General features: G+C 34.6%; 1 protein-coding gene and 1 pseudogene across 2 annotated transcripts; both read right to left on the minus strand.

The window, feature by feature from the left end:
• Positions 1-18,938: 18,938 nt before the first annotated feature.
• Positions 18,939-100,274, minus strand: SI (sucrase-isomaltase; the record flags this gene model as incomplete). The annotated part of the gene is made up of 47 exons (XM_084872645.1): positions 18,939-19,325; positions 20,828-20,995; positions 21,244-21,293; positions 24,517-24,605; positions 27,104-27,228; positions 28,740-28,796; positions 28,879-28,963; positions 31,526-31,674; positions 33,617-33,733; positions 33,824-33,858; positions 34,825-34,958; positions 38,290-38,428; positions 40,030-40,114; positions 41,713-41,829; positions 42,272-42,334; positions 44,438-44,548; positions 45,294-45,422; positions 46,949-47,074; positions 47,163-47,275; positions 47,377-47,473; positions 49,769-49,937; positions 51,394-51,548; positions 54,536-54,736; positions 57,102-57,257; positions 59,784-59,954; positions 60,637-60,686; positions 64,647-64,735; positions 66,316-66,440; positions 67,346-67,402; positions 67,978-68,062; positions 68,895-69,049; positions 71,968-72,084; positions 74,520-74,691; positions 76,624-76,741; positions 77,659-77,743; positions 79,889-80,002; positions 82,953-83,072; positions 83,673-83,804; positions 84,618-84,743; positions 87,986-88,098; positions 89,000-89,099; positions 90,802-90,973; positions 92,584-92,735; positions 93,687-93,796; positions 94,096-94,213; positions 98,366-98,493; positions 100,157-100,274. The coding sequence occupies 47 exons, from the start codon at positions 100,272-100,274 to the stop codon at positions 19,257-19,259; spliced, it is 5,466 nt and encodes a 1,821-aa protein (XP_084728771.1). The 3' UTR covers positions 18,939-19,256.
• Positions 100,275-106,832: 6,558 nt separating this feature from the next.
• Positions 106,833-107,391, minus strand: LOC311617504 (high mobility group protein B1-like; annotated as a pseudogene). Its single transcript has one exon. The product of its transcript is annotated as a high mobility group protein B1-like (transcript).
• Positions 107,392-144,179: the final 36,788 nt, after the last annotated feature.

A 144,179-nucleotide genomic window follows, 5' to 3' on the forward strand; every position in this document is an offset into this window, starting at 1 on the left:
AGGCCAGGCTAAGGGACCCCCCTCCACAGTGCAAGAATTTTCATGCACTGGGCCTCTAGTATGATTATATTGCTCTATTAGCAAATATATCAGTAGAAAATAAAAACTATTATTTTTTGTACCAAATAATACAACCATGGAGGTTAGTCTAGAAAGTTTAGTTATTAATTTATTTGTTGGTTTTACCTTACTTAATTTTTGTGTTACATTTTAACTGTTGATTTACCAAAGCAACTATAGTGAAAACATAGAATATGCTTTTTCATGCCTTCCTTTAAAAAAAACAAAGAGGTATTACTTTAGATGTGATTTTGGATTTTGAGAGGGGAGCAGTTAGGGGGTGATCTAACTGGCAGGCAGAAGCAATTAGGAGCTATCAGGTAGGAAGGCAGGCAAATGGTTATGAGTCATCAGTCCTGGATTGTGAGAGGGATGTCCCACTGTGGAATTCAGCCTAAACTGGCAGTCAGACATCCCCAGAAGGGTCCCAGATTGGAGAGAGTGCAGGCTGCTCTGAGGGACATACACCTCCTTTCTCCCCCCGCCCCCCCCCCCCCAATGCACTACTTTCTAAAACACAAATTTGACTCTTTGACTTAAACATATTAAGAGGCTTTCTATAATTTTTAAGATAAAGGAGAAAGTTCACAGTCCCATGTGCAAGACCATTAATGACCTAAATTTAGGTTTTCCCACTTGCCTTCTTTACTTCATTTATGCACACATATTCGTTGGTTTGTTAATTAATACCTTTATTACTACATATGTAGTTTTATTTCACATATAATTTCAATGCAGGTATATAAAATACAATATAGAAATGTAAGTATAACATACAATAGCATAAATATAAATTGTAATAAAAAGGAAAAACAAAGGTGGAGACAAAGCAGAGTTAAATGTATGTCAATAATTAGGTATACATTTTTACAACCGTTTCATTTATCATCCAAATTGAAAAAGGACAACTTTGTCATAACACTAATTTTCATTCAGATAAAAATAGGTTAGGTGCAGAATAAATACATGTTTAGAAACGGAGAAGATACTGTCTTAGTGCTCCACATAAATGACATAATGTTAAAGAAAAAGTTCTCCTCAGCATTCTTGAAATAGATGCTGCTATTATTAATTGAATTCTGCACAGGCTAATCATATTAATTAAGGCATATTTCAGAAGAGCTATTCTGAGAGGTATAGTAATGCTCTACCCATACTAATCTGGTCCCCATAACATCTTGGTCATCATATATTTCTGAAAATCTATAATACTATACATTATAGTCATTGCTATCCTTGGTATTCCACTAGACTAAAGATCCTTGCACATAGTCACTGTATCTTATTATACTTGGTACCACAAGTAATTTGACACACTTAAGAAAATATTAAATAGCCGAAACCGGTTTGGCTCAGTGGTAGAGCGTTGGTCTGCGGACTGAAAGGTCCCATGTTCGATTCCAGTCAAGGGCATGTACGTTGGTTGCGGGTACATCCCAGGTAGGGGGTGTGCAAGAGGCAGCTGGTTGATGTTTCTCTCTCATTGACGTTTCTAGCTCTCTATCTCTCTCCCTTCCTCTCGGTAAAAAATCAATAATAAAAAATAAATAAATAAAAAGTTTTGAGAAGATATAAACTGCTTGACATTTAATTTCTTAATAGTTTAACTTTATAATTACAACAGACTATGGGTTAAAGACAAGTTCTTATTAGTTGCTTTAATAACTCGTTTGTAGGTCATTTTAATAATGTGAACTTACTTTCTGTAGTCTGAATTTAAACTCCCAATTCACCAGTCCAAGGAAATCTTATTTTCTTGAAACACAAGCTACATCCTCTCTATTATTCGAAGTCCAACCCATCCTTATATTGTGACTCAATAAAAAAGCTAGGTTCTCTTTTATCACTTTTAACAGCCAGCAACTGGCCTTTATCATGAGAAGAACCTATAATTTTTTTAGTCATTTGATCAATGAAATCTTTATCTTTGCTTATAATATTTCCTCTTCCCAGTCTGCTAACTGCTGAGGATAATTTAGCTTCAGATTAAAGGTGTCATATCGGCTCCTAGTAATGTTGAGGCATTAAAAATAAACTTCATAAATCAGCCCAAGTTAGAGCATTAACAATATGTTATATCTATAAGCTTCAGAAAATGTTTTTATATACTGACTTTTCAATTATACGTGCAATTTTTTTTATTGTGCTTTCACCTTTGACTTCAAATTTTTGTTTTACATATTTCTCCCTGTGAATTCACATGAGTGTGTGCTATGTGTTGAAAGCAATGAACATAAGGATTAATTATCTAGTCCATATATTCATTCACATTTCATGCCTGTCATCCTAGTAAGGGATGGTTACTATTCACTGTCACTAGTCGCCAGTGGCTTTCTCAGGGTTCATCTGAGACAGCATGACTAGGTGGAATTGGTAGACTTGGGTGTAGTGTTTTTGCTGAAGTATCTTTGCCATTGACATATTTTATCTTAAGCGCTATTGCTGCAATTATTTTCACCACATCACTAATAGGCAGTAAGGCAGTATTGCTATAAAAAATGATAAAATCACAACAAATTTAAAGGACACATTAAAAATAACAGAAAACATGAAAAATAAACAATAAAATAAAAAAAACTTTATTTAAAATGTGTATAGGTTCATAGCAATATTGTACAAATAATTGATTTTATTTTGTGGGTTGTATGTAAGCAGTTATTTCCGTTCTGTGGGAAATGTAGGTTTAAGTCTCTGGCCTGTGTGAGGGCCTTTGGCCTCTCTTTCTCCTCCTCCCAATGCATATGTTTCAAAATAAGAAACTGACTATTGGGGAAAGTCATCATTATCTGAAAGAAATAGCATTTGAACACCACCACCACCACACATACCTGTAGCACAGCATATAGACCATTAGGGGGTTGGTAAGATTTATACATAATATAAAAATCGAAAGAACTTCATCAGTGGAGAAGTAAAACTAACCAAACAGAAAAATCAAGCTGTTAGTCAGTTATTTTTTCTTTTTCTTTTTTCTTTTTTTTAATGGCAAAATTGCCTTATGGTCAATTAGTTGTGTGGCAAAAAATGCTTCTGGCAAAGATGTCTGCAGCAAAGATACATATGGCCAAAGTACCTGAAAATGGTGAGACCGTTTCTATCTCATTGATCTTTAAAATAGGCTAGAAAAAAAAAAAAACCCACAATAAAATATGTCTTAGATACTATGTTTAGTTTATGCTTAAAAGTATTTTTATCAATGTTACAAATTATTAACTTAATTAGGGAAGATGAGAATTGAATATTATTGCATCACCTCACTTTCCTTTCTCTCTCACCTGTGTAATTTAGTCCTCAATTAAGGACTAACATGATCTCAATATTAGTCCTTTCCACTCCATGTGCAATCCATCATTCTTTAGCTCCTCACCCTGCTTTCAGTTTTTTGTTAACACTTGTCATTACCTAATATTGCAATTTACATTAACTTGTATATTTATTCATTTTCTGTCTTTGCTTCTTAAATTGTAAAATCCATGAGATCAGGGATTTCTCTTCCTCCACTCAATCTCTAGCACTAATACTTGAACTATAACATTTAATATAACAATGTTTTAATGAAAGAATAAATGCATCTCACTGCTAAAACAGAATCTCCATATGATTTCAATTTGCTTTTTTTAAAAAAAAAAAAACATTTTTTTCTAGAACTGAATATATTTTCATTTTTTCCAGAAATCAATAATGCTGCTTTTCTCCCTAGTTTCTTAATTTGTTAAGTATTTTCCTCTATTCTTCCCAAGCCCATTCAATAAATTCTTTAGCATGCTTGTGTGCATTAGGTAATCTATTTTTTTGGAATGTCCAAACTGAAACTCTCTCTATTCACACTTGGTCTAACCTGATTTCATAGTAGGCCAGATGTACAGGTATTGTTCTTGTCTTAGTGGGAGTTTCTGTTGGCTTTTCCCTGCATTGTAAAAGAGAGAATGTTTGTGTGTGTGTGTGTGTGTGTGTGTGTGTGTGTTTTCTTTGAAAGTCCTGAAATTTTAAATATTTAAGATCAAATATTCATTTAAAATGAAACAATGCTATAGCTTCCCTAAGGAAATAAAACTAGGAATTTCAGTAAATGAGTAATTTTGTTTTCCCAAAATTGGTAAAATCCAAATCTCAATAAAATAAGTAAATTTTAAGAAGGGAAGTCTACCAATACTCTATTAATTATATTCTTTGGGACAATAATTTCACAGTATGTTAAAAGGTGTTATGAAAAATATATTTGATGGGCACATAAATGTGAACATTGCTGTGTAAACTAATTTTTATAGTTTTCAATATTTCAGAATGTTAAAGTACATTTCATATGCTAATTAAAATCTTAATATCAATAAAGATGTTCTTATGTAAAATTTTTCAATTTTTTCCCAAGATGATCTCCTGAAATAGTATTCTGATTGACCATTTTTTAACCAAATTTGTAGTCATAATAGGTTATACAGATATTCTTATGTTTTAGATAAAAAATTAGAAGAATCACTTTATTATAGGATAAAAGAAGGAAAATAATATTTTGTTATATATTTAAGATATAGGCCCTATATATATAATTCTACACTGTAATATTTAATTGTACCTAAGAATAAAACAATAAAATAAATAATTACAAGTAATTTTTTTATTGTAAAGCCTAACCTTATTCACATAAGAGGAGATAGTGAAATACCTCACCCTTAAGGGTTGACCACTTTGTGTTTTGTTTTGTTTTGTTTTTAAATATATTTTATTGATTTTGTAAAGAGAGGAAGGGAGAGAGATAGAGAGTTAGAAACATCGATGAGAGAGAGTCATCGATCAGCTGCCTCTTGCACACCCCCTACTGGGGATATGCCCACAACCAAGGTACATGCCCTTGACCGGAATTGAACCCAGGACCCTTCAGTCCCCAAGCCGACACTCTATCCATTGAGCTAAACCGGTTTCGGCCGGATAACCACTTTGATTCTTAATTATTTTTCAATATTCACAAGTGATTTGATTATACCTCAGTGTTTGCTAACTTGGCAGCTTAGTCAATATTATTGAAATATTATTAAAACATCATGCACATATCTATTTTAGCAAGCATTTGCTGTATATGAAGCAAATCAAATCTCACAAGATCAAATATAGCTGTTAAAATAGCTAGATGAAGAACAACCACAAAAAAGAAAATGAAGCCTATCCTAGAAATTTAATATTTTTATATTTATTTAAAATTTCTTTAACTTTTCTTCCTTTTTAATTTGTATAAATGACCATTTCGGTGCAAATATTCATTATATATATATAAAAGCCTAATATGCAAATTGTGCCCTCAGTAATTCCACTGGGAGATCTGAAGTTTGATGGCTTACTATGACATACACTGACCACACGGGGGCAGCATGGAATGAAGGAAGGCCCCTGCCAGCAGCTGGAAGGCCTCAATTGGCCCCGATCACTGGCCAGACCTAGGTAGGCTAACCATGTATGAATTTTGTGCACTGAGCCTCTAGTATTGAAATAAATTAACTCCACAATGTGAAAGTCAGTGTTAGTAAATTGGGATTGGTTATAAAATAGCTCTAATTTGAAGTCCTGGTAGTTACTCATGCATTTTAGCAATTTTCCTATTATTTAATGAAATTAAATTAAATGAAATATAAGTATCTATCTTCCATAAAGAGATGTGTTGAATTCATCCTGGCTTATCATAAATTTGGTAAGGATGACCAGAATGATTTTGTCTGTGAACTTGCTCTTTGGCATTAGAGAATGCTGAAGCACAGATAAATTAGTGATACAACTTGGATAGACTTCATCTTTGCATTCTCAGTCACCTTTTATTTTTTTCTGTACTATGCCATTTCATTATTGAACTTGGATAAAATGTTTCATTATTTTATGTCCTTTACTTCTCTGGTATTTTTGTTTGTTTGTTTTCATTTCAGCTTGGGATTGTTTACTCCCTCCTTGTTTTTAACTTTCCCTTTAAATTTTTTTTAAAAATATTTATTGTTGTAAGTATTACATATGTCTTCTCCCCGCCACCATTGACCCCTTGTAGCCCACAGCCATCCCCACCCAGGCCTACACTACCCTTTTGCATACAAGTTTTGTGGTTGGTCTCTTCCCACCCACCCATCCACCCCACTTTCCTCTGAGATTCGACAGCCTGTCCCATGCTTCTATATCTTTAGATTTGTTTTATTCATCAGTTTATTTTGTTCATAATAAATCTCCACATAGGAGTGAGATTATGTGATACTTGTCCCTCTCTCTCTTGCTTATTTCACTTAGAATAACAGTCCCTGGGCCCCTCTATGCTATTCCAAAGGGTAAGAGATCCTTCTTTTCTTACAGTTGCATAGTATTCCATGGTGTAAAAGTACCACAGGCTTTTTATCCACTCATCTACCAATGAGCACTTTGACTTGAGGAGATCACTCTCTATACATGTTAATATCATCCATGTCAATCCTAAGTGTTCTTCAAAAGATTCTTTTAGTCTCCCAAATAGTAAATGTTGATCTCTCCCAGAATTCTATCCTTAGTCCATTGTTTTACTTTTGTTACATACCTCACAGGAGATACATTATTCACACACATAGTATGCTGAATAAGAAACTAACTTTGAGCCAGAAAGAGATGAATTTGAATATTTCACTTCATTACTTTTAGCTGTAGGACAAGAAATTTGACCATTTTCTTCCTGATACTCTCTTTCCTTGCATATGAAAAACAAAAGTGCTGGCTAATTTTAGCAAATGCCTGTTGACTCATCTATCCAGAAACTCCCCCTCTATATTCTGGAATCCCCTCCCCCCTCCCCCCCCCCGCATTTTTCTACCTCATTCCAGTATCTCAGTTGATAGTACCACTGTTTTCCCAGTTATAAAGTCACACAATAAAAATCACATAAGCATGTGCTGAGTCAGCTCTCCTCCACTGCTGCTCTTTCTTTTGATACTTGGCTCTAGGAAATTTATCATCTCTGTGTTGCAATTCTTTACAACCCCGAAATTCTCATTCCTGCAAAGTTACATGTAGTGCAACTACGTCAAAATGATTTATACAATTCAAAACACCCAGATATTATTAATCTCTGAGCTAGCAGGCTCTATTCCCAAACACAATAATAAATGTATCTGAAATTTTAAAGGCTAAAATTTTAAATCCACATTTTGTGGTCTCTAGTAAGAAGAAAGTTGGCCACTGTGTCCGTGGTGATTCAGAAAAGAGCAGTTTTTATAGCCAAAAGTTAGTTCTGCCCTGTTGAGCCAGCCAAGTACCAGAACCTGCCCAGCACTCTTGCGCACAAAGAATTATTTTTTATCAAGTCACCAAAAGTGATTAATTTTTTCAAGCAGCATGAAAAGTCAGAGTTATAGCTGTCTTTAAATAATTCAAAGCAACTTGAAATTCAAGGCAGATGCACAAAATGAATATCGGAAATGAAATGCCTTAGAACTTTCGTTTGCATTCTTAGTTTGAACAATTCAGGAATGACTTGGGAAGTCTATGACAGTGGAACAAATTTTAATGGTACAAATGCTGGAAAGCTTATATGTAGAATGAAGGCATTAATTTGGGAATTGAGCCTACCATACAGATAGTATCAAAAATAAAATCAGTATCCCTCTTCTCTACTATAGTTTTCCCCTACAATAATCTTGATTTTGGGCTAAATAATGTTGCCAAATTTTTTCATTGGCAGTGTGTATGCTTAAAATTTGGAGATTTGAATCCTAGAAATTGGCTTACAAAATTTTTGATCTTATTAAAGATAAGTATTAAATGATCTTGTCTTAAAAAATAATCAAACCAAACCAAAACACTACTATGTGGTGCAGGAAAATTGTAGTCTTATGGCAATTAGAAGGCAAAACCAAAATTAAAGAAAAAAGTGATTTTGATTTCTGATTATAGAAGCAAAAGAATAAAATAAATTATTTTATAACACTTTTCTAAGGACAATCTAAGCAGATCATTTAAAATAACAATTTCAAATGACTCTGTAGTAACCCCTATAATTATAAGTAACTACATTTTCTAAGGTAATATTGTAACAAAATATATAAGAAGAACAGAAAAACAGGGAATGAAACCCATTGGAATTTTTATGGTCTAACACTAACACTAAATATTAAATACTAGTGCCCCGGTGCACAAAATTGTGCACTGGGAAAGGGGGATGTTCTCAGCCTGGCCTGCAACCTCTCCAATCTGGGGCCCCGCAAAGGATGTCCTACTGCTGGTTTACAGGGATTGGGCCTAAACCGGCAGTCGGACATCCCTTGCATACTCTGAGACTGCTGGCTACATCCACTCATCTGCCTACCTGCCTGCCTGATTGCCCCTAACCACTCTTCCTGCCAGTCTGCTCACCCCCAAATGCCCCCAGCCAGTCCAATCACTCCCAACTGCCCCATGTGCCAGCCTGCTCACCCCCAACTTCCCCGCTACTGGCCTGCTCATTCCAAACTGCCCCCACCCTGTTGTCCTGGTCACCTTCAACTGACCCCCACTGACAGCCTGCTCACCCCCCAACTGGTCCCCCTGCTGGTCTGCTTACCCCCAAAAGCTCCTAAAGTCCCATCCTGGCCCAAACACCCCCTGGCAACCCAAGGTCCCAGTCCCTTCTTTTTTTTCTTTTCCTTTTTTTATTTTTTTCAGCACCTCCTTGAGTGGAGGTCAGGGCTGGCTGAAAGCAAGTATCTAGAATTTATTTATCTTCTATAATTGAAACTTTGTAGCTTTGAGTGGAGGCCAGCACCAGCCAGGGCAGGTGGGAAGCTTGGCTTCCTCTGTTACCAGGGCAACCTAAGCCTCATGCATGCTCCAGATCCGTGGCCGGCAGCCATCTTGGTTGAGTTAATTTGCATACTCACTCCTGATTGGCTGGTGGGTGTGGCTTGTGGGCATAACGGAGTAATGGTTAATTTGCATTTTTCTCTTTTATTAGTATAGATTCTATCAAAAACAGCTTTGCCAACTTTGTGTATACATAAATATTGAGAACTTTTGAATGATGCTTATCAAATATAAAAAAACGTCATTTCTGAGTGGTATAATTTAGGAAGATTTTAATTTTTTTTTCTATGTAATTTTCTGCTTTACTTAATTGAAAAATGACAGTTAACAACATTTAATTATAATAAATAATCAATTTAAAATAAAAACATTTCTAACATTAAAATATACAGACATTTTAAAGATCAATTGTTTTATTATGTTTCTTTTTAAATATATTTTATTGATATTTTACAGAGAGGAAGGGAGAGAAATAGAGGGTTAGAAGCATCAATGAAAGAGAAACATCAATTAGCTGCCTCCTGAATACCTCCTACTGGGGATGTGCCCACAACCAAGGTACAAGCCCTTGCCTAGAATCGAACCTGGGACTCTTCAGTCTGCAGGCTAATGCTCTATCCACTGAGCTGAACAGATCAGGGCTATTGTGTGTTTTTATCATGTTTTAAATATAGAACTAGAGGTCCGGTGCATGAAAATTCATGCACTGGCGGTGAGTCCCTCAGCCCAGCCTGCCCCATCTCACAGTCCAGGAGCCCTCAAGAGCAGCAGGCAACCCAGCAATCAGGGGAAGGCAATGCCCCATCACACTTTTTTTGCTGCCACTGCCAGCAGTTCAAGTCTCAGTCAGTCCTGGTTACGTAAGCCTTGGCAGATGGCTGGGCAACTGCCATCTGAGGCTTGCCTGTGCCTTGGATCGGACCTGGACATTTGGAGGGATGAGAAGACTGAGGGACTCAGGAGGCAGGTGCAAGGAGCTACTGGATCTGCCTGGGGGCAGGTTCAGCCATGCTATGCACCTGCTGCCCTGGCAGGGCTGAGAGGACCGGGCATCACCATCATGCAGCTGTGGGTGTCTCCATCTTTGAGGGTGTGACAGTAATTAGCATATTCCCTCTTTATTGGCTCTGGGCGCTGACATCTTGTGAGGGAGTGATGGTCAATTAGCATATTTCCTCTTTATTAGATAGGATGCTTAGGTTTCCAATAAATTGAAATTTTCTTTTATAATGTTTTTGATTGTCATGGCTGTAGGATAAAAATGTTATCCATAAATTGTTTTATTTAATATCCCTGTTCAAGATAAAGTTGGACTTAGAATGCAATCACATTTTATATATTTTATATCCAGCTCTCATTTGCTAATAGACGAAGCAATGTATCTAACCAGAAATATTTATTCCATTCAAATTTATTATTTGTGATGATAATAATAATCACTAATAATTTATTGATTACTTATTGTGTCTTTCATGTGTCATTTTCTAGGTGAATATATCTACATTTTTAATTGAAGTAAGAGATAGTAGGTTAAATAATTTAGTAAATGTGTACAACAAATGAGTGATGCAATAGCATTTAAATCCATGCTCACATGACTCATGTTTGTATTACTTTACTGGTAATAGTTTCTTCTTAAATTATGTCAAGAAGGCTAAGCTATATGGAACTCCTTTTGTGTATCAGACTTTCTTTAAATTTTCCCCCAAGGATCATTTCCTGTAGTCCATATAAAAATACCAGATAAGTAGTATTATTATCTCTTTTTATAGATGAAAATTACTACATAATTTGCCCAAATTCATAAAGCTAATATTTCCAATAATCCTTGTTGATATTTAATACCACACCTGTTTTTCTAAATCCTTACCGTAGGGGTGTTAGGCATGTAAACTTTATCAATTTTTTTGCCAAAGAGACATTGCTTCCCAGGCGAACTTTTGTTGATACAGAGTCCAGAAGAAAAGTCATTATTCCATGGCAACAGTAATGGGCTGCAGTATGGACGTCTTCAGGAAGCAGGTGAGAGGTCCTGCCTGTGGCAATTAGGCATCTTCCTGAGACAGTTACAAGCTTAATTTACAACATATGGAGCCAAAAGTTCTGCATATTAAAACAGCAGTTCAGATTGTCACTTGAGGTTATATGTTAAATATTAGTGTATTAGTTTTCTATTGTTGCTGTAACAAGATACCACAAACTTAGTGGCTTAACATGACACAGATTTATTATTGTCCAGTTCCGGAGGTTGGGAGTCTGCAATGAACATCACCAGCTGAAATCCAGGTGTCATCAGAGGTGCATTCTTTATGTAGGCTTCAGTGAGAATTGCATTTTCTTGCTTTTTTTTCCAGCTTCCATATGTTGCATGCATTTCTTGTTTTTGGCTTCTATTTTCAAAACCTACATTGATCAATCATTATTGAACACTGACTCTCTAGTTCCTCCCTCTTCCATTCATAAGGAACTTTGGGGCTATTCAGGATGATCTAGGATTCTCTTCCCACTTCAGGGTGAGTTGATTAGAAACCTTCATTTTTTTTCTACAACTTTAATTTTACTTTGTCCTCTAAGCTGACATATTCATAGATTTCAGGAGTTAAGATATGTGCATCTTGGGGGATGGTGATTATTCTGCCCATCATAATTGCGTATTATTATGAAACAAAGGTTGATGTGTAGGATCAACAAAATTTAAATGTGGCCAAAATGGGTTTGGCTCAATGGATAGAGCATCAGCCTGTGAACTGAAAGGTCCGGGTTTGATTCTGGTTAAGGGTTTGTACCTTGGTTGCAGGCACATCCCCAGTAAAGGGTGTGCAAGAGGCAGCTGATCAATGATTCTCTCTCATCAATGTTTTTAACTATCTATCCCTCTCTCTTCGTCTCTATAAAAAATCAATAAAATATATTAAAAACAAAGAAACAAACAAACAAACAACAAAAACCAACAAAATTTAAATGGATGATTTTCTGATTGTTTGGTCTTGTGTTTGAGCAAATGTACCACGTTTCTTTTAAAAAAAATAATAATATATTTGCTATGGTAGTCTTTAGGAAGGTGGTTGTGGCAGTGTTTGGGTATTTCCAGGGATTTCACTCTTATAAAAATAGAACGTGGCATGCAGTTTTTTTCATTTTACAACATTGCTCCTAGCAACAGAAATTTTCTTCCTTTTAAGGAGAAGTATATTTGAAAAGTTAAGAATTTCTGAAGAGATGAAATACCTTTCTGAGTCCCACGTTAAACCCATTTACATCTGTCAGGATGTGTTAAAATGAAACGGGAAGCATTCATATCTTCAGTGTGTCTAACGCAAATGTTTCCTGTATTTTGATGTTTTAGGGGTGAGAATGCTCTTTGGTCACCTAGATTTTACCACGCACATGCCTAATTAAATGCAGACATCCATGAGTGCCACAGTAAATAATACTGATTGTGGTTTCCCTGTGAGCGACATTTAAAATAGATAGAAACGGGAAATGGAGTTCCCCACCAATGCTCATGTAACATAATAACCATTCTATTAGAGGAAACACTTTCTTTTTGACACTCCAGATGCACGCAAGTGCAACTGAGGACATCAAACCAGAGCAAGTTACAGCCACCAACAGCCAAGATTCTAATCCTTGCTCTGCCACTTTCTTGCTGCCTGACCTTAGCAGTCAATTGTCTCTTTGTAAAAATATGAACTTCAAGTGCTGTCAGGAGAGTTAACTAAGATCAACTAATCCTCCAAAAATATTAATCAGTGTCTATTCACTGACAGGCACCCTTCTAGGAATTAGGGACAAGTAAAACAAGGCACTGTTCTTACTCAAGAGCTAGTTAACATTTGTAGGTGCTGTATGGCAATGAGAGCTAAAGAAAAATCCTGGAAGGGACATAGGGAGTGCAGGGTTGTGGTCAGAGACAACGATACTGAATTTTTGGACTGGAACCCGGATTCTTTGCCCACCGGAATCAAAGAATGAATCCATGGACAGAAAGTGGTATAGCAAAGATAGAGATTTATTGAAGAACAAGTACAGATTCCCACATATGGAGTGGGAAGAGTCCAACTGGAGTCCCTTTTTCTGTGGCTTATAAAGGCTGAAGATCCTGGTGCCTTGATATCCCGTCTGATTGGTCACTGTTCCCTTAGACTGGTTACTATAGCAACTCCTGGGCTCAAAGGTTGAACCTCAATAGGACAGGTGAGGTTCTTCCCCTCCTGCCTCCTTCCCCATTGTCTTTCCATTCTTCTGGGCTTTCTTTTTCTCCATCTGAATGAAGGGCCTCCTTCTCTTTATTTTGTAAATATGGACCTTTCTTGGCTACTTCTGGTTCCCTTGTCTTATGGAGATGTAACTGCACCTGGCTTCCTGGTGTTATGGAAATGTACCTTCTCCCAGTCTGTGGCCCTGTGTTTTTCCCAATTCTAAAATTGCCTATATCCCCCTAAAATTCCTGCTTCAACAACACCACTAAGAAGGTGACAATCGGCAAAGACCTAAAGGAAGTGACAAGTGTTATGGGCGACCCGCGAATGATGACCACCAGTCAGCCAAATTGGAATTTAGGAAGCCTTTATTACGAACTCGAGTACTGGCTGACACAGCAGTGAGCAACGAGAGCCCCGACCCACTCTAGGCATGCTGCTTTTATCCCCGTTTTAGGGATGCCTGGCAGATTATGATTGGCTAAAAGTTTTAACAAAGAAAAGTCAGTTATAAGTTATAGAAAAATTCCACTAGTACAGTAACATTTAAAGTTTATACAACACCTGGGGTGGGGGTTTATTTTCAGTTTAAGCAGTCTCTGTTTCACCTGGTTTGGTCTGTTTGTCCTGCCTTGCGGCTACTGGTAAGAGGACATGCCTGCCTGGGGGTTGAGCCTTGCAAAAGAACTATTTTATGACTAAGTTATGCTACATTCTTTGTTGTGGGTCTGGTTGCTCCTTTTTTCCCTGGCCTGGAGTCCTGCCTCAACAGGGTGTTGCTAGCCATCTGGAGCTCTGCCTCCAGCGGGTCTTGCTGGCCACAACACAAGAAGTGTCCAAAGGTAATATTATGTCCAAACATCTCAAGTGGAAGGAAGGATGGCATTTCTTGGACCCCAAAGAAGGTGAGTGTGGTTGAAGCAGAGAGAGTGAAGGACAGTGTTACAGAAGGTAAGTGTAGAGAAATAGATCTACCCTGGATCAAGAAACCCTTGGGCACATGTTAAGGCTTTATTTCTACCCTAAGAGTAAAGGGAAGGCATTGATGAGTAAACATGATGCTAATAAAAATATATTTGGGTTTTTATTTTTTAAATATATTTTTATTGATTTCAGAGAGGAAGGGGGAGAAAGAGAAATAGAAACAACAATGATGAGAATCATTGATCTGCTGCCTCCTGCACACACCCTACTGGGGATCCGCCCCACACCCCGCCATGTTTCCTTGACAGGAATCAAACCCTGGACCCTTCAGTCTGCAGGCAGATGCTCAAACCAGCTAGGACTGGGTTTTTCTGAAAAAAAAAAACAAAACAAAAAACAAACAAACAAACAAAAAATCTGACTTCTTAAAAGAGTATAGAGGAATTGAGAATTGAGGAAGATTGAGTAAATATTGGGTTATGACCCACAACAATGGCTTGTATTATGATGGTAGCTGGAGGGATGAAAAGCAGAAAGAAATATTTAAGACTTAGAACTGACACATTGGATCTTAGGTATAAAGGAGAAACCACTGTCAACGATGAGACCCAAAAATTTGGTATGCAGTATTGGATGACAAATGGGTCATGTTCTGAAATATAAAGGACTGGATGAAGAGCTAGTTTGGCAGTTACTAGTAAAGTGGCCTTGGGGTGGTGGAGCTCAGCGGCCTCAGGAGCTCATTTTGAAAAGTCATATTGGATGTGTTTGTGAGATGTCCAAGGAACTCCGAAAAGAATAAAGTTTGTGAAAGAAAAGAGCCACATGCTAACCTGACAAGCTCAGGGAAGGCCTGCATGGCAGTCTTGCAAACCCAGAGACCTAAGATAACCACAAAAGATGGTTTGAAAATTAAATATCTAGCAGGTTATAGTAGGTAGTCATGTCCCAGATATTTTCCCAAACAAAGATCAACTTTGATCTTTTTACTGAGCCCATTTGCCTTTTTGCCTCTAAGATAACATATCTGTGAGATGTCTGGGTAACTTGTAACTTCCCTTTTTTCCAGAGCCCCTGGGGAACAACCAAATGTGGTGAACACCAGGATGGATGCCTCAAATTCCTTCCTTATCATGTTAATTGTTTCTGCACTCACCTGAATACACCTCCATCATTTTACTTTTTATCCAATCCCAGGACTTTCCCACCGCTTTCTTTCTCCCGCCTCCTTACTCCATCACCAATGGAATTTCATGTAACCCACCTATGTCCCTCCTTTGATCTCAGTGTATAAGCAGAGAAATGTAACCCGCCATTCTTCGGAGCATTATCTCAATCCCTTGAGCTTCTGCTTCCTGGCATTTGTCGACAGTAAGGCTCAAATAAACTCACAAAAAATTCTTTACAGGTTTTAATGTTTTTTTTTTCGTTAACAAGTTGAATAAAGAGCTGGTCTGGAGCTTACAGTTGTTGAAGTTTGAAATAATAAACAGCCAGAGAAATGGTGGCATCAGGCATCAGCCAGGCTTCAACTGAGGACAATAAAATGTTTTGGTTGGGGCATTTGTAGAAGTTGAAGATCTTGGCATTTGCTGACTGTGAAGCTAAAATGTATTAAGGCTCAAAGTAGAGTTAAGTGGTTGAGAAGTGAAGGTCTGTGACAGTATGTTAATTTTAAAGACAACCTTACTTCCAAATTCTCAGGATTTACCTTATTATAATCTCTATATATTTGTTAGTGTTTTACATTTTACTTAAATACATCAACTGAAATTTAAGGGTAAACATATGATAAATGCTAATCTTATTTTTCCAAATAATTATTGTATACTGTGATTGAGATTGTTTTTTGCATGATAGATCATATTTACATATTTCAAGTATAAATTTCACCTGAGTTATAATTTTTCCAAACTTTTTGTTAAGAAATGAGATACTTGTTAATAAGTACAAAGTATAGGACTATGTGTTTTTATTTTCAGTTGCAGTCTCATGTTTAAAGTAAAATTATGTTTGTGGTCTCCACATATGTTAAAATTCATATAAAAAGTAAACCAATATTCATGTCCATAGTAAATAGAAAGTTATGTCAAAGAGGCTTAAATCTTTATTCAGGTGATATTAAAGAACATATAAATAAGATGTCATAGGAGAAAAGTTTCAACAAATTTGCAAAATTGAAGTGTGTTCTTTTATAAAATTTGTGTTCTTCTGTTTCTTGTTCATATAACTTATTGCATATTCTTATGTATTCCAGAAATTCTGAATATTGTCTGGACAGCTGGATATAAGTTTGTTCCATTTTAAACTTAACATATTATGTATGTCTTGAAATTATAAGCCTTTCAATCAAATAGTTAATCCCTTGGACTTGGAATTGAAAGTCCAACAACTCAAAAGAAAATGTAAGGATAAAAATATTTAAAGTTTGAGAAAGACAAAGGGTATTTTGTAAGATATGAAAATCAGGAAAACCAGATAAATGAGCAACTGCAAACTGTTGTCCTCTGTCAGTATAAAATAATCCACATGCCCACAAGAGAGACTGTGAGAGGATTTGCTTATTGATTAGTTTGTCAACTTCAACCTCTGAAATTGAAGAGTTGTATCTTGAAAAATAAAACATTATGGGCTAATCAAATAACATCTTGTTTTCTCTAATGTTATGCACCCTTATCAATTTTGACACATGCGTCCATAACAATTGTAATGATGAAAGGTAAAAGTTCCTCTATCTCCTCTGCAGTCTTTTAACTGCTCAAAAGATGCATCTCACATTTCCTAGCTGACCCAAAATTTCTCCAGCAAGGGTCCTCTGGGTGCAGCTGCTCTCACAACTTCAATGTAAGTAAACAATAACTTCAGGTAGACTAGATTAAACATATGTTGTTTCCTGCAGAGACCCTGACACCAATGAGCTTGCACCTCCCTTATTTTTGAAATTTTTTCTCACCTAGCATGTCTTTCTCAAAATTAAAAAAAAAAAAAAAAAAATTCTTTTTCTACCTATTAAAAATCTTATTTTTCTAAGCCATGGAGCAACCAACCACTAATTATACTTATGTCAAAAATTGCCATTTTTGACTAACCTAATAATCAGAGGAAGTCTGGCTATGGCTTCATTTCATATTCTATATGATGGCAAATTTATAGGAAAATAGAAATGTGCAAATAATATTTATAGAGCTCAGATTTATTAACTTGCACAGATTTATCTTTGTGCTTTTATGTTTTTGTGTTGGTCTAATCTTTTTAGCCTCAAATTATTCAGTGGGATGATTGATATTAAGTACAAGTTAATTTGCTAATAGTGGAATCATGTTAATATAATATATATATATATATATATATATATATATATATATATATATATGACAATTTATTTGTATGTAAATCCCAGTGATATTAATATTTGGAAAGCAATGAAGATTTTTCGGTACCAACAATGAGGCAAATGGAAGAAAAATAAAGCTGGAGAAAAAGAATATAAAACTCAAAGATCTGATGGCTTGTCTGCAAAGATGTGGACATAAATTTGCCATACCTCCGTGGAGAATATCTATTTTTTTTCACCTCCATAAACCTGGCTTGGTCAGTGACTGTTTTTACAAATTTTATCAATTCCTGCCTTTTGGAGCTCTGAGCTTTCACATAATAAGTCCAAGAAAATCAATTGTCAAAGGGAGGCTTAGAGGATGACTGGTGATACACCAAGTCTAAGAGAAGATGTCATCTTGAATTTCTAGGCAATCAAATCTTCAAATACCTCCAGTCCCAACCTACATCTGACCCACCACATGACACAACAAAGGCTCATAAAACCATGAAAGATAATAAAATTGTTGTTTTAGATTTTAAAAACTGGGAGTGATTTTTTCCATAGTAACAGATGAACAAAACAATAGGTAAAGCAATTTTTCTTTGGATTTGAAAACAAGAAATCTAAAGAGAAGGTGGGGCATAGAAACCACGACTGCACAGAGGTAAAAGTTGAAGAAGAAAAGCTATTGGTAGTTTCTGCATAAAGATAGTCATTAAAAAAAGGGATTAAGAGTGGGACAGACTATTAGATATTAGATATTTCTCTAATGATTCTGCCTGTTCTCCTTTCTTTTTTTTTTCCCCCCTTATGCTCTGACTTACCTGTGGATCTTATCCCTTTTTAAAATATGGTAGCAACCATAGTTGGGTAAAAACTGTTGTTTGATTTTTAACCCTGCTATTCTGGCTTCTACACTTGCTTAAACAATAGGATGCCTCAGCTTCTAGGTTGAGACCTGGACGCTAAGGTAGTTTTCCTGTGCCTGTGGACCAGGACCACAGGAGACTGATTCTCACTGAGTCAATAAATTCAGGAGTAGAAACTGTAGATAACCTTTAGAGATTAACCGCACAGCTCTGCTTCTGTACTATCTGCTATCGCAAGATAGGTCCACATTCCAGCAGGATGTGACTGGGAATGACCCTTCGGGTGTTCTCAACCTTTAGAATTTAGAATTTAGAACAAAGGAAAATTTTTGTGTTTTAGGCCTTTAAAAGGACTGCCTACACCTGAAACAGTGCAGTCGGGAGTGTGGACTCCACCTGCGTGTGGTGCTCTCGCAGCCGTCCTGGTCATTTCAATAAATCCTTGCCTGCTTTTTTTTTAAATCATTTAGCAGCCTCCAGTGGTCTTATTTTGAATCGAGGATTCGACTCCACAACACTTTTTACATACAATAAAGCCTAATGGTTGAGTCAGTCTCTTGAAATCTGGAAGAATCTCACAACCTAATATTGTTGGTGGTAATGCAGTGTTTTAACTGATACTTAGCAAGGGTAAAGGAACTATTTAAATCCTACTATACAGGTTTAAAAATAGATTCTATGCCACATTAATATAACAAAATTATTATTTATTTGTTTGTCACAATTCTCAGTATTCAATTTGTATAATAACTTTAGATTGATCTTATGAAAATTGTATTTTATTATTTTTTAAATATATATTTTATTGATTTTTTACAGACAGGGATAGAGAATTAGAAACATCGATGAGAGAGAATCATTGATCACCTGCCTCCTGCACACCCTGCACTGGAGATGTGCCCTCAACCAATGTACATGCCCTTGACCAGAATCGAACCCAGGACCCTTCAGTCCGCAAGCTGATGCTCTATCCACCGAGCTAAACCAGTTTCTGCTGAAAATTGTATTTTACACAAAGTAAGAAACCAATGAAGAGGAAGGCTTATAAGTATGGTAAAATGTGAATCCAGATGTTAATGTCCCTTTGGCAACTGGAATGGATGATGATCTTTATGACCAGCTGATTTGTATTGGTTCATTGATAATAATATTATTCGCTGCCAGATTTATATTTAATTTCTAAAAAAAAAAAAAAGAAATATGGCAATTAATTGTTTAATCAGAACCATTTCTTTAACAAAAATCATATCCATAAATAAATAAAAGTATTCTAAGTAAACAAGGTATACTTTATTTTTCACTTTGATGAATCTTTTATTCCAGAGATTTCACAACGATTTCAGAAATAATTTCCTCCAACACACCCATTATTCAGATGATGAAAATAAATCCCATAGTGATGGGATGGGTCTCAAAATAAAGTGAACAACTAAGACTATTAACCAATTATATTGATTCTATTACTTTACTTTTTCTCCTTGAGTCTTACATATATAGTTATTCACACTTGCACTATGCTTCCTACCCTTAAGTATTATCTAGCCATCTACACACAACATTTATATTAAAATGTTTTAACTTAAAAGGCTTTAGAATGCTGAATTTATTACCAAATTATTTCAGTTTTGTCTGTGTTACTCTTTTTCGTGGGAGAGAGTCTCAAATAGACCACTTAGGGACTAATTTTGGAGGTGACCAGTTAAGCAGCTGAGCACAAATAATCATTTGTGACAGTTTTGCATGATGTCAGTAGGCATTGCTGCTTTGTTTCTAATACTCTCTGTTCCTTAGCTCAGAAAATTTGGATGCATCCACACCCTATAAAATCTATCAGGACCTCACACTGCATCCAAGACACAAATTATTAGTTTTTAAGTTGAAGTCAGTCAAACAACTGGTATTGTATGAGTTAAATTCACATGAGAGACTGGTTGATTAGTAGGTAGTTGTTTCCATTCAACTCTAAACACACGCAGATATGTGCACACATAAGGTGCAGATGTCGCCTTAAACTTAGATCAAACAATCACAATAGTTAGTTGGTTTCTAGAATATATGTTATTTAAAAATTAACCTTTATAGGACATAGTTCCACAGATTTTAGGATTGGAAGGAGCTTAAGAGATTGTTTCGTTGCATGTTCCTATTTTATTGCAAAGAAAACAAAAGCCTAAAATTATTTGTTCAAAATAAAAGACTAATTACTATCAGTAATGGAATTTTAACATAAAAATGTTAACTTCTTGTTCAATCTATGAATTAAAGCTTCATACACATGTATGTCAAATTATTCATTAGTGCTGATAGACAATTTTATTAATTTTGCAAGAATTTTCAAATATATCTAATATATATTAAAAGTTGATAAATGCAATATTTTATTTTGGGGGAAAATAATTGAGGCATTTTACTATGCATGGAGGACAATAATTTAGAAGTTTAAGGTAAAATATAATTTTGGTTTAATATGTTAAGCTAATTTTAAAATAAATACCATTAAATTGACTTGTCTGACAGCTTTTCAAGGATGATAAAATGAAAATAGATATGGAAGTTCAATGAGAATAAATAAGAAAGGTTATGGTCACATAATTATGTTTCTTTAGGCTGAGAAATAAAATACATCTATGTAGATACTTAAAATTTATCCATTGAAAAAACTATGTTCTTATATCACTTACCTGCTTATCTACTTCTTGAGTAAAATTAGGTGTCTGAATATTTCCATTATGTATGAGAGTAATCTTATTAATAGGAGTTGTTCCTATCCCCCATATATCGATGAATCCAAGCCTCATTTCATCTTTGTTTTCGTAATCACTTCTCAATATAGTACTTGTCAAGGTGGTCTACAAAGACAAAGAAATAATTTAAATTCTTCATTTGAAAAAAACCCAATAATTTAAACTTCAAAAATATGTATCTGTTAACCAAAATATATCCAGAGTACAGCAAATTGTTTATTCATATATTTGAAATAAAGTGTGTTAAATACCAAATATAAATATTTAAATACAAAATAATTATAAAGTGTGATATAAAACTTCAAATATTATTTAACAAAATTGCACACAAATTAACTGTAACGAATACATACCTTGTTCAAATCGAATTGTGCCAAAAAATACCGGTTTTTTTCATAGGTGTCTGTAAAGAAAATTAAAAGTGATATATTTATATTTCCAAAGAAGAATAGCAAATACAAATATATTTTTCATGACTTTCCCAGTATAAAGGGCTCAAATCATCGTTGTATTATATTTAACTTGTTCAAACACAGTCTCAGCAACACTAAAATCTGGATGAGTCACCTGAAATGGTTCTAAAACATAAGGTTTATTTTCATGTCTGTATATGAATTATAATTCTGCCATATTTAAAACTAATTTGAAAATTGCTCTTGGCTATAATGTATGAAGTGCTTATTACTTGTCAACTTCTAAGTATTTTATCACACTATTCTGAAATATGTGTTTTTCATCATTCCCACAATATTGAAGAGGAAAGCAAGTTCCAGAGAAGTTAAGTAAATGGCCCAAAGTGAAACAATTAATTACAGATGCCCCTTTATTTATAATGTGGTTATATCCCAATAAATCCATCATAAGTTGAAAATATAGTAAGCTGAAAATGAATTTAATGTATCTAACCTATGAACATCTTCACTTAGCCTAGCTTACCTTAAACATAGTCAGAACACTTACATTAGCCTACTGTCGGGCAAAATCATCTAACAAGGAATCCAGTTTATAATAAATTCTTGAATTCTGAAATGTATTGAATACAGAAAGTAGAAAACACAATATCCAAAAAAGCTGACCAGAATATACTGCAGAGTAGGGGTTGGTAAACCTCGTGATCCTGGGAACTGTGGCTCTCTGCTGCTGCCCAGCATCACGAGAGAGTATCATACAGCCTATCACTAGCCCAGGAATGGATCAAAATTCAAAGTGTGGTTTCTACTGAATGTGCATTCCTTTGACACCATTATAAAGTTGAAAAATCCTAAATTGACCCATCATTAAGTTGATGGCCATCTTCATTTTCAAGGTCTGGAATCAAGTCTAGTTTCCCTGACGAAAACACTGTGTTTCTATGTAAAACCAAACAAGCTTAAGACAGGAAGTCAAAGTAGAGTCAAATGCATGATTGAGACAAGTGTTAGGATAACATTGAAAAACCAATACATTTTAATTCCCTTTTCCACTTATACATGCCAGCATTGAATTCATTAATCCTCTGAAAATTGCTTAATATACACAAGTGTCAGAATAAGTTTGTTTTGATTTATTTTTTTTTAATTTTCTTTGAAGGAAGAACATAACAACAAATAATAACATTCCATGAAATCTGAGTGTACTTAATTATTTAGATGGAGGTATATTAACTAGATTACAAGCTTGCTAAGAGAGAAAACTTATTTGAAGATTCTGATCTAATAAATTCAAAGTCTCTAAGTATTTGTTGTGTATTGCTGCTATTTACTCAAGAAATTACAAAAAAAAGTGGATTTATTTGGCTTGCCTTAATATCTAAATTATGTGCAGTTACTTTCCAATGTTTAAAAAACAAACAAAGACTGCAACAATACTTCAATAGGATAAAGGTTAGTAGAACTTCAGTTAATGTGTTCATAAAGATCAGGACTTTTACCACATAGCATTCTCACTGATTCTTCAACCTCTAAATCATAAAATACTGAGATTTTTCATTTTATTTTATTGTAAGAATCTTGCTAACCACTATATGATTCTATTTTAAAATATTTTTATATGATTCTTATATCAAGTTTTTAATATATATTTTATTTGCTAATAGATTCCTATGTCTTACAGTTGCAGAATATTTTTTTAAATATATTTTATTGATTTTTTACAGAGAGGAAGAGAGAAGGATAGAGAGCTATCATAGAAACATTGATGAGAGTCATCAATCAGCTGCCTCCTGCACACCCCTGACTGGGGATGTGCCTGGAACCAAGGTACATGTCCTTGACCGGAATGGAACCTGGGACCTTTCAGTTTGAAAGCCGATGCTCTATCCACTGAGCCAAACCGGTTTCGGCAGGTTGCAGAATATTAACTACAATTTACTTTAATTGAGGAAAGATACATGTCTTTACTATAAATGGAAAATCTCTCATCTATGCATAATTTATTTAAATTATAGTGAGCAGCCCATGAGAACTTCAGCTCCACACAGATGTTAGTTTTATGAGTAAGGTTTTTATTAAGAGAATATTCAAAATGCCTCTCTAGTAGAGCTAGTATTGTAAATCTAATCCCCTATCAGTATGATAACCACCTGGGGACATTTTACTGGAAGACAGATTCTTAGACCTCTTTCCCAAATTAATGAACTTGAATGGACCCCATAATCTGCATTCCTTTTTTTAACTGAATTTTTGGGATGACCTTGGTTAATAAAATTATGCAGGCTTCAGTTATATGGTTCTGCAGTACATCATCTGTATATTGTATTTGTGTTTGCCACCCCAAGTCTCCTTCCATCACTGTTTATCCCCCTTTACCTTCTTCAGAATCATCATTCTTTACAAAGTACCTAGGTGATTCTAATAACAATGGTCAGCAGAGCCCACACTGCTAAAGTTTAACAGCTCATTTAAAAATATATATATATTTTATTGATTTTTTACAGAGAGAAAGGGAGAGAGATAGAAACATCGATGAGATTCATCGACCAGCTGCCTCTTGCACGCCCCCTACTGGGGATGTGCCCACAACCAAGGTACATGCCCTTGACCAGAATTGAACCTGGGACCCTTTAGTCCGCAGGCTGATGCTCTATCCACTGAGGTCTTGAGGAACAGTCATAGAGTAAATATAGATTTAAGTTTAAATCCTTAAATTTTTCATATCAAAATGCTGGATATTAAAAACCAAAAAAAAAAAAATTACAAAATAACTATAAAGTTCAGAGACAAAACATGAATTTTGTTTCTGAAATAGCTCATGTTTTAGAGGCACCCTTAAGCATCAATAGTACATACACATGGAACACAGCTTTTCAGCCCAGTTGACCTCATACATAGTGAATGTCTATTATGTGAGTATCACTGGAATAGCTTCTAGAAGAACAAAGATGATCGCTACACAATCTCTGCATAAGCAAATCTCCTTGTTATCCAGACATTTGCCATAGAGATGAACTATATTTAAGATAAGAAGAAATTCTTAAAATAGTTATCACTTTTTAAAAAAATGATTCAACTCTTTATTACACTATTTTAGTTTTGCATAATGTTATTAGACTTTTATTACGCTTCCAAATTACAATAATAGGCAACATATAAGTGATATGATAATATGTATGTTATCAGCTATGTTTATCTATTAAATAGACCACTCACGTATAGTCTCTCCATCATCCCAAAACAGAGATCCATGTGCCATGTGATTATCATCTGCAGCAACAAGGAGCCTCATGTAATTCTGCCGACTACAAGGAAGAAATATCATTTTATCAATATTTATAGAGTAGCTTATGTGTTGTTATGATATGACATCCATATACATATCCAAGATAACACAACTAAGACTATTTTTAAGGAGAATGCAACTGTTTTAGACAAAGAAAGTAAAGCCCTTTACTCTTTCTTATGAGTTTATGGGAATGACATATCCCATAAAATGTTTGATATTTAATGAAAATACCAGCCATGCATTTTGGTCTCAAGGGTCCACCTTCTAAAATAAATCAGGAGAGGCCTCATATATAACAATTAAACCATGTTAAGTTTATGGACATATTTATTCTTATTATTGGTAATCTTGTCATCGATCATTAAACAGAAAATCATTTTGTAGTATTTTATATCTCTTATGCCTTATATCTTCCCCACATTTCCATATGTAAATAACTGAGTTATAATTGGCAGTTGTTAATAAGAATGTGGAGGGTAGCCAGCAGTTGTAAGTCCTATCACTAGAGTGGACAATATCTCAAGCTTTTGCCTACATAGGCCAGTCTAGAAACTAACTATCTGCTTCCATGTTCACTGTACAGGACAGTTGGCTTAACAGCCTCATACTAGTAAGGAAAGATTTCTCAGACAAAGTATGCTTAGCTATCTGCTCCTCCTATCACGAATGTTGAAGGCTGTACTGCCATGGAAGTCTCCTAAAATATCTAAAATCTATACCATCATAGCACTTTGGTATTTTCCATGTAGAAACGTTAGCATGTCTTAGCATGAATATATGTATGTATTTTAATTCAGTTTACTGGTATAGAAGATAAGTATATCTTATAATCAACATTAAAACTCTGGTTTAACTTAACAATTTTCCAGCATATTTAAAAACAGATTCAAAGGAATTTCACAACTTGCATTCTGCTCCATATACAGAGTGGGACAATAGTGGTTTTACAATTGTTCATGTGGAAAATAATACAATAATAAATCAATAACAATACAACAATGAATTCTGCGCTTTGTGTATTCATAACTGTAAAACTACTTTTACCTAACCAATATCCTATTTACACACACACACACACAGAATCTTCTCTCTCATAACAAAAGGATACTTCAAGGAACACCAGGGGACCCCTCCATGAAGCCCTCATTTTTTCACATAAGATCGTTTTCCTTTAATTGATACCAAGGTAGAATATTGATACAAATTTATCTAAATGGCTCCAGAAAATAGACACTGCTCATGCCAACTGGGGTTGTGAGCATGTAGATGACCAAGAGAGTGGATGCAGTATGGAAAGACAAGAGCTAGAGGGACTAAGTCTTCTAGAACCTGAATGTCTAAGTCTGAATTCAGGCAGTGGAAACAAAGACACAGCGGCAGCCACAGAGAACACCTTCTGAACATCTGGACATATTGCTGAATGAGAAGGAGAAAGTACCACAATCAACTGTGGCAGAATAATTGAATTCTCTTTCACTGTGTGTCCATTTGATTCAGATCTGATAGGGGTTTTGGGAACAAAGAAGAGAGGAGAGTCTTAGCCAGATAATCTCCTGTGAATGACAATGGACAGAAAAATCTTAATCATCCTTTAACTTTGAATGGGACCAGGCTACTAAGAGATGCATCTGGGTCTTCTCTGGGCAGCAGTAGACTTAGTATTTGAAGGAGTAGTGAGATCATCAGTGGATATCCACATTTTCATTGACTAAAGTGAGTCAAAGAGTATTTGAAAGAGGGAGGCAGAGAAAGGGGAACAGAAAAGCTTGAGGTTCAGAGAAACCTTCTGAGCAACATTCACTTAAAGTTTAGAAAAGGGTCACTTAAAACATCATGTTCATAGTATTCCTTCATGCCAGAGGCAGGAAAAAATAAAAAAGGAGAACTTAGACATTAGTTCTCAAAAGCCTTTGCATATTCATGCAGAAGATAGTAAGTTTTAGTTGGTATATTAGTTTGGTAAATGTTCTTATTACAAGAGGGAAGATAAGTTTTCAGATAGTTTCCCATGAGTCTCTCAAGTTTTTGCATATCTTGCATACAGAGGCACTGACAGTATTTTACAATCCTATCCTTTAAAATATGCTTTTAAAGAAAATGGTATTGGAACACAGGGCAGTGTTTAATAAAGTTTTAAATCGTTGTCCAGTACAATAATGCAGAGCAAAGAATAACACAGGTTTGTTTATATTTGATAATAAAATAAATTGAGTTTCCTTGATCTTGGAGTTCCTTAGCTGTGTCTCAAACCTCCTGCATATGCACTATCTTTAGGCCACTTCATGTCACCCCCATGGGACTTGGGTACAGGAAAAACTGAAGCAAACATGAAGGTCACATTTCTTGAGATGCCACGAGTAAAAAGGCTCTTTGCTTCTCACTCAGCTCCATGAAACTAGCAGGCTAATATGTAAGCTTGAGACTGGGGTAGAATTTCAGACCCTTCCAAATCCTTGGCAATTCTAGCTGATATATCTTAAAATTTAATCTGAGTTCTGTAACCTCTTTGTTTACCTATGAAATGTGTTTTGGGCGGGCTCTTGACATGGTAGGATGTAACCACCACGAACATGAAGGTTTATTTTATCATAGGGAGCATCAAAATTCTTAAACATTCCTCTGACACCAACTTCTTCGCCCTTGAAATGACAGGGTTGGAAGGAAGAACAAAAACAGCAAGAAGTGGAATTATTAGCTATATTGCAACTTGAGGGGGCACATTTATGAAATCAAATGACACATTTTCCAATCCTATCTTATTATTCTATAATAAAAGAATAATATGCAAATTGACCATCACTCCAACAGACAAAACGCCCCCCATGTGGTCAAAGATGGCTGCCCCCATGTGGACACAGATGGCCACCACAAGATGACCTGCAGGGGAGGGCGGTTGAGGGTAATCAGGCCAGCAGGGATGGTCAGCTGTGGGCAAACAGGCCAGCAGGGGAGTGCAATTGGAAGGAAACAGGCCTGCAAGGGAAGACAGATGGAGGGGGGGGGCGGAATCCAGGCCTACAGGGGTGTTCAGTTGGGGGCAACCAGGCCTGCAGGGGAGGGCAGTTGTGGGCAATCAGGCCAGCCAAGGAGGGCAGTTAGGGGTGACTAAGCTGGCAGAGGAGGGAAGTTGGGGGAGACCAAGCCAGCAGGGGAGGGCAGTTGGGGATGACCAGGCTGGCAAGGGAGGGCAGTTAGGGGCAATTGGGCCAGCAGGGGAACAGTTTGGGGTTGATCAGGCTGGCAGGGGAGTAATTAGGGGGTGATCAAGCTGGCACGCAGAAGTGGTTAGGGGCAATCAGGCAGGCAGGCAGTTAGGCAAGCAGTTGGGAGCCAGCAGTCCTGGATTATGAGAGGGATCCCAGATTGGAGAGGATGCAGGCTGGGATGAGGGACACCCCCACATACCCGTGCACAAATTTCATGCACCAGGCCTCTAATTTAAAATAAAGACACAGGCATTTACTACAAAGATTATGTTCTTTAAAACATATACTCAGTCCTTGGTCTCGTGGTAGCTTTGAAAATAATTTACAACTACTTATTCTTATCATGCTCACATGCATAAAATATATGGATTTTAAAAATATATATTCATATTGATTTCAAAGAGAAAGGGAGAGGGAGAGAGAGATAGGAAACATCAATTATGAGAGAGAATCATTGACTGGCTGCTTCCTGCATGGGGAGAAGCCTGTAACCCAGGTATGTGCCCTTGACCAGAATGGAGCCTGGGACCCTTCTGTCCCCAGGGGGATGCTCTATCCACTGAGCAAAACTGGCTAAGGCAATGTACAGATTTTCGAAAGGTCACTAAAACTATTCCTGCCTGCCACATACATTATTCTTGGGAGGCTTGCATTACCTGTAATCAACATTTTGCACAGCCAATAAAGGGCAACGAACTTTTGATGTACACTATGTACTTCCCATGTTTATTTGATAAAATAAATCAATGACTACATGATCAACTGTGGCAGAATAAATTAATTCTCTCTCACCATGTGTTCATTCGATTCAGATCTAATTAGCAAAGAGTAACTTATTCATTTTAAGTGGAAAGTAAATCAAATACATCATGAATGGAATGGTTAGGATCAGAGTTAAACCCATTTCTATTTAGTAAATTCCCCAGAATTCTTAAATTACTTACCGTATGGTAATCAAACCACCGAGCATTAGGGAGATAGCCTCTTACAACAGTCTGATACTGGAATTTAAAAATACAGTTATTTTAAAATATATCAATTAGGAAAAATGCTTTATGAACAAAAATATGTGGTAAGACTTACAGGTTCCAATACAGGGGTAACCATAAATGCTGGGCCCCACAGGAACTGCTTGAATATGTCCCAGGTAGCTTTCTCCTTATGGAACCTTGACAAAATATTTATAGATAGTTTAATCAAAAAACTTTATCTCTTTTGGATACGGTTAAATAAGTACTCAAATCACATTTTGCAGTGTGGGCTTGTGTGGATTGAAAAGGAAACCAAATAATGAAAAATAAATAAATAAATAAATAAATAAATAACGCTATGACTTGGAATTTCAATGTGCAATAATACTACTCAATATTTGAGAAGTAAATCTAGACCATGACTAAACCTCCTGACAAAATGGAGAGAATTGTGATTGAACTTGTAAGATCACTACATGAGAAATTTAATTTGAAAATATTAACTAGAAATAGAACATTAACAAACTAGAAAACAAAAATTATAAATATCCTGTGAAAAAAGTTTGAGGCAAGCATGTTGATTTGGTCATTTTAATGAGTTTGCTTATCATATTTCTATTAGAATTTGATGAAGAGTGGGTTGATATGTTCTTAAAGGTTCGTTTATATATTACTAGAGGTCTGAATTTGAGATATAAATAACTGGAAAGAGTAAAATCTTGAGAATAGACACAATTAAATAGTCACAATTTTCCTCTATTTAAATTGAAGTATAATTTTGTTTGTATGTTTGTTCTTTTTGTTGTTGTTGTTGTTATGTTTTGTTCTATTACAAACAGATTAATGCCAAGACAGACTTCTAGGTTTATTTTTCCATGAATTTCCAATGGAAGCAAAGGCCTAGGTGTTTTCAACAGGACAAGAATTTGCATAGTTAATAATAATGTTTCTGACTGGGACTCAGTCCAGAGTTGATACTTGATTCTGGGAAGTTATAGGGAGATAACAAAAGGAGTGAGGAGTGTGAAAATGAAAGAGGCAAGAGATTAATAAGCTGTAACCAGAAATAAAGAAAGGATTATGGTTTAATAAAGCAACTAGAGATGGTAATTTGAATATAGGGAGAAAGAAAAAAATTTTTTTAGAAAGGTGGATCATTCATCTTATTAGAATTTAAGGTATAATGATCATGCTATTATTTTGGGAATTTTACATTGGTTACTACTGTTCAATTTGAGTAAATGTTTATGCTGTGTAATTTTCACTGGTTTATCAATAGTACAATATAACGAATTGCCTTTTTCAATTATTCTGGTAATAGAGGATACACAGGTAGCTAAGTATACTATGATTATTTTAAGGTTTTCTTTGTATTTTTGTTGAATGTGTATTTTGTTTTGTTTTTTGTAACATCTACAATAAGAATCAGCTTGTATTTGTCTTAAAAATAGAATAAGCAAAACGTTAGAATAAAATTTCAATATTTATCCATATATCAGTTTGAGCTTTAAAAATGAATCCAAATAAATTTACTAAGGAGAATGTTAAAACTGTCCTAAGGTACCCAACTAGCACACCTACAAAAAGAGGTGTAATCTTCTTTTTTCAATTATGAATTAACTAGAGGCCTGGTGCACGGATTGTGCACAGATGGGGTCCCTTGGCCTGGCCTGTGCCCTCTGGCAATCTGGGGCCCTTCAGAGGATGTTGGAGAATCAGTTTCAACCCAATCCTTGAAGATCTGGCTGAGGGACCTCACTGAGATCTGGCTGAGGGACCTCACTGGTGCATAAATCCATGCACCAGGACTCTGGTGTGCATATAAGATCTTTGGTTAATCTCATCCCACCCTTCTCCTTCCCCAGTTCCTTCTGGGATTCATCAGTCTGTTCCATGTTTCCATGCCTGTAGTTTCTGCTCTTGGATTGAGAGTCTGCCCCTGGTGGTCAGTATGTGTTATAGCAACCAGACTGTTGGCCAGTTGGCATGTGTATATATATATATATATATATATATATATATATATATATATATATATATATTTGTAAGATTTGCTTAACTGCTGTAAGTTGCAATTAATTTAATCATAATGCAGAAACAAGATTATTTAATGTAGGAAACTTTTTTAAAATACTCAATGTAATAAAGTATATAAGTTATCTAGAATAACATCTGGAATACAGTAGTTATTCATAGGAAGAACAATTACTTTTAAATAACTATTTTGCTTCATTTTTAATGGCATATATAAATCTACCTATCAGAAGATTTATTTATGATAATGTTTGTTTATCCAAAATATACACTAAAATAATAATGAAAAAGTTTCACATTCAAAATATTATATATTGGCCCTGACCAGTATGGCTCAGTTGGTTGAGCATTGTCCAATGCACCAAGATGTCACCTGGTTCAATTTCAGGTCAGAACACATGCCTGAGTTGGTGGCTTGATTCCCAGAAAGGGACATGTAGGAGGCAGCCAGTTAATTCTTTTCTGTCATCAATGTTTCCCTCTCATCCTCTCTCTGTCTCTCTCTCTCTCTCTCTCTCTCTCTCTCTCTCTCTCTCTCTCTTTCAAAACAATGCAAACATGTTTTTAAATGGGTATTCTTTTGGGAAAAAAAATGTTCTGGTGGTAGGGGAAATGTAAAATGCTTTATAATCTTAAAAAATATATTGTACATTGTACTAAAATATATTATTGAGTAAATTAATTGGAAGCTATCTGTCTATGGTAGGGAAAATATTTGTACTTACTCATGCAACAGAGGTCGGATAACAGTGCCACCATGAGCATGAATTTCATGCATCTGTGTATAGAAGTATGGCAATAAAGTGTATCTTATATTTAGAACATTCTTTGTCATGTCTACAAAAGTTTGATTCCAGGAAACAGGATCTTGTCTCTGAAATAAACCCAATTGAAGTAATTATAAGCTTTCATTTTTATTTAAAACATAATTTTGAAATACATATTTGGAGAATAAAAAGCAATAATATTAATTCACTGTCATGTGCAATACACTACATCATAAAAATGTTTCTATCTCATACAGAAAGCACAATATTAACATTTAAACATGAAAAATGAACATTAACTTCCTGGCTTGATTTAATTTAAGTTATCATATGTAAAGAGCAGTTCACATTTGAATAAGTGACAAATACATTGTCAACTATGATGACAAACAGTGTAGATAGGGTCCAAAGTCTAGGAGATAAATGAAATGCCATAAAAATAGATTAAAATAAATAGAAACATGCTGAGCCCATCATGTTAACCCTGCACATTGGATATTCTCATCAGAAATAAATAAATTATGGTACTAAATAACTAATTATATATGAAGAAGTGAAGACCTAATTCATGTTGGACAAGAAGAAAAAAGAACATGCCCAAGTCTATTCTAGAATGCAAACTGCAGGTAAAAAAACCATCACCTCCTCTCCAGCCTGGCCCTGATCAGCCTGGCCCTGATTGGTCCTGATAGCTGGCCAGGCCTAGGAACCTCACCTGTGCACAAATTTTGTGCACTGGGCCTCTAATATATTTATATTGGTTTCTCTCCCTTCACCCAATTCTCTGCTCGAATGCTAATATGACTTCATCCACGAGGAATTCCCTGACCCACTTCTAAAACAGAAGCCCCATAAATCTCTATCACTTTAACTTACTCCATTTTTTCCTTCACATGCATTTATTTGCATGTGGCATTTTATATAAATGTATAAATATATGTATATAATTTAAAAAGTAAATATAAATATACACATAATTATCTATTATCACTATCCTTCCTACATTGCATGAACTTATAGGGCAGAATTTTGTAGGTATTAATTAGTAGACTCTTAATGAATACTTGTTATATGAATCCATGGTTAGGTTTCTATTGATTCTTACCCTACTTTTTTAATAGTACAACTTTCTAAATTGTGTTATTGTTACATTTTCCTGTTAAATATTTCTATCCCATCGTTATATCTCTATTGTCCAACTTTCAAATTCTTCCAAAGTATGTTCACATACTTTTTTTCTACCTCATTATAGGTTTTCATTTTCTAAAATAAATCTCCTCTATTCTGAATAAAATTTTCTGAGTAACACATTTCAATCATATGGTGAGCTCTGCCATTCAGTTACTATGGCTAGAACTATCCTTTAAAGCCTAGCATTGTCCACAACCTTCTCTTAGGTGCTTTTGAGAATGTACTTTTCCTCTGTACTTATTCACTGAAAGTCAATCTCATAAAATTTATTGCTTAGTTAAACATTGCCTCTAATTGTTCATATTTTTCTATAACTTTAGTACCATCTCCCTTCTCATTCAAAAGTTTCTCTGACAACTTAGTGAGGAGTGTATTTGTGACATCACACAGAAAAAAATTCTCATGATTCCCCTCTCCTTTTTCTCGCTCAATTCTTCAACTCATTGGTTTTAACGTGTGCCTTTTACACCTTCCAATTTCATGCATTGACACTAGTGTTTCAAATGGCTTTTAGGACTAATTATTTAGTCTGAAGCTCATTTTTTTTTTTTATTGTTCTATTCTGGTTTGGAAGAAGTTCCAGAGACATTTTTTTTTCCTCCTAGCTACTCCAAAATTATATAGAACAGCAGTTAGTATGCCAGCTAACCAAATCTAGAACCCAGAAGTATAGAGTAACCCAAGTCAGAACATTTTCAAAATTAAGTGCTTAGAGGTCCTCAGTAAATGTATGGAGGTCCAAAACATTCGCCTGGAAATCAGTGAGGTGGAGTGAATTCTATTAAAAAACACATATATTTAGTGGAGTGGGGGTAGGGAGAGGGTTGAGAAAAGAGGGTAAATGCAAGAATTACATACCCTAGTCTTTTCGATGTTGTGATTTCTTGAGTATGGATAAAATGCTCCAAGTTGCGTCCAGCGGGTGCAGAGGTGATATTCCGAGTCATTGAAGAAACCACAGATATCTGCTCCAGTCTAAAATACATGGTTGTATTTAATTAGTTTCAAGTTAGTTTTTTTAAAATATTTATAAGTGATAAAGATAAAAGGAATAGAATTACTTACATATGAAATTCCAAAGAGACTAAATTCCATCATACCTTAAAAAATTAGAAAAAAATGTATTAGAAAGCTACAGTTTCATATATATTTTGATGTCTTTTAGGTATAAAGATGTTCCATTTCTAATACCAACCTCTAATTGAAACATATTTTCCCATTATGAACATACTTTTCTATCATTTATTTTTATAATTTCATACTTTTAAGTTCATAGTGTTAATGACATTTATAAAAATAAAACAGGATATGGATCCTTGACATTATAAGATAACATATTTAAAACACAAAGTTGTTACTATAAACACAAGTGACAGTTATTTCCTTGATTTCATGTTTTATAATAAAAGGCTATCTTTGTAATTATTTAATTATAGGTCTCATAATTTGAAATAAATTGAATTATTGGTGTTTAATAGAATCTTCTGAGGAATGATCACTTTGATAAAATGTGATTTCCCAACTCTTCTTTTAAAGGGATATTTCTAAGCATTTTATTTTCCTTGAAACCTAAATGAATAGTAAAGCATTTTTAAGACCAGATCTCAAACAGAAAAATATTCCTTTGCTCTTTAAAATGATAATGTCTTATTTACTATTCATCCCAGTCATTGCCAGAAATCTCTTTCTAAATGTGGTTTAAAATACTTAATTCTTTACTTCGTATGAGTGATTCTTATTCCCTAGAATCTAGAATTTCTACTCATTTCTATTCTTAGTTTGCTATCTTTTCCATCTCCTGCCCTTTCAAACCAAGAAACTGAAACAGGAAATGATGAAATTATTTTCTCAAATCAAATTAGTTGGAAATCATTAGTTTCTCTACAGAATCCCAAATCCTGATGTCTGGCCCTCTACTTTATCATGGGGCTATTCATCAGAAGACATAAGGCCAAAGCATTTTTCAGAGATGCACTTATAAGGTATATGAACAAATGCCAGAAAAAAAGTGAATACTTAACAGAAAACTCAAAAGAATAATGATAAAGATGGTGACTCTCACATACCAATGATCGATTTGTCCATATTGTCCCATTGTGCATAGTTATCTCCAAGCCAGTGTCCCCCCCATCGTCCAGCAGTAGGATATGTGGAACGAGATATAACAATTCCTCTCTTGCCGGTTGCCTTCAGCATTGCGCTAATCAAAGTGAAGAAGGATTTACATTAGGTATTTTCTTCAAATAGTTCTACTTTTGATCACTCCATTCAAAAAAAAAAAAAAGGATTTGATTTGAGGTAGGTATGTTGGCTCTTATTACAACTAGATCTTTTTATTTTAATATATATATATATATATATATATATATATATATATATATATATATATATATATTAATTATTGATTTTACACAGAGAGGAAGGGAGAGGGACAGAAAGGCAGAAACATCGATGAGAGAGAAACATCCACCAGCTGCTTCCCCCACATCCCACACTGGGGATGTGCCCGCAACCAATGTACAGGCCCTTGACCAGAATTGAACCTGGGTCCTTTCAGTCCACAGACCGACACTCTATCCACTGAGCCAAACCGATTTCGGCCAACTAGCTCTTTATATGTGAGTCTTCTCTCACTATATTAGAAGATTCTCAGGAGTATGAAGGATATCTTTTTTCTTCCAACATTTACTAGATTGACATACCTGAGTGGCCTGTCTGCATTTATTTATTCAATGGACATAAGTTAAATCAACTATTTGTATTATCAAATCAACCAAACATTTAAAAAAAATTAATGAAGTTATTTTATTCTACTTTAATGTATTCTCTTCAATAAAGTTCTAGGTTCTAACTATTGAAGGTCCAAACCCTTCTAATTTTTGGCTTAATACTTAATCTTTGTATTACTCTGCAGAGAATACTTGTTATAATATCTCTTATTTTAGAGGCTAGGTTAAAGAGTACAAGTCTTTCCTGGATCTTAAAAATAAAAGTAATTTTTATATTTTAAGAATGGAATCTATTGAAAGCCAGGTCAAGAGAATGGAATTTACAAATAAGGTCATTTTTATCCTCCCATCCTCACTCTTTGGAGAATGATTTTAATTATTTATTGTGCATTCTAGTGTGAAAAATAACGCATTGCTGTTTATTACATACATCTCTCTTTCTCTCTCTGACACTGCAGTATAAGAATATGTAAAATAGAATGTTTGAAAATTATATTAATTGGAAAAACTTTTTTATATATTACTCAAAATAAATTGTATATGCATAAGAAATAGAGATCTACCTCAGAGAAAATACTTCAAATACCTAACTAGGCAGACTTTACAACTCACTAACGTGATCAACAACATCTAATCATTAATTTGCTATAGCATGGACCACAGTGTTCGTACTGATTTGTTTACATATAGAGCTTCCTTGTGTCCTTGAGATTCCTGAGGTTAAGGACTTTGTGTTAATCTTTTTTGTACCCCTTAAATCTATAAAGTACTTGGCTTAGAATAGTAACTCAAGAAAAAAATTAACTCAACATTTAAAACTTCAATCTATTTAATTTAAATAACAAACATGCTTGAAATCTTTTCTGAAAAATGTATCTACTAGAGCAAAATTGAAACTATTAAAGACATGTTTTATGACTTTATATTAAAGGTTGTTCTTCAGAAGGTAGTACTGACATATTCCCCATAATGTTTTTTTTTTTATATATATTTTATTGATTTTTTACAGAGAGGAAGGGAGAGAGATAGAGAGCTAGAAACGTCAATGAGAGAGAAACATCGACCAGCTGCCTCTTGCACACCCTTTACTGGGGATGTGCCTGCAACCAATATACATGCCCTTGACCAGAATCGAACCTGGGACCTTTCAGTCCACAGACCAAACGCTCTACCACTGAGCCAAACCGGTTTCGGCACCATAATATTTTTTAATAGTTGAAATGGACCTTAAACATCCTCAAGTACCTTTAAATGTCAACTATTTAAAATTTTATCTATGGTTGCCTTTAATTTATTCATACAATTTTTATAGTTATAGTGGGATAATAACTGACTCGTTTAAATTTACTAAGCTTTCCACAATGTGTCAGGACCATGGTAGATTCTTTAATGGCTCCAGCAGTTCAATTATCTGCCCTCTGAAGAAAAATATTTTCCTTCAGTTTCCTTTAAATTACCTATTTTCATCTTAAAATGCATAAGTTTTGCCAGAAAGATGAGTCAATTTTCAATATTTTTGTTCTTTTTAATATGTATATTTTTATGGTAAAGTGGGGTTAGCTAAAGATAATTGTGTTTCATTATTATATTCCAGCAGGGTTAACTAAAAAAATATGCTTTTCTCAATAAAAGGCATTGTTAAAGACCAGTTTGTTTACTCTTAAGAATGTCATTTCCTAGTCTTTGTATATGATCTGAGTGACTTTACATTAGTATAGGATTTGGTTAACAAATCTGTAGGCATTCACTCATGTAATAATATCTCAAGTAATTCACATATTCTATGTTGAAAAATAGTTTCATGCAAGAAATAGTATAAGCATGTTTCACTAAGTGAGGAAATATTATCTATATTCTTTAATCCAAAATTATTCTCATTCTTTTACCTACTTCAGTCATATACTAGAGCAGTGATTCACAATCCTGGATTAAAATTACAATCATTTGATATTTTTTTTTAGAAATTAGGACTTTTAGGCTATACTGTAGACCAATTCAATCAGAATTTACTACAAATCTCCAGGCAATTACAATGTGTAATCGAGATGTAATGTTCTAGGGATGCATTGTGTCATATGGTGGCACTAGTGGGCTATTTAATAAATCTAGATTTATTACAATGAAATGAAAGTTAAAATTCCATTCCTGAATCACACTAAGCACACTGTTGAGCAACAATATATAGTTAATAGCTGCATATTAGACAATCCAAATTTATTGAACCTTTCTATCATTATAGGAAGTTTATTGGATAGTGCCAATAAAGACTTGATACTCAAAGGATGGCCTGTGTTCCATTAACTTTGACCTAACATAAGCGTTTTGCTTTTTCTTTTTCCATATGGACATTAAAGTTTGAGAAGCTCAAGGTCATTCTCACATACTCTAATTTGCTAGTAATGAATTTAACTAACATATTTACCCAAGCCTTAATGTCTTAATTAACGATAACAGATTATATGTTATTTATTCATTTACTCAAAACTATTTGTTGAGCACCTACTATGTTTTAGATGTTGTGCTACTATAAGCTGAGTACATTTTGTGGAACAAAGTAAAATACTCTAATATTCTTTTGAAAATGGGGTAAAATTTAAAGCAATAATAGATGAGAGAGAGAGAAAAGAAGAGAGGGAAAAAATTATTCTAAGTGTTATGAAGGACCAAGTAAGCTACAGAGAACAATGGAAAGAAAAGTGCTACAAAATAAGGACAGCAAAGAAGGACTCTCAGAATAGGTAACATTAAATCTAATATCTCAATGATGTCAAGTCAGAAAGGATAATTATGAATACTGCTTACTCATAAGTAGGTTTCATTTGTGACCAGCCATATAAATTATGAACATCATAATGCAAAACTGATGTTCCATCCTCAAGAATTTGCTCGGTTTCCATGCACATGGTTCTGAAATGTAATCCCTCATGTCTTTTTGTGAGTGCTAAAGAAGAATGAAGAAAGAAAAAAAACAGTGAAAAAAATACTAATATATTATCAAGTGCCCTAAATTAAAATTGTGTAAAAGACAACTACTAGTATATATTCTTTTGCCCAAAATATTACAGTTTGCTTTAAATATTACTGATTTTAACCTTTTGTACATGTTGCCAATGTTATAATAAATATATAAAAAAAAAAGTCTATAATTATAATTGACTACAGGCCCAGTGCACAGACCAGCCTGCACCCTTTCCAATCCGGGTCCCTTGGTGTCCAGCAGTCAGACACCCCCCAAGGATAAGGTGACCAGATCATCCCACAGTTTTTCTAACAATTTCTAACAATTTTTCCCATGTCCTGGTGCATTTTTAAAAAGTCCCGATTTTGGGGAAAGAATCTGTCCAATCTTTCCAACCTTTCAAAAAAATCAGGACTTTTTAAAAATGCCGTGGGATGCAGGAAAAATTATTAGAAATCGGGACTGTCCAGCCAAAAGTGGGACGATCTGGTCACCTTACCCTTGGGGGGTGTCTGACTGCTGGTTTAGGCCCAATTCAGGGCATCGGGCCTAAACCAGCAGTCAGACATCCTTCTCACAGCTGGGACAACTGGCTCCTAACTGCTCACCTGCCTGATCACCTCTAACTTCCCCTCCTGCCATCCTGATAACCCCTAACCACCTCTGCGTGCCATCCTGATTACCCCTAAACGACCCCCTTCCAGTCTGGTTGCCCCCAATTGCCCCCCTGGGCCAGCCTGGTTGCCCTATGCAGACTGCTGTTCTGTCACTGGTTGTCCCCCCTCTTCTGGCCTGGTCACCCCACACAGCCTCCTGTTCAGTCATTACTGTGACCAATTTGCATATTACCCTTTTATTAGTATAAATTGTAGTTATCATTGTGACTGAAAAATATGGGAACTTTTTTATTATAGTCAGTAACAAAAGAAAAACAAGAAAAATTAATGTATTCCTAAATGTGTTTTATATTTTACTCATTTAGATGAGAAAAACTGATTAAATAGACTTTTAAAAAAATCAAATTGTAATATAAGGTTTGGGGTTAAGAAACAACACTAGTTTTTGACCCACTTTTTCTCAGTTTAAGATACTTTTTTTTCTTTCTCTCAGAGATTTTCCATTACTTTATGTAAATAGTTTATGAAGTTTACTACCCACATAAAAGTATGAGGATGAATACAAAAGGACAGGACCTTTCCCTCCCACATTGGGGGCAACCAAAAAAGTGTTTCTATTTTACCATTTCCCCCTGTAGTAAAGAAACTTTTTTTTTAATCTCTATAAAGGCTTTCTATTTTTTATTAGAAGGAATGTTGAATTTCTAAATCTGTGAAAAGACATGAAAATTCAAGTAATGATTTCAAACACTTTAGAAATGTGTTCTTATAGTAGAACATTTTTTCTTGACTTTTCTTCCCAAAATAGTGTTAAATAATATTGTCAGTAGATTGAAGTGTGGTACAGTGTGAAGATGGGTAGTGAGAACTGGGAATGTGAGTCCTGTTCTCTAAACATAAAGTACATAAATCTAATAAGTAAATTAATAATAATATTACATTAAAGTAAAAACAATAATATTGTACCTGGCATATAAGGTGGATAATTTAACCCTTGATTTCTGCATGAAGTAGTTGACCCATGTATAAAACTTGATGGTTCATTCATATCCTTTAAAAGAAAGAAAGAAAGTAAACAGAAAACAAATTTAGAAAGTGTATTCGAAAAAGAACTAATTCAGAGGACCAGTAAGGTCAAGCAGCATATTTAAGTAATGACATTTAATCACTTCTAAAAGGCAAAAAATAAGAAATTTTAATGATACTAAAGACTTTAGCTCAGTGTTTCATTTTTATATAATTCATTGCTTAATTTTTGACAAATTTAATATGTCTATTTTTTCTATAGATATAATATGTACATAAAAGTGGTTTTTTGTTTTTGTTTTCTAGACATAAAGTTATATTATAATAGTGTATATTCTCCTGTGCACTCTCCTGAACACTCATGCCTTGGATCAATTCCTTTAAAAAAAAAAACAACACAAAGGTTTATGGATTTTAAAATCATAAGATGTAGCTTACAATTATAAAAAACTTCAGATAATATCAGAGAACACATTTCAGGATCCTAGTTCCCACATATAAAGGGACCATTATCTACATAAATATATATGTATTAGCTACCATTTAAAGATTATTATTCCATCTGAAGAAAAATTTGTATTTTCTGGATCAAGATATCTTTCTTGGAGATATTTTACAAGGAATCTCTCATAGTGCATAACTTTACACGTGAAATAAATCTGCATTTACCATTAATTTTAAAAAAAGGGATTCTTTATACAATTTTATATTCTCAAGATGGGCATATAATAGCACCTTTTTAAAGGTTTCTTCAAACAAGTAAATTAATGCATACCTGTTACAAAATCAACAAAGGAACATTACCTCCAAAAATCTAGAGAAGTATTATGTAAAATCTCTTGTAATAATTATTTTGTGGTAAACTTTTATGCTATATTAAAATTATATTATTTTATTATATATTATTTTATTTTATTATCAATATTATTAACAATATTTAAGGTAGTAAATAAAAGTATAGTAAGAGATTGTTTGAGAAATAATATTGTCTAATATGTAAGAGGTTATGATTTTTTTATATCATAGAGAGTTGAGTGTGAGGTTTATACCTACACTGAATGAAAATAAAATACATATTTATAAGCACCTATGGTTAGAAAATTAGGCTATTTTTGTTCCTTGGTCAAATAGAAAGCATTAAACTTGAATATTCATAAAATAGCATTCATGTACATGAATTGATAAAACTGTATCTTAGCAACCTCTTGAATAAGAAATCTTTATGAAAATGTGAATGCGCTAATTTTCACAAATATTTTGTTGACACTATTAGAATCTAGTAAGAATTTTGTATAATCAATACACAATAAATAACTTAGAACAATGATTTTCAACCTTTTTCATTTCATGGCACACTTAAACTAATTACTAAAATTCCATGGCACACCAAAAATACATTTTTGCCAATATGACAAAAAATAGGTATAATTTCGATTCATTCATACCAGATGGCTATTGATGTGTTGGCTATCATCATTTTTTATTTGATAGAAGTCAGTGCCCCTGACAAAATAGTTAGGTTTCACATATTATAAAATTTCTTGTGGCACACCGTTGTGCCTGCCGTGGCATATCTGTTAAAAGTCTCTGACATAGAATATAAATTACTCAAAGTTTACTTACAATCCACAAGCCATCAAACTTCATCTGGTCATTGTAGAAATCTACAATTTCCCTTTCCCACCACTGTGATGTGGAAGTTCTGAAGAAATCTGGGAAAGCGACATGAGCTCTGGAAGCCTGTGAAGATAAAATTTACACCAAAAATCATAAAATCAAACGAGAGACCATGTGCATCTAAGTCAGACATTTGCCTGTCAGATCCGCAAGATGTGGACAAGTGAATTCCATAAATGTATATGATTTCCCTCCAACCCCCCAGCGGCGATAAAAAGAGAGAGAGAGAGAGAACAGCCTGGGGCTCTCTTATGGATTGTAAATAAACAGTTCAAAATATACAGAAATGTATTTCAATGCTTCTCAGAGTGATAGGGAAGCTTTTACACCTTATCCTTAGAGCCTTATACAGTAACTTTGCCATTGCTGTGCATGGTGAGGAGAATTAGAAAATAAGCCATCTACTTTTCGGGAAAGTATTCAAAATGAATGATTGGTCAAAGTGATCATTAAATCCACGGGCTAAATTTCTTTCAGTTATACAATTAGTGAATGCAAAACTTACATTAACAGCTTCATCTTCAGTCAGACTTCCATTTATCGTTATATTAGGTAAATCTGGCCAAACCTATAAAAAAAAAAAGAAGAAGAAATTGGAAAACAGTTTAAAATAACTTCAGTATGACATGACTGTGTTGTAAATAAATTATAATAGAGTTTTAGAGGCTCAAGATTCCAGATTAGTAATTCTTTCATTTAGCTTTTTCAGTTTTCGTTTTACAATATGTGCTATTCTCAAACTATTCCCATTTCCCATGTAAATCTCTAATTTAATGTGGTAAATAAGAAATAAAAAGCCAACCAGAGCTGTAGGTAGTGATTTTGAAACGATTCATGAAACCAAAGGTCTGATGAAGCAATAATATGAAAACCATATACTAAATTTAATTTAATGTAGTATATTAAAACTGTTTCTATAATTATTCCAGGATTAAAATATAAAAATAGTAAATATATTTTTATGTAAAAGGTAATGAAGATCTGAGTTGGATGATATCTTGCTGAGGAAAATATATTTTTTGGTTTCACAGTTTGTACTAAATCCCATTCTCTCTACCCTCCACCTCCATCACCATCCCTGCCCTGCCTCCTTCCTAACGTTTTCCTCCCCCTCAACCACAAACACGCAAAATCCAGACCCAATCCAATCACGCTGGATGTCTGGGAATTTGATTCTATGTTTCAGAAATTAGAAGGTCCCATATAAAATTATAAATTATCTCAAAGGACTAATTACCTACAAAGTACTTGTTGCTGAAAGTGGAAGCACAGATCAGAGATTAGAAGCATACAGAAAAAGTACAGAAATATAGAGTGGCAAGAAAGCAGGTTGAACAAAATCTCTTTTTATGTCCATACTTGCATGTTTCTTAAAATATAATTTTTCACTGTTTATCATAGTTTTTTCCCCCCATTTTATTTTTACCTTTAATTTTGAAATTATTTTCAAATTTACATAAAAGCTACAAAAATTTTACCTAGAGATTTTCTATGACCTTCCCCCTGCTTCCCCTAATGTTCACATATGTATATATATATATATATATATATATATATATATATATATATATATATATATATATATATAACTACCATGCAATGATCAAAACAAAGAGGTTGCCAGAACTGGTTTGGCTCAGTGGATAGAGCATCAGTCTACAGACTGAAAGGTCCCAGGTTCATTTCTGGTCAAAGGCATGTATTGATACATTGGTTGTGGGCACATCCCTGGTAGGGGGTGTGCAGGAGGCAGCTGGTCGATGTCTCTCTCTCATTGATGTTTCTAGCTCTCTATCTCTCTCTCTTCCTCTTTGTAAAAAATCAATAAAATATATTTCTAAAAAAAAACCACAAAGAGCCAGGACCGGTTTGGCTCAATGGATAGAGCGTCGGCCTGCGGACTGAAAGGTCCTGGGTTCGATTACGGGCAAAGGCATGTACCTTGGTTGCGGACACATCCTTGGTGGAGGGTGTGCAAGAGGCAGCTGATCAATAATTCTCTCTCATCGATGTTTCTAACTCTCTATCTCTCTCTCTTCCTCTCTGTGAAAAATCAATAAAATATATTAAAAAAATAAAAAATAAAAAAACACAAAGAGGTTAATATTAATACAATACTAATAACTAATCTATAGGCAATTTTGAACTGCACCACTTTTATCACTGATGACCTATATGTAGTCCAAAATCCAAAAAGGATCCCACAAGGCATATTATTATTGTTTAAATGCAATATAGTAAATTATATTCCTTGTTCAAATTAGAAATATGAAAATAGCTCTTAAAAAGCATTGCTTATTTTGTTAATGAAATGTTTTTAAGAGACGTGCATACATTTAAATGTCTCTTGTAGTATAGAATAATAAATTGCCATGTTATTAATGGTGGTTTTATAATAAAAAAAAATGAGTACCAAGAACAAAAATTTAAAGATGAAACAAATATTTGCAAATATTATTTGGACATATAACTTGTATGACTCCTTTTCTGTTTCTAATAATTTAGATTAAACCCAATAGTATATATTCTTTTCTTTATTAGCTATTAAACCATTATACTCCACACAATACATATATTTCTCTGAACATGTTTTTAACAGTGTTTTAATTCAGTAGAAACTTTCAATGAAATAGCATGTGTTACATATTTTATTTCAAGGTCAATTCAGTACCTTTGCCCAACAGATATCATTGGTATTAGGCCATTTGACAAAGACATCTTTTTCCATTCCTCTTTGAAATGCAGGGTAAGGATCCGTTTCATTTCCTGAAATTGCTGGATCCTAAATTGAAATGAAATACAAACCCCATCACTATGAGATAAAACCAAAGCCTCTTGGGTAGTTGTTATGAAACATTGGAATTTTCCATTACTACATTTATCATTATATTGTGCTCTCAGAGACATGGACTAAGAAATGGACTGATGATCCAAATTTTACTGTTCTATGTTCTCTTCTAAATTCCTTAGGAAAATAATGTAAGAACATTGGAAATATATTTGCTACGATTTCAAGCAAGATTACTAGAGTTTTTCTTTTGTCTTTATTTTCCCAGGGGGATTTCTGGCCGCTTAGCATACTTCTTGTGAGATATGAATGAAATATGCTCCCTACTAAATCCCTAAGTTGAAGGCAAAGTTTCAAACATGGGAAACTTTGTAAGGCTTCAGTCCTAGAGAATGATTTGGGAATTGTATAAGAGACAATCCATCCTTACTTTGTGATAGGTTCTAGTATACATTGAGGCCAGTTTACAGCATGGGTAATTATTAAAAACCAGGTAGCTTTGGACTCCCAGCTTTAGTCTTAGGTCTCTAAAGATATACCAAGTATAAAGGTATTCTGGTAGCAGCCCATGTACATAAAATAAAGTGTTAATGGAAGAAAGTTGTAGATTTGGGAGTAGAATCCAAACTTATATAATTCCTATTTTGAAACACCTCCAGTATCCCTAAATCTAGAAGAAAAATCTTAATTTAAAAAAAGGTAATAAGACTCCGATGAAATATAAACTATAAATACAGACCAGGATAATAATGTATTTCATTCCTTCGCTTCTTATTTTGTCAACAAACTGAGGCAGGTCCTGGAAGTCTTTACCAATTGTGAAATCTAATTGTCTTTCCATGTAATCAATGTCTGTGTATTGTACATCCTGAAAAATATGAGAATTGCAGATTGCAGTAGTGGGGCAAGAATCACAAGCATAAGTGTATCGCATTTTATCATACTTATGAAAACATTAACAATATAAAAGTTTCACTTGATCAGAAAGAGAATTAATCAGGTAATGCAATACTCAGGAATAAAAGTAGAATGTAAGAATGCCAAATATTTTAGGAACAAGTTCACATAAATATTTTGTTAACAGTCCATTTTATAATTTTGGTTTAGAAGTCAAAATTATTTTAAGTCAGTATATTTTATCATGTAATTCCCAGAGAAAACAGGGACAGAAGTAAAGGATTTATGACATTATAAAATTATGTTAAATGGCAATTCGGAATTTTGTACAGTGTGTACAGAAATAGGCATTGCACTATTTCTGGAAAAAATAAAGCAAATATAGGGTAATTTCAAATAATTCTAATATTGTCAAAGAGAAAGAAAGAATCACTAGTAAATTCATTAAATAGTGTAAGATTTTTTCTTCTTTTTTTAATCAACAACATCAATTTTGAAATAATAACCCAAGCTAAGATAAGCAAAATAATAAAATAAGTATTTGCAGATATCTCTAATAAATGTTTGAATGTTATCATGAAATTTTTAATTAGGCCTAAGTAACAAATTTGTTAATTATTTTCTGTAAATAGACATTAGCTTAATTTTCTTCTATTATAGTTGTTATAAAATATATGACAAATATAGTGGATGGCCCTTTTTATTTTAAAAAAATGGGGGGAAAATTTTCTTTTCTTTTAAAAAAAATCCCATTTGCATATTTCTATCTCATCCACTATATAGCTAATATCCTCATAATACCATGCTCAGGAATCAGATATTGAATTGTACTATATATACTCAGTCTTATAATGAAGTCCATCTCATTCTTCTTAGAATGAGTACTTATATACATCTACCACTCTAGATTCCCATTCTTAAGTGTTACCAGGCAAAACTCTGAATTCCTTACTACTAAAGTATAAAATTACAGGAAATAATTATTTCTGGATTTAGGAATATTTATTTTCTCAAACATTGAGGCATAAGATATTTTGCCAGCCCTCTAATTCTGTAGTCTAATATTACAAGTATCTACCCCAGGGAAAAAAGTACAGTTTTATCTCCAATTCTTCCCTGTAATTTGTTACATTCGTTAATGGAACAGTTCTGTGGACCCTCTCTCCCATCTATCGAGAATATGGGAAATGTGTCTGACTATCTATGAAACCCAATGTTGATGAGAGAAATACAAATGCACAGTGACTTATTCAATACAACTCAGGAGCATGGAATAGGAGAAAAACAGAAAAAAAAAATTGTATTATTACTTTTTCTTTATCAATCTTAAAAAGATTTTACATTTTATAAAAATTTTATTTCCAATTTATTAAGCGCTACTAAAGACTAAGCCTTGATTTTTGCCAAATGCTAAAAATAATTTTAAAGCGCATGTGTTTATTTCACTCTGATTTTCTACAAGACACATTTAAAACATTTTTAAAAGTATGTACATACATAGGGGATCTGAGCAGCTGTCATACTTGCATACAGCTCCTCAATCTCTGAGGTATTTTTGTAGCCATAACGACATAACTGGAATCCCAAAGCCCAATAAGCTGGCATGACTGGTCGGCCGATTACCTTTAAAAACAAAAATTATTTGTGAACAAAGAGAATTACTTATGGAGAGAATTTTTTTTTTTTTTTCTAAAAACAAACTCAATCATACTTCGTGGTATTGCTTTGTTGCAACTTCTGGAGCTGGGCCCAAAAACATATAAAAGTCCAAGATTCCTCCAACTGTACGGTAAGTTAGAGCAGGCGTGGGCTGAAATGTCACATCTAGAAGTTCAAAACGTGATTACATTGTTATCTGTGTACAAAATATTATTTATTAAAAGTCACAGAAAACACGAGAAATTTGAAAAATATGATGGTTTTACCCATTGCGTTGCTGTTTAGGAAGAGAACTCCATGAGCATTGTCCTCATCTTCCAGAGTCATGTGGTAGGGATGAAATCCATAGGAATTTAGTTTATACTAAAAAAAATAAATAAATAAACATAACATATATTCAGATGATAAGACCATGTCAAGTTTGTCAATGTAATATTTAAATTATAGGAAGTTAAATGTTACTCCTTGCACAAATAAACTGAATTATCCATATTTCCCTTAGAAATTGATCTTTTCATTATTAGAACTATGATTGCTTCAGATCATGCAAATAAATATACAGATATGTAATACCCACAAAACTGTCTCATATTGATGTAACAGCCCATTGGTTTTAGGGTAATTGGGTCTCTTTTTACAGATTGTATACGTTAATTTATTTTATAAAGTTGTACTTCTTTTTCCATAATTTAATTTCATTAAAATGATTAAACTATTCAACTTCTTAGGTAATTGATATGATCATTATCTAAGTTTATATACTTTCTATTTAAAATTATAACATATAAATATTTAATTACATTTTAACTAGATTTTTTATATTTTAAAATAAATGAACTATATACTTAGGGTCATGAAATGACTTGCCAAGGGTCACAACATTTATAAGATGATGATCCCCCCAAAAAACTAGTATCTGTGACCCATAAGAAATCCAAATAATTGAATAGCATGTGAAAGAAAATTTGCATATTGAGAATAAAGGGTATATTAACTTAATAGTGCCAAGGCTAATGTTGAAGGATTTTAAAGAAGTAAAGTTTGATAAAATATATTTTTCCAATTAGATATAAATGAAAAACCTCCTTCATAAGTTGAGTGTGAAATATTGTGCTGCAAAAAGAGTTGTTTAGGCACCTAACAAAAAAATCTAGCTAAAAGATGCAATTAGCATATCCTCTAAGTAAACATCACATGTGGCACATGGAGATAAGCTAGTATTTTATAAAAAAATGTATTTTTTCATGATATGTCTAGAATGACTGAGGAGACAGAAGGGCTAGGCAGTCAGAGATGGGACCTTGGGAGGGAAGGAAGAGAGGGGAAGTCCTAGAATAGCAGGACCTTGAAGACATGGACAGGATACAGTCTGCTGACTGCATCACAGAGACAAACAGAAGGACTTAGACCTGAACCCGGCTAAGGCAACCCAGCTGGGTGGGGAAAGAAGGGCTCCAGTGTCTAGAGATGTGAACTGTAAAATGTATGGATGTTGCTAAGACCAACAGCTTGCAGATAACTAATCACAAGGCAGTGAGGCCTATAACCAATCATAACTATGTTACTAGGCAGAATTCTATGAAAGGACCAATCAGGAGCTAACAAGGCATGTATCTACCACTAAACAAAAAAGCTCTCTCTCTCTCTCTCTCTCTCTCTCTCTCTCTCTCTCTCTCTCTCTCTCTCTCTCTCTCTCTCATCTGCCTGTGGCAGTGGATGTGCTCCCCTGTGCCCACCCAGCTTCTGGCCATGTAGGACTCCACACATGGACTAATGGACTCGAATTAGCTTGGATGCTGAACCACACAAGGCTGCAATGCAGAACGGAAGCTCTGTACACCGGCCTGCTTTGGGAACCCCAGCAGCACCTTTCCCACAACTGGCCTGGGGGACATGGGACTTTGGAACCTGAGGCAAAGAAGCTTTCATGGGTAACCTGCTCTGGACCCTCCTCCTGCTGAGACCTGCTTCAGGGAGTCTGTCTTTGTCTCAATAAAGTTTGCTTCCACCTACTGTTTTTGTTCCCCAAGCTCATTTTTCAATTTTGTGGAGACAACACACTCGGACCTGAACACCGTTTTTTTTTTTGTTTGTTTCATAACTATAGCTGATATTCGTTATGCAGTGCATTAAATATTCATGATGTGTATTTAATTAGTAAGTGGAAACACTGGGGAAAGTGACATGAGCTTATCAAAACACTTTTTAAAAGATGTAACTAGCAGGACGGACTCATAAAAATGCACAACTGCAGCGGTATGTCAGAAAGGAAAAAGTTGGCATCGAATCGTTAAGAAGGAAAAGAAAAAAAGTTAAAGAGAACTCTATTCAGTTACTTTCTAAAAGCTGGGAGTAGACATGGATTTGGCAGGGGATGCCGAATCTCAATGCTCTTTCTCCGCAGTTGAGATAAGGAATTGGGTCACTGCTTCATCCCTCACTGTACTCAAAGTGATCCATCTAATCCTCTACTTCTGCCAGTAATTGATGGTGACTTTTTGTTTGTTTTTCAAAAAACCATTGAAGTAACTCTGTGGATCTCCAGCACCTCTGTCATTGCTTCAATACCAAAGTAACTGAACAGGCCTTCATAGAAGTGCCTGGGACCCTGATCGTGGTACTCGTTGCCTCATGAGATAGCTGAAAATTGATACTTACACCAGGGGGTTGGTCTCTTGTGAACATTCCCCAAGTGTGCCAGTTTAGATCTCTCTTAAATGATGTGTGTTCCACTTCCCCAAAACCATATATATATTCTGATGGCAGGCGAGTAGATATCTGAATGAACTGGTCATTAAAAGTAAATCCAGGTAGCTGAGAATCCCAGCTGAAAACAAAAGAAAACAATTCTTATTTCTGTAAACATTTAGAAAATCGTACCACAAATAACAATGGCGATTCTCAAATATTGAAAAGTATACCTTTGCACCAGGACTTTTTTACAAAATGGCTGAGTTTGTTAACTTTTGAAACAAAATTATTTTCAAAACAAAATTTTTTTGTAATACATACTTTTCCTTATTATTTGTATCCATTCTGACAATATGTTGTTAAAACAACTGGTCAACATCTTCTCAAAGATAGCATGGCAAGTTAAATTACATTAAAGTATCTTTTAGTATATTATAATTCTATACAAATAGAGAATTTCACACAAAAACCAAAACATTTTTCTTAAATTTATTCATTATGACATAAAAATATCTAGATGTATATATATTAATTTCCTTTCATTAGTGCCTAGCTAAATAGTATTAATCAAATTCTAGAACCAATTAAACTTTGATTATAAAAGTTCTAATAAAATATTTACATAACACATTTCTAATTACTTATTTTGCTAAAATTAATCATGATTTTTAAGAGGAGTCTTGGTTTGGTTCTCAACCTGCTTTGAAAAAAAAATCTGAATATCCTATATAATAAAGAGGAATATGCAAATTAAGCATCACTCCAACACACAAGATGGACACCACAAGATGGCCAGCAGGGGAGGGCAATTCTGGGCAATCAGGCCAGCAGGGAAGGGCAGTTGGGAGGGACCAGGCCTGCAGGAAAGGGCAGTTAGGGGTGACTGGGCCAGCAGAGGAGGACAATTGGGGATGATAAGGACTGTAGGGGAGGACAATGGGGGGAGAACCAGGCCTGCAGGGTAGGGTAGTTGGGGGGGACCAGGTCTTAAGGGGAAGGCAGTCAGGGGGAATCAAAACTGCAGGGGAGGGCAGTTGCAGTTGACCAAGTCAGCAGGGGAGAGCAGTTAGGGGGAGCCAGGACTAGAGGGGAGAGCAGTTAGGTGCAATTGGGCTGGCAGAGGAGCAGTTAGACATTGATCAGTCTGGCAGGGGAGTGGTTAGGGGGTGATCAGGCTGGCAGGCAGAAGTGGTTAGGGGCAATCAGGCAGGTAGGCAGGTGAGCAGTCCTGGATTGTGAGAGGGATGTCTGACTGCCCATCTAGCCCGATCCTTGAGGAGTCCCAGATTGGAGAGGGTGCAGTCCGGGCTGAGGGACAACTCCCCCCTCTATGCATGAATTTCATGTACTAATAAAATCTATCACATCCAAAGTGTAAATGACATTTTAGACAATCCTTAATGATAGTCCTATTATGCTCTAATTGTTTAGGTTAAAAATGTTAAAGTAGATCAATTTATTTAATACAACTAAAACCATTTTTAGTATGATGATACTCTAGCACAGTGAAAGCTATGGAAATAATCATCTTTCTTTCCCCCTCCTAGGATAAAATCAAGATATTGTTATTTTCAAATAATTCAATCACTTACATAACTCTTCCTGTGCTTCTTCGTCGAATCTGGATGCCAAAAGGATTTTCCTTGATTTCAACATCATAAAGTCTATTTTCATAAGTACTTGTAGGTGTGGCTGGAATGTTTAATGGTACTGGAACTTGATATCTCTTTTTTTGGGGGTCAAAAATCTATTGGAGATAATAATAAAAATAGAAACGTTTTGCTCTAATTTGGTGACATGTTATATAAATATTTTAAAAATTAAATGATGGCTCTAATAAGAATACATATAATGCTTGTTTACATAATTCTTAATTCTGTATCTATGGCATATATATATGTATATGTATATGTATATGTATATGTATATTCCAAAAATGTATAATGTATACACACTCTAAAGGCAATGTTTATTAAAATACATTTCATTTTCAAATATAATAGAATCTGAAGCTATCAGCTATTACAATTTGTATACATTTTGGGGGGACACATATATACATCTACATATAGATATTCATATATTCAATCCCATGTAGATACATAAACAGATAATGAGATCAAATTACCTTCTGTGTTTTATGCTTTTTTTAATTTTGTAATTATTTTCTCCACATAATGATAAATCGTCAAAATCAGATTTAAGAGACAAATAGTCTCCTATATGAAGATACAAAATTATTTATCACTTCAGTTTAGACACAATAGATGTTTTAATATTTTTGTCATATGTATGATCCCACATATTAATGTAAACATATATTTATTCATGCTTTCATTTCCTCAGCACATGTCTTAATAGTAAAGGATTAGGTAAGAATGTACTAATATTTGTAAGGTCCTTGATACCTATTTGTAAACTGTTTGTCAGAATTAGTGTACTAATGACTATTCTCACCAAAATGTGTGCTCTGGTACTATTTTATGGTACATTAAAAGTGTTTATTTTTTAAATTGTCCTTTATTTCCTTGATAATGTCAACCAATGTTTTTCTACATAATTATTCAAAATTGAGATTTCCCACTCTTTGAATTTGTCTCTTATTCTTTTGATTATTAAGACTGTATTATAATATTTTTATTTCCAATTATTGCTTCTTTTATTATATGCATGTTTTTTGATCTTAATATTTTTCTTGTTTGCGTAAGTTGAAATTGCTTGCTTTTTATGACCAAGGTATCTGATATTTAGTCATTTTTTGTTTGTCTTCTAATTTTTATAGTGTTTATTAATGTTGAAATGTAATTGTTTCCATAGGAAATACATAGATTTTTATCTCTGATTTTTATGTCTTTATTATATCTATAATTTGAAAGATGTTTACTAACCAGATACAAGATAAATATGCAGCTAGTTGTTTTCTGAGCTTATGTTTTAATTACTATATATATATATATATATATATATATATATATATATATATATGGCTAATATGCAAAGTTTGATCGCTCAGTATGACATACACTGACCACCAATGGTCAGCATGAAACAAAGGAAGGCTCCAGTAGGCAGCTGGAAGGCCCCTATAAGCCCTGACCTCTAGCCAGGCCTAGGGACCCTACCCATGCATGTATTTTATGCTCTGGGCCTCTAGTCATATATATAAAACTACATAAATACATGTTATCATTATATGTTATATATACATATATATTTTATGTCATCACTGTGATAAATTGTGAGGTTATTCTAATGGCAATTATGCTGTTGTAATTTTGTAAATATAATCTATTTTTTGGATAAACTTTAAGTATTGTTATTGTCATGTTTACTTTTACAGATAAATATAAAGGTTCTGTTATTAAATCTCCAATAATATTCAATTAAGATTTCTATGAAAACTATTTTAAAGCATCAATTGATAAAAATGAGTTAACATTTTAAAAATTGAATGTCATTAGGATTTCTCAGTACTTATTTAATATCTATCAGCACTTTTTAATACTTACTTTTGCTTAGAGTCAGTCAACTCACTTCTATGATTTTAAATATTTTTAGTATTTATATGATTGTTCTTCTCATTTGATTTTGCCAATTGGGTTTGCCACCATTTCAAGTTCTATATGGTGAATGATATTGTACAGTAAAACATTTTTTGGAAACACATTTTATATACAGTCATTTTGCTGATCTTATTATCTGTAATAGTGTTGTTTTTAATGGATTCTTTTGGAGGTCTTAAGTGAAAAATAGTTACATATAAGTGTAACTTTTGAAAGAAATAGGTATGGTTTTTTTTGTATATGTTAAGGCATTAAACAAGAAGATTTAGATAACTGTAAAAATAATGGAAATAGTAAGCATCCTGTTTCGCTTTTTTAAAAAAGTTTATTTTAATGATATTAGCAACATAGTGCATTCTAAATGATTTATCTATTTAGGAATAATTTATATATATAAAAGGCTAAGCGACTGTGTGACAATCTGACCAGACAGGAGGCATAACACACACTGACCACCAGGGACACTCAACGCAGGAGCTGGGGAGCTGCAGTGACTTGGCAGCGGCAGTTCTTAGGCGACACACCCCGGAACCAGAGGGAGGGAGCCTGATTTCTCGCAGGGCCATGTGATGCCACCTTTGGCCATGGGTTATGTTGTTGCTGGGGCACTGTTGGCCCCATATCTGGTTTACTGCACACTTGCTTTTGTGTCCCACACTCTGTACAACAGCAACTTTGCAGAGTGCCCACTCACCCTCCGGGACCCCTTGGGGGATGATAGAGACCCAGGTTGAGGGACTCCACCTGCCAGAGGGACCCCACTCATTCCACTGATGCCCTTCGAGCTGGCACTGCCCAAGGTGTGGCCGGCTGGGGAGGGACCATGGGAGGTTGGCTCCAAGGCGTGGCTGGCCCATCTTGCCCAGCTCTGCCCTGCCAGCTACCTTCTAATTAATTTCCTTTCAATATGCATGGATTTGTGTGCCCAGGACACTAGTTTAAATACATTTTTTAAATTTATCTTTAGTGTTGAAAGTATTATAAGTATCCACTTTCTCCCCATTTACTCCTTTTAGCCCACCCCAATCACCCCAAAAATTACTATTATATGCTTATTCACAAAGTTTGCACAAATGAGGAGCTTTATTTAATGTGCACCAAGCTATAATCTTTATAGAAAAGCAAGTCACCGATCCAATTAATAATACTTAATTCTTTACGCTAAACATACCTTGAATTGCAGCATCTCATTTTTGTGATATGTCACCTCCACACGAAGAGTTGAGATGGGTACTGAAGGTTGCTTAATTCGAGTATTTGCAGTATTCAGCTTGAGGTCAGCAGTTATACCCATTGATGAATACTTAGTTGAAGTGACTAAATAAGAGTTGTCATTTTTAGGAAAGTAACAATGAGGTGCTCCGGACGTAGTCTGAAAACACAATATATGTTTATTGACAAACACTGTAAGCAATGTAATATTTGGCTCTAAAAAATGTAAGGTAAACTTGCTTAATCACATGTTGTTTACAGATTTTATTGTTAAATATAAAATAAAATTGCAGTCACAACATAAAACATATATTATGTAACCCAAGATACCATGTACTAAAATGTTATAGACAATATTTGTATTTTAACTCTAAAAGTAGACCAATAGAGCAGAAGGATCAAATTTCTATTTCCAACTCAGAAAATAGGATGATTGTGTAGTCTTTGCAAAAATTAAGTATATTACTCATAAATTTTGATACATGCAAATTTTGATCTTCATACTGACTATTGCCTTTTGTGTGTTAACCCTCAAAAGGGACAGTACTTAAAATTATTTTATTCTACTTATACAGAACTATAATATTCCTTATTTCATGGCTGGTTCTTATATTGGTCAATTACAACTTGATCAGTACTTGAAATAAAAATACTGACAAAAGATCAGAGCTAATTGGTTTACATAGGGGTGGAAAATAGGATCTAAGAAAACCATAATAATTGTGGCACTAACGAGTAGTTGCCTTACCACAACCCATTATCCAATCTTCCTTATTTATTGAATTACTAGAGGCCTGGTGCCTGAAAATTCATGCACTGGAGGGGGTCCCCCTCTCACAGTCTAGGAGCCCTCAGGGAGGGGAGTGACCTGGTGATCAGGGGAAGGTGACACCCCCATCACACCTCTGCTGCTGTCACTGCTGGCAGTGCAAGCCATGGCCAGCCCTGGTTACCTGAGCCTCTGGCAGCCCTGGGCAGCTGCCAACTGAGGCCTGCCTGCACCTTGGGCCCACCCTAGGCTGCTAGGCTGCCACCATTTGAGGCTTACTTGTGCCTGGGGCCAGCTCTGGGTAGCTGGGAAGCTGCCATCCAAGGATTGCCTGCACTTCAGGCTGGCCCTAGGCAGCTGGGGGACAGAGTATACTTGGGGACTCCAGAGGCGGGTGCATGGAGCAGGGGACTGAGGGGGCTGGGAGCTGCCATCTTGTGGCTGTGGGTGCTGCCATCTTTGAGTACGTGGTAGCAATTATTATAGCATATTCCCTCCTTATTGGTTGTGGGCTCTGCCATCTTTGTGAGGGTGTGATGCAGTTAGCATATTCTCTCTTGATTAGACAGGATTATACTGTTGGGAGAAGAATATGCCCATCCACATTTTTAATTCTCTTTTGAGCAAGTTGTATATGACCCTCTAAACCTCCTTAAAAGAAAATGGTATAAGGTGATTAATTAGGATGCCCTTTGCACTTTTACTTTCAGGACTTGGAATGCAGATATAATGGTGGAAGCTATAAGACAAGATTGCTGATGAAAAACAAATGAGAAATATAGGACACTGATGACACTGAGAGTTGATTATGTTAGGCTTTGGATTCTTATTTGTAAAAAAAAAAAAATAAATCCTATTTTGTTTCACAAAATCAGATTTTAGCTCTCTAATATTCAAAGCTTCAAGCAATTCTTAACCGATAGGAATACTGTAATACTTATATCAACTGCATTAAACTGAATGTCAATAGAATCAGAACTATGATTGACTTCCAAAAATCGCAGAATCTATATATGTCTCTGTCATAGATAGCTTTATTTCTTCCCAATATAAATTCCTCTTTATCATTGTATAAGTGTTCTTATTTATCTTTCTTACTGTTAGTTCATCGGCATTGCTAAGTTTTTAGTCAGGATGAAAACAATCTTGCTGCATAATTTGCAGAAATAGTATAAAAACCTATAGACTTAGTATTCAACAAATCATTTTTTAAAACTTGGTTTAGCCACATAATATCTAATTAATTAAAATTAATAAGATATGTCTTTGAGTAGGTCTAATTTTATTTTTTTAAGATCCAGTTCTGTCTCTCTTCACACATGAGCATAATTTCTGAGATTTTTTAAATCTAAGGTTTCAGTAATATCAGAGCAATAGGACCCTTGAGAGTTTGTGTGATCTGATGCCAGCATCAGTACAAATGTGAAATTGGGTGAAGACAAGGATAATTTTGAGGTACAGCCAGCAGATACACCACTATTTTATTAAATGCAGTTACGTTATCCAGTGGCTGAAAAGTAACTTACACTTTCATTCCGTCTGGCATTTACTAAGAGAGGTTTGGAAAATAAATTAAGATAAAGAAAAATTTTTCTACCAGAATTCCTATTTCAAATCCCAAATGCTTATCCAGATGAATTTAGTCTCTATGCTGCAGAATTATAATTATAACTAAATTAAAATTATAATTTGTAAAGATTACAGTGAAATGCTATGTGAAAACCATAACATGTATCAAAATTAAAATTCTTATTACCTGTTGCCATATACAGCCACGTTCTTCGCAGCTTGTCTTGGTTGCAGTTTCTAGATCTGGATAACAATTAAACCTTTCATTTTCTGAGAAAAGTTGATTCCACTGAACGGTAAAATTTTTTCCAAGGTTCAACTTGAGATTGTAAATGAGGAGACTCTTTGGAGACAAAGAAAACATTAAAGATTATTTCTGACCATTGGGCAATTTAAATGTATTTAACATTTATAAAATGCAGCAACCACAGAAATTCTTCAAATCAAGTCATAAGTGCTTTAATATAATACTTAAAGAATGGAATAGAATACCACTGAAATGGCTAATGCCTCAAAACAGGAAAATGATGAGAATTATAGATACGCAGGTGAAGTATTATCTGTAAATCCAGACATAAGTTCAATAATCAGTTCTTTCATTTAATGCTCCTGAGTCTTGGGAAAAAGTGTCTACCATCAATATTTTCACATTTTTAAAGGTCGATAATGACCCCTATTAAAATGGGGTGCTATAAAGAATGAATATGTAAACTTTAAAGCACCTAGAATAATGCCTGGGGCATACTAGGTATGAAAAACACATTAGGCTCATCAAAGAAGAAAAACGTAAGAACAAATTGAGCACTTTGGTTTACATGGAGGCTCCTAGAGTCAGAGGAGAGAAATACTTATTCATACATATTTCTTTAATTTTGTCCTTAATTTTATTCATTGTTTAAAATATTTGAGGGACAAGTTAGAGGGGTGTTAATATGGCATTATGTATAAAATGAGAATATATATATTAGGGGCCCAATGCACAAAATTCATGCACGGGGGGGGGGGGGGGGGCGGTGTGCAGGGGGGGGGGGGTAGGATGTATCCCTCAGCCCAGCCTGCACCCTCTCCAATCTGGGACTTCTGGAGGGATGTCCAACTGCCCTTTTAGGCCCAATCCTACAGACAGTCGAACATCCATCTCACAATACAGAACTGCTGGCTCCCAACTGCTCACCTGCCTTCCTGATAGCCCCTAACCCTTTCTGCCTGCACACCCCCTAACCTCTTCCCTGACAGCCTGATTGATGCCTAACTGCTCCCCCACCAGCCTGTTTGCCCCTAACTTCCCTCCTCTGCCAGCCTGGTCACCCTTAACTGCCCTACCCTGCAGGCTTGATCACCCCCATCTGCCCTCCCTTGCAGGCCTGGTCCCTCTCAACTGCCTTCCCCTTCTTGCTTGATTGCCCACAACTGCCCTTCCCTGCAGGTCTGGTCCCTCCCAACTGCCCTCCTTGCTGGCCATCTTGTTGCAGCCCATCTTGCGTCCACATGGGGGCAGCCATCTTTGACCACATGGGGTGGCCATCTTGTGTGTTGGAGTGATGGACAATCTGCATACTACTCTTTTATTAGATAGGATATATTAGAGACGGACAGAGAGAGATTATATATCTATATTCTATCCACAATTATTTATATTATTGGAATATTAAGAAGTTATATTTGGTTATTATTTATATAACATGGGAATAAATGTACATAATTTGTCCCAGAGTTTCATCTATATAGCTTAGTTTTTTTATCCCAGTATATTTTTATAAATCTACATTCAAGAATATTTTTTATGAAAATCAGATTAGGAAACTATGTCTACTAGTATCTGTTCAAATCATTATATAAACATAAAAATAGACATAAGTAAGTTGAGACTGCAAAGGCAAAATAAAATATTTTTGTATTATGTATTCTTTATAATCTGTTAGAGTCATAAAATCCTCAAATAAACTTGTACTATTTAATTTCTATTGATTTATTTCTGTTGTCCCTAGGAATATATAAATTATACTATATTTACTAAGTAAAAATAACTTAGCCAATACATATTTTTATAGAAGTCCCTAAGTGAAAAACTCTGAGACAGGAGTCTTAAGAGTTAGACAAAAATACTCTGAAAATATTGTGTATCTAAAATAATTTATAATTTATTCAGGTAGATATTACTAATAATTCAGTATTATACTGTATAAGTGGTAGAAAAGTAAATACCACTAAAAATCACTTCTGTATTTTAAATTATTATTTTTAATATTTAATTACATACATTTATTACCCAAAGCAACATTATGATTTAAATATCTCATGTTATAAATGAGGAGGCTTAGATAAAGAAAGATTAATTTGATATGTTTAAATGCACATATTTTCCTTTCTAGTACACCTTTCAAAAAAGCATAAAGTATAATACGGATCTTGTACTAGAAGGGTTGTAAACAAAAATTTGAAGAAACATATACAAAGTATATTGAGGACAATGAAAGTTCATGAAAGAAGAAGTAGAAAGAATAATTAAAGATGTGGCTTAAATCACACCTGAGAGTCTTAAAGAAGAAGCTAAAATATTTAGACTATTGTATGCAATAGATGTATCTTAAGAGTTCAGAGTAGGAAAATGATATAAGAAAATACTAGGAAGGTACAGATAAGTGTTATTAAAGATAAAATTAAACAGGGAGAAGTAGCAATGAGATGCCTTAACATTGATTTCTAAATATAAACTGGAATGATGTAAAGTGGAATATTGGCAGCACAAGGAGAAGAAAATTAAAAAAAAGAAAGATATGTCATAAAGGAAAACACAAAAGCCTGAATGGTTATGCAATGTTAAATATGAATATATGACAAGAAAAATATTTTAAAAGACGATATTTACCTTGGTGGAAGCATCATAAGTGTAATTGTTGTGAGTCTGCATTGGTTGATTATTTTCTTTCACTGTAACTTCTGTAACACCGTCTGTGAGCCCCAGGATTTTAATAGTCTCAAATGCTAAAGCAGTTCCTTCTTGGTATGATGAGTGTGTGCAGGTGATATCTAACTTGTTCTGCAAAAAAATATATAATATTCTATACTAAACATAATGAAATAACAATGCAATTGTGAAATAGGAAGAAAACCAATCATCTATCCTTCCATTTCCACCAGCTCTCCATCTCAAAATAGCATATATCATATAAATACAGTATACCCATTAGTAATTCTTCAATTTTTTGTGAACATGCCATAACATTTATTATCAAAGATTAAAACTAACATATATCCTTTCTACTGCAGCCCTAATGTTGAAGAGTAATTTAGTTTGGGGTGAAAATAATATATAAAGAAACCCAATACCTTATTAATTATTCAAAATTAACCTTTTCCTCCTCACCTTAAATCCATGATAACTATTGCTATGACTGATATATCAAAATATATTCAGGTAACTTGAGATTATTTTTCTATAGCATGTTGTGTTTTTTTTTTAAATCAGACATAATACTTTAAGAAAAAGTCTCAAAATGTCTGTGCATCAATTCATCATTAAGTTATCTATCACATTTAAATATTTTAAAATGTAAGCTAACAGCTTATTTATAATTTAACAATTTAATTTCATAATTTATTTCATTTCTTTATATTGCAATAAGATGTAAATGTGAACATATTTTTAAAAATTCATAATAAAGGCATAATCCAGACATCAACGGGATATATATTTAACTGTGTCCAAGGAGAATGCTTACATTGGAAGCAGAGAATATGTAAAAAATGTAGTTGCCTCTTTCTATGGTATCTGAAAGGAAAAAAAAAAGAAGTTATTAGAACACATTGTAAGGTTAAAATTTCTGCTCTATTTTTACATTTATACAACATGAATTTTGGCCCTGGATGGTGAGTTCAGTGGTTAGAGCATCAGCCCATGACCCAAAAGGTCACAGGTTTGATTCCCAGACAAGGTCATATATCTGGGTTGCACGTTCAATCCCAATCAGGCTGTATACAGGAGGCAATCAATCGATGTATCTCTCTCTTTCCCTCCCTTTGTCCTACTCTCTAAAAATCAGTGGGTGGGATGAACAAAACAAACAAAAAAGAACTTTGAAAAAATTATCATTTATTAATAAAGCAAATTAAACAAGTTCTCCATTTTAATTAAGGTTTTTATTTACGTCTAAATAAAGTGATCTTGGTAGTATAGTTTCCAGTAAGTAAAGATAATGAGTGCATATATGTTTAGTTCAGTTTTTTTAAAAATGCTAAAATGCTTATGGAAATTCTTAGAAAACAAAACTTATAATAAAAATTAATTTTTATTAACATTTTTCTTTAACAGAAAAACTTAAAATTATGACCAATGTTTTTTTCAAAGAAACAGAGTAAAAATATAAAGGGGATCCTAGGATTTATATAATGCTCTCAATAACATTAATTTACTTATAATTTTAATCCTAGGAAATAAAATTAAAATCAGAACCTAAATTTAAGGTAATTTGGTTGTTTTACTTACAAATTAATTATTCATAAAACTGTCATTTTATCTTTCCAAAGCACACAATTATATAAATATCATCTTTAGTAATCTGATTTAGTCATACCTTCATATTTTTATTCATCTTTTTATGTAAAGGTAGATAGCCAATATCAAATTTTACAAGTAGAAAAAAAGAAATATATTTGGGATATTTATATCATTAAAGAAACAAAAATAATATTAAAATCAAGTTCAACATGCTAACAGCAGAGGTATTATCTCAACAACATTTTTTTATTGATGTTTATAAATAATTTAGTTTGCTAGAGTCAACTTTTATGCCATTTTTATGTAGTAAATGTTTGGCACCTATTTTCATGGGCCAGCTCACTCTAGTGTTCTTAGGCTTTAAGATATTTGATAAAAATTAAGAAGGTTAGTGTGCTGGAGTAGAATGATACATGCAGGGCCTCAGGGAATAACTAAAGAAAGAGAGAATGTGTGCACAAAAAAGTACAGGTAATAGTGAGTGCTTTAAATCTTGGTAAATACTTTAGCTCCTAACTGAGTGAAACAGAAAAGTGTTATATGATCTTGAGCAGAGATGGATGATTTAATCATTTTTTTTTGAAAGAATGCCTCTACCTGCTGGATTGTAAATAGAATGTAAAAGGGTTTATTTAACAAAATCTATCCTATCTAATAAAATAGTAATATGCAAATTAACCATCACTCCACTACACCCACAAATATGCCCATCAGCTAATCAGGAGTGGGTATGCAAATTAACCTAACCAATATGGCTGTGGCTACGGAACAAGCAGGAGGCTTGGGTTTCTCGGAAATGGAGAGAGCCAAGCTTTCCGCCCACTGTGGTGGGCCCAGGCCTCCATTCAGGGCTACAAAATTTCAATTATATCGATAGAAGATAAACAAATCCCAACAAAAATGGTGCAGCCATGGAGCGAGTAAGAGGCTTGGCCCCACTCCAGGCTAATAAGTTTCAATTATAAAAGATAAATAAACCTCATATACCGGGACCTCCACTTAGGTTGCTGGGGAATGTGGACAGCCTGTAAACCACCACAGGACCCTTGCCCAGGCTGCCCCATGCCCTAAGGGACACCCACCCTGATCCAGCACACCTTTCAGGGAAAACCAGTTGGCCCCCACCCATGCACCAGACCTCTATTCTATCTAATAAAAGTATAATATGCAAATTGACTGTCACTCCAACACACAAGATGGCTGTCCCTATGTGATCACACGATGGCCACCACAAGTTGGCCAACGGGGGGGAGGGACATTTGGGAGGGACCAGGCCTGCTAGGGAGTTCATCCCTTGAGGGGTCCTAGATTGGAGAGGGTGGAGGCTGGGCTTAGGAACACACATCCCCGTGCACGAATTTTGTGCAGCAGGCCTCTAATCTATATATCTATACATCTATACATCTATACATCTATACATCTATACATCTATAGATCTATACATCTATACATCTATAGATCTATACATCTATACATCTAAATATCTATATCTATATATCTATATATCTATATATCTATATATCTATATATCTATATATCTATATATGCACCTAAGTGACAATTATGACCGAACAACCCAATGACCAGTCAGTCAGTTGCTATGATGTGCACTGACCATCAGGGGCCAGATGCTCAATGTAGGAGCTACCCTCTGGTGGTGAGTGCACTCTCACAGTGAGCCAACCTACCATAGTCCACCCCCTCCACTGGCTGGCTAGTCAACCTCCTGCAGTCCCTTCCCCCAACCACTCAGCCCTGAATGATCCCTCCCTCCTTGCCCAGGCTGCACTGGCCCAATCCAGGCTGGCCGGTCAATCTCCTGTGATTCCTCCCGCCCTCTGAGAGTGGACAAGATGGCCCTGATTTTTGCCGGCCAGGACCAGGAATCACACCTGTGCACATATTCATGCACCAGGCCTCCAGTAGACTTATTAAACACTTAAATAGCTAATGTAATGAGAAAGTAAATGGTAGTGATGACAGAGATGGCCTGATGAGGGAACCCAGGTAAGGTAGAACCATGAAAAATTCCCAGGTTGAATAAAGAAATCAATTCTAGGGTTTTCAGCATTTTGTAGAGATGAAATTATCATCAACTGTCAAGAGGAAGACCATATGTAGAGCAGATATGTTGTGGTATTAGTTATTGTGGTAATCCATGTTCCACAGATAAAACTTGATAAAATAGGATTTTTCATAGATTCCATATTTTCAAATTATAAGAGAGCACATCAATAAGACTACTTCTTGGAATTAATTTAGAAATATTTGGATGTTTAAAGATACAGAATCATCTTTAATACACAGAGAAGTAGTGCCCTATAAAATAGGAGCTAAACTATTTTGTATACACATATATTAAAAACATATCTCAGAGCACTCTACTAAGATAAATCGGATACAAATACTCCACAAAATTATGAAGAAAACTGAAATAGACAAATTATAGCCAAACAGATATATTTACTATTGGCATAATTAGATATTTGAAAGAATTGGTTCTTTATACTCATGGTTTATTGAATTCCCAAGTTTGGGCTCATGAAATAAAATTAAAGACACAATTGAAATAAATTGTGAACCATTTATATAGTAACATTCTTATAAAATAATTTGACACATTTAAATATATTTCTCTTTGCTTTTACTATTTTTAATCACTATATACTATTTTTAATCACTAGAATCATGTAACACAGTTGAACATTTGATGTGATTTTTACATGTGGATTTAACTAGTTTAATTAAGAAGAAGAATCTGATAAACTCTACACTTGTCAAAGACATTTACAATGATCCAATAGACAAAACTAAATATTGCTATTAAAATATAATTTAAATAACAATGTTAAATTTCATTAAGTAACATAGACCCTAAAATATATTAAAAACAGGAATTAAAAACTAAAACCTGTTACAGTTTTGAAACGAATGCAACTTTATATGAATAAAGTCAAAAATTTCCATCAGAATGAACATTTAAAAGCCTATCTTATCTCCTTGCCTGGCCAGCGTGGTGCAGTGGTTGAGCGTTGACCTATGAACTAGGAGGTGATGGTTCAATTCCTGGTCAGGACACATGCCCGAGTTGTGGGCTGGATCCCTGGGGGGAGCATGCTGGTGGCAGCCTATCAAGGATTCTCTCTCATCATTGATGTTTCTATTTCTCTTTCTCATTCCCTTCCTCTCTGAAATCCGTAATAAAAAAAGAAGCATATCCCCTTTGAGACTTACCTTTAGTTTCTCCATCATCCCAGAAAAAGTCTCCATTTGCTCTGTTATTTTCATCTAATGCAACTATCAGTCCTAGAGGGTTCTTCCGGCTGTTAAGTTTATAAGCATATATGATTAAAAATAAATGCATAATATTAAAAATTTCTCTAAATATGTTCATTTCAAACTAAAGTTTTTTTATGAATTCCACATCCATATGTGAAGATATTAATAAAGTTCATGTATATGCTTATTAATAATTTTAATGATGAAATAATTTGTGAGATTCTAAGATAAATTAAAGGAATGAATATAATAAATACAGAATTTCTTGGAAGCTAAGACACCAGCAATTCAAAAATAGTATATCTCAATTAAAATGAGAAAAATTTAAATATATCTTATGAATGCTCAAAACATCATATATTTGTCACATTTCAATTAATCCCAAATTGCATTGTATCAAGGCTACATCTTATATACGAAGTAATGAAAAGCCTAACAGTTGTAGGCACTTAATGAGATCTCTAATAATCTTAGAAAGGAAGCTAATTCTAGTATAAAAAATGGGGCATGGGATCACTAAAATTTTTCTGTTGTATATCATTTTAGGTTTTCAACCTAAAATAATACCCCTGAAGCTAAACTATATTATATTCCTTCCAGCACACATTCACCAAAGTGTATGTTTCTCTTGTTTAGCACAGCTTTAGAGTATAAGCCGTTGTTCTAAGAACAGTCACGAAACAGTTACAGTATTAAAGTAAACAATGCTAGAATGCCAAAATACTGAAATCACTAGCACATCCCTTCACTCATTAATTTGTTCCTTTAACAAATGTTTAAAGAAAACCGAAAGCCAGGTTATTAGGGGCCAGATACTATTATTTGTCTGGGTACTAAAGTAGTCAAAAGTCAAGTCCTTGCCTTTATAGAACTGTAGTCTAGAAGAGTAGATACCCTACATACACAAAGACATAAGTAATATAATTCCATATATTCTTAATGTTATAAAAAGAATACCTCAGGGTAAGGAATAGTGAGTGGCTGTGTGTTGGGGGTTGCAGAATATGAGGAAATATAAATATGTGAATTCAATATGACTCCTCTGTGCCCGCATACCCAGAATGAATGCTGCAAGATGAAGCACCTGAATTTTCAAGTTTCTTCTTTTCTTTTTTTTCTAAATAGTTCTGGGTTTGATTCTTACTGAACAATTTAGTTTCTATCTTGTTCTTTATCTAAAAAGAACTATCCACCTCATTTATCAACTTAAAAGTAAAACACTATAGCAGGATAAAAAGTACTGTGACATTTAGATATTGAAAATCCAAATATTTAAAAACTGATACTTTTGTCAAGTAAAAAATTTACTTTAACATTTCATATTTTATATGAATTAATTAACTTTACTTTATAGAATTAATTACACATATTCTATAAAGAATGTCAATACATTTTAGCACAGAAAATAGAATTCCAATATATGTATGTCTATTTTTAAAATTAATAAATTTGTATTAATAACATAATTTGATAATTTTTTATAACCAAGATGGCTAGTAAGAATTTCCTTCATATGTACAACTTCTTCTGGTGGATAACCAAACATTAATCTTAGATTCTTAAAAATTATGAAATATTGAAAGAAATTTTATTTTAGATTTTAGTTTATAATTCTTCATGTTACCTTGCCGTTGTAGTCACAGCAGGTTGCTGAATGGGGGTAATATAACCTCCTCTAAGATGTAATCCTATTTTGTCTCCTGGAAGATACATATCAACACGCTGTTTCCTCCACGTTCTTTTTGCACCCTAATATTTGAAAGTAAAGGAGATTTTTTGTTAACAGTATAAACTTTACACCCCATTTTACAATCATCAGAATGTACATGTAGAGATGATTTTAGTATGATGATTAATGTCATCCAAGCAAACATGGTTTTCTAACTTTTAAAGAAAACACATTTTTTTTTTTTAAGTTTACTAAGCAAAGTAGGGGGAAAATTAGTTCATTTTTCTAAAAAACAAACAAACCAACAACCATAAAACATAGAAAACTCTATTTCTCTGCTACAATAATTAACAATAACCTTAAGCAGCCCCATTTTATTCTTTTTTTTATAGTTAACTATGTTTCTAAAAATGATTTTTTTAAAATCAGTGTTTCTATAAAAATAAAAGATCTACTTAACAAATGTAAATGATATGCAAAATAATGCCTTTAAAAAAACACTTTTCAAAATGTCTTATTTAATTAAATAGAATGTGTGTATGAATGCAGCTGTTACCTTTTTGGGGTCGAAATAAAAAAATCTTTCCCAAATATTTAAATGTAGTATATAAAAACAAATGTTTAAGATTAGGTCAACACTCATTCTTCTGGCAATGAGATAAATATACAAAATAGAAATAGTATTAAAATGTCACCACTCCTTACTAAAATTACTCCAGACCTTTTATTTTCACAATTTGAAAATAATATAACTCTTTATATAAAAATATAACTTCATATTAACCAGGTGCAACAAAACATATGCTTGTTCACTTACAATGTACAAATCTTACACATTATTTAAAATTGGAATTATTCATTTTCTATAATAACAGAAATACTGCAAATATCGATAGATATGGTATATGTTTGGATTTAAATTTCCATGTAAAGATGTTTCACAATATAATATTTGTGAGGCTATTATGATATTAAGTTTACTTACAGTTTCATAATCATACCACGTAGCATCAGGGATGTATGCACTCACTGAATCTGCTCCCTATAATAAAGCAAGATAATTTTTATATATGTGTATATCATATCTGAAATAGTATGTAGTTCACAAGTTTATTTACAACTTAGTAAAATTTAAATATCTATCTCTACTTAAATGAGAGTTCATTATTAGTAGTACTAGAAGCCTGATGCACGAAATTCAAGCAAGGAGCCAAGCCCTTGCAGACATGTCTGCTGCCTCGACGCTTGCAGCCCGGCTTCATCCAGAAGGACTTCTGAAAGGTTGTTCAACTTCTGGTCTAATTAGCGTATTAAACTTTTATTATTATAGACAAGATCTGATTTTGAGTCTAGAAGTAAAGCTTTCTTTTTTAGAAGTAAAGTACGCAATTTTCTCCTTCCCAGTTACACATTATATATTTTAAAGGCATAAATCTAGTTAATATTTTTTTAATAATTTTTTCAAACTATCTTCCACATTTTAGAATTTAATTTGACATTTATTAGGTTGAAACACTCTTTTGAGTATTACTTATTACGAAGATGTTTTGTAATTTAGTGTAGATTTGATTATAAAACATCCCTTTAAGCAATAAATTGATTAATTTCAAAACCTACCTGCTTCAAGACTGGGGTAATAAGCAACGAGGGGCCCCACAGGAACTGAGTGTCCTCAACCCAGCTATTATTATCCTGATAAAACCTGGGGACAATGACAAAGTTTATAATATAATGATAAAACATGAGTTTACCCAAATTCCTTATTTGGTCTACCTTTACAGTTTTTCCATGGGAATGATTATTAGCTTAATTTTATATGCTTCATATGTCACTTTGAATCTATATTTCTTACATGTTTATGGTTCAATTGATGCTAGAGAGATAAGAAAGGAAGGGAGAGAGGAAAGAAAGGTAGTGGAAGAGAATAGTGTATCTGGAATTAAAAACAGTCTATCATATATTCTAAGATTTTTTTATCTGTAATAATTATTCTGTTTAATTCACTTTCTCTTATAAGATGGGTTCATAAAGTATCAGAAATCTTTTCTATTTTACATTTTGGCCTTCAATTTTTTTCATTATTAACTTCCATTTTGATTTGGATTTGAAAGGATCTTTAGTCATTTCTTAAAGAAAGGTCTTGCCTTAGTGAAGATATACAGACAAGTACAATTCATTAGTGTTGCTATCCTCCCCTCCCCCATATTACATTTATTTGCTCTATATTTAGGTGATTTTCACAATATATAAATGATATGTTTTCAATAACCCTATATTTAATCTTGCTTACTGAAATAATTTCCCTAATACATTCTCTATTTTTCCCCTACATTTTATAAATTATACTCAAGACTCATATCTCCATTAATCTTGTTCAAAACATCGTTCTATCATTCTACAGTTCATCAAATCACTTATATGAATGTAAAAATACGGAGCAGAAATCTATTTGACATCCCAATCTATCTCCATTAATTTCTTAATATATGTGCAAGTATAATTTGAAAGATAAAAGTTCTGAACATTGTACTCACTCATGAAGAAATGGCCTTGCTACTGTTTCTCCAAACTTATGGGCTTTATAAAAAAGAGTGTAGAGGTAAGGTAATAAAGTGTAACGGATATTCAAATAGTGCCTTGATGAATTAACCAAAAGAGAATTTTGTCCAAAAACTGCTGGATCTTGATGCTATGGGATAAAAAGAGAAACTGAAATAAGAAAGCTAAAATATGAATAAGAATTAATTTAGAAGCATTTAATCTATTTTTGAAAAGAAAATTGTATACATTTTAGCTTGTTCATAAAAAGATAAAATTACTCTTATTTTGTCATCGAAGTATATGAATATTTCTAGTTTTTATTTGGATAATTTTAAATTAAACTTAATTTTTAAGTAGATTTTCTCATTTAAATACACGCAAGAAGATAAAAATACATTTTAAGAAGGCAGTTTTCCACTGATATTATTTGTGGTGGATTGATTTAATGGATCACATTTTCTTGCTTTGCTGTATCCACACCTTTATTATGTCCATTGTAGCCCATCCTATTAAACACTTCGCCACTGCTTGGTTTCTTTCTTAGCTACGTGACATATTCCAGCCAGATGACACATTCAAATGAGGGTTTAAAATGTACTTCTCTCTGCCTAAACCTGTTTGGCTCAGTGGATAGAGCATCGGCCTGCGGACTGAAAGGTCTCAGGTTCCATTCCAGTCAAGGGCATGTACCTTGGTTGGGGGCACATCCCCAGTAGGGGTGTGCAAGAGGCAGCTGATCGATGACACTCTTTCATCAATGTTTCTAACTCTCTATCCCTCTCCCTTTCTCTCTGTGAAAAATCAATAAAATATATTTAAAAAAAGAGAGAGAAAAAAAAAAACAACCAAGAAAACAACTCAAGACTTCCATTCCCCTTTCAAATATAAAATAAAATAAAATGTACTTCTCTGAGGACTTGCTGCCTTGAGCCTGACCATCACCTTTGAATACTAAGTCTAGGTAGTCTGATGTCCAGGGATTTAAGATACCGAGCTACCTGGCCATTTGCGAACTTGCAACTTGGAGGAGAGTCTCTCTGCAGAGCCTAAGCTAGGTCAGCTGATGCTCAGCCAAGTACAATGATGTGATCAAACCTGCTCATATCTCCTGCTTTGAGGGTAACAGGGTTAACTAAGGGCACCAGCTACTGCCTCCCTGGATTTGGCATCATGTTTCTTACCCTGAAACCATATTTTCCTTTGGCTGCTCCCAGCTAATCAATTAGGATGGTGAGAATACTATTCAGGCCCATGGCTGGGAAATACATCATTCTTCTAATGCTCAACTCTCCCTGGAGGATGTGACATGGGACTGACTGAAATGCTTTCAAATTAAGAACCTTATAACTCAACGTGACTCACCCTATCAAACCCCCAGTCTTGGCTTCATCTCACCAGGTTCAAGTCTAATTGTGATCTAAGGTTCTCTCCACTCTTCCCTGCTCCCTTCCCTTTATCCTCCACTAGTATTTCACCAATAAATCTGTATGGTGTCTAATTATGCTATGGCATTTGCTTTGTGGAGGGCCTAGAAAAACACAGTGTGTAATATAATTCATACCAGGATTTCCCGTGAACACACATTTATTGAAAACACAGTTTCAATAGACTAGAAAGCGACTTCTCTCCCATATGTACTATTTTACTTCTGTTTTATTATGCTTCCTTCCATGTTAAATTCTGAATTGTTGTACACCTTCTCAAACAGAATCCGGGCCCTCTGTGTAATCAGTGTGTGAACTGTAAATACGTTTTTAACCACCACACACTTAACTAACTCAATGATTTACCCTAATTACCCCATTCCCTCTGAAAAAAATATGTCCATGGGAGCCCACAACATGAAATCTCAGAATTGGTAGAATAGCTCAGCATGTCCTGTACTTACGCTCCCACCAGCTCAGATACAATTTTTAAAAGCATTAATTTTATTTATCCCAATATGTCATTCCAGTTTTGTTTAGTATAGAAAGACTAGATTCAAACTGCTTTGTAAGTGGCTTTAATATTTGTGTGTTTCTTAAATGAAACAAAAACAGGAAATCCTTAATAGTATACTAGAGGCTCGATGCAAGAAATTTATGCAAGAGTAGGCCTTCCTACCCCCAGCTGCCAGCACCGACTTTCCTCTGTCTAGGACCCTGACTACCCCCAGGACCCAGGCTTCCCTTGGTGCCCTGGCTTCATCCAGAAGGATGTCCGGTCTAATTAGCATATTATACATTTATAACTATACACTAGAGGCCCAGTGCATGAAAACTCATGCACTGGAGCAGGGGACGGGGGTCCTTCAGCCCAGTCCGCCCCCTCTCACAGTCTAGGAGCCCTCAGAAACAGGAGGCGACCCAAAGATTAGGGGAAGGTGACACCCCATCACAACTCTGCTGCTGCCACTGCTGGCAGTGCAAGCCTCAGCTGGCCTGGCTACCTGAGCCTCAGGCGGCCCTGGATGGCTGGGGAGCTGAGGGGTTTGGGGGACTCTGGAAGCAGGTGGCCAGCAGAGCTGAGGGGACTGGGTGCCAACATCTTGTGTCTGTGGGTGCCGCCATCTTTGAGGGTGGGGCAGTCAATTAACATATTCCCTCCTTATTGGCTATGGGCACCACCATCTTTGAAGGTGAGACTGTCAATTAGCATATTTTCTCCTTATTGGCTATGGGCACTGCCATCTCTGTGATGGTGTGAGGTTCAATTAGCATATTGCACCTTTATTAGATAGGATTATACATTTTATGAAAGAAAAATTCCATGGAACTTGTTAGAATCCAAGAACTCAGACAGAAAAATCTTTGGCTTTAATTTAAACATTTGTGATTTAACACACTTATATATGCTTTAGATTTAAATAGAATATTCATGTAGTGACTACATTATGTTTCATAATTTCCTTATTTGACCATTTTTACATAAAAATATTTATAGGCCTTAAGAAGAGGACTTCTAACACTTGGTCATAAATAATGCTACAAGCTTTCCGACCATATTTCTTAGAGCTATAAATTTAAGTACTTTGCTAACAATAGGATTGTGTGTTATTTCAAAACAAGGAAAGCAAGTGGAATTTACCACATATCCATCAGCATTATGGTTTCTGGAAAATGGATAGAAGGCCCCAAGTTGCATCCATCTTCTACAGAGCTCTTCCGTGGTATCCACCACAAATCCACAGATATCTGCTCCAACCTAGACAACAAATATATCCATTATTCGTCATGTAAATATTCTCAAATATGCCCAGAATAACACACGTTTGGCCTCAGCGGATTAATTTGCATGACTTATAATCATGCTGTCCTACTATCTTCATATATTCTCCTTTAACCAAGTTTCTGTATTTTGCATTTTTACTACACATTTGCCTCTAATTGAATTATTCTTTTTCTTCATTATATCTTTTTACTTCTATTTTTAATTTAAACTTTATTTACTTCATTGTCTCTCTATGCCACATGTGTCAAACACAAGGCCCGCGGGCCAAATCCAGCCCGCCAGGCCTTGCAATGTGGCCCGCACCACGCTGTCATCACTGCACTCCGCTGTCAGTTTATGACATTGTCAGTTTATGACTGTTCAGTAAACCATTCGGCCCGCGATTTAGGCTGGATTTTAGATTTTGGCCCCTTCTCTGATTGAGTTCGACACCCCTACTCTATGCATTCACTTTTAACATTCATTCCTGGTTAATATTTATTAACTGGACACTAAAAGAAACAACTAATCTCAAAATACATTCTACCATTCGATATGTTTTCTTTTTTTCTGAGCAAAGCACACCATAGATGGATCTTTTTTTATTAAAATGTTTAGTTTTCTTTGTATTTGGCTTGTTATTCTTTTTTTTTCCCCTCTAGAGACTTTGCTTTTATTACACTAACATTTTTTCTTTTATTACCTATATCTTTCTTTAAGCTTATGTTGTTTTGATTCTTTCATTTTCTTAATTTATGCACTTCAGTCAATATTCAGCCTTTTCCAAAAATGTATCTATTGTTGAAAGTATTACAGATGCCCCCTTTTTATCCCATTGACCCCTTTCACCCCACACTCCCCCTCCCAGACCTTCACCACACTATTGTCTGTGTCCATGGACTATGCATATATACATACAAGTTCCCTGGTTAATCTCTCCCCTTACCCCCTCATCCCAGCCTTCCCTCTGCAATTCATCATTTTATGGTATTCCATGCTTCTATGTCTCTGGATTTATTTTGTTCATTTGATTCCACATAGAGTGAGATCATCTGATACTTATCTAACTGGCTTATTTCGCTTAGCATAATACTCTCCAAGTTCATCCATGCTGTCTCAAAGGGTAAGAGATCTTTCCTTTTTATAGTTACATAGTATTTCCTGGTGTAAATGTACCAAAGCTTTTTTATCCACTCATCTGCTGATGGGCACTTGGGGTATTTCCAGATCTTAGCTATTGTAAATTGTGCTGCTATGATCATAGGGGTGAGTATATTCTTTCTGATTGGTGTTTTTTATTTCTTAGAATATATTCCTAGAAGTAGGACCACTGGGTCAAATGATAGTTCCATTTTTTAGTTTTTTTGAGGAAACTCCATACTGTTTTCCAAAGTGGCTGCACCAGTGTGTGTCCCACAAGCAGTGTATTAGGGTTCCCTTTTCTCCACGTCTTCGCCAGCACTCGTTGTTTGTTGACATGTTTTTGATAGCCATTCTGCCAGGGGTGAGATGATGCCTCTTTGTTGTTTTGATTTGCATCTCTCAGATGATTAGTGACTTTGAGCATATTTTCATGTTTCTTGGACTTGAGTATGTCCACTTTGGAGAAGTATCTATTATTCAGCTTTTCTTTTTTTAGTCTAAGCATTTAATTCTATATGTTTTTACTTTAAATGTCAACTTAGCTAATGTTCTACCATTATGATATAACTACAATTATTAGCATTCAAATTTTGTGTTTCTCTCCATTTTTCTTAATTCTATTTTTGATTCATAAATAATTTGATAATGTTTTTTTTTTAATTTCCAAAATCAAGTTTCTGTGTGTGTTTGTGGTATTTTTTTATTTATTATTTGATAGGTTCTTTGTTTTTATTATGTTCAGTGCATATAAAAGAAAAAGTAAATTAATCCTATACTATCTTAATGTATTTTTGCATTTATTTTGTTGTGTAGTAGACTTTTTTAATGTTTGAACAAACATTATATACTTTTTTGTTTAACATAAAGAGACTTATAAAATGTTTTATGTTTAGAATTCTTAGTATACATTTTCTCTGCTTTAATATTTTTTAAATCTGTCTTTATCTTTTTTTAAATAGAAAGAAAAGCTTTACTTTTTAACCTGAACTAACAATCAAATATTTTAATATATTTAGCATTAAATTATTATATAAACTTTGATATGCTTTATATTGGTATTTGTTTCATGCATTTATGTTGATTTGATTGAATTTTGTTTATTCCATGTTCCTGAATGTTACAGACATTACCTATATCCCTATTTTCTCATAAATTTTCTAAAACTAAAGGTTTCATTTTCTGTAACATACTTTTAAGCATTGTAGTGAAAATCATCAAGATAATAACATCACAAAATTAAGTGTAATACACAGCTTTGATGGGTAGCATTGTATGAAACTGCTTACCAGCGGCATTCCAAACATGCCGAACTCCAGCATGCCCGTGATGGACCATTCCATTTGCTCCCATGAAGCCGTGTTGTCTCCTAACCAATGTGCAGCATGGACTCCAGTTCCAGCAAAAGTTGACCGGGTCAGAATAAAGCTTCTCTTATTAGGAAAAACTTTTTGTACTGCTCTGAAAATAAAATCCAATTATTAAATAAGACTTTGCCTTAGCTGGTTTGGCTCAGTGGATAGAGAGTCTGCCTGAGGGTTGGAGGGTCCCAGGTTCTATTCCTGTCAAAGGCACATGAACAGGGTTGCATGCTCGATCCCCAGTAGAAGGCATGGAGAAGGAAGCTGATCAGTGATTCTCTCTCAGCATGACTGTGTCTATCTCTCTCCTTCCCTTCCTCTCTGAAATCTATAAAAATATATTTTAAATACCGAAATAATGAGCTTTTTAAAATAATACTAATATTTGAAATTCTAAAGTCTCAAATGTATGTATTACATACAGTTCCTAGAGCCACACCATAATATTTGTAACTATTTTATCAATGTTAATTCCAGTTTTATATTTAGTTATCAATACTATTTAAATACACTCTGATCAAATATAGACAAAAATATTCTAGAAATGATTCAGATTTGAATGACTTCTTTACCAAATTAAATAAACATGTGCTTTTTTTTATCCACTCAACATTTGTTTTTAAAATATATGGTTTAAAATAATTGAAAATTTTTAATATAAAATGTATAAACCTAAACTTTAACTCAATACATATTTTTGTGATACAATGGTTTTAATTATATATTAATGTTTGCATTTTTCAAATAACAGCAAACAATGTTGGGATAAAATGTACATATTTGAGAAGTATTTTATTTTGTTTGTTTCTAGAAGTTCACCATTCACAACTACTAGAATTATTCATCTTGCTCTAATTGGTTTGGCTCAATGGATAGAGCATTGGCCTGCGGACTGAAAGGTCCCAGGTTTGAATCCAGTCAAGGGCATGTACCTTGGTTGCAGGCACATCCCCAGTAGGAGGTATGCAGGAGGCAGCTGATCAATGATACTCTCTCATCATTGTTTCGAACTCTCTATCCCTCTCCCTTCCTCTCTGTAAAAAATCAATAAAATATATTTCTATAAAATAAAGCTGAATTATAGTTATTTAATTATATAAAAATTAAAAATTGTCTTGGCCTGTGTTTTCAGTGGTTAGTGTTGGCCCCGAGACCAAAGAGTTGTGGGTTTGACTCTTTGATACTCAGCCTCAGTAAGGGTGCCAGTGGGAGGCAACCAATTGATGCTTCTCTTTTACATATATGTTTTGGTATATGTGATTTGAGAGAGAGAGAGGAAGTGAGAGGGATAGAGAGACAAAAACATGCATGAGAGAGAAATATCGATCAGCTGCCTCCTAGTCCTCCCCTACTGGGAATTTAACCCACAACCAAGGAATGCGCCCTGGCTGGGAATCGAAGCAGTGACCTCTTGGTTCATAGGTCGATGCTCAATGGAAAAAATATCCTCAGGTGAGGATTAAAAAAAATTAAAACTTTGTTGAAACTAGGATCTAGTTTTTATTGACTGTCACATTATTGGTCTTTATATAATGCTTGAAAAATAGTTAGCAATAAAGAGAAGATGTCCCTTCCTTTATTTTGTATCATGTTCTTTTTTACACAAAAGTAACACACTAGATTAGAAAATTGCTTTTAAAAAATACTATATAAAAATTACAATTTAATGGAAAACCCTGGTTTTGAAAAATAGACTTGGTCTAGAAGAGCCATCCTTCCAGGCCAATTGTGAAGTTTATGCTTAGAACACAATTACATTCAGAGAAGCAAACTCAATCAAAACTTTGAAGGAAATTTAAGTCTAAAATAAAAGGGAATCGTGGTTAAATACATACACCATATTATTCTTGATAACTAAGTTCCAAATTCATGAATAATACTAAAAGAACTGATGCTCTTAATATATTAATTTCTCTATCACGAAAATAGTATTTTTCTTACATTTGTGCTATTTTCCAATTCCATTAGTAAATTATCAAATATATTCTAGACAATAAATAGGAAAGGAATTTCTGAGTGAAACTGCACTCACTTCTCTGTAGCTATAGCCATGCTGTATCCGTAGAGGCTGTGAACATCGTACTCTTTCCCCCAGGTCTGCACAGCGTCCATGCAAATTGTCTTGGAATACATGAGTTTGTCAAGAATATCTAGGAGAAAATATATAAGGAATATCTACTATCAATTCTTTGCTATTTTAAATTCTATAATAAGATTTTTTTTGCTATTTTAACCTTTATAATTCTTAAATGATATGCAATGCCATAGTCATTCAAAAAACAATAAAAATGAGAATTTAATTTCCAAATAGGTCTCCACATCCCGCTCTTGTTGATTAAATATTACATTTGCACTTTCACTAACATTCTGCTTCCTAACTACAATAGTAAATAAATTCAAGGGGAAAGTAACCTTTAACATATATGTATAGAAATATATACATTTAAATCAAGTGTCTGTAGATCTATTTGAAAGCTTTATAGTGTAATCGTTAACTTAAATATGATCTAATTTTATGCATGTAGACTTGTCACACAATTACAGACCATTCAAATTTTTTTATTGTACTTTCATTTGGGGGCATATATGATGTTGCAATAATTATTGTCACATTTCTTCAGATGTCCTTGTAGCTATTTATTCCACTAAGAGCACATTTTTTTTTCCTTTGGTTATTTATTTTACCCACATTAAGTGATTAGAAAAAAGCATTTTTAGAATATATGAGATATAACTATTCTCATTAGGCATATTCTGATAACTGCACAGACTTATAGTAAAATGCTCCAAAAAAAATCAGTCACTTCAATTATGATTTCAAACAAATTTTTTGTTTCTTTTCATTAATTACTTAATCACCAGCAAATAAAAATAAATCAGCATGTTATATCAAATTTTAAAATCATTCTCCTTTCCTTAGGCATACATATTGTGGCCAAAAGTAAAACAAACAAAAATATTAATTTCAGGGCCCCAAAAATTTACCAAACTTTGCAATTTAGAAATATATATGCTAGAATTTACCAGTTGACAATTAATGTTGAGTAGATAAACAAATGAAATTTACCAGGAGTAAAAGGTGGATAATTCCATTGGTTGTCATTACATCCTTTTGTTGAACCTTGAACAAAGCTGGAAACTTCATTCATGTCCTAAATGGATATAAATTGAAGAGCAACAGACTTGAAGTATTAATAAATCATATAAACAAGTTATTTGTGGGTTTGTTTGTTTTTAAATCTAAAGCACACATATTATTTTGCTTTTAGGAAATAAATATAAGTTTCCAAACTAAAGACAAATTTGCTTATCTATATTCACTACTTGATTCTACCTTGGGTCAAAACTGAGAAAAATAATATTATTTGCTTTTGTGTGAATGTAGATAACAAATAGCAGAGGTATCTTTGATTGAGGAATTGTATATGAGCAAAATGTAGTTCATTTACCTAGTGTTAACTGTACATATAAAATATTAAATATAAGTACTAAGCAACTACCTTTTCTAAATCATTGTATCACTCTTTTCACTGCAAATCTATCATTTATTTTTTAGTGTATAATTCATTCTATCAGAAAAAAATGATGTGAAGAAAATTAAGAAATTAAAAACAGCAACAACAACATAATAGCAGTATTTGGCAATCATTCCAGTAAAAACTTCCAACTCTTTATACATAGTATAATTAACTCAGTGATATTAGTGAGGTTTGGAATCATTCTCATTAGTATGTTATGTTGTTATAGTTTAAGCATTAGTCAAAATGCTTCTATGTTAGCATCAGAACAGCTCTGCCTTTTCAGATGTTCTTCCTCCTCCCAATCTCTGTCTCTTTGGAGTTGAATCAGGCATTTCAGTCTTGAATGGATGCGGGAAATGGAGTATTCTCTCTTTCCACAGTACCGCCATCTCCTCTCTCCCTATTCTTAAAATGCCATTTATACTTCTAACTCCATTCTAATAAACTCAGATTGTTTCCTAAGCAAGCAAGGAAAGGGAATGAAGAAACTTGCAATTTAAATTGAATAATACAATTGAAATTAGCACTATAATTGAAAACAAAACTCAAGAGCAGAATGCATTTTTTTTGTTTTATTTTGGTATTTCTACCAGGAGCTGGGTATTATCATCATGATCTCACAGATTTTTTGTCTAATAACTAAAGCTTCTCCATCTCACCTATTACTGTCTTCGAAATCCTGATGATTATGCTTAACCTGTTACTCAATTTCATGTTGTCAGCGGAAAACATAGTTTTCCTACCTTCATATGACCCACAAAATACCTCGTATATTGTTGGTGCAAGATAAAGACTTGTTATCTAGCAAATTGTTTGAATTAATAAATAAATGATTAACTAAAATAATGATTGAGTATTAAAGACTTTAAATAGAAATATTATGAACCTAAACAGCCAAAAAAAAAAAAAAGACAGCTATCCCCAGAAATTTCATTATGTCTCCTTCCAAAATTCTGGACTATTCCAATATCTTTGAACAAAATCCTCGATGTTTTTTCTGTGTTCAGATTTATTGTATTTTTTTCTGAAATACAGATTTTTAGGCTCACCAAATTGTTTCATTCACAAATTAAGCTATAATTTCCATAACCAAAAATACTGAATCATCTATTATCATAAAGTATTATTCTATACCACAAACAAGCAGCATGCTATCAAAATCTACAGATAGAAAACATCATCCAAGGACACTTTTAAACATTAGTGTTTTAATGTAATATATATATATATATATATATATATATATATATATATATATATATAAGTTATCTAGGATTTTGTTTGCTGTTGTTATGTTGAGATAAAACACTTAACCTATAGCCAATTTTGACTTGTTCTATTTTATAACTTACTGAAGAATGTTTTTAAAGGGTAAGGGCTTTTTAGGTTCATATTATTGTAATTGCTTGACCACTGTAGACTTAATACATTTTTTGGAATTGTACTAATATTGGATTATTCTCAAATCTTGTTTACTGTTTTTTCAAACAATAAGTTATTAGTCATAAAGATATACCTCAGTAATAGAAATGCAATGTCTTCTATAAAGTGTATTACTAAAGATTAACAAACTTTCTACTTTCAGCTTTTAGTTTTTATTCTTGTCTAACTCATGAACATAACAAGTATAATATTTATACATTCTAAAAAATATCATAAGACCTTTTAATTTTAAGTTCATACAATGTAAAATATATCTTGTCAACTTAATAATTATATAATTGGAAACTAATTATATTTTTTGTCCAAAATCACTGGCTTAAAATAGCTACTTACAATCCAAAGTCCATCATATTTCACTTCTTGATGGAAAATGCTACATTCATTTGCCCACCACTCTATGCATCTTGGATTAGTGAAATCAGGATATACTGATAATCCAGGCCACACCTAGAAGAATAGATCATTTACATATATACACATTTTTAATATAAATAAATGAGAATCCAAACTAACTGAGTACAAGAATAATTAGTCATAATATTGTAACTCTTGCCCAATATATATTTACAATAATCTCAGGCCTACTTTAAAATGCATTTAACAGAAAGTAAATTAAAAAAAAGAAAGAGCAAGGACATGAAGCATTTATGAAAGGGAAAATAGAAGAAAATGGGATGGATGAGATTATTATTCTGACTGCAGCTTAATTTAATTCTTAGCATTTTAGTAGATTAGGTTAAAAATAAAAATCATATAATATATTCATTGACTGATAAAAGAAAGCATATTATTAAGTCCAAAAGCAACTGCTTCCAAAAAATTCAAAGAAAAAACTCCATATATATATTTTTTTCTTCTCTTTTTTTCAGTTTAACAAATGCATGTGTGACACGTATGTGCTAGGCAATGGTTTAAGCGTTTTTGTTATATTAACTCATTTATTCTTCACTAGCACTTTGGGGGACAGGTACTATTTTTATCATCATTTTATAGTTGAAGTAGGTACTATAATTAAACCCATTTTACCCGAAACTGGTTTGACTCAGTGGGTAGAGCGTCAGCCTGCAGACTGAAAGTTCCCAGGTTCGATTCCAGTCAAGGGCATGTACCTTGGTTGGGGGCACCTCCCCAGTAGGGGGTGTGCAAGAGGCAGCTGATGGATGTTTCTCTCTCATCGATGTTTCTAACTCTCTATCCCTCTCTCCTCCTCTCTGTAAAAAATCAATAAAATATATTTTTTTTAAAAATAAACCCATTTTATAAACAAGAGAAGTGATGAGCAGATAAGTTAAATAAGTTGTTCATGGTGATACCACTAATATGTGACAGAGAACTTTAAACTAAGGCACTCTCATATCAAAGTCCATGGTATTAAACTCTACACCTACTAAATTGCCTTTTATTTATTTATTTTGCAGAGTCACTACTTAATAGCCTTTATTTTATTTATTCTTCATTGTTTAAAGTATTACAAATAGTAGTACATATGTCTCTTTTTTTTCCAATTGACCTTCCAGAACAGAGAACCCAGAAATCAACTCAAGCCATTTTACTCAATTAATATTTGACATAGGAGGCAAGACTATAAAATGGAGTCAAGACTATTTTGCTTTTTATGATTGATGTTTCTTTAAATTATTTCAGTTATTACTTAAAATGATGACGTTGGGCCCTGACTGGTTTGGCTCAGTGGATAGAAAATTGGCCTGTGGACCGAAGGGTCCTGGGTTCGATTCTGGACATGTGCCTTGATTGCGGGCACATCCTCAGTAGGAGATGTGCAGAAGGCAGCTGATCGATGTTTCTCTCTCATTGATGTTTCTAACTCTCTATTCCTCTCCCTTCCTGTCTGTAAAAAATCAATAAAATATATTTTTAAAAAATAAATAACTAAAAAATAATGATGTTGAGCTAGATGAATTCAATTTCAAATAAATTTGGATAGATAATATTGTTTTATATGTAAATTATGTATTTACATGTAAAACATTGGATATGGATGGGTTATGTGATCCGTGCATATCCAACAGAGCAGTTCTTAACAAAATGTATTATGTGACTTATTAATAAGCTTTGTAAGTAGGAAATTCACCTCCCTCAAATTCATTTTTTCACCTATAAATTAAGAAGCTTGATCATGGCTACCTCATTATTTTATTGTGAAGACTAAATGTAAACCATAAAACTTAGTACACAACATTAAGTATTCAACTTATATATGCATTCTTCCATAGGAAGGAAATTCAGTTTTATTTTCTGGTGGAGTATAGAATTAATTAAAGATTTGTAACAGAAATTTTAACTTGTATAAGAGAGATAAAAAGTGATGGTTAAAATAGTCTTCAGTATTTTATTTTATTTTATTTTTTAAATATATTTTATTGATTTTGTACAGAGAAGAAGGGAGAGAGATAGAGAGTTAGAAACATCAATGAGAGAGAGTCATCGATCAGCTGCCTCTTGCACACCCCCTACTAGGGATATGCCCGCAACCAAGGTACATGCCTTTGACCGGAATTGAACCCGGGTCCTTCAGTCCCCAAGCTGACACTCTATCCATTGAGCCAAACCGGTTTCGGCTAGTCTTCAGTATTTTAGATAATGCGTTGATAAACATTTTTAAATATAATTTCACAATTTATCCTGTTTTATTCTTTTGGCTAAATTACGGAAGTGGAATTTCCACGTCAATATACTAAGATATTATGGGGTTTTATATGTCTTATGAAGTTATCTCCAAAAGAATATTTATCCTTGTTAAAATTTTGCACTTTGGAGCTAGGCAGTATACTAACTCTGCTCTTATTTGCTCTGTGATATTAGAAAAGTTACTTCACTTCTCTCAAATTCACGCTTTCACCTATAAATTAAGAATTCTAATAATAACCATCTCATTTAATTGTGAGGGTCAAATATAAAGTATAAAACTTAATACACAACCTGTAAGTACTTTATATATGCATTTTACATAAAATTAACAGAATTTTGTTATGTAAATTATTTATCACATTTTTATCTTCAGTTTTAATTGTGTATAAGCACTGAACAGTATCTGTCTTATAGTCATTTCATTAGTTTTAGAGACGATTGGAATATTTACTCTGTCTGAAATATCTCTACACAATTAAAATATCAACCAAAGGACTTATATGCATGTATTTGAGCCTAACCAATGGACACAGACAAAAGGGGAGTGAGGGCATGAGTGTGGGGATTGGGGGGCAATGGGGAAATTAGGACACATATATAATACCTTAATAAGTAAAAAATAAATTAATTAAAAATATATCAAATTTAGACTTGAAAGTGAATACACATATGTGCACACACACGAAACCTTTGTCACTGCACAAGAGAAAATCTGACCAACACAACTTAAATAATTGTTATAATTTACCTCTCCGATAATAGTTGTAGTCCCATCTGACTCATTTACCCAAACTCTTTGTGCATTTCCCCTGTCATAGGTTTCATAGTTTCCTCCGTTGGCACGCTTACTGATGGCAATCCCAGGATCCTAACAATGGAAGAATTAGCAAAGATCACCAAGGGCAAAATATGTCTCTGGACATCAAGACTGAAATCATCTACACCCTAATTTTCCCTATTACTACGCACAGTAAAGAAGAAGAATAGGAAAAGGAGGATTCCTTTGGAGCATGGCATGGGGAGAGAGCTCTATGGATAGTTTGGATCACCAGAAATACAAACAAATGGGCCCTCGAGCACATTAAGCCTGAAAGGTCACTGATGGCAAACATGAGAAAACTGAAGCTGTCCACCAGCCAGGACAGCGGGGGAAGGCAGGGTTCTTCTGGAAAGACAATAATGCTGGGGAAAATAAGAGGCAGCCAGAAAAGAGGAAGAGCAATTATGATGTACATGGACTCCATAAAAGAAGCCAGGGCTTGCACTCGGCATGCACCACAGGAGCTGAGCAGGGCCATTGAGGAAAGGAATGTGTGGACATCCCTCATTCCTAGGGTTGTCAGAAGTCGGAGCTGATTCAGTGGCACATAACAGACACAATCATAGGAAAAAAAAGAAATGATAGAAAATCTATTAACTGATGAAAGTGTAAATAGTAAAATTATGTTAATAAATAATCAGTCATTACCAAGATGATGACATATTTCTGTCCATGATCATGCAAATCTTGAACAAATTCAGGGAGCCCGTTATAGGTAACTTTATCATAAGTAAAGTCCTTCTTGTCTTCCATATAGTCAATATCAGTGACCTGTGTATCCTAAAGATTTAGCAGAGTATGTATCAATAAATAGTCCTGAAATAACTGTACAATACTTCAGCTTTGAAATCCAAAACACTTGTATTATAAAATTTTTAAAAAGTAAATGAACTTAGATCCCTTTTATTTCACTAAAGATGCAATGATATTTACTGATAAAAGAAGCATTTCTGCTGAAACCGGTTTGGCTCAGTAGATAGAGCATCGGTCTGCAGACTGAAAGGTCCCAAGTTCAATTCCCGTCAAGGGTGTGTACCTTGGTTGCCAGCACATCCCCAGTGGGGGGTGTGCAAGAGGCAGCTGATCAATGATTCTCCCTCATTGATGTTTCTAACTTTCTATCCCTCTCTCTTCCTCTCGGTAAAAAATCAATAAAATATAAAAATAAAAAATAAATAAAAAATAAGTATTCTAATTCTAGATTATGAAAGCATTATGATTATTCACATTTGTTTCAGTGATAACTAAACATGCATTATTATATAATGTGATTAGTTGTATAAAAATCCTTCACATTACATAAACTATTACATTGAAAAGTATATAAGGTTTCAGAAATAAAGTCTACTTAAAAACTAAATATGATTTTGTCCACAGTTGAACATGTAATTTGTTATAGTATTATTTATTACCACCTCTCAAAATTTCACATAGGTCTGGGCATTATGTATGGTAATAAAATGTACTTTATCATTAAAAGGCGACTTAATAATCCATGTGCATCTATACAATTATCCTGACAATTTCCTACATTTATGATTTTGTGACAATATTTAATGTGGTATATATTCCCAAATCACTTTATCCACTTACATATGGTATGCCAGCTTCCCGATTTCTTCTTACCACTTCTTTCAATACATCAAGTGATGTATAATTCCATTTACTCAGCTGGAATCCAAGGCTCCAATATGCTGGCATTGCCGGTCGACCAATGAGCTTAAAGTTAATAGACATTTAATAAATTAGTTCTAATAAAGAGTATTAGAATCTAATACTACTATGCTTCTTACTCTATTATATCTCTAGCATTCATTTAAGTTTAATTACATATTTCAAAAAAATATTTAAACTTTCCTATGTGTCTTAGATATTCTATTACAATTCTGTTCTGAAACATTTAAAAAATGGCTTTGTAACTTTTTTGTTTATTTTGTGTTGGAAGATTAGAAAGTTAGCACTTAAAATAGCATTTGCAAATGTATATTTTGCATAGCATGTAAAATAAAAGAGGAGAATACATTAATAGCATCAAAGAGATATGAGAAAAAAGAAACTGTCCAACCGCACTCTTACATCCTTTAGCAGCAGAATGACTGAATGATTGACTAAATGAATGGTCATTATGGTAGAAAAAGATGTTTAAAAGAGCATAATTTCTATTTTCTTACATTTTGACACATATCTTTCTTAGTTTTCAAATATATTAATAAAATATATGTTATACAAGGCTCCACCCAGTTATCTTCTAAGGTGTTTATCTCATTCACATGTAGGCCTTGGCTTCTCTTCCCAAGAGGCCAAATGGAGACACTTCCTCCATTGCCTTGGTGGCCCAAGCAGGTTCATTTCTTGCCCACAACAGTCTATCAGTGTCTTAATCACAATAATAGAGAACATGATTTTGCATGTGAAAATATGGGTGTAATGCATATTACTTCTTTTTCACTAAAACTATTAGGTTATATTAAGAAAAGTAATCTTATTTTGAAATAATGAATATTCTTTGGTTTTGGTGTGTGTGTGTGTGTGTGTGTGTGTATGTAATTTATCCATAATTTATCCTTTATAGTTTATACGTATCTAAATACTACTATGTAAAATCTTTAAATACTAAAATTGGGCTATTGAATTCAATCAAGAATTAAATTTATTTTTATAATAACCTATAATAATAAAAGAAGAATATGCTAATAGACCAGATAGCCAAACAACCTTCCAGACATCATTCCGGACGTCCTTCTGGATGAAGCTGTGGTGGCAGGGGCTGAGGCAGAGGAAGTTGGGGCGATCAGGCAGGCAGGCTAACAGTTAAGGGTGATCAGGCAGGCAGGCGCGTGGTTAGAGGCAATGAAGCAGGGAGGCAGTCAGTTAGGGGCGATCAGGCAGGCAGATGAGCAGTTAGGGGAATTTAGATAGGCAGGTGAGCAGTTAGGAGCCAGCGGTCCCAGATTGCAAGAGGGTGCAGGCTGGGCTGAGGGACTACCCACCCATGTAGGAATTTTGCACCAGGCCTATATATATATTTTGTCACTCTCCACATAAGTAGAGCCTCATTTAAATGCAGCCATGATGAGGAGTGCATATATATATGTATATATGCCTAAGCCAGTGTTTCCCAACCTTCTCTCATGATGAGAATCACCTGGTGGAGTTGTTAAAACACAGATTCCTGAATCCCAACTAAGAAGTGCTAAACTAGAATTTTTGGGAACATATAGGTAAAATTGTATACTTAACTAGTGCTCTAACACAGATGTTATATACAGAGCACTAAGTTAGGTATGCAATTTTACCTATATGTTCTCAAAAATTCTAGTTTAGCACTTCTTAGTTGGGATTCAGGAATCTGTGTTTTAACAACTCCACCAGGTGATTCTCATCATGAGAGAAGGTTGGGAAACACTGGCCTAAGCAACCAAATGACCAGTTGCAATGACACACCCTGACCACCAGGGGGCAGACACTCAATGTGGGAGCTTCCCCCAGGCGGTCAGTGTGTTCCATAGCAGGAGCACCACTCAGCTGACCAAGGCTCAGGGCTGGCAAGCACACCTGTGATGGCAGGACCCTTTCCTGCCTCTGCAGCAGCACTCCTGAGCCACGGCAGTAGGAGGTGCAGCAGGTCTGGGATGAGTGGGAGCAGTATGGCACCCGGCCTGGGTTCAACTTCTCCCTGGACTCCTGTTGCTTCACGTACTACTAAATCCTCGGGGGATGTCGGACTGCCAGTTTCAGACTGCTCCCTGCAGGCCAGCCAACATCCCCTCAGTGGTCCCAGATTGTGAGAGGGTGCAGGCCAGACTAAGGTACCCCATTGGTGCACAAATCCATGCACGGGGCCTGTAGTTAATCAAATGAAACCCTCAGAAACGGAGTATTTTAAACTCTATTCATCTTAATGTTCCACAAAATTTCTTTGAAGATTTGGACATATGATTGAAGTGTCTTTGTGTGTGTGTTACAAATATGGCATAATGTATATTTCATAAAAGTATATAACATATTTATTATATATTACATTAGATTTTATTCATTTCATATGTACACATTTTCTTTAAAACATAAGACTATCTAGCTAGTCAAGTAAATTATGCTTTAAATTTTAACATATTGAGCCCACTAATTGGTCAGCTTGTACAAAGAGGAGAGTTAGTTTTCCTTCAAACAAGAAACAAAATTTCTTTTGTCACTCAAAATCAAACTCACAATCTTGGTATATCAGGACAACATTCTAACTAACTAAACTACTTGGCCAGAGCTCAATATAACAAGACTTTAAAAATAAGCATGTTTCATACATCTGATACCAATAAAAATGATTTGTTTTTCCATGATAAACCAGAAAGTATATATGCCACAGAAGAACAATTATAAGGAAGAAACTCAAAATCAGGCTCAAGTAATGCCCTGTTTTCTCACCTCCCCAAGGCCCATTTTGGACTCAGTTACAACAGGATATTATTTAATAAGTAAGTGAGAGTTGCTTAGATGGTAACCTTAAAACATAAGACTTCAGAGTGTGTTTCAAAATCTGCCCTTTTAAATAAATCTGGGTGTCATAGCCAATTTTCTGAGAATTTACCTACTAGCCTTCCTCATAATTCGGTTGCCTCTAGAATTTTTATCATAGAAATGCATAACCTATATATTCATTGCCTATTCTGAGGCTTAAAGATAGTTCCTCAGAACGAAATTCAACTCCTGAACTCAAATGCCTATAAGTTATACACAATTATATATCAGATAGATAGACATTAAAATATACATAGGCTTCACAGTCCAGAAAACAAAACCAAACATAAAAACCACCTACTCATAACTGAGAAATGGTAAGATTGAAGCATATAGTTACCTATCAGTCTCCAGACATCTTAAATAAAGTCATTTAAATATGTAGCCAAGTTAGATGGAAATATATTTATTTTAAAAATATTTTAAAATATAAACCTGAAACATACCTCTTGATACTGTTGAACTACTTGTTCTGGTGTATCACCTAGAAAGATGTAAAAATCCAGAATGCCACCAGTAATTCTGTAAGTTATGATAGGAGTAGGCTGGACGAAAATCTCTACAACATAAAATTTGAGAAAGCATATGTACATAGTGAAAAGGTTAAGAATGATAAAATAATTATAGCATCTATTTAAAGTGTTTTTCCATTAACCACCTAATTTAAGCTGTTTTTAAATAATTATGAGGAAATAAGATATTGAAGACAGGAAAAATACATGGAAAAAGTAAAATGCTACCACGCATGAGGTGTATGAGAGCATATCCCCGGGGTTTCCTTGTAAAGACACTGGCAAAAGCTCCCCTAGAAATTTCATAGCTAGGAACAGAAAACCAGTCCTTTTACAAGAAAAAGACTTATTTCTTAAATTGCTTTTCAAGTAGTTATTTCTAAGAAAAACATAAAATTTGATGGCTTTATATGTAAAAATAAAAATTGCCTGAATAGCCATCTAATATTACTGTATTGCTGAATTATTAATTTTGTGGCTTTTTATTATCATTAGTTTACCTATTAAATTTAGGTATTGCACTCATAACATTAAAAAACAAAAAATTTTACATTACTTGAATTATGATAGAATTAAAAAAATACTAGTTCTTCTTTCTCTCCTCATATAGACCTTGCTCTTTTTTATTAGCAGCGGTATGCTAACTTATCTATACAAATGAGGCGATGGAAATGGGAGTATTCATTTTCATGGGTGTGTTTCAATTTTGTTCTGAAGGGAAAGGAAAAATTCTGAATATCACAATGTAACATATTTTTTACAAATAGAGTACTGGCATTCAAAAATTCAATGTCTCATTAAATCCAAAACCTACTTATAATTTCACATACTACACCACAAACAATAGAGTTTACGCTCACATAATATCTATTATTGGAATAAGGAGAGTAGTTAAAATATTTCAAGTTAAATCTCATTTAAATATATCATCAGATAAATTACTCTTACCCATCGCGTTGCTGTTCATTAAGAAAACACCAAATGACTTTCCTGAAGCATCTTCAATGCACATGAAGAATGTTTGATGGCCATATAAATTATTATTATTCTATAAGACAAAATGTTGGAAATTGAATTTTAAGTCTATTTAACACAAAAAGTTTATATATTTAAAATGGCTTTTAGAATTACACTTTTTTTTCCTGTTATTTATCCCTTTTAGCTCTAAGCCAATTTTTTCTACTAAAGTGTATGTGCAAGGTGAAACTGCAGCACAAATCATCAAAATTATTTTAATTATCAACATATTAAGATAAAAATATATAAGATATACATTGTACTAGTAAGAAATTATTTAACTTGCCTTTGTTTTATTATGATTAAATGAGTTTTAATAAACTACTCTTGATAGGGTATTGACATGTTAACCATTATGTTCATGTATACCCAAGGCACTGCAGAGAATTGCCGAGTTATGTCCACTCTCATAGAACATTGGCAGTACATTTATTGAGAGCTTGTGCTCGCTTCGGCAGCACATATACTAAAATTGGAACGATACAGAGAGCTAATGAGTAGATAAAGTGGAGGAGGCAAATATGTTTTAAATTTTAACATATTGAGCCCACTAATTGGTGAGAAATAAGAGTTTTCTTATTTCTTTTACCTTATGAGGTGAAAGAAATAAGAGTTATTGACTGATTTGATATGGAGGTTCAAAGGAAAGAAAGCATTTAAAATAGCTACGAGGTAGTCAGCCCGGTGTTTATTACAGATATGATACTGTAAACAAGCATTGGTAGAATTTGTTAGTCATCCAGTGAGGTTTTTTGAAAAACAAATTTACTTATTCATTTTTCAGAATAAAATAGTTAGCATTGGCATTTAAAGAGTTGCTAAAATTTGCCTGGCTGGTGTGGCTAAGGGGTTGAGCATCAATCTATGAACCAAGAGAACACAGTTCAATTCTTGGCTGGGGCACATCTTTAGGTTGTGGGCTTGATCCCCTGTGAGGGATGTGCAGGAGATAGTCAATCAATAAGGTTTCATCCTTGATGTTTCTATATTTTTAAAGTTGCTATAATTTGACTCAAAAACAATCATGAATTATAATAGTAAAAAAATAAATAAATAATTAAATGATGTGGTCTTTGTCCTGAAGAATCTCATATTCTGCAAGTATATTCTAGTAGTATATGCACAAATAATACACTGTAATGATTGATATACTAAAATATGAATAAAGGGTTAGAAAGTAAATATTAATTCTGCATAAAAGAGTTTGGGAGAAATTGCTATGAGGTGAAACTTTAAATGAGCCCTCAATGACTTTGAATACATGATAAAGAACTTTAGGTTTCAGTATTTACAGAAAGAACCAACTCCTTGAGCAAATATGTGAACTTATAGAAGGTTATAATATGTTATGGAAAAGTATAAAGTAGGCATAAATGCCTAATACGATCTCCAATAGATAGGCAGACATTAGATCGCACAAAACCATGTATAACATGCTAAGAGTTTAAAATTATTTTTAATACAATGTTAGGTTTAAGTACAAGAGTGACCAAAAAGGAAATGATAAAATATGAAAATTAAAAGAAAACATTCATAAGCCAGAAATTCCTATTTAAACATTCATAAAATATATGAGTCACTTATTGATATAATTTAGGACTTAGTTATCAATTCTTGCCCTTATAATAAATAAACTTCTGGATTAAGTAACACTGGAGGTTTTCAAAGAGGCTTCAAGTTCCATCTGCTTCAATATAGTGATTTTATTTATAATAAGGAAGATAGTTCCTTACATCACCAGGAAGTTGATCCCGGGTAAAAATTGGCCATGTTTTCCAATTCAAATCATGACGGAATCTCTTGTGAATATGTTCCCCAAAGCCATAAAAATATTCACTGGGAAGCCTGGTTGAGATCTGGAGATACTGGTCAGAATATACCAAGGGACCAACACTGGTGTCAAACCTGTACCATGAAAGAAGGAAATACATGATCTAGAAATATATAAAAAAAAATACTCTACTAGATATAGGTTTATGCTATTTTCCAGAACGTTTCATTTTGAATATATCTCTTGTTAACCTTGGTCACTTCTGAGGAGACACATCAATTATACCACAAGCAGAACTTGCTAATTCCATCAACACAATTTGATTCATTATCACCAATATATTCCTTCACATGCATTCTCTCCTTTAATCGCAGTCCTACAAGCACAACTACCTTTATCAATCCCATTCACAAAGGACAGAATTAGGAAAACGAATTCATGTTTTCTAAAGTGATAACCTCATAGGCAGCGGAGCCAGATTTCAAATCCAGTTCTGCCTGGTTCCAGAGCAGAGGCAGCCTTCCCACCTCTAACATATATGCTAAAATTGAGTTCAAAATCATTATTTTGAAAAAGAAAAAAAGGTTATATATTTTTATGGATATCAAATATATACTATGAGATGTGAAATCACATTTAATATTTTTTGGGTTTTAACATAAAGGTAATTGCAAATTATAAAAATAATAGGGGCCCGATGCATGAAAATTCATGCATTAGAAGGCGGGGGGGGGGGGGGTTGTCCCTCAGCTTGGCCTGCCACCTCTCACAGTCTGGGAATCCTCAGGTGTGGGAGGTTGACCCAGTGATCAGGGGAAGGCAATGCCCCCATCATACCTCTGCTGCTGCCACTGCCGGCAGCACAAGCCTCAGTTGGCCCTGATTATCAGAGTTTTGGGCAGCCCTGGGAGGCTGGGCAGCTGCCATCCAAGGCTTGCCTGCACCTCGGGCTGGCCCTGGGTGGCCGGGGGGGGGGGGGGTGGCTAAGTGGACTGTGGTACTCTGGAGATAGGTGTCCTGGTGAGGCTGAGGGGGACTGGGCACTGCCATCTTGTGGTTGTGGGCAATGCCATCTTTGAGGGCATGGCGGTCAGTTTGCATATTCCCTCCTTATTGGCTGTGGGCACTGCCATCATTGTGAGGGTGTGATGGCCAATTAGCATATCCCCTCTTTATTAGATAGGATATTGAAGAGAGGCAATTGTGGAGACTTGATCCTGACTGCTTAACTCACCTTTCTTGGAGATGCAAAAGAATTTACCTGAAAAATTACTAAATTCTCTCTCAAATATTCCTCACACTACATTCATAATGAAGGCATTCGATGTTATATTACATTTAATATCCATACATAAGAAAAGACCTTTAACATTACTATAAAAATTAGCCTCTCTCTGAATAGGAGCTAGTTGATCCAATAAATTGACAGCAGACTTAAGGTAAATAATAGGGAAAGGACACGATAGGGGTTCTACGTATGTGAAAATACAGGCGAGGCTAACACGTGTCATTGATGCTGTCCCTCTTCAACTGTGGTTGGCCTGTCTTTGTAAATTTCATCTGCAGAAAATAAAATCTCTGCATAAATATGTCTTTACAATGATGTACACCATCCTCTTTTGGAAGGAGAGTTACTCTTTCTGAAAATGATTTAAAATTAAGGTTTTCCTATTTCTGAAATAGGATAAAATTGAGTAGTTATGTAACCATGTATAAAACTAAAAAGATAATTCCAATTACTTACAAAGTGTTATTGTTGCTTTTTCTACGAACTTTGATGCTGAATGGATTTTCTGTAACTTGCACATCATACAGTGTGTTAGCAGCTGCCGTTCCAGTAAATTCTTTTACAAACTGATGAGGAACTTCATATCTTCTATTATTTGGATCAGTGATCTACAAAGATTTAAACAAGTTAGCATTATTTTATTCAAAACTCTTATTAAGTTTTCCAGTTTTGAATTAAATATTAAGTTCAAATTTCAAATAGAAATTAATACATTTAATAATTTATAAATGAGTTATTAATCTAGCCATAAAATTAATTTTAACATTGTGGAGTAGCTGTGCGCAAAATAAATTGCATACGTTGTTAAGAAATAAATAGAATTGGTTATAAAAGTACTGTGCATAAAATAAAGACTTTTATTGACTGATATAAAAAAACTAATAATAGTATTATGAAATATTGATTTTTGAATACTAGGTTTTTGTAAATTTAATCATTCTTGTTGCTTTTCATTATTTACCCCTTAGGAGTCCCACAATGATTTTAAATTTTGTTTAAAAAATGCCTTAATTCCTGTGAAAGTTTTGCTAAACAGGTAATATACACAGGAGATGATGTTTTCACTTTCAAATAAGAAAGCCCATACTAGTATACTACTACTAAAAAACAAACAAACACACACACACACACACACACACACACACACACAAGCTAGTTTGTTTAAAATCACAAATATAAGTGATAGCAATAAAAAAAACTAGGGAGTATGAGTCACATTTATATAGCACAATTAACCCCTTTCTCAATTAAAATTTAAACTAAATCTTAGTAACAGTCTGTAGTTGTAATAAAAATTACTACAGTTTATTGCGTTTTGTTCTTAAGATACTGTATTTTATAATGACTACTTTATTAAAGTCTCCAAAAATACTGCCTGAGGAATTATCTATGCTACATTGGAGTACTCCAGCTCAGGGAAGTCTAGTAACTAGTCCAATTAGTCCTTTGCTAGCGAGTAAATATTCCTTGAGAGAGCAAATGTCTTGGTAGAATCAATGGTATGCTCATAACTCGCTCTTCATTATTAACGTTTTAAAAGGAAATCTCAAAAACCAAACCTTGAACCGGAAACGATTGGCTGTCTGGTTTTGAGTTGTGAGGACAAGAGGGTCAATGTCATTTCCGAATACTGTGGGTGAAGGAATCCTGTTTAATTGGACTTCAAGTCCTTAAAGAAACAAAAAAGTCAGTATGTGTCATGCCTTTATTTACAAAGATGAATAATCATTGAATGTTTTTCTTATATTTGCAATCTTACTGATTTTATCACAAATATTGATCTCTTTTTCAATATAGAAGGTGCTAGTATAAAAAATAAATTCTTAATATTATCATTTTGCACATTCTTGAATACGTACTTTCCATTGGATCCTATTTAATATATTGTCCAAAGAAAAATTTAAAGCATATTTTTTTATTCCACTTCAAATATATGATATTGGATCACCGTGATAGAACAATCCTCACCAGCATTTGTGTCTTTACGATCCGCAGCTGTATAGCCATGGTTATTTGCAAAGAAACACCAAGGCACAGCAGAAGTATTCTGGGGTCTCCAGCAGCAACCTCGCGATTCACAAGTAGCCTGATAGAATATTTATAAAAGGAATTATATGGTTAGTACTGTTATCGTTTGTGTGAATCTCTATTTTCTTAAACATTCATTCACTCAAAAAATGTCTAAATGAATGTTCTTTAAGGTTATTATTTATTTATCTATGTTAACAGACCACTTATTCTTTTCTTTCTCTCATTTGAAAGAAATAGAAATATTTTATCCATTGAATTGATTACATCATATCAGAGATTGATGCTCTGAATTTATTTAATTTCCATACCCGTGCACATGATTGTAAGGGGCTCTTTGGCCCCTTGAGTGTGGCTCTTTCACAAAATACCAGGGCCTGGGCACATCTATTTTGAAAAAGTGTCATTAGAAGAAGTTCAAGTTTTAAAAAATTTGGCTCTCAAAAGAAATTTCAATCATTGTACTGTTTGATATTTGGCTCTGTTGACTAATGAGTTTGCTGACCACTGCTCTGGGTCACTAAAATCCATTACAGTCAATGCAGAAGACCTAAAATATGTATTATATTTCAATGTATCAATGGGCAAGTGATTCCACAAAGATGATGATATGGCCCTGAATTCAAGTCTACATAATATACGTAATGTACTTATTTCCAGCTAATTGTTAGTTCAAAGTTTACTTCAACTATTTAAACTAGTGCATGTACCAGGTGTTGCAACTAGTGGCTGCCATTATAGTCAATGTATAAAGCAAAATACTGTATGTTCAGTAATTTTATTATCTATATGGAAAAATTGTGTGGAGTAGGAGAAAAATTATATATGGTTATATAAAAAATTGGGCCACGGAGTGATGTTATGTATAAACACTGGTATAACTAAAATGTATTTAATATTTTAAGTTTTATAAAGTGACGCATTCATAGCTTGATCACCTATGATTTTTATTTTCTTGGCTATCTGTCTGGAAAAAAGTTAAAAAACCCCACTTTAAAAAGCTATATGATGTATACATGTAATCTTCTATCTTATTTCTTTTAACATCAAGTTAAAGTGGCATCAGATAAACATATGTGTGCGTATGCCCACAAATATGCACACACATACATACATGTACATTATGTATTCTCAAGTGTGTGTGGCTTTTGATCAAGAAATTTTTAAAATATATATATTTTTTATTTCAGAGAAGAAGGGAGAGGGAGAGAAATATAGAAAGAGCAATGATGAGCGAGAATCATGTATTAGCTGCCTACTGCCCGCCCCACACTGAGGATGGAGCCCACAGCTCAGGCATATGCCCTGACCGGGAACTGAACCATGACCTCCTGCTTCATAGGCCTATGCTCAACTGCTGAGCCATGCTGGCTGGGCTGATCAGGCAACTGTATCTCTAATTACATAACTTATAGAAATACTCCAGCAATACAAAGAAATGATTGTATAAAAATTGTCATTTACAGTAGTCTTTATTTATAAAATATTTTTAAAATGGGTAAAATTAGACATACACATACTTATTTAGAAAGGTGGAAAGTTTTAAAAACGAGAGACAATAAGTAAGCAAATTATAAACCTATCTTGCTAAAATAAAATAAAAATATTTGGTAAAATGGGGTTACATGAAATTCCTTAAAACATATTGCATGAGTTTTCAACAGCAGTGTGACACCCATGAGAAGGGTAGTTTGAGTCAACAGAAGCTTATTCTCTCACAGTTTTGGAGTCTAGAACTCCTAAGGCAAAGTGTTGGCAGAGCCAAGCTCCCTCAAGGCCTCCACGTTTGTTCCTAGCCTCGAGTGGCTCTTGGCAACCCTTGAATTCCTTGGTTTGAAGATACATTATTGCAATCTCTACTTCCATCTTCACATGGCCTTCTTCCCTGTGGTCCTCTGTGTGCCAGCCCTCCTCGTATAACCACAGCAGTCATTGGATTTAGGGCCCACCCTCACACGGTATGACCTCATTTAACCAAGTCCATATGCAAAGACCTATCTCTGAAGGAGGTTACTTAAACATAAATCTGTGTACACTGTACAACATCATTCAACACAGCACATACCCTGTTTCCCCAAAAATAAAACAGTGTCTCATATTAATTTTTTCTCCCAAAGTTGCGCTAGGTCTTATTTTCAGGGGATGTCTTATCTTTCCATGCGCTAGGTCTTATTTTTGGAGGATGTCTTATTTTTCGGGGAAACATGGGTATATACAACAAAATATTAAATTTAAAATGTATATCACTTCATTATATCTTAATCACCTCTTAATATATTAATAATTTGGGGTATTTTTATAGATTTTGATACTTGTTAGTTATGTTTATCATTTGCCTTTTTTTTTTTTTTTTCCAGGATTTCAGGCATTTGCTCCTATTACTTTTAATTCCTCTTCTAACGTTACTTTTCTTTCTGCTTCATTTGACAAGGCAAAACAATTAAAACATTAAATATTCACCAATGGGCATAAACTTTAGTAGGTAAATATAAAATAAATTCATGTTCTTACTTTTATTTTATGTGTATATAAGTACACATATAGAATTATACGTAACCATATGTACTGGGTTGAGTCTCTTTTATGAACTGAATTGTGCCCCTCCCCCCACACACACTTCATATGTAGGAAGCTCTAACCTTTAATGAGACCATATCTGGAGATAAACACTGTAAGGTGGTAATTAGAGTTAAATAATGATGTCATTAAGTGAGGCTCATCTGATAGGATTGGTATACTCTTAAGAAAAAAAAAAGTCTCTCTCTCTCTCTCTTCACAGAAGAAAGATCCAAGTGAAGACAGAAGAATGCAGCTATCTAAAAACCAGCAAAACTCTTACCAGAAACCAACCATGATGGCATCTTGACTTCTAGCTTCCAGAATTGTGAGAAAATAAATGTCTATTGTTTAAGTCATCAAATTATTAGCTGACTAATAAATACATTCTGGGTGGTGTTATTTCTTACAACACCATTTGAAGTTCACCTTTTATTCTTAAATGACAAATATAAAATAGATTAACTAAAAGTTATTGAATTCATAAGTTTAATTTGTTTCACATTGAAAACACTCTTTAGCAGCTGAACAGACTGCATTGAAGACTAATAGTAGGCATATAATCCTTAAACCAATGACTTTTAAGTGTTGTTTCTCTAAGATCCTACTAATCCAATTTTTTTCTAACAGAATTGTATGTTAAGCTTCAATTATTTCCTAAGAAGAATATTAGCTTAAAAAATATATGTCCAATTTTCTCAGTGTGTCACATTAAACACTGATATTTATCTATTTTTCTCAGTTATTAAGGACTAGAACCCACTATTCCTAAAGTTTTCTTATGAAAAAAAAAAATCTCACCTATTTTAAAGTTCTCATATCAAATTAATTAGAATAGTATGTGAGATTCAGATATGCATATTAGAGATATATGTTGTGAGTATAACAGATTATATATATGCATACTATCTGCATATTATAGAGATATGCAATATATTAGGCATATTATGCAATAGGCATATAATAGGAAAATATATAATATATTTTGAATACATTGTATAATGGTATATAATATTATGATGATTAATATATAATATTTATATTACATATATAATACATTATAATATATAGATATTGAAAAAGGTAAATACACAAAGACACACTCGCACTCATTGACCTTATTCCCATGCAGGTTATGAAGACCAAGGAAGAGTCAACTTAAGGTTATATGAATCCATTCAGTTACCCTTAGTTATCTCTATTTCAGCTTATTCCAAATTACCAAATAAAAAAAAAATTTAACAATATTCAAACCATGTTACTTTATTTTCCACTGATACCTCTTAATGCCATTACAAATACTCTATTTGAGAATAAATATTCTCTCTCAGTGTCATATGTTGTCAAAGGTGGTAGTTTGTTTTTAATAAATTTATTTGAGAGGTTAGAATTTTAGGAAGGTTTATAAAATTAACAATATCTTGTTAAGTATAAAAATGTTAACTTTTAAAATTGAATAGAGATACAGAAAAGCAAGCTCAATTATTTCTATTATCTCTCATCTGTTTTTACAGAACTATATTAAAAAGATGAATGCAGCCTAATTAATGGCTATATCTTCAAAAATATGGGAATCGAATCAATATTTGGTAATATCTTTATATCATTTATGAATGTATCTGTTCCTAAAAATATTAAAAACTTATTTACAGACCCTTGTTGGGAATTGATCTGGAATGCAGTTTATTCTCTCATTGATAGGATCATATTGCTCAATTGGACATTTTCCTGGCCCCGGACGCACAGTGGTTGTTGCCGGAGTTGAAGTAGAACTGGTAGCTCCTGGGGGGGAAATGTCAATAAAATGAAATGTAATATTATATTATTTTTTCATATTTTGAAGTAGTGAATGCTTTACATTGAAAGAATGTGTGGATATTTTATATAATAAAATAAAACAAAATAAACGTGGCATTAAATTAGAACCCACAAATTCAGATCTTAGTCCTCAAAAGGAAGAGATTCAGATGAAGGGCCAGTTGACTGTTTCTTCAGAAAAAACAACAAAACAAAACACAAAATATATTCACAGAAGGTCTTGAAGTAGATTTTAAAAGGAAACAAAAAGTACATTCCCACCATGTTTACAACTTGTTTGGTATAGATGAAGAAAGAAGATGAAGAAACATGGATGGGAAGGTAATGTAGAGAAGGAGACAAAAATTAAAGAAATTAAAAAAAAATGTAGGAGAAGGAAGATACTTGGAGGTAATGAAAAGAGAAACCAGGGAATAGCAATGAAAAATAAATCCCAAATCCTGTATAATAAAAGGCTAATATGCAAATTATCTCTATGGACCAACCGGGAGATAGATATGTGCTGACCACCAGGGGGTGGTGTGGAACATGGTGGGCATTGGTGATGCAAGGCTGGCAGTAGGTGGCAGTAGAGGTGCTGCTGGCCCCAATGGACACCCTATGAGAGTGGGACCTCTGTTGGATGGTGGAGCAGGTGAGCAGATGACGCCAGGCCTAGGCAGGTGCAAAGGGAGGCCCTGGCTGACAGTGGCAGCAGGCAGCCGGGAGAACGGAGACCCCACCCTGTGGCCAGCAACCACTAGGGACCCTACCCATGCACAAATTCCATAAACTGGGCCTCTAGTCTATATAATAGAGAACTTTCTAGCCATCAGGTGTGGGTAAGCTTAATTTGGTTGCTTCACAATGGAGTGAGCTTTTGGTTTACTGGGAAAAGAAAAACAAAAGACTAAGAGCAGTAGAAAGTGCTAACTACAGTTACTTTGAAGATGACTTAACATCCATTCCAGTTTTGATTTGGTCAAGATAGAATGATGAAAAGAGAAAGTAGATTAGGTTGACCAGAGTAGTATTCATCCACTCTAAATTAGAATAAAATAATTCATAAAGAAGTAAACATGACAAGCCTTGTTTCCCTGGTCTCTTTCTTTTTTTCTCATGCCACCTCTCAATCTCTCTCTCTCTCTCTCTCTCTCTCGCTCTCGCTCTCGCTCTCTCTCTCTCTCTCTCTCTCTCTCTCTCCCTCTCTCTCTCTCTCTTTTTAAACAATCTAAAACAAACCAGGTACTCCTCCAAATTTCCCATCTCCCTTTGCAAGTGTCTGAAAGCCAGAGTATAAGCCCAGGTCTTCCCACTAATTGGAAGAGTCTCCTGGTAGACAGTTATTCCCCCTTCATTAACACCTTGATCCCTTTGCCTCTTTGCTATTTCCCAAGCAGCCCACTGTGGGGAAGAGGATTAATGTGAAAGCACACAGATTCCTTAATTACAATGGCTCTTCATTGAAATAACTAGGATATAATAGATAGAATAAGTTGGAGTAATTGCATAACTTAGTCAAATCTGTTTTTTATAATTTTCATCTCATAAACTACTTTTCCAAAAGCCTAACTATTGTGGAGTAAACATCCCTGTAACTTCATTATATTGTGCAATTATTTTTAACACTTACCTTTTAACTACTTACCTTCAACAGCAGGTGTCTTGGTTGCTAAAACAGCAACTAGGGCAATAGCTATTATGGTAACTATAATAAAGAGGACAATCAGGGTGATTTCTAAACCGCTAAACTTTTTTCTTGCCATCTAAAAAAGAAAAAGAAAAGAAATATTTGTTTAAAATATAAAATACATAGCTACAAAAAGCCATAAAAATTATCATAAAATTATATACACTTTTTTTTTATTCAAGCACAACACAAGCAGAGCTGGAAACAGTTCCATAAATTTACAATCTAAAATAATATACAGTGGAAAAATGTAAACTACACATTCAATTTTAAGTAAAGGGAGTAAATTCAGGATGTGTATTTTAGTAGCACATTAAGATGAAATAATTTTTAAAAAGATCTCCGAGCCGAAACCGGTTTGGCTCAGTGGATAGAGCGTAGGTCTGTGGACTGAAAGGTCCTGGGTTCGATTCTGGTCAAGGGCATGTTCCTTGGTTGCAGGCACATCTCTAGTAGGGGGTGTGCAAGAGACAGCTGATCGATGTTTCTCTCTCATCGATATTTCTAACTCTCTATCCCTCTCTCTTCCTCTCTGTTAAAAATCAATAAAATATATTAAAAAAAAAAAAAAAGAGATCTCCAAGCAAGTGTGCCTTGCTCTCTTTTTAGAACATTTTTCAAGTCTAAAAATCCTCAAGTTTGTACTATGTTCCTTAATTTTACAAGGGTACAGTATATTAAAGAAACACTGTTATGCATATTTTACTTAAGAATTTCAAAGTAAAAAATGTAGTTCTCCCTACTATAACTATTGTCTCTCAAATTCCAATAGTTTTCTTATAAACATATTGTAAAAGGATTATAAATATATGAGAAAATATAACCATAACATATCTAAAAATATAAATATAAAAATGAAAAATAAAATACATATATATTATATATGTGCTGTAAATAATTGAGTTGTTGATTTAAAAAAAGATTCAAACTATAATCTTCAAGTTCCTTAAATAGCAAATAAAATATATTTTACAAAACAATATATATATATATATATATATATATATATTTATTTATTTATTTATTTTAAGATAACATTATGCATTTGAGTTAGCATATGCTAACTAGCATATATCTAAATATAGATTGGGAACTCATTTTAGTAATTATTTTAAAGCTTATCTGTTTAATTTTGTTTTGACTATACATTGCTCATCTTTTCTAACCTTCAGGTTTTTATGGCTTTTCTATATTCTATAATTTTTGTATAAATCTTAACTCAATGGTTTTTAAATCAACTTTTTTTGAGGGCGGCCTCTCACACTATTTTCTTCTCCTGCACCCATCTATGTCAGTTCATATGCCAAGTTGTCTCACCGTGAAGATTCTTTTCCCTCGCCCATATCTTTCTACCACTGTCAGTCATTCTATAAGTCCTGTTGATTCTACTTCCAAAATATTTTCAGAATGATGCCCACAACTACAACACCTTTTTTGGATAATATGTCTTAGTGCATGCTATTTTAAATATATATTTTATTGATTTTTTACAGAGAGGAAGGGAGAGAGATAGAGAGTTAAAAACAATGATGAGAGAGAAGCATCAATCAGCTTCTTCTTGCACACTCCCTATTGGGGATATGCCCACAACCAAGGTACATGCCCTTGACCGGAATGGAACTTGGGACCCTTCAGTCTGCAGTCCAATGCTCTATCCACTGAGCCAAACCGGTCAGGGAAGTGCATGCTATTTAATCTTTCTTCAATCCTTCCATGTATGCTTTTCTAGGTTAGTTCCAGTTCATATGCCATTTCCTCAGTGAGTCTTTTCCTGCTTACAGAGGCAGAGTGAATGTGTACTTTTTCCATTTTACCATAGCAGATAGCAAATCTATTGCAATTATTTATACATATGTTAATTTCCCTATTGGATTATTGTATTTTTATAACAAGAATAATAAACGTTGTTCTGAACCTGACAATGAGTAAGTACAACCTCAATTTCTTATAATATAACTTGTAGATATTTAAATGTTTTATAATTTACAAATATATAAGCTGTTTATTACATTGGTCACATTCAGATAAATTAGACAGAAACTAAACCTTACAGGTGATATATAAGCTGTTTAGAAAATGAAACTCAATTGCTCAGTGTTATATGAGAAATGACAAGAGTTGCATTTAATGTTTAATTTTAAATAATTTAAGTCTCATTCAAAGTAATATCCTACTTTGTTATCAAGAAAAAAAAGAAAATAACTGATTTTTTCTCATTAAGGAAAGTAAAAGAAATGCCTATTGTAATGAAGCAAACCCTCTTGTATTTAGAAAATGAGAAGAAAATTAATGTACTAAAATTAAAATTCTTATGTGAGTACTCATAAACAATCAGTATTAAAATTGTTCATATGTTATAGATGGTAATTACAGTGATACTATTTTTAATCACTAATTTTGAGTAACATATTTTTGAGGAAATTATATACTTCAGGAAAATTATGTCCTTTCTCTGTATAATATTTTCAAAATGAGCAATATATTATTAGATGGTAATGTGATGATTGATCTTTAAAAGATTTGCTAGAAAAGATCAAATGTTTTATAAATGTACCATTCTACTCTGCCTGTGTATATATAGTTTAAATAAAATATATTTAATCATACTTAGAGTATTTTCCATATTACAAAATATTTTGATCCTTATTTTCTTCTCTATAAAGCAATTAAACTACACCTGCTATAAATTCGCTTAAGTCTGACAAAAAGTATAATGAAGAGCTGGGCAAAGAAAATATTCTTACATCTTAAAAAAACTAGAAATCTCCTCTCCTAATTTAGTACAAGAGGCTACATATTTAAAATGGCAAATGGAAATATTTATCTTTAATATTTTAAAGAAGTGCAGCTAGACAGGAAGATTGTTACCTGAACTAAGAGAACACTACTTGGAAACATGAAAATAACAAAGACTTGTTACCCATAGACTTACCCTATTTCATAGCCCGTTCTGTTTGCTAATTTGTACCAGAGCTGGGTAATGCTGCCAAAGTAATGATCAGGAAAAACTGGTCAGGTATATATCAAGCTACTCATAAAGTTTTATTGCACCCTCACCCAGCCTATTATTGCTTAATAAACATATTCAACAGGCAATTGTAAAAAGACTTAACCCGCAACTAGAATAAGTCATTATTTCTCTACGGGAATCTAAGTTAATTAATAATTATGCTCTAACATAGTCTTTGATTTCTATAAACTATGAATTAGCATAAAAACATAAAAGTATTTATACTATTTTTTCTCTTTTCAAAGTTTTATTTTCTTTATTTGGATGTTTCTTTACAACTGTTTTATTTCATTGTGTGAGATTTGAACTCTCACTGGAAAGTAGTTACATATTTGTAAGCTGAGATTTGAAAAACATTTGTAGGAACTAACTATTAAAAGCTAGTAAATCATAAAAAGCAATGATAAATAAAAGTTATCTCCTGTGTCTCATTATGAATCTTCTTAAGATTAAAGAATTTACCAAATCCATGAAAATATAAAGCAAAAGTAGAGAGATATAAATAAGTAATCCAAAATTAAAGTCAACATTTTAATTATCTGGTCTCATTAAAACACTAATTTAACTATCAAAATTATCTTATAACTATTTACCATTTCATTCAGTAAAAATTACAGTTTCCATTACTATTCTGGTTTAAACTAGTATGGAATTTAAGAGCAAAGTATTCAATATGAGAAACCTTGGAAAATTCCAGCTGTATTACATATACCTGAGAAACCATGGGCAAATGTGTTAATTTCTTTAAGCTTAAGTCTATCTCTAAGGTGGAAAGAAAAATACCTACCCAAGAGTTCATTGTGAGAATTACATGAGATAACATTGTCTATTGTCATTATTGCAGCTTTACTGTCATGATGAGTACAATTTGACTCTAAAAAGGTTAGTATCTGAGTTCTGCACACAATCTCCCACTATCTTTTGAAAGGAATGTGTATATATATTTAAAGGTGGTCACATAGAGGAGAGTAACTAGCTTTTTAAGTTTAAAGAGAAACAGTATGAGAAGTGTGTGCTTGGATTACTGTGAGACTCAGGGGAGATATAAAGGAGAACTTCCAGTATATAAAGAGCAGTGATATGAAAATATGATTAGACTCCTTCTAGAATGGTCTCAGTGGGCAGAACTAAGACCATTTAATAAAAATCATGAGTGATTTACTCTCTATTCACAGAGCACAAAATTATATATGTGGAGAATGTCATTAAATCCATCCAAATCTAATAGTACCAGGATGTGAATGTAGCAAAGTCACAGAATATAAGGTCATATACAAAGTCAATCATGTTCCTATATCACAATTAGAAACTAAAATAAATACCTAGAGATATAATTGGATAGATAATTTATGATAGAATTAAAATGAGTATTTGAATATAAATTTAACAAAATATGTATAGAACCTAAAATTCTGAAAACAACTAAATGTTGATTAAAAAAATCAAAAATCTAAATAAATGGATAGACTATATTCCTTGGTTACAAAATTAATATTATACTGCTTTGGGTGCCTTACAATTAAACATATACAGTATATTTAATATAATCCCAATAAAAATCCCAGCAGGTTATCTATAGTTAAGTTGATTATAAATTTTCTACATATATGTTTATAGCAACTTTATTTATAATTTTTCCCAACTGGAAACAATGCAGGTGCCCATCAACACCAGGCATATGCATACAATGGCATATTATTCAGCAGTGAAAAGTGTGACATCATGAATATTCATGAAAACCTAGATCAATCTTAAAATTCAGGTTAGTTTTTATGTTATCCCTTTAATTCGTTTTTTCTGGTTGGTTCAAAATAAGCAATTAATTAGCCGTTTACCCATTTTTCCCCTTTTCTTTTAAAGATAAAGGCAAACTTTTTTTCCAGCTTCCCAGATCACTGAAATGAAACTTAATCTCTGTCAAGTTTTAGTCATCTTTTAGATTTTCTTTTATGTGTATGTAATTTATGTCTTCTCTACTTAAAAAGGTTTATGTAAATTGAAATTACATATCTTCTCTTTCATATCTGCATTTACCTCTGGTTCTATGAACTGTTCTTTGGCTTTACCAGTTTCTTTTGTTCCCTTTATTCCATGCTTCCTCCCACCTTAGTTCTCATCCCATTCATTAACCTCAGCCAATAGGGAGCAAAAACATGGATAGACCTTGAGAATATCATGTTAAGACAATGTCAGAAAAAAAAAAATAAGGACCATATGATTTCACTTATATGTGGGATATAAAACTGAAAGCGAGAAATGAATAACTAAGAAAAACAAACAAAAACTCATAGATACAGATAACAGTATAGCAATTAGCAGAGGGAAGGGGGGGTGGGAGGATAATAGAATAAAATGTAAAGAACATCAAATATATGGTACAGAAGAAGATCTGACTTTGGGTGGTGAGCACACAGATACAAATGATGTATCATGAAATTATATACTTGAAAACTATATAATCTTATTAACCAGCATCACCTCAATAAAATTTAATAAACAAAAGGAAAAAGATTACCTCAAAATGTCCCAATATTTATTTTAATACTGGAGGCCCAGTGCATGAAAATTCATGCACTGGAGGAGGCATCCTTCAGCCTGGCCCACCCCCTCTCACAGTCTAGGTGCCCTCAGGGACAGGAGGCAACCTGATGATCAGGAGAAGGTGACACCCCCATCACACCTCTGCTGCTGCTACTGCCAGCCCTAGTTACCTGAGCCTCAGGTGGCCATGGGCAGCTGGGCAGCCACCATCTGAGGCTTGCCTGCACCTCAGGCTGTCCCTGACCGGCTGTGGGGCTGAGGAGGCATCCAGTCACACCACGCACCTGCCCCCCCTGGAGGGGCTGAAAGGACTGGGGGACTCTGGTGGGGCTGAGGGTACTGGGCTCCAACATCTTGTGGCTATGGGCACCGCCATATTTTTGTGATGGTGTGACAGTGAATTTGCATGTTCCATCTTTATTAGATAGGATTTACTTATATCAAATTCATTCCATGGAACAAATTTTTAGGAGGAAAATAGAGGCCACAAGCTCATTTAGCTCAAGTTTTCCAAGATAATGCAGAACCAGTGAACTAAGAAACTATCTCCATGTTCCCACGTATCCTACTCACTATATTTTGAGTTTCTTTTTTCTACAATAATAAAAATTGTTTTTACTTAGAACCATTCAGAATGTAAACAAAACAGCTGCAACTTTTCTTTATTTCTTTTTTCTTTTTTCTTTTGCAATTAGTGTGATCTTCAGTTAACAATTATTTTCTATAAGCTGTATCGGAGACCATTGAAAATGGGGGGGAAAAAAGAAAACACCATAAAACCTTCTTCCCATATATTGTATAACTAATTTGTGCTATACATCAACAAGAAACTGATTTAAATTTTCATGCCAGTTAACAACCTCCATAAGGCTAGTGGCTATTGAAAATTCCACCAGGACAGGGCTATCTAAAGACATATTCCATAGTGTGTCATCTGTACAAAAAATCAGAACACTGTACAGTTTAAAAATAAAGGTAACACAGCTTTACATTTAAATATTTGTCTTTAAAAGGAGTGAGTGGTTTACAGGGGGCAGAGGTTAACACTTTATAGATAAGAAAAAATATTGCACTAGAACCAACTTATTCATCTTCATCTTCCTCATCATCATTATTCTCTTCATTTTCCACATCTTTCTCCTCTTCCTTCTATTTCTTGCTTTTTTCAGCCTTGGCAACTCCATTTTTTGCTACATTAGGCTTTCCTTTAGCTTGGTAAGCAGCAACATGCTCTCTGTTCTTCTCCTTCAGCTTAGCCTTCTTTTCATCTGTCATCTACAGCAGTGTGACTCCACATCTGTCCCAGCTTCTTGGAAACATCACCAATGGATAGGCTGGATGCTCTCCATTGATTTTTGGGTGGTACTCAGAACAGAACCAGAAAGATGCCAAATAAGGCCTCTCGGTGAATTGGGATTCTTCAATTTTTCATTAGTTTCTGTTTGAGCAGGGATACCTCGTCTGCCTTTGCCCTGTCTTCCGATTTTCCTTTCTATTTAGCAGACATGGTCTTCCACCTCTCTGAGCACTTCTTAGAACACTCTGAAAAGTGGACGGAAGCAACTGGGTGCTTCTTTTTGTGCTCAAAGAAAACATATGATGATACTTTGCTTCTTGGCTTCTTAGGATCTGCTTTGCCCATGTTTAATTACTTCTCCTCAGCAAATAGTCACCCAGTAACTGTTCTGCTCACACCTGTCCCAGCACTGTGTCTGTGGAGCTCAATGTACTGCAATGTATTTTGAGATTTTTATGGCCACTCTAGCCTGTAAATATGTTGTTAATGCCAACTTTGCACCAAAGAGGATAAAGAGATGAATTATACCCCCACTTCTACAATCGCTGACTCATAAAGTATAAATGACCTTGCATTGGGTACAAAAGTCTTAAGTTATTAACCTTATCATGACACAATAGAAAAATTTTCCAAGAAAATGAGAACACAGGCTATAGTGATACAATTTTATGTTATTAGCAAACTTCCCTATTTTTAGAATATACAGAGAAGTTTACAATGATACTATTGTAATTATTTCCCCAGAATGTTGGACATGCTATAGCTACAATGTAAAGTCAGACTAGCCCAGCTGGCATGGTTGAGCATTGACCTATGAACCAAAAGGTCATCAGTTCTATTCTGGTCAGGGCACATGCACAGTGTGTGGGCTAGATCCCTAGTGGGTGTGATGTAGGGGGCATATGATCCATTATTCTCTCTCATCATTGATGTTTCTAGCTCTCTCCCTCTCTCTTCCTCTGTGAAATCAATAAAAATACATTTAAAAAAATAAAGTTAGACTATATCAAAACAGATAAATTGTATAAATTTGCAAAAGTGACACTGACTCTCTAAATTGACCGCTTGATAAGAATTAATGTCAATGACTTTGGTTACACTCCTCTAAGTGAAACTCTATTGCATGTCCTGAATGGTCAGCTGAACAGACGGTATATTGAACAACTTCATGAAAAAGTAAACAAGCCTCAAAAGAACATACCTGAATTTCACCCTCCTGTGCATTTGTTTTTCTCTGGTCTCAAAAGTGAAAAATAGATAAGTTTAATGATAATAATTAAACCATATAACCCAAGAACTTTCATGTGTATCTGCACAGTGTTCAGAAATGAATGCAAGTACTCTAAAATTTATCTATTATCCTTTTCTTCTTATATAGAATTTTTCATTTTTTAAAAAACAGGAATTTGGGGAAAATATGAGAAAAAGATGCTGAAAAACAAGTCATTAGCATGTATGTATTCAGTTTATGAGAGGAGAAAGACACTTGAGGGGTTACATTAAGTCAATTATCAATTTGAGAAAAACTAATATTGAGAATTTGGTGTAATTAGGAAATAATCAAAGATATTAGTAGCCAGGATAAAATATGGAGAAAAATATAATTAGTGCCCATTTTTGAAATTATTTTTTCAACTTAAAACAATAATTAAATCATGAATGAAGCATTTGATTATATTGATGTTCATAATATGCACATCTCAAAGACACAACTTGTCCTAATGAGCAAGTACTGGATATAAATATGACTGTCCCTACTCATAATTGACTGCTAAATAAAAGTCTTTAAGAATATGGAATCAGCCCAGCTGGCATGGATCAGTGGTTGAGCATTGACCTATGAACCAGGGCTTATTCCTGCTTAGGGCACACACGAGTATGCAAACTCCATCTCCAGTGCTGGACATGCTGGAGGCAGCTGATCAATGATTCTCTCTCATCAATGATTGCCAGAAACAGATCATTGTCTCACATATCAATAGAAAGATGTGGAAGCCTGGTCAACCTTTAAGCTCTGAAAGGTCAGAGCCAACCACTCCCTATCTAATGAAGACAATGGTAACTGAGGCAACTTCCCCATCAAATAATCAGGTAAATCCTTACTGATAAGATTATCTGCCAGTTACTAGAATTACCTGCCAGGGCAATGGGTTTATCCCAAACCTGAATAAAAGGGATGACAAGGCCTAAGCAAGGCAGTAGTCCTTCCCCTCCAGGTAGGCTCCTCCTTGGCCCCCCCAATATCGCCAAATTAATTTTTTTCTAGTCTCTTTCATTTTGTATGTGGCCTTCTCCAGAACCCGAACACTGAATCAGAACCCTGAACCATGAGGGACTTGAAAGGGGGTTCCCACAAATGATGTTCTATCTTTCTCTCCCTTTCCCTTCCTTTCTAAAATCAATTAATATATATATATATATATATATATATATATATATATTTTTTTTTTTTTAAAAAAGGAAGATGGAGTCATCTGTGTTCAATATAACTTTTTATTTTTTTAAAAAAACACCAGTTTGGCTCAGTGGATAGAGCCTCAGCCTGTGGACTGAAGGGTCCCAGGTTTGATTCAAGTCAAGGGCATGTACCTAGGTTGCTGCCACATCCCCAGTAGGGGGTGTGCAAGAGGCAGCTGATTGATGTCTCTCATCAATATTTCTAACTATCTCTCTCTCTTCCTCTCTCTAAAAAATCAATAAAATATATATATTTTTTAAATTGGTAATATAAAACAATTTATTTGCAGGTATAACTTGGGGTCATAAAATGCAATGCATTCTGTATACTTTTAAGTTTAGCTTAAAGATTTGTTTAGAAAGTGCACATTACTAAAACATAAGGATACTTTTTTGTCCCACAAAGCTTTCCTATTCCAAAAAGATAGAGTATTTAGGTAAGGGGAGAAGATAGGGGAGTCAAAAACTTTTTTTAAACGTATCTAATCTATAAATAAAATATTTTTTGTGCCAGAATATTATTTAAAATATAATTAGAATTGCACCTCTATTTTCCAGATAGGACTTAAACTAGAAAAACAAATTTAATAGTCTTTAGTATAGAGATGACAATTGAAGGATGAGTCTCTGAGGGTCAGGATGTTGAGAAAGAACAGGAGCTCCAAAGTAATTTTGAAAGACAATAAACACATTATTTTGCTGTTTTCTCTTTTAAGATTTAGCTCAGTATTGCTCGACACTCATGGAAAATATGAAGAGCTCACTTTCTCCTAAAATGATTCAAGATCTTAGTCATACCATTTCCATAATTACCATCCTCAAAGTCTACCCACAGTCCTTCATGTTGAGGTTCCTTTATGGAGTGTTTTGGTTATCTAAGCTCTAAAGAGTTTTTATTGTATCAGTATTTCTACAACCATTTTAATTCATTTAAAATCAGTTAATTTTTTTCCCTAGTGGTTTTAGGTATGTAGGACTTAGCCATGAATATTATATGCTAACTAAGGTAATCTTTAGTCTTCAATTTTTACCAAAATCTGGCAAGTAAAAATTTTAGTTCCCATTTTACAGATGTTGCATTGAGACAAAGTAAAGTCTACCCCCAAATCACCCATAAAAATTTGGGTACAATCCTATTCTGTTATATAATTGAAAAACTTTCTAAATCACATCTTCTCTCCCTCCCAGATAGCATGAAACATTTAGTTTTTTTTTTTTTTTTTTCCTTTCAACTCCACTCTGAAGACAGAGCAGACACTTAATAGAGAACTGTTGGTTGATGGGTAAGTTAATGAACATGAATCTACCATAGCAAAAATGAAGCTATTCTATTTGACAAGTAGGTGTCAACTTGGAAGAATAATAAAATCATTGTGCATACATGAGTTTATTTTGAGATATTTAAAGTCACAATTAAAACCCACTAAATCAGAGTTTATGGGCACAGAGTAATAAACTCTGAAATCAAATGACATGCCAAATGTCAACATGTCAAAAGTATATAAAACTAAATATTGAAGAAAGTGTTCAAAAACGACACCACTGATTAATTTTAAGTTGTGTGTAATGCCTCTTGTATAATATTATTACTAAACGTTACCATTTTAGCAAAGCATCCATCTCAAAGCACTGGAGGTCATTCAATATAGTCTCTTTTACCTTAAATAGAGGTTGGCTAAAATAAAATGATAGCAATGACATCTCAAAACCCTTCCCACTGAAGGGAAGACTCAAAGACATGGAAAATAAAGACCATTCCTCAGGGGGGGGGGAAAGGGAGCAGATAGTCTCTTTCCTTGCTCTTAGCTGCTATGTAAACTACCAAAGGTGACTCACTGGGAAGCAGCAGAGTCATGGCTCTAACAATTATTTAAACACTAAAAAAATATACAATATTATGTGAATTTATGTTGATTTTTGTCATAAAAACTAGAGGCCCCTGTGCACAAAATCTGTGCTTGGATAGGGTTCCAAGGCCTGGCCTGTGATCAGGGCCTTCCTGCTGCTGGTAAGGGCTTCTCTTCATTCCCCTGGTCGTTAGCATACATCATAGTGAGTGATTGAACTCCCGTTCTCCCAGTTGAATGCCTGAGGGGACACTTTGCATATTAGCCTTTTATATATGTATAAATATAGATTAATATATTTATATAGATATTTATATAGATTAATATATTTATATATATTAATATATTTATATTTATATTTATATTTTTATGTATTAATATAGATTAATATATTGATTAAAATAAAATCAATTACATAAAATATGTGGCTACTTCAGGTCACATTATAAAGTTACCTTGCACCTAAAGAAAAAGGAATCTACATTTAACAGCTAGTTTCCACAAGAAATGACTTTCAGAAATAAAAATACATCAGAATTATAATAATGTATTGGGAGCATTACTATAGCAAATTTGAAAGTAAGATAAAACATCTAGTATTATGAGATGAAGACAGTTTCCAGTGGAGAGAAAAGGAAAAGAAGTTCACATTCACTAAGGCTTTATATAAAGCAGTATGCTATTTCTTTTCTCATCATTTTATTTTACCTAATAAAATAGAACCATGAAATGAACAGTTGTTCCATACTTCCAGGTAGAGAAAGCAAGGTTCAATGTACTCAGGTACACAGTGAATGGAAAAGCCAGAGAAATCTACCTCTGAAGAGCATGTTCTGTGCCTTAAACCATGAATAACTTTGGAGTTTAGCTTATCACATAATTTGAGCAGTAAATAATACAACCGTGTATAATAGGGGTGTGAATAATTTATTTAGCACTATCTGAATTACCTGGGTGAAGTCCCAGAGTTCGCCAGGTCATTTTTATTTATAATATTAGCTCAATGCAAGCAGGAATCACATGCTATAATAGTGACTAGTTTCTGATGAGGCTCTTTGTCAGTGAAAGCATATTTTTTTCCACTCGCAACTACAGAGGCTACAGATGTAAAAAGGGGTGACAATTTTTTAAAAAATTAAGTAGATAATTAAAACTGAGTGCAAAAGATAAATATTGTTGCATATCTAAGGGCATTTTTATGGTCTATCTAAGACACTCCACCCACCTCCAAAAATTCTAAAATATTTAAATAAACCTATGCATTTCCAAATGCCAACTGTAATGTTTAATAACTAACTCTTCCTAACTGTGCCACTGTTATATCTTCCAAGACTTTTATGGACAAGTGTTCCCTTTTGCTGACTTGATTTTTTTACTCTATGTCTTTGCCACTAATCATTAACTAAATCATACTAATGCAAGTTGGACTAAAATACACATTTCACAAAACTGGTCAAACAATGGTAACTTTCAAGGTAACTCAAATGTTAGGAAGTATTACAACACCCCCCTGATATGATAAACTTGGATAACAAATGGTAGAGAACTTTTAATTATAAAATACTGGGAGGGAAATCTGGACCACAAAGTTTGTCTTTGAAATCTGTGGGAAAATAAAAAACTATTTAATAATGAGTGTTACAGAGAAAGAGGGTAATCCTCTGGAGAAAACGATACTGGGGTTATGTTTAAACTCTTCTCCACAATAATTCCCAGATAAATTAAGAATTTTAACACCAAAAACAAAAACATAAAAGTACTAAAAGAAATCAAGAAGTTCTCTTATTCATTCTCTTCTACTTTTAAAAGAATGAAAACTGAATAGGGAATGCATCTAAGTGTATTTCAAAAGTCAAAAGCTCTTAGGAAAGATTGATAAATAAAATATATAAAAATATAAATAATCTTCTTTGCCCCACGCACTCTAAACAAAGAAAAAGTTAAAAGACAAATTAAAAAAAAATATTGGTAATCCTTATCAAAGGTTACAGTTTCCTTTCTGGAATTAAATAAAGTTTCTAAAAGTCAACAAGAAATAAAATGATGGCTCAATCAAAAAATGGCAAGAAATATGAACTAACATTATCCAAGGGAAAAAAAATGCCTCATAAAATAAACATGCTCAGAATCACCCATGATAAGAGGTACAAAAATTAAAACTGCCAGATCATGTTTCTCCCTTGAGCAATAAAATAATAAGATGTCACAGTGAGAGAATGTATAGAAAACAGTATTTTTCTTATGGGAAGCTGGGTAGAAAATTGGTACCAACTTGGTAAATGGCAATTTGGAAATATATAGTATAGTTAAAAATGTATGTTTGTTGACACAGCAATTACACCCACATGTCTTTCTTTTATACAGAGGCCCAGTGCATGGGATTTGTGCACTGGTGGGGGGGGTGTGGCCCGTGGGGAACACTGCTCATCCTGGTCAGCTGAGCAACATCCCCACTGTGGGAGCACACTGACCACTAGGGGGCAGCTCCTACGTTGAGCGTCTGCCCCCTGTTGATCAGTGTGTGTCATAGCAATCGGTCGACTGGTCATTCTGGTTGTTATGCGGTTCAGTCAATGGGCTTTTATTATATATGATAATCGCACACACTCAACTGATGTATATTCACTATAGTTTTGTTAATAATAGTGAAATTGGAATTCACAAGTTTGTGATTTTATAACTATGGTGCACATATAAAATAGAATATTACACAGCCGTTAAAAATAAAACAGATATGAAGCGAATTAATTGGCAGTTTCTCCAAGGGGAAAACCAGGAGCAAAATAGTGTGAATAATATGGAACATTTATATGTATTACCAATTTTTTTTTCCGGAGGGGGTGGGCACTAAATCTGCTGGAAACTATATGTAAAACATATAAAAATCACATATTTATTTATAATTTGTATATAGTGTACATATATGCGCACACACACACGCTCACCAGGCATTGTTCCTAGAGGTTTGTTTTGTTTCCTTAGTACTGCTAAACTTTATGAGGCATTTACTTTGGTAGACTACTTGGTACAGAAGGAAGAACTGGAATCAGAATTAGAAGCTTTGTATACAAGTCTTAGCTTTGAAATTTATAAACGCTATAATCTTGGTTGAGTACCCTAACCTCTCTGTCTCAATCTATCTCAAGTATAAAGCAAATATAATAATCTTATTTTTATGAAAGACACTGTGTTATAGTAAATCGGGTCATGAGCCAGAACCTCAGTCGAAGGTTTTGTTGATAGTTCTTGGCTTTTTGTCCTTGATAAGTGACTTAACACATGTACACTTAATTTTCATAATTTATAACACAATTTATAAAATAACAGTGTTTATCTCTTAGCAGTTCTAGTGAAGACCCTGAGACTCGGGAAGGTTAAGTGATTTACTCAGAGACATAAGGATATTACAAATAGAAAAGGCCAGATTGGTTGTCTGACTAATTTTAATAACTTATTCAGAACAACATAGAGCACATTCTCAAAGAGAATTTTCTGTATGGAAATATGAAATAATAAATACACACTTTAAGTGTTCTTAAATTATTCTTGATTAACATGAACTTTTAGTTATCATTATATAACATGAAACAGCCTTAAATACTTTGGGGATTTACAATATATTAACTTTAGAGGGATTTTTAAACCTTTCATTGACTTAAATCTGTGAAAGCTAAAACAATATGTCATTAATTTTTTACGATATATTTTTCAGCCTCTTTTTAAAAAGTACAATATTACTTACCAAAATAATTTTAAAATTAGTAATAAGTAGGATTTAATTTAGTTTTAAATTCCTGTGGGAGAGGGGATTAAGAAGTAAGTTTCAGGATGCCTAACAATAAATGACACAACATGGGCTGGAAATCAGTAAATTGAACAGCTATGTTCTTTTTATTTTTATTTTTATTTTTTAATATATTTTATTGATTTTTTTTTTACAGAGAGGGAAGGAGAGTGATAGAGAGTTAGAAACATCGATGAGAGAGAATCATCGATCAGCTGCCTCTTGCACACCTCCTACTGGGGATGTGCCCACAACCCAGGTACATGCTCTTGACCTGAATCGAACCCGGGACCTTTCAGTCCGCAGGCTGACACTCTATCCACTGAGCCAAACCATTTTCGGCAGCTATGTTATTTTTGGTGAAGAGGATATGTCCCTTTGTATTGATTCTTTAACTTTAAATTATTTGGGGAATATTTGAAGTAACTTTATATTTACTTTCTAAAAACGAAAACAGTACAGTAAATGCTGTGTAATAAACACAAACTTTATAAATGATTCTGGTTGGAGAACATTGGCAACTCACAGTCACTTTGACTAAGAATTCTAGCCTAACTCATGCAAATGGTTTTCTCAAATAACTCATACTTAGGACACCAATGTATATGGCATCCAGTGCCAAATTCAATTTAAGGCTACTAACTTTTTTTCCTTAAAGCTATCACACTCGATTAATAAGTTTATTTTATGAGGATGACAAATGCCTCATTTCTACTATCCAAAACTTTGCATTTTCATATTCATAAGCATTGGTCTGAAATCAAAATTAGGTGATGAAAAGCCATCTGAACAAGAAAAGAAATTAAAGGGAATAGATGGCAGTAACGTATGCTCATAATTACTAAACAAAGTATAAAAGCCTCATTGATACATTTAAAAATTAAAAATAAAGAGTATTGTTAGATTTAAAAAGTTATAAAAAGTACATTTGTAGTAAAATATAAAAGGAATTAATTCCACTTATGTAAAAGATGACTTAAATAAAAAAACTATGAAGTGAAGTAAACATCACTCCAGGACAGTCAATAGATATTTACTTATAGACAAAATAAATGATTCAAATATATATTACCTACAAACCTTACCTTAGAATTTAAAAACTTAAAAACATTTTTTATATCTACTGAGCATTCTTAATCACTGAGTTAAAAACTGTTCTTAACCACTGAACCTATGTAGTAATTAGTGATAAAACATAGATTAAGTCTGTCTATTTAAAGAATCAAAATGGCCGAAACTGGTTTGGCTCAGTGGATAGAGCGTCGGTCTGCAGACTGAAAAGGTCCCAGCTTTGATTCCTGTCAAGGGCATGTACATTGGTTGTGGGCACATCCTCAGTGGGGGGGTGGGCAGGAGGCAGCTGGTCGATGTTTCTAGCTCTCTATCCCTCTCCCTTCCTTTCTGTAAAAAATCAATAAAATATATTTTAAAAAAAGAATCAAAATGTTTTTGGTTACTGTTATTTGTTAAGCAAATATAAATTAAATAAATCCATAAGTTGCTCATTAGTGCATTCTAGTTTTATTTAGGTTTGCTGGGTAAAGATCTGAATTGGATGATGCTTAATAGCACTGTCTACCCTCTACTACCTATTCAGTTCACAACACCTACTAGAACAAGCATGTCTTAATTCCAATGATTGTGAAGTGTGGGAGTTACATAATTTTCAGAAATAACATGGTCTTATACATACTATTCTGTAGTTTTGGCAACAGTCTCATAAATTTCTGTAAAGTAACAGAAGGCTATCTGATTGTGATTTTTAAAGATAATCTCTCTAGTACTCTTTAGTTCCTTTGTCAAAATTGTCAGGATTGTAATATATTTTTAAAAATTAGAATAAACTCATTGCAATAAATGAATGCTATGCTTTTCAGTGTAATGGCTTCAGATGTGGAACTTCAACTCTACACTGAAAGAAGAACATGTAAGAGGGTCACAGAAAATAATTTGTTTTCACTATAACTAAGCAATCAGGTCTGAAGGCATTCATACAGTGAAACTATTGGAAGGTACTAAAAAAAGGGACAAGGCATTTTTTGAGGCTTTCTGCTGTTAAGGTTTCTAAAAAATAAAATGGAGAATTATTAAAAATTTTTAATGTATAATAACTATTTCTTTAAAAAATATTATGCACCAAGTATTTCATCACCAGAACTATATAGAGCCCTAGTTGATTTGGCTCACTGGATAGAACATCAACCCTCAGACATAAGGGTCTCTGAGTTCGATTCCAGCCAAGGGTACATATGGTGGTTGCAGGCTAGATCCAATCCCTGGCTTTGGTCCTGCTGTGCAAGAGGCAACCAATAGATGTGTTGTTTCTCTCTCTCTGCCTCTTCCCTTCCCTTCCACTCTCTCTAAATGTCAATGGAAAAATATCTGTGGGTGAGGATTACAAAAAAAAAGAAAAAGAAAAAAAAAAAAGAACTGTACAGAGACAAAATTCATTCAAAGGCACACTTAAAATGTGTATATTTTATTATAGGAGAATTGTACTCTTGTACTGTAACTAAAGTTTATAGGGACTATAAAAGTGCTGTGACTATAAAACTGAAGATTATCAACTCCTCCCAGATTCCGCTGTGAAGACTTCTGCAAACCTGTCCCCTCCAAGCTAAAGCTTTTTCAGTGTCTGCAAGATGTGTGTGGTCACAAAAAGGCCTGGGCAATTGTTAAACATATAGATTCCAGGACCCACCTATGACTCCTGCAACCCGTATATTGAGCAAGTAAACTCTGTGAGTCTGTGAATGGGCACATTTGAGAAACAGGACTCTTGCTTCTCTAGCCCCTCTTAATAATCATTTTTCTACTCATTTTTCTAAGTAAAATTCTTTCAGTTCAAACTTACATTCGCTTTGAATTGTCTGAATTTTTATAGGCCTCTGCTTTCTAGAATCGCAGATGTGGAAAATTGATGACATCTAAATCAATAATTCAAAAAATAAAGAGAATAAATACAAGAAAAAAAATTTCCTACTTTGGTTCATTTCATAACAGATAATGGAGTGAAAGAAAAAAAATAATATGATATTGACACTTCCAATGTCATCTTCCAAGGCATAACATAGCAACAATATCAGTATTTTTACCTCCCAACTTATGATGTACTTTGCTTAGAAACAAACAAACAAACAAAAGCTTCAAGCATTTTGATATTTATTTAATATCTTTGAGTCAAAACAAGAAAAGCAAAAAAAGTATCACCACCAAAAAAAAAAAAAAAAAAAAAGAACTGTATAAATTAATTACTTACTTGGAAAAACATATTTGCTAATTTAAAAAGGGAATTTTAAGCTGTCAAATAGTTACTGACTTCTGAGTGCAAAGGAATACATTTTAATACACACTTGTTTTGATAATGAACACTTACTGAGGTTATATGTGCAGCGACTATAGTTTTCTTTGAATAATGTAGTCTCTGTGATTTTAACTAACTTTTATCTTCACAAATTCTAAATTATTGAATTATTTCAATTATGGTTACAGAAAATTGTCCAAACTGTGTAATGTCTGAAATTTCTGTTACCTAGAATAGCTATTACTCAAAAACAACCTCCTGTCTTGCTATTAGCAAGGGTTATTTATGTTTTACTAAAATGAAGGTCCTTAAAGAAGCTACAGAGGAAATGGAAAGACTTCTTTCTTTTTTGCAGGTGCTTACTATTTCATTGTATAAACATACCACAATTTTTTAATCCACTCATCTGCTGATGGGCAATTAGCTGTTTCTAAATCTTAGTTATTGTAAATTGTGCTAATATGAACACATATATCCTTTCTGATTAGTGTTTCTGATTTCTTGGGATATATTCCTAGAAGTGGGATCACTGGGTCAAATGGAAGTTTCATTTTTAGTTTTTTGAGGAAACTCAATACTGTTCTCCACAGAGACTGTACCAGAGTGTGTTCCCACCTGCAGTGTACTAGGGTTCCCTTTTCTCCACATTCTCACCAGCACTTGTCCTTTGTTGATTTATTGGTGATAGCCATTCTGACAGGTGTGAGGTGGTACCTCATTGTCCTTTTGATTTGCATCTCTCAGATGATTAGTGACTGAGCATTTTTTTCATATGCCTCTTGGCCTTCTATATTTTCTCTTTGGAGAAGTGTCTTTATGTTCTTTCCCCATTTTTCAATTAGGTTGTTTGTCTTTCTTTTGTTAAGTTTGTCTTACCATTTGCAACATCATGGATGGACCTGGAGAGTATTATGCTGAGTGAAATAAGCCAGTCAGGGAAAGATAAATATCACATAATCTCACTCTTATGTGAAATCAAATGAACAAAATAAACTGATGGGAAAAAAATAGATCCAGACAGGTAGACCATGGAACAGACTGTGGAATCTCAAAGGGAAGGTGGGTGGATGGGAAGAGATCAACCAATGAACTTGTATGTTTATATACATAACCCATGGACAGAGATAATAGTGTGGTAAACGCCGAAGGTGGGGGGTAGGGGTTGGGATGGGAGAAGTCAATGGGGACAGAAAGGGAACCTATGTAATGCTTTCCACAATAAATATATATATTTTAAAGTTACATAAGAATCATTTGGAATATGCATCAAAAAGATTCCTAGATGTAGTTACAGAAATAGTTGGTCTAAATCTTAAAGGCAGTGGGCCAAAAATCTGTATTTCAACTAGATTCTTGGGCAATTCATATGCTAAAACAATTTAAGGAATCTGTATTTTTAAGAACTCTTATTTTATTATAAGATCAAACTGATTCTTCTATTATCATCAAGGTCAGGTTCTATCATAGCCCAGAGGTACTCATGTTAATTGTTATGTTGACCATTCAAAGAAACACTTTTCCCAAAGTAAACAAATAATGAGACAATCATTCCAAAACCTTCTTTAGAACCACCTGACATTGATTTTTAGCCACTCCTTTGGAGGGCTTACTAAAACCACAAACTGATAGGACCAATAACGTTTTCCTTGAAATGCCACAATAGCTAAAGCAAAGTCACTTAATTTAGTCAATTGCTAAAGCATATACTGTATATCCCACCTCCATTCATAAAAGCATTTTTAAAAAGTATTTCCTGGCTGACCAAATTGAGTTGGTGCTAAGGAAGAGAGGATATTACATATGTAGAAACAGTGCTTTTTTAAAATTCTAATGTCACAAATATCAAAGAAACTGAGAGGAGAAATCAGATAACTGAGAAGTAACAATAGATTGTTCTCTTGAAGCATTTTTATTCTTTTTTTTTTAATATATTGTTATTGATTTCAGAGAGGAAGGGAGAAGGGGAGAGAAATAGAAACGTCAATGATGAAAGAAGAATCATTGATCGGCTGCCTCCTGCACACCCCATACTGGAGATAGAGCGCATAACCTGGTCATGTGCCTTGACCTCCTAGTTCAAGGGTCTTCAAACTACGGCCCGCGGGCCACATGCGGCCCGCAGAGGAGTCTGATCCGGCCCGCCAGGTTTTTTGGGCAGTGAGCGCAGCCGAGGTGTTACAGTAGGAATTAGTAGTTCATGTAGTCTGGCCCTCCAGCTCTCTGAGGGACCGTGATCTGGCCCCCACTTTAAAAAGTTTGAGGACCCCTGTCCTAGTTCATAGGTTGATGCTCAACCACAGAGCCACGCTGGCCAGGGGAAACATTTTTATTTTTTATCTGTTTAAACATAATACTTTGTTTACTGATTACCATTCTTCTCTTTCTTTTCTCTTCCTGACTTCTGACTTTTCATCCTACCTTACCCGCTTTCTTGTATTTTCTAATTTGTATGTAACATGATCACTTTATGTCAGGTGAATAGTTCATCAAATTTTTATACTATGTACCTTAAATATTGGAGGACAAAATTTGAGATAAAACTGATTCTACTTGATAACAATCTACATTATGACAGCATTTCCCTGAGCTTGTTTTAAACTGATCTTTGTCCAGTACAAAAATCCTGTAATAATCAGCTATAAAAATGATGAGATAATGCAGGTAATCACGAGTCACGTTGTCCCTGTGTGGTGGAAAACATGCTTTCGCAAGGCTCGTGCATTAATTAAAAACAAAAACAAAAAACTCAGAATACATTTGGTATATATGTACCAAGGAAAAGATGAAGACTTTTTTCTGGTTTAAAAAAAAAAAAAAAGCCACTACTTTTAAGCATGGCTGAGGAAGAGAAGCAGTCAGCACCAGTTTGCATAGAAATTGATGTCCTAGGAAGCCATTTACGAAAGAGCACCTTGACAACCTGAGTCAATGCTTCTCATAAAGTGAGGTTTCCAGGAAGCACAGAAAGGGTCTAGCAGAATATTGGTGTGGTGCCATTTTAAAATAAGCTAAACAACTTATTGATGCGGCTCCTTTCCTTTCACAACGTTTTGAAAACAGAATGGTTTTAAAGTTGAATAATCATTTTAGCAAGGTGAATTCTTTGTAGATAACAGAAGAAAAAAAAAAAAACTTGAAGAGATGCAATTAAAATTACAGCAAAGCCCTAATTAAAAATTGAGCATGTTCCAATATGAATGCTCCTTCATATAAAATTACATAATATAAAATGACAAACTTGTAATAACACATATAGGAAGCCCTCTCACAAAAATAAAATAAAGTAAAATGACAAATATTTTGTCATGCTTACTTTATTTATTTTTAAATTTTAGATAAGCATGCTTATTCATATATAATTACATTCAAAATGATAAAATTACTTTCCCCTTCACAATGGCTTGATTCTCCAGTTTTTATTTCCATATTTAGAAGTTTCCCTTAAGTTTCAGGAAATATATACATATGACATTATGAGAAGTATTTATATGTGTAAATCTAATAGGTAAATAGGTATATGTTAGTATATATACTAATTATATAGGTATATGTATGTTTGTAGTAGGCATATAAGTATGTATATATTGTCCTGCCTGGTTTGGCTCAGTGGAGAGAGCGTCAGCCTGGAGACTGAAGGGTCCCAGGTTCTATTCCTGTCAAAGGCATGTACCTTGGTTGTGGGCACATCCCCAGTAGGAAGGTGTGCAGGAGGCAGCTGATTGATGCTTCTCTCTCATCGAGGTTTCTAACTCCCTATCCCTCTCACTTCCTCTCTGTAAAAAATCAATAATATATATATATATATATATATTTAAAAAAATAATAAAATAAAAAAATAAGTAGGAGGGGTGGAATATGTGTGTGTGTGTGTCTACAGAGACTTTGTTTTAACTCAGTATCTTAGTATAATGTAGGTTATCAATAAATAGGTAATGAGCCAGGACCCATTTGGCTCAGTGGATGGAGCGTCGGCCTGCGGACTGAAGGGTCCCAGGTTCCATTCTGGTCAGGGGCATGTACCTTGGTTGCAGGTACATCCCCAGTGCGGGATGTGTAGGAGGCAGCTGGTCAATGTTTCTCTCTCATCGACATTTCTAACTCTCTGTCCCTCTCAATTCCTCTCTGTGTAAAATCAATAAAATATATTTTAAAATAAATAAATAAATAAATAAATAAATAGGTAATGAGTGAATCATGTTCCAAAATTTAGCATTAATCCTTAACTATAAAATCTTTATATATCATTGAAAATAAGCTATTTAACTCAACAAAATGTTGATATTTCATCTATAATCAAATATAAACTTTATTTGGGATACATTTTATTTGTAAAACTCTACATAAAAAAGTTAGTAGTGTTTAAGAGCCCTAATGAATTTTACTTTCCAATAATTAAAGAGATACTTCCCCAGTATATATCTTTTTATCAAATTCTTATTTGATATAGTTCCCATTAGCCTCAGTTTAAAAATAAAGATGTTCTTCAAAGAAGTGTCATATCCACTAAAATCCAGCTTCTGCACAACCTAAATGTATTTTTAATTCACTGTATAATATAAGGACTACTACATACTACAGTATGTAGTAGTCCTTATATTGTCATACTTACTTTGTTCATTTTTAAATTTTAGATAAGCATGTATAATATAAGGACTACTACATACTATATAAAGTGGTGGTACATTTACACAATGGAATGCTATGCATCTATAAAAAAGAAAGGACTCTTTTCCTTGAGACAGCATGGAGGGACTTGGAGAGCATTGTGCTAAGCAAAATAAGCCAGTCAGAGAAAGACAAGTGTCACATGATCTCACTCATATGTGGAATCTAATGAACAAAATAAACTGACAAACACAATAGGTCCAGGGGCATGGAAGCCTGGCACAGAGTGAGGGATCTCAGAAGGAAAGTGGGAGGAGGGGCCGAGAGAGATTCTCCAAAGAACTTATACACATACAAGAGGCTCAATGCACCAAATTCATGCAAGGGGCTTGGCCCTCGCAGCCACGGAGGCTCAACTCAGCCCTTGCAGCCCCAGTTTTATCTGGAAGGTTGTCTGGAAGGACATTCAGAAGATTGTTTGGCTGTCCATTCTAATTAGCATATTGCACTTTTAATATTATTGGTATGCATAGCCCATGGACACAGACAATAGTGTGGTGAAAGCCTTGGGTGGAGCAGAAACCAGATGAAGGGGGAATGAGGCATATCTATAATACTTCAAGAATTAAAATAAATAAATAAATACTTTTACATTCATCACCAATCACCAAAGGTCTTTCCTTTTCCTAACTTAAAGGCAATTTACCATGAACAACTATCCATCAAACTGTCCTTCATATGTTCTTCACAGGATTCATAAATAGACCATAAGATTGCAAATTCTCACTCAAATAAAACATTGAAAAAATTTTAGTGAGTATAATCCTATCTAATAAAAGAGTAATATGCAAATTAACCATCACACCACTATACCCTCAAGCCACACCAACCAGCCTCAGCCACCAGCCAATCAGGAGCAAATATGTAAATAAAACCAACCAATATGGCTACAGTCACAGAGAGCAGGGTGGAGTCTTAGGTTTCCCTGGCAATGGAGGAAGCAAAGCTTTTGCCTGCCCTTTTCAGCCTAGGCATCCACTCAAGGCTACAAAGTTTCAATTATAGAAGGTAAACAAATTTCAACAGAAATGGCAGCAGCCACGAAGCTGCAAAGAGCAGGAGGCTAGGGTTGTCCCCAGCAATGGAGGAAGCCAAGATTTCCACATACCCTGGCCTGCCCAGGCCTCCGCTTTAGGCTACAAAATGTTAATTACAGAAGGTAAATAAACCCCAATAGAAATGGCTGCCACCATGGAGCAAACAGAAGGCTTGACTCTGCTCCAGGCTACAAAGTTTAATTTGTAGAAGATAAACTCCAGATATCAGGGCCTCTGCTTGGTTTGCCAAAAGGTGTGGCTGGCCAGCAAACCTCCACAGGTCCCTTGCCCAGGCCACCCCATGACCCAAGGAACCCCCATCCTGATCCGGGATATACTTCAGGGCAAAACAGCTGGCCCCCAAAGGTGCACCAGGCCTCTATCCTATCTAATAAAAGAGTAATAGACAGATTGACCATCATTCCAACACACAAGATTGCTGCTCCCATGTGGTCAAAGATGGCTAACCCCATGTGGACACAAGATGACCAGCAGGGGAGAGTAGTTGGGAGGGACCAGGCCTACATGGGAGGGCAGTTATGGGTGACCAAGACAGCAGAGGAGGGAAGTTGGAGGAAACCAGGACTGCACAGAAGGGCGGTTGGGAGGGACCAGGCCTGCAGGGGAGGGTAGTTAGGAACAAACAGACTGGCAAGGGAGCAGTTAGGCATCAATTAGGCTGGCTGGGGAGTGATTAGGGGGTGATCAGGCTGGCGGGAAAAAGCAGTTAGGGGCAATCAGGAAGGCAGGCAGGCAAGCAGTTGGGAGCCAGCAGTCCTAGATTGTGAGAGGGATGTCCGACTGCCCTTTTAGGCCCAATTCTACCAGGATTGGGCCTAAATGGGCAGTCAGACATCCCTCAAGGGGTCCCAGATTGGAGAGGGTGCAGGCAGGCTGAGGTACATCCCCCGTGCATGAATTTCGTGCACCAGGCCTCTAGTGGTAATATAATATTCAGCACAAATTATATAAATCCAATAAATGTGATCCATTTATTTAAAAAAAATTAAAAAGTATGCTCCCAGGCATAAAATGTATGCTCTAGGAACTAGAAATAGCAAGACAGATAAGATCTGTGTTCTAGTGGAAATTAGTCTATTATAGTAATAAGAATATGACATTACTTGTCTAACTATAGGCCCGGTGCATGACATTCCTACACTGGAAAGGGGGTCCCTCTTGACCTCCAGGAGCCCTCAGGGGATGTCTGACTGATGGCTTAGAAGGGAGTGGGCCTAAGCTGGCAGTTGGACATAACCTAGCGCTGACCCGGAGGCGGGAGGGACTCCCACCACTGCTACTGTGGTTGCCAGTCCTGAGCACAGTTTCTGGCTGAGCTGTGCTTCCCCTGTGGGAGCACACAGGCCAACAGGGGCAGGTCCTGTGTTGAGCATCTGCCCCCTGATGGTCTGTGCATGTCATAGTGGCTGGTTGTTCTGCTGTTTGGTTGATTTGCATATTAACCTTTTATTATATAGGATGGTACAACATTATTATCCACATTGCCTCTTGAGATAGAAGTGTTTAAAATTAGCAAAATAAATCACAGTCTACCTGGGATAAAACATCTGTAAAGATATTATAAAGTACCGGTATATACTAAATATATACTAAGATAATACCAAGTGTCATACTAAGATATCATCTAGCTTTATCATTTTATGTGTCAGTGATTTTACATGAGCTTAAATTCCTGTCCTCAGCACCTACACACCAGGCTATGTCACATCCTCCCTCCCTCCATCAACCAGAGACTATTATCTTAGCTAAATAGCAGGGAATGTTATAAATCTGAGCAAATTATTACATATTGACCTGTTTCACTTCCCTACCAGTCTTCACAAAGTCCCCCACTCATGCTAATAAACTTCCAGGTTTCTCAAACTACTAGAAAAACAGAAATCCTGGGAAAATCCCATTGTCTGCCTCTCTGTGTGTGAACCTGGAATTCTGAAGGCAGCTGGAGAAATTCACTTGTCCAGACTGGATGAAGGCTGACGCATAAGTTGTCCATGTTGTTCACAAAGTCCAGAGTGCCCCAAGTCACAACTACTCCCCCTCTCCCCAAAACCACAACTCTAAACCCCAGAGGAATAGAAATAACTACAATCTCCAAGTTTAAATGTGTCCTTAAGGATACTCACCCATCCTTAAATTTCTCAAATGAACTTTTTCAACCACTACTGTGCAATCCTAAATTTAATTGGAAAACATTTAACTGATTTCAGACAGGGAAGTGAGGTAATCAAGTTTCCATTTTAGAAAATTCTCTCTAAGTGAATATAAGGGGATGCACTGAAGGCTACTGCAGTAATTCATGCTGTTTGAATCTAGACTGGGACAGGGAGAGCACAAACAAGAGTCAGCTCTGAGGTTGGACAGAAATGCTGAAGCAGCCGAGACCGGTTTGGCTCAGTGTATAGAGCGTCGGCTTGGGGACTGAAGGGTCCCAGATTTGATTCAGGTCAAGGGCATGTACCTTGGTTGCGGGCACATCCCCAGTAGGGGGTGTGCAGGAGGCAGCTGGTCGATGACTCTCATTGATGTTTCTAACTCTCTATCTCTCTCCCTCCTTCTCTGTACAAAATCAATAAAATATATTTTTAAAAAAAGAAAGAAAGAAAGAAAGAAAGAAAGAAAGAAAGAAAGAAAGAAAGAAAGAAAGAAAGAAAAGAAAAGAAAGAAAAGAAAGAAAGAAACACTGAAGCAGATATGGCTAGGGATTTTTCCCCCCCTTGCCAGTAAGGTTACCTTCTACCAGAGTGTTTCAGAAAATTAAAAAAAAAAGAAAGAAAGTAAACTAACAAAAAGTTTAAAAAAAAAAATCTACCTTACAAAGTGAATAGTAGTGTGAACAAAGAAAAAGTAAATATGGATGGCAAGGAGCTGCACAGTGAAACATCCCATCAGATGCCGAGTTCACCACGAAGGCGGCCAGGGAGGAGCCACATGCATTTAGGCAGAGGGGACCTAAGGAGACACTTCCCTGGCCCAACAGAAACAACTCAGAGCAGGGAAGCTCTGCAGAGCAACTGCATGGAGGGCTGTGGGCTCTGCTGTCAGTGCTTGCTCAGACCCCCCCTGACTGCCTCCCTCACCTTCGCACGTGCCCTCCACAAACAAGCAAGTGGCACCCACCCACCCACCTTTGACCTCCATCCCACAAGGGCCTGAGCTGCTTCTGGGCCTCAGGGGCTTCTATCCCTGTAGCTCCAGGGCAGGTGGTGAGGTGAGTCTGCCCAGCAGGTGTGGAGGGGAGAGGCTGGCCAGGTTGGAGGTGGGCCTGGGGTCCGAGCGGGGTCCCTGGGATGAGGGTGGGAGAAAAGGCATGGACTTTGGGCTCCTTAGGATCCCATATGGCCTGAGGAGGAAGCAGGTGTGGCCTGAGCAGCCTGATGAAATGGTGAGCAGCACAGGATAATGTAATAGGTGGTGTTATCTGGTTATTTTCATTCTTCCATCCCATGTAAGGATTTATGATCATTTATGATTAATGGTGTGTTAGAATTGCTTTTTTTTTTTTTCTTCTTTTATAGCATGGGAGTAACTTTACTGTTCCAGAAACCTTTGGTGGTGGAATGAGTGTCAGGGAAAGTAGAGAGAGAGCTTAGCAATTTGATTGTTTAATCAAACTTTTTAAAAAAATTTTTTACTTATTTATTTTTATTTTATTATTATTTTTTAAAATTTCTTTATTGATTAAGTTATCCCATATTTTTCCTCAACCCCCCAATCCAAGCCCTGCCCACTCATGCCCCCACCCTTTGAAATCATTGTAGATTCACATGCAGTTTTAAGAAATAATTCAGATATATCTCATGCATCCTTTACCCACAATGGTAACATCTTGAAAAAAGCTATAGTATAATATTACCACAAGGAAACTGATATTGATGCATATTGATGCGATGAAGATGCAGAACACTTCCAGAGTCACAGGGACCCTTCATATTGTCCTTCTGAAGCCACACCACACTTCATTCCCAATCCCCACCTTCTCTAAACTCCCAGCAACCCCTTATTTTGTCATTTCAAGAATGTTATGTAAATGGAATCATTCAATAAGTTACCTTTTGCGATTGGTTCTAGACATTCAGCAAAATTCTCTGGAAATTTACCCCATTGTATGTATCAGCAGTTTGTTCCTTTGCATTTTTAAGTAGTTTTCCATGGTGAAGACCTACCACAGTTCATCAAACCATTCATTAGTTAGACATCTAGGCTGCTTCCAGTCTTACCCTATTTTAAATTAAGCCGTTAGAAATATTCATAATATATAGGTTATTGTGTGAACAATTAGTCTTTATTTCTCTGGAATAAATGTCTGGGTGCAACTTCTGAGTAAATGAGAACCCTACCTTTCATGTGTCATTGGAAACTACCTCCATGTGCAACTACCATCAGAATTGTTTTTCCCTTAGAAATACAGAATCTTTTTTTTTTTTTTTTTTCAGACTGCTTTCAAGATATTTTCTTTGTCTTCAGTTTTCATCTTCATTACGATCTATCCTCATGGATTTCCATGTCTTTCTTCTGTGTAGGGTTCAATTATTTCTTTAACCACTGGTTCATGTCTATTGTCACATTTACAAAGTTTTAGCCATTATTTATTCAAGTATTTTTAGGCCTACCATCTCTCTCCTATCCTTCTAGGACTCTGATGACAAAAATGTTAGATCTTTTATTAAATTTTTGTATTTTTTAATTATTTTTTTAATAAATCTTTATTGCTCAGATTATTACAATTTTTTCTCCTCCCTCCCTCCCTCCTCCCCCACAGCTCTCTTCCACCTGGTTCCCACCCCACCCTCTATCCTTACCTCCCTCCCTCCCCCCCCCCCCCCCGCCATTGTCCTCATCCATAGGTGTACAATTTTAATCCAGTCTATTTCTGCACCCCCACACCCCTTTCTCCTTGATAATTATCAACCCACTCCCTTTCTTTGCTCCTGATTCTATTATATTCACCAGTTTATTCTGTTCCTCAGATTTTTAATTCACTTGCTCTTCTTCCTCTTCTTAAATAACACCTTTCAGCATTTCATATAATACTGGTTTGGTGTTGATGAAATCCTTTAGCTTTTTCTTATCTGTGAAGCTCTTTATCTGCCCTTCAATTCTGAATGATAACTTTGCTGGATACAGTAATCTTCATTGTAGGTTCTCGCTATTCATCATTTTGAGTATTTCTTGCCACTCCCTTCTGGCCTGCATAGTTTCTGTTGAGAAACTGATAGTCCAATGGGTGCTCCCTTATAGATAACCAACTGCTTTTCTCTTGCTGCTTGTAAGATTCTCTCTTTGTCTTTTGCCCTTGGCATTTTAATTATGATGTGTCTTAGTGTGGTCTTCTTTGGATTCCTCTTGTTTGGGGTTCTGTGTGCTTCCTATCCTTGTAAGTCTATTTCTTTCACCAGGTGGGGGAAGTTTTCTGACATTATTTCTTCAAATAGGTTTTCAGTATGTTGCACTCTCTCTTCTTCTGGCACCCCCCATAATTCTGATATTGGTACTCTTGAAGTTGTCCTAGAGGCTCCTTACACTATCTTCAACTTTTTGGATTCTCTTTTCTTCTTGCTTCTCCAGAGGTGTGTCTTTTGTCTCTCTGTATTCCAACTCTTTGACCTGATTCTTGTGTTCCTCCATTCTGCTGTTGAATCTCTGCATAATATTTTCCAATTTAGTCAGTTTATGTTCAATTTTTAGTTGGGTCTCATGAAATTTATCGGCCTTTTCTAGGAAATTCTTGCATAACCTTATAACTGTGGTTTTGAACTCTAAATCCTCCATCTTTTTCGTTTGAGATCCATTTCCTTGTCTCGGCATTTTCTCTGCTTCCCAGAGTTGGTAGGATGGCTTTGTGTGTTTGGTGTCCTATATGGCTCATGGGTCAGCCTACTCAGTGCTCTTGGTGCTCCCCTTTGTGGACTGCATGTACAGCCTTATTGTAGCTAAGTCTTTATTGTTGTTGGTATCCCTGGGAGGAATTGACCTTCAGGCCAAATGGATGTGGGTATCAGCTGTGTCTACTCTGGAATACCTTCTGTATTGGAGACAGTCTTATAGGATCAGACTTGCAAAATTGCAGAAACCTCTGTGCTCAGCTTGGATGGGGTGTAGTCTCAGGGCTGAGCTGACAGTCTTGGCTTCCCGTCAGCCCTGCCCTTGTGTGCTCACCTGAGTTTCCGCCTGCCTTCTGCCTTTTGCAGCTCCCCTGAGTTTCCGCCTGACTGCCCCAGCTTCCTGTGCAAGAGCATGGGTGCCCCAGGGGCTCACCAGGAAATTGGGTTGGGTCTTTGTAGTCTGGAGCTTCTGACTCCTTCCGCTATGGAGAGGCTGCAGCAACCTCTGTGGTCAGACCTCTGCGCACACTCACTTGTGCATGACTATAGACTCTGTCCACTGCAGCTCCCAGCTCTCCAGGTCTCCCAGTCTCTGAGTCTCTGGGTGCCTTTCTCTACAGTCCAGACTCCACCCATATGAGCCTGGGTCCATGGGGTTTCGGTCGAGGTTGGGGTTCAGTTCAGTCGGAAAGGGTTCAGTGCAATCGGGGACTTCCTTTCCTCTCCCGCCAGCCAGGCATTTGGCCGCACTTCCTCTCTGCTCACGGGAATCTCCCTACCTCAGCTCTTTGCGGCTCTCAATCCGATCCGTGAGCCTCTCTCCTTCTTTCTAGTTATAGATTTCCCACTCCGCCAGCTTTCCTGTGTTTTTGGATGAAGTCCATTCTGATTTTAGTTGTTGTTTTTGAAATTGTTACGTGAGGCAGCAGCTTAGCTGCTTTACCTAGGCCGCCATATTGGTTCTCTTAGATCTTTTATGATAGTCCAACAGGTTTCTGAGATTCTGTTTTGTTTTGTTTTGTTCTTTTCCAGTCTATTTTCTCTGTGTTTATATATGGTAATTTTCACTGTTTTATCTTCCAGGTTTTTGATTCTTACTTATGTATCTTGCATTCTATATTGGAGTTTGTTCACTGGTATTTAATTTTGTTACTGTGTGTGTTTTTTTTTTAATTTCTGTTTTGTGATTCTTTATGTCTGATTTCTTTAGCAAAGGTTTCTATTTGTTGAGGCTTTCAATTTTTTTTTTATTTCATTCAAGAATGATTATGAATGCTTGCTGAAGTATTTTTTATCATGGCCTCTTAAAAATCTTAGTTAATTCTAACATCTCTGCCATCCCAGTGTTGGTATCTATTTGTTATCTTTTTCATTTAGTTGGAGATCTTTCTGGTACTTGATAGATGAGTGGTTTGATGTTGAAACATGAATATTTTATATTATGAGATTTTGTGTCTTACTTAAGATTTTTTTGTTAATTGGATTTTTATTTTTATTTTTTGACACTGCTCACTCCATCAGGGGAAACGAAGGGTACTTTCTCATTACTTCCTGGTAGAGGTAGATGTTCAGGTTTCCCCACTTGGTCTCCATTGACACATGAAGGGGAGGGTTCTTATTTTATTGGAAGGTGATGGGATTTCTGACTCCCCAAGTGGTCTCTACTGATGGTATAGTGTGTGTGGGTGGGTTAGCGTGGGAGGAGGAGGTCACCTCATTTCTGTCAGATAATAATGAGCATTTTGATTTATTAAGCCTCCTTTGACACCATGACAGAGGGAAAAGAGAGAAGGGTGGGGCATCTTATTACTACCCAGTGAGGGTTCAAGTCCAAGCTCCACGTGGTCTCTATTGAGACCATTCCAGTGGGATTATAGAGGCTTCCATTACATGGTTGTGAGGGTAGAAGTCTGTGCTCCCCTGAGCCTGTGCGAATATGAGTGAGCTTGGGCCATGGTTTCTTTTATTTTTTATTTTTCTACAATACAGTGGTTATTTTCTAAAACTACTTTTTTGATCTTGTTAGGTGCCCCCTTCTAGGGATGCTTTTCTGTCAACCAAAAAGTTCATTACTTACATACATGTCATATGAATGGGCTGAATATAAATATGTAAAGTTAATTAGTATGTTGTATTATAGTGAGAGGAGAGAAAATGTACCCTAACGTAAATTATAGTGGAGATGTAGACTCAGAATCTCCATTCATCCACAGCTACTGTCACTGAGTACTTAGATTCCTGGGACAGGAGGAACATGAAAGTGCCAAGAGAATTGAGAAACCTGAGACCCCACTCATGTGGCATAGACATGTGGGAACAAACATTGAAACTTTTTCATCTCATTTTGTTTATCTAGAGCAGCGGTTCTCAACCTTTTTAATGCCACAGATATAGATGGTCATGAGGTGTGTGCATGTTGGTTCAGTGGGCGCAGCCTTGAACTTTAGCCTGCAATCTGCTTGCCATGCTGTGTGTCCCAGAGGAAGTGGTGCCTTTTCACAATGTGCACACTGTGGGCCGGTGCCACCTGAGGCTGAATGTATGTGTATGAGCTTCAGCTCATTATAAAAAGGCCATCTGCTGATTGATCCCTTTTCTCTGCTGTCTCTCCCTCCCCCCTTAGCCTCTGAGTTGTAGCTTTGCCTGCAGCCTGAGTGAGTCACCTCCAGCCACAGCTGCAGCCACAAAGGCAGTAACAAGGCTCTCCAAGTGTTGACTACTTTGGCTATTCACCCAGAAGCAGAAAGACCACCTGTTCCTTCAGTGATGGGTTTGTTTGTTTGTTTAATATATTTTTATTGCTTTTAGATAGGAAGGGAGAGGGAGGGAGAGGTAGAAACATCAATGATGAGAGACAATCGTTGATTGGTTGCCTTCTGCATGCCCTCATGCTCTACAGTAGCGACCCACAGGTTGAGAACCACTAGCAGGGTTGCCTAAGACCATCGGAAAACACAGATATTTACATTCTGATTCATTAACAGTAGCAAAATTACAGTTATGAAGTAGCAACAAAAATAATTTTATGGTTGGGGGTCACCACAACATGAGGAACTGTATTAAAGGGTCAGGACATTAAAAAGGTTGAGAGCCACTGATCTAAAGGATGAAGGTATAGGATTGGTTAGTCTCAGGGATCTCTCCTAGCAATGTAGCTATAACTTATTGTATGTGATCCTACACACAAGAAGAAATTAGTAATACTTTCCCACTGAGCTTGATGAAATTACAAGAAACTAATATTTATCTGGACAAAGAGTAATGTGATTCAGAAATTATTCAATTCTAGGCAGCGATAAAATTTGAAGATACACTTCAATCAATAAAAGTTTTAAATAAAATGTAAATGTGCTAAAGGGTGATAAGTCTGTTAGAACCAATCAGAACTTGCTATTCAACATAACTTCATATTTTATCTTAAAAAAGCACCTTTGTTATCAATTAGTAAATTTATTACCATGGGAGAAAACATATTTCAGTGGAAAGTACATTTCTGTGGAAAAGACAAATTTCATGGATTCTTTTCATGTGATGGGAAACACTCTTCAGCATCAGGAAGATAGAATCTACTTAAGTCACAGGTGGCCCAGTGGTATGTTGTTAATGTTGCCTTAGTAACTCATGAACAGTGTGACCTCAGACAACTCAACATTTCTCCACTTCTTCAATTGCACAATGACAGCTGTCTGCAAATCTATTTTAGATAATTCATTACAGTTTTAAAGCTTTTTTATTCAGATTAATTTATTAGTGTTTTAGTAATTTGTGGTGAAATGCCAAGGGTCAAACTTCATAACTAAAATAAAGTGTTAACCTCCTTTATCACAGCCACACCCAGTTATATTTGACTTCTGCGTTATCTTTGAGCCCTTTCTGGCACCTTCACGGTGCATGTACCACTCACGTGCACAGTTGCCTCTTGGACCTGATTGCCACTTGAAACTGCTCTATTTCCATATTACACTCAGAATATTTCTAGGCCATTATCACGTTCCCATCATTTCTTCTCCCCCAGTTCCACTGACTTCGCATTTTTCTTCCTCATGGTAAGTCCTATGATTCTAAACACTACTGGAAAGTCACCTGTCAGTTGAATCCCCTAACAAGCCACGTAGACTATTTCAGAGAAGCCCTCAAGTGTTCCCATCAATTATTTCATTTATTCATAGTCAAGTTTCAATTCTCTATTAGGTCTGTAAACATGACCACATTTTTAAAAAAATGTATTTTATTGATTTTTTACAGAGAGGAAGAGAAAGGAATAGAGAGTTAGAAACATCGATGAGAGAGAATCATTGATCAGCTGCCTCTTGCACACCCCCTACTGGGGATGTGCCCGCAACCAAGGTACATGCCCTTGACCGGAATTGAACCCGGGACCTTTCAGTCTACAGACCGACGCTGAGCCAAACCGGTTTTGGCAACATAGCCACATTTTTAATAATTAATGAAAAAATCCTTCTGAGAGGGTTAACGTGACACACAGGCCCATAGGGCAGGGGTCCAGTGGAAAAAAGAGGCAGGGGAGAAGTGGCAGTTTGAGCAAGCCTAATCACAGGAAACAACCATGCAGAAGCAGTAAAATGTTTCTGGACTCAAAAGAAGGAGGCAGGTGGAACTAGGGAGGGTTTGCAATGATAAGGTGAACTGACAGATAGAAACAGGGAAAGTTCAAGTCCATTGCTGGGCAAGAACAATGGAGAGAATCAATCTGGTGAGACAGGGCTAGACATAGATCAGACTTGTAGCAGATATATACCTCTAGGTAACCGATTATTGGGTTCCCCTCCCTGTGCAGAGAGTCTGAATCTGCTTATAATAAAATTTTCACGCTTTTGCTTAAATTTTCTGGTCTGAGTTCATTCTTTGGCATTGTGAGATACAATCCTGGGAAAAACCCTCAGCTCACCATTCAGGTTATCACTTCTTTCTATTGCCCTCCCATTTCAACTTTCATAACACCAAATATGTCCTCACGGAAGGACATATTGAACTTACAGACTATCAGCCACTGTTTCAGCTTCTTATACATTATATCCCATTCCTGAAAGTGAAACCTCAAAGGTCAAACAAATGCCTTATACATACCAAATAGAATGATGTTTTTTCTGGCTTCATAAGATTTTCAGAGACTTTTGCCATTATTAACCATCAGGTGCTTCTCAGTTTCAGGATTTCTATTTTCTACCAGCCATTGAATTTTCATTCTCAGAATTATATTACTTCTTTCTTTCTTTCTTTCTTTCTTTCTTTCTTTCTTTCTTTCTTTCTTTCTTTCTTTCTTTCTTTCTCTTCCTTCCTTCCTTCCTTCCTTCCTTCCTTCCTTCCTTCCTTCCTTCCTTCCTTCCTTCCTTCCTTTCTTTTTCTTTCTTTCTTTTCTTTTTTTTTCTTTCTTTCTTTCTTAATAAATCTTTATTGCTCTGATTATTACAATTGTTTCTCCTTTTTCTCCCCATAGTTCTCTTCCACCCAGTTCCCACCCCACCCTCTGCCCTTACCTCCCCCCAACCATTGTCCTCATCCATAGGTGTACAATTTTAATCCAGTATTTTCGTGCACCCCCACACCCCTTTCCCCCTGATAATTATCAATCCACTCCCTTTCTTTGCCCCTGATTCTATTATATTCACCAGTTTATTCTGTTCCTCAGATTTTTAATTCACTTGATTTTTAGATTCACTTGTTGATATATATGTATTTGTTGATCATAATTTTTATTTTTTTCTTCTTCTTCCCCTTTTAAAGAATACCTTTCAGCATTTCATAAAATACTTGTTTGGTGGTGATGAAATCCTTTAGCTTTTTCTTATCTGTGAAGCTCTTTATCTGCCCTTCAATTCTGAATGATAACTTTGCTGGATACAGTAATCTTCGTTGTAGGTTCTCCCTATTCATCATTTTGAGTATTTCTTGCCACTCCCTTCTGGCCTGCATAGTTTCTGTTGAGAAACTGATAGTCCTATGGGTGCTCCCTTATAGATAACCAACTGCTTTTCTCTTGCTGCTTGTAAGATTCTCTCTTTGTCTTTTGCCCTTGGCATTTTAATTATGATGTGTCTTAGTGTGGTCTTCTTTGGATTCCTCTTGTTTGGGGTTCTGTGTGCTTCCTATCCTTGTAAGTCTATTTCTTTCACCAGGTGAGGGAAGTTTTCTGACATTATTTCTTCAAATAGGTTTTCAGTATGTTGCACTCTCTCTTCTTCTGGCACCCCCCATAATTCTGATGTTGGTTCGCTTGAAGTTGTCCCAGAGGCTCCTTACACTATCTTCAACTTTTTGGATTCTCTTTTCTTCTTGCTTCTCCAGAGGAGTCTCCTTTGGCTCTTTGTATTCCAAATCTTTGACTTGATTCATGTGTTCCTCCAGTCTGCTGTTGGATCTCTGCATAATATTTTTTATTTCAGTCAGTTTATGAGATCTATTTCCTTGTCTTGGCATTTTTGCTGCTTCCCTGAGTTGATAGGGTGGCTTTGTGTGTTTGATGTCCTATATGGCCCATGGGTCAGCCTCCCCAGTTACCTGAGGTAGACACTATTGGTGCTCCCTTTGTGGACTGTGTGAACAGCCTTGTTGTAGTTAAGACTTGATTGTTGTTGGTATCACTGGGAGGAATTGACCTTCACGCCCACTGGATGTGAGGATCAGCTGTGTCTACACCAGGATCTTTTTTCCCCCTAAATATTCAGGGAAGTCATTTAAAAAAAAAAATGCTTGAATGACAACCTCTATGTTGATCAAGGTCAAATTCTGAACTCAACCAGTTTTCTTAGAACTCCACTTGTTTCAACCACTTACTTGATCTTCCCACTCAGATGTAGGCCTATAGGCCTCTCAAACACAATACACCCAAACTCAACTTCTTATCCCAAGTAAACTCCTTCACCTGTAATTCCTTTTTTTTTCTGTACTTCCACCCACTTAGTTATTCTTTATTTTTCCTGTTCTTCACTGCAAAGTATTTCCCCCAAATATTACTTAGAGTATACCATCTTAATATTTCAAATCCTATTATTTGTCCATTGCCATTTCAAAAAAGTAAAAGAAGCAAACAAATAACAACAAAGAAAAGCAAACACAGCACCAAGCAGAGGTGTCCTTAGATTCACAAAGACAGTCATGATTGAGGAGTGTTAGAGAAGCCAGGCAAGAAGAATGGGATTCAAGGAGGTAATAGTCCACTACTTAGTGGAAAATAAGTTAAAGATACTACATACTGTTGTTGTTTTTTTGTTTGTTTTTATTTTTGTTTTTGTTTATCCTCACTAGAGGACACACTTATTGATTTTAGAGAGAAGGAAAACTAGAAAGGGAGAGAGACAAACATCTATCTGAGAGTGACACCTTGATCAGTTGCCTTCCCTATGCATCTGACTGGTGATTGAACCTGCAACCTAAGTATGTACCTTGACCAGGAATCCAACCCACAACCTTTTGATTATGGGATGATGCTCCAACCCACTGAGCCACATTGGCTAGGGCCATTTTTCACTGTTTTTGAAAACTATGTTATTAGTCAGATTTATAAATTCATGACAGATTAAGAATTAAAAGCATTGAATGTTGATTCTTTTATTTAAGGCACTAGGCTAATGATGACAGGGTTGAAGGAGAAGGACATGGAATTAAAAACATGCATGGTAGAATCGGTACCAAACAGTAGGATAAGTCACCTACTAAGATGGGAAAAAAGAAGGTATATATTTATATCAATAATGGTTAATAAATAGTAAATAATAGCTTAAGAATTTTTAGTGCTGGCTTCATACCAAACATGTCCAAGTTACTTTGCAGGTACTCTGTTCTTTAATAATTTTAAAAAAATCTTACATGGTAGGTTCTAATATTTATTAGAAAGAAACTTGCCTTAAGTTTTTTAAGTGGTGAAATGGAAAATAAGACTAAGTTGTTTTCAGCTTATATTATAAGCAGATTCACATTAGAGGTAGTATATTTTATTCATATTAACATAAAAATATTTTAAAATCCTGACTTCAAAAGAATGATACACACAGATGAACTTCAAATGGAAAATAATTATTAACAAAGAATCCTTTCTAAATTTGAAATTAGAGATTAGAATTTAGGAACAGAATATCCTGAATGTGATAATACATCTCCTACTATATATATATATATATATATATATATATATATATATATATATATGTGTGTGTGTGTGTGTGTGTGTGTGTGTGTATATATATATGTATATATATATGTATATATATATTTAGGATGCTTTGGAAATTTAGCATTAACACTATCTTGGGGCTAGGACAAATGAGTGATACAATGCAAAATTTAAGGAATCACCCACTCTCAGTTCCTTCAAATGCAGGGTTAGCATTTGTAATGGAAAGTGAATGCTTCCTTAAATTTTGTGCCTAAGGTACTTTGCTTCCCTCACCCTAGTCCTGGTCCTACCATTTGTCAAATTTAATAACATGCTCTAAACATCTTACAAAAAGTAATGAAGCATAGAAATTAGAAACTCCAGTTAAGGTATAATAATGTTATATGTTCATAGACTCTAAGATCATATTGCTTCATCATCAAATTTTATACCATATAAATTTAGTTTAGAATATTACGTAGCCAAGGTGAGAATGATTAGATAAATCAGGTTGTATGTTGTACGACCATTAAAGGTATACTTAAGTGTTTTTAGTGATATTGCAAAATTAGCATGTATAATATTAAGAAAAATAAGAAAGCTCTAAACAGAATTTGTTATGTGATTCAAATAATATAATGTACATCTGTATATGAATATATAGGTACATGTGCTTTAATTAAAAAAATGTATCAAAATATAAGTATTTAATTTTGGTTTATAATCTTACTGAATATTTAAATACTTCACTTTATAGTCTTCTATATATCCAGCATTTCTTTAGTAATCCAAGATTAAGAAAAAAAATAATTTTAAAAGCATGTGTTTATTGAATACCTAATGTATTCTAAATATAAACTATTTTGGAATTAAATATAAGTAAAACATAGTCCCTGCCTTCCTCTAATCCCACAGTCCAACAAAGCAGACAAGTCACACACACACATACACACAAACACACACACACCACACTTATGATGTATATAGTACATGCCATAGTGCAAAAAACTCTCTATGTAATAGCAAAATAACATGTTCACTTAACAAAAAAACAATCATGTATGAAAACCAAATGAGCTGCATGGAACTGCTAAACCCAAAGTATATTTGAGCATTTTTTCCACTAAGGCAATTTTCACCAGAAGCAGTATTGACTTGCAGAAAGTGATTAGTTGATTCTTTAAAGAGCAAAGAATTATCAATTAAAAAGAAAAAAAAATGAAGGGTTGAACATTTAGTTAATAATCATTGCAGAGTTATTTCTGCCCATTTAAAACATTTAATATTTATTCTCTTTCATTTCCTTAAATGTTTTAAGAGAACCAATTGATAAATTTTGATGTCTTTTGCTGAGCATAAATTCATAGTTACATATGAACATTACATCTTTTAAGCTTTTTAGATTATATATTAGAAGCCTGGTACAGAAAATAAATGCTCCGGGAGGGTTGGGGGAAGGGAAGGGTCCCTCAGTAATTGGGCTCCTAACCACTGGCCTGCCTGATTGCCCTAACCACTGGCCTGCCTGCTTGATCACCCCTAATCGCCTCTGCCTTGACCCCACTTCCCCAGCTTTGTCTAGAAGGATGTCTGGAATGACACCCAGAAGGTTGTTCAACCGTCAGATCTAATAAGCATATTAAGCTTTTATTATTATAGATTTTGTTAATAAACTTATATATAACTGTATGTTCTCCATTAATGCAGGAAAAGAGTATATTTTCAGTTATTATGCATTCCATTAATCTAATTATTTTACTATTGCTTTGAAAGGATGATTAATCAGCTTTATTTGAGCTCAATAGTTACTGTTTTATAATTGACATATACTATTTTGTACTTAAGTTTTTGCTAGTTGCCAGCAACCCCTATTATTTACCTTGCTCGATACGCAGCTTCAAAAAAAATGGAAGCAAGAATTCTTTGCTCTGTCATTCTCAATCTCCTGTTTATAGGACAAAGGATGGAGTGGTCCTGACCAGTTGTCTTGATGAAACTTCTGTTGGTTGGTAGAAAACAGAATTATTGGTTACTCACAAGCAGGAACAAAAATATTCTAGCTGTCTTCCAAACTCTACAATTTCTTTCTTTCCTTCCTTCCTTCTTTCTTTCTTTCTTTCTTTCTTTCTTCCTTTCTTTCTTTCTTTCTTTCTTTCTTTCTTTCTTTCTTTCTTTCTTTCTTTCTTTCTTTCTTTCTTTCTTTCTTTCTTTCTTTTTTTGATATATTTTATTGATTTTTTACAGAGAGGAAGGGAGAGGGACAGAGAGCTAGAAACGTCAATGAGAGAGAAACATAGACCAGCTGCCTCTTGCACACCCCCTACCGGGGATGTGCCCACAACCAATGTACATGCCCTTGACCGAAATCGAACCTGGGACCTTTCAGTCCGCAGACCAATGCTCTACCACTGAGCCAAACCGGTTTTGGCTCTACAATTTCTTTATGCTAAATAGAAAGAAGGGTGTTGAAGTGCGTATTCAGTGAATTAATGCCACCTCAATAGTATGGAAAAACGAACTACATTATACTTATGAAGATGGAATTGAATACACTCATATACTTATTATCCACAGATCCCATATTTGTGATCCACCTACTCACTAAGATGTATTTGTAACCCCATAGTTAATCCTTGGAGTACTTTCTGAAGTAGTTATTGGAGATATGCAGGTTAATTAAAAATATACATACTTCCAGCTGAGGTCAAACATGGCAACACTCTGCCTAGGTTCATTTCTATACTGAGATGACTAGACAATGGAGACATAGGAAATGCAATGCTGGATTCTCCAGCTCTGGGGTCAGTTAGATGGGATTTGGATCCCAACTCTGGCACTTATCCATAGGTCATAACAAGCAAGGTATAACATTTCTGAGCCTTGTTTTCTCTTTTGTAAAATTAAAATATATCTATATATAGAAAAAATATATATATAGATGATAGAGATAGAGAGAGATAGATAAAAAGAAAGAGATAGATCAAATCAGTTGTTTTGAGGGTTTAAGATTATAGTCTATATGAGATATTTATGCACCTAAGGTGCTTATATATATGTACATATACATATACATGTATTTCTCTCAGGAACAACAGTTCAATGTTTACTAACTCATTGTTTCCCTGTCCTCTTAGAACATTACTACTTGGACTAACAAGATTATTTTTGTAGTGTTTTATATGCCAACATTAACTACTGCTAGATACTAAGATGTGCCCAGCCTCTGACCCCAAAGGGATTACAATCAAGTGGGAAAAGCTATTTTGATAGAAGTTTTTTGTTGTTGTTGTTGTTTGTTTGTTTTTTATCTCAAGTCAAAGGAGAGAGAATCCATTTCTTATCTAAGACTTTTGAACTACAAAAACTATTTTTTTTTTTCCTGATTCTTCCCACTGTTTTTCTACTAGGAAGTAATATCTAGGAGTGAAGGAAACTTACCAACAATTCCAATTTTATGTTCATCCATTTTTTACAATTTTTTAATCTAATTATCAAAGCAAAGCCCCTACTCTCTGTTTTATGGCTTCCAAAATTAACCACAGCACACAGTTAGTGACAGTGTGCCTTGTACTTTAACTGACCTAAGAAACTAATTAAAATTACTTATTTCTTTGTGGCTGGATGTCTCTTTTTTTTTTTAGTTTTTTTTTTTTTTTTATGCTAACTGTATCTCCTTCTTACACTTGCAGTTCTGTTTTTAATACCAAATAACATTTATTATGGCATCAACATTGATTTTCCCATTATTTCTAATCTCAGTAGAAGCTACTAAAAATCTCAGAGAGCCACTACTGTCTTATTAGTGAGCTTAAATGACTTTTAACTAGATATAGTGCTAATTTTTAAAAATTAATTGACACTTTATGACTACTCAATCCTAACAAATATGTTAATTTCTACTCCTTGAAACTAAAACAAGTGCATTAAATTCAGATAACCTATTTTTTGAGTCAGATATTTATTCTGTTGCTAGCCAACACAGATCTATATAACACAGGCTTACAGAATATTAATCTATCATGAATACAGATTTTAAAAATTTTAAACTTGAAACAGATAGCATGATAAATGTCATTCTAATCATTCTCTTATTCACCCTAATCACTAATATTTAAGCATCAATTTATGGAAGTAATTTACTAAAAACAAGCAAACAAACAAAAATCCAGCTACCCAATTGTAAAGTCCTGTCTCATCTCAGTTTATCTCCTTTGAGACTATCAGTTATGCCATCTCATTCAGGCCAAAATTTATTTTTATTTATTTATTTTTAAAATATATTTTCATTGATTTCAGAGAGGGAGGGAGAAGGAGAGAGATATAGAAAATCAATGATGAGAGAGAATCATCAAATAGCTGCCTCCTGCAGGTCACCTAGCAACCCAAGCATGTGCCCTTAACCAGCATCGAACCTGGGACCCTTCGGTCTGCAGACCGAATCTCTATCCACTGAGCCAAATGAACTAGGGACAGACCAATTTTAAACACCCTCCCATTTCTGATTTTCACTGTAGTCTAATAAGGCAAGTATAACCTCTTTTATACATTCTGGGAATGTTCTTTCTGTTTCTAGTGTAGAACAGTGGTCGGCAAACTCATTAGTCAACAGAGCCAAATATCAACAGTACAACAACTGAAATTTCTTTTGAGAGCCAAAATTTTTAAAACTAAAACTATATAGGTAGGTACATTGTTATTAATTTAATTGGGGTATTCCTAAGCTGGCCTTTGCTAAAAACTCAAGGGGCCAAAAAACTGCAAGTGGCTCATGAGTCGCAGTTGGACGACCACTGGTCTAGAAAAGCTTATTATCCAAACCTTAGTCCAGTCTATCCAAATCTGGGGAATCATACCCAACTGAAACAAACCATGCCAGGGTCACAGTTAATTTAGGAAAATTTGCTACTCTACATTTCCTTAGTCTTGGCTCCCTCTTCCTTGCTCAGCACAATTTCTTAAATTCTTTTCCAGTTACTAAGACTTTTCCCAGAAGTACGTACTTGGCAGGTGGATGGCTCATAAAAAGACAGGCAGCTAATTTTTTCCAATATCACCATCAGCAGAAGCAATAGGTAAAGAACTTCAAGCTTCTACTGTTTTTTCCTCAGAAGTTAGGAATGGCTTGAATAAAATAATGAAATTTATTAAAATAAATAAATTTATTAAATTTATTCAACTATCCCCGAGAGCATGACTGTCTCACAGGTATCTCTAGATACAGTCATGAAAGCCCCTAACACTAGGTATTTGTATATGATCACAAGCTTTGCATGTATATGCTTTTATAGCACTTTTAGTTAGGGCTCATCACGGCACTGAATTGTTTTCAAAACCTCTTTATATATTTTCTTAAGTCTACATCCTCAACATATGCTTCCAACAAATGAGAATTTATGATAAAGGTCACATGTGCCCCACCCTTCATGTGATCTTGAAAAAAAAGCAAACTAATTCTACTATCATACACTCTCATAATCCTTGTGGTAGGAAACATAACATACATTTTACAGACAATGGAGATATATCATTGCACCAAAATGTAAATTTCGGGAATATTATTCAGGTCTGTAATCTTTTCATTATCCCTACCTACACAAGTTCTGAAAGTTACGAGCATACATTATCAAACAATCAAGAAAGAGACAGAAAGACAGATACAGACAAATGGTTTTTTGTTTGTAGGGTTGGTTGTTCTTAGGAAAACCTTTGGTCTGTTAAGATTTGCATATGCAATCTATGTAACCAAATTTTTTTTTTTAATCTTTTCTCTTGAACTTGCTTATCATTCCAGAGGACCGGTTCAAGCAGAAATCATGAAGCCATTGTTTAATATAATGATACGAAACATGTATATTCCAAGTATAAAAAATACTTGGCTTGTAAGCAACAGGAATGTATTTCTATCAGCTCTGGAATCTGGGAAGTTCAAGACTAAGGCACCAGGAGGTTTGATATCTGGTGAGATCCTGCTTCCTTATTCATAGGCTGAAGTCTTTTCACTGTATCCTCACCTGGTGGAAGGTGAAAGGGTGCTTCCTGGGCAGGGGTCTTTGCTTGAGGCCCCTAATCCTATTCATGAGGGA

This window comes from Pipistrellus hanaki, assembly GCF_964339955.1.
Source record: "Pipistrellus hanaki genome assembly, chromosome: 2".
NCBI lineage: Eukaryota > Metazoa > Chordata > Mammalia > Chiroptera > Vespertilionidae > Pipistrellus > Pipistrellus hanaki.